At 40.2% G+C, this 130,543-nt stretch overlaps 3 protein-coding genes across 4 annotated transcripts; 2 read left to right on the forward strand and 1 right to left on the reverse strand.

The window, feature by feature from the left end:
* Positions 1–23,450: 23,450 nt before the first annotated feature.
* Positions 23,451–36,884, forward strand: LOC308403058 (protein-glutamine gamma-glutamyltransferase E-like). Its single transcript, XM_080892298.1, has 15 exons — positions 23,451–23,510; positions 25,729–25,899; positions 28,456–28,710; positions 28,853–28,971; positions 29,393–29,521; positions 29,772–29,949; positions 31,313–31,448; positions 32,242–32,351; positions 32,647–32,762; positions 32,905–33,031; positions 33,687–33,988; positions 34,323–34,497; positions 34,603–34,766; positions 35,675–35,808; positions 36,736–36,884. Exons 1-15 carry the CDS (start codon positions 23,486–23,488, stop codon positions 36,881–36,883), a joined length of 2,289 nt encoding a protein of 762 aa, XP_080748424.1. The 5' UTR covers positions 23,451–23,485; the 3' UTR covers position 36,884.
* A 2,397-nt stretch (positions 36,885–39,281) lies between these two features.
* Positions 39,282–63,192, forward strand: tomm34 (translocase of outer mitochondrial membrane 34). 2 transcript variants are annotated; one of them, XM_080890365.1, is made up of 8 exons: positions 39,282–39,509; positions 41,009–41,158; positions 44,026–44,125; positions 44,423–44,575; positions 45,176–45,348; positions 45,559–45,706; positions 46,875–47,001; positions 48,763–63,192. In XM_080890365.1, the coding sequence occupies exons 2-8, from the start codon at positions 41,029–41,031 to the stop codon at positions 48,862–48,864; spliced, it is 933 nt and encodes a 310-aa protein (XP_080746491.1). In that variant the 5' UTR covers positions 39,282–39,509; positions 41,009–41,028; the 3' UTR covers positions 48,865–63,192. The 2 variants fall into 2 exon arrangements, with proteins under 2 accessions (XP_080746491.1, XP_080746490.1); XM_080890364.1 differs by lacking the exon at positions 48,763–63,192 and having other exon boundaries at positions 46,875–47,145.
* Positions 62,623–87,984, reverse strand: ywhaba (tyrosine 3-monooxygenase/tryptophan 5-monooxygenase activation protein, beta polypeptide a). The gene is made up of 7 exons (XM_080890367.1): positions 87,845–87,984; positions 78,428–78,588; positions 76,129–76,269; positions 69,340–69,463; positions 69,081–69,244; positions 67,631–67,726; positions 62,623–63,333 (listed from the first exon to the last, which is right to left on the reverse strand). The coding sequence occupies exons 2-7, from the start codon at positions 78,578–78,580 to the stop codon at positions 63,277–63,279; spliced, it is 735 nt and encodes a 244-aa protein (XP_080746493.1). The 5' UTR covers positions 78,581–78,588; positions 87,845–87,984; the 3' UTR covers positions 62,623–63,276.
* Between the last annotated feature and the right edge of the window lie 42,559 nt (positions 87,985–130,543).

Raw genomic sequence — 130,543 nt, forward strand, 5'->3', positions numbered from 1 at the left:
ACTTAAACATAAACCATAAACATCAAAAATAAACTAAAACTCAAAACGCTGGGTCAAACGACCCAGATTCGTAACAAGAAGTCGATCACACCAACACAACTCATTCTTTCTTTGCTGTTTGTTTGTAATCATTCATGCTCAGTATCATTCAGTTTACAGTCTCCTTGTGCTAATAATGTTTCTTATTATTATAAAGGAGGACCGTGGCTCAGGGGGTTGGGAAGCGTATCTGTAAGTGGAAGGTCACCGGTTCAATCCCCGGGCTCTCTGTCCTGGTCGTTGTGTCCTTGGGCAAGACACTTTACCCTACTGGCGTTGGCCAGAGGGGCCGATGGCGCAATATAGCAGCCTCACTTCTGTCAGTCTGCCCCAGGACAGCTGTGGCTACAACCGTAGCTGCCTCCACCAATGTGAGAGTGAATGAATAATGGCATTGTAAAGTGCTTTGGGTGCCTTAAAAAGCGCTATATAAATCCAATCCATTATTATTATTTGTTGTTTGGGACACAAGAGAACAGGTGTGTCATAAAAAGAATTATGATACAGAATAACGTGTCTGTTTGCGTCACTCTACATTTACTTTTGTTCAGTCATAAGTAAAGAACATTTTATTTATTATCATTTGGTTATTGTTACCACCATTACTTTACTTAAATTGTTTGCATAGTTACACCATTGTTAGTCACATATCTGCACCACGAACTTGTACAGAAAGTACAGCACTGATGTTTTATATAAATGTCACATTTTGTATTATATGTCATCACTACTACCACATACACTGAAATAAAAGCTGACACCACTGCACATTGTAAGCTGTTACTGGGACATCAGATACAAATTCTGCACTGGTGTTGTCATCATCCCTCAGTGGCCTAAAGGAGACATTAGACCGCAGTGTTACTCAGACCATACAGTGTGTTTCAGAGTCAGATTTGTGAAGAAAAACAACTGACAATATATTTGTTCAGGAAATGCAAAGATTTGCTTTTAAAAGAATGTACAGCTGGAATATGAAAAGTCAAAATGGACAAAGTTTTAATACAAAAAAAGTTAAAAAACATACAGAAGGAATAACCTTACAATGCCACTATTTACTGGGAAAAATCCAAAGTATGTTCTTTATCTAATTATTTTAAGAAATTCTGACATTTCATAATGTCTAAAGTAGTGGTTGGCTAATTGTCTGACCTTCCACCAGATAACAATTAGCAGGGCTTTAATTAAAAAAAAAAAAAAAAAACAATTTAAAAGCCCATTATAAAATGGAGTGGGTGGAAACAAGTGTGAGGTGTGTTTTGTGACAGAAGGATATCATCAATAGGGAAAATGAAAGTTGCTATGATGTATGGTTTCAAGACAGTGGCCCAAACAAAAAGACAGGAGGCCGAGGTGGAGGTGGCAGAGCTGAAAATGTTAAGGTTTTCACTGGGAGTGACCAGAATGACGTTTCTGTGTCTGTGGGGTCATCTTGTCTAATTTCAAAGGATAAAATTGTGATTTAATTTGATAGTTTAAAACTAATAAATAAATAAAAAACATATGTGCAGAAACAATCATTTTTACTTGATGCAGTCAAAATTGATTGTGTCTCCATTTGTGAATTGATTTGAAATAAACCTTGTTTTTTTCCAGCATTATAACTTCAGTTCGCGGCGGTTTTCACCTTCTGTTCTCTCCGTGTCTCAGGCCTGCCTCTGTGCCGACACGTGAGATGCACCTCATTGTGGAGGATGTCATAAAAATGGGTGGAGCTCACAGTCAAAGGTTAGAGCTTTATTCACAATGTGCTTATAAAAACTACCAGAAAAAGCTGCTGGCGTCTCTGCTTGCCCATTTCCATCTTTGGTTATCGGAGACTGACATGCCTGTAAAACAGAGATAGCTGCAGCAAAAAAACAATTAGAGCTCTCGACTGTGTACTCAACTCCCCCTGGCTTCTGCTCCGCGGCTGCTGAGTGAGCCCTCATCTGGGACTCTCCTCAGCTCTTTCTGGGACAGTGGCGCGGCTGCCCCTATGTTGGTCTTCGTTGGTCTCTTGTGTTCTGGGGGCCTCTGGATGTCTGGAGTTTTGATCTCCTCCATACCTGCTTCATGCCCTGGAGGACGGGGCTGTGGCCCCCCCACACCCTCTAGCAGATCATTACATGAAGGAACCTTTTAAAAACAAGCGCGTCCATGCTCACAGGTGTACACACGGGTGATCACACCCACAAACTACACCCTTTTTTGCTCCTACCTCAAAGCACACTGTGTTCTGTTGATCTTATGTGCTGCACAATAATGTTTAATATTTAGTATTTACTGTCATATTCCCATATATCATTGTGATGTTGTTTATTCTATTACTCTTGTTCTCTTCTGCTTGTTTTCTTTTTTCTTTCTCAACAGGTGATCCAGGTGATTGATATATGCTTTTTTTTTTTTTTTTTGGCTGCCCATTCTGTTGGTTTTTGTTTTTTGCCCTTCTCCCCCGTCCCTCTTCTCAGCTGTTTCTCTTTCCCTCTTTCTTTCTCCCCTTCTTTCCCCCAGTCAAGTCTGTCCCGTATTCCATCCATCCATCCATTCGCTTCCGCTTATCCTTTTCTGGGTCGCGGGGGGCGCTGGAGCCTATCCCAGCTGTCATAGGGCGAAAGGCAGGGTACACCCTGGACAGGTCGCCAGTCTGTCGCAGGGCTAACATATAGGGACAGACAACCATTCACACTCACATTCACTCGCACATTCACACCTAGTGACAATTTGGATTAATCAATTAACCTATCCCCACAAGCTGCATGTCTTTGGATGGTGGGAGGAAGCCAGAGTACCCGGAGAGAACCCACGCAAACACGGGGAGAACATGCAAACTCCACACAGAAAGACCCCGGCCTGATGGTGGAATTGAACTCAGGACCTTCTTGCTGTGCGGCAACAGTGCTAACCACCGTGCCACCGTGCTGCCCAATAAACGAATAAACAATAAAAGGTGAATCAAATGGACCATTATGGCAAGGCTGGGATGGTCAATTTGGTAAAGTAAATCCGTTGGGCATATTTCTTTGCCTTTAGACAACAATTCTGATGGCAAAAGAGCCAAACGGGACAGGCCAAAAAAAAAAAAAAAAAAAAAAAAAAAAAAAGAGCTCTCGACTGTGGCCACAAGATGGCAGAAATGTAAAAAAATAAAAAATAAAAAAAGATACTCCCATTATTGGTGAAGTCTTTCCTGTCTTTTTTGAAGATTTTTTTTTTTTATTTCCTTTAAAGTAGATTGAAAGCACAAAATGAACAGAAATTAAGACAGAAATGAAGCTGAAATTAAACATGAAAACAAATAAAGGTATGTTTTACCCATAGATTTTGACATCATAATTAAGTGGCCAAAAAAATTTCGTCATTTAGCTAAAAACACAAAATAAAATTTGATTCAATTTTATTCATAAAATGACAAATCGCAGCAACAGTTTCCTCAAGGCACATGATATTCTAAGGTAAAGACCCTACAAAGATAGATATAAACCAGATAAAACCTCAACAGTCTCCCTTCTAATAAAAAGAAATCTCTGGCACAACCAGGCTCAGGGAGGGGCAGCCATCTGCCATGACGGTTTGGGAGTGAGGGAAGAAAGACAGGACAAGAACAGGATACACTGTCCAAGAGGGTCAGAGCTTAACAATAACTAATGACCAAGCTTTACAAGGTTTTAATACAAGTGTATTGATGTTCCGCAGATAATAAGGCAGCAGTAATGGTGTTTTTTTTAATCAGAGGTTTGAGTTTTGAAATTGAACAGGTATACACACACATACACTGTGAATTTTATATTGGCTTCACTTTTTACAAGCAGGCCTTTATTTCAAACAGACCAACAGAGATTATTGTCAATTTTGTTCTATTTCATTTTTTAGAAAAATTATATGAATACCAAAGTGCCAAAAAGTGCAATTGAAGCTGGCTGATAAAAGGGAGTCAGTCAGGGAGTCAAACTCCAACTTTACACAAAACACATGCCCTGTGAGAGAAGGATGGACAGGTAAATGGTGCGTGCAAGGGGGTGATGAAGACATTTAGATGATGAAGAAATTTACGTCAGCTGTCAAATCCAACAGTGACTTCAACACACCTCAGAACGTGTCCCAACTCGATGACTTGGCTGACATCAGTAAATCTGCCCTGGGTAGATGTAGACTAGGAGGTCAAGAAATAAAAAGAACTAAACAGCACTAACTTTGTAACAGTTAGAGACAGTATTTTTATGCTTCTTTATCTAATACAGATGTTTTAAAAGGTCTTTTATAATATATATGTTGTCTTTTATAAAATCTCCAGATGTTTGTGCATATTGGTACATTTAAGATGAGTGTCAACTTATTCAGGTTGTAACTCGATGTAACAGAACCACAGCAGACTTGACCACATGGCAATGCTTTTCACACACACTTTATTTTTACGGTTGCTGTTTTACAATTGGCTACACCTTTGCAGCTCGCAGCCAAACACATTACCAACAACAACAATTACAGCAGAACCAAGTTCAGACTTTAAGCAGGGCATGATTGCAGATGCCGCTCAGGTGTGTCCGTCTGCAGTGCCAACCACAGACCACGGCCCGCCACATACCCCCATCACCCGACTGTGGCCAGCCCCTGGCCTAGTGACAGGTGTCTGTTTAGGTGACCACCCACGTATACAGCGGCGCTAGTGATGAGGTGGGTCCAGGTTCCGCCCGCATGTGAAGCAGCGGTTCCGGAGCTGGTCTGTGGGCCACCAGTGTGGCAATTGGCAGGAGTGCAGCAATTATGGCCGTGAGCCGGGGCTCATAGGCAGCTCAACGGGTGGCAGGTGTACTGGGAATCCATCCCACCTGCCAAACCATCCTACCTGTTGCTTCTATGCATGCGCACAACACGAAATAAAGTGCAAAACCGTCCTACCTTTGTGAATGTGACCTACAAGCATATTTTAACAGCTAAAATTCAGTGGCAAATCATCCTACCTTTGTTAATAAGAGCTAGAAACACACTCTTACGGGTAAAATTAAGTGCCAAACCATGCTACCTACAGCACACGGCCAGTCCCTCCAGCACCCCGACCTCCAGCTCAGGCGGAAAACGTCCTACTTTGTCAAAACATCCTACCGTAGCGTAAATTTATAGTCATGTCTACCAATCCGTGCTGTCTTATCAGAATATACTACCTTACGTGGTTTATGCCTCCATTGTACATATCTATAGGTAGGTATTTATTTAGGCAGGAGGACTAACATTAATTGACAAGGTTTACACTGTACGCCAGTTTACAGAAGTTTAGAAGTACTAAATCAAGACTTCAAATATGACTTCAACTGAGACTCCAAATTGGAGTATTTTTGCACTGGTGAGAATAGATTTCTTAATATACATCAGAGTTAAAGAGAATATAGTTTGTGATTGCTTGCAACATTATAATATTGCGGTTAATGGGTGTAAGAATACAAAATAGAAAATGGGCCTGGAATGGGAACAAAGAACTGGGGTGCAGGGCAGGAGGACAATCAACCCCCACCCTCAGGGCAGGAAGCAAGAGTTACTGAGGGTGAGGGGCAGACAAAGGGCAAACGGACACTACCTTAAAAGGAGATGGGAGTCAGGGTGTCAGCACCCTTGGCCACTGTACTAGTGTATTTCCATTGCGGGGGTGTTTACTGTAGGGGGTTGGGGGGGACCAGAGGTTATACTGTAACTGTTGTGTGGAGTTCTTTAGAACAGCCTTTAGCATAGGACTGCATAGGAATGCAGTGTGCTGATCTCCAAATGCATCTGTAAGAATAATGGGTAATAAAAGGATTGTGTAAAATATGGAAACATCTCAGCGTGATCTCTACCAGGACCAAAAGAATCACAGAGACCGGCGTTGTCTCAACAGCACAAAAACCAAAATGCATACTAGCTTGAAAAGTTAACAAATTGACAACAGCTTAAGGAAAACTGTAATAAAGAAGTAAAACATATAATACTAACTGTTTTTCACATGCACGAGATTGGAGTAGAATCAAATAATAGGTGTGTGCTATTAACACCGAAAACATGGCCGTTTTGAGTTGTGCGCATGCGCAGTAACAACAAGTGGGACAGCTTGATAGGTAGGGTGTTTTGTCAGGTGGTTGCTCCACCGCCCTCCTCCAGGTAGCGAGCACCTGACAAAACACCCTACCTATCAAGCTGTCCCACCAACCATCAAACCATCCTACCCGTTGTTTCTGCGCATGCGCACAACACAAAATTAAGTGGCGAACCGTCCTGTATTTGTGAATATTAGCTAGAGAAATACTCTGATATGTAAAATTTATTGCCAAACCATGCTACCTTTGTGAATGTGACCTACAAGCATACTTTAACGGGGGGAAATGACCCGTGTGGCACTTAATTTTACTCGTCAGAGTATTTTTCTAGCTAATATTCACAATGGTAGGACGGTTCGCAACTTAGTCTCGTGTTGTGTCTGGACCTCCTCCACTCCCACGCCTTCGGGGTGGCGGAGGTGTCAGCCAGGACCAGATCAGCAGCTCAGGTGCGTCCGCCTCCTCTGCACCGGCACCGCAGACCATACCCCGCCACACTCAACTACCCATGAAAGTGTCATGCTGTTCCCAGGCCTGTGTTGTTGGACTGCTTGTGCAATTTATATGAAATTTGCTGGCATGTACACAAGGATGTAGCTTTTTCAGCAAGGCAGCTTAAATAAGGTAAAAGAGTTACAGAGTCAGTGATCTACATACAAAAAATAATGTATCATTTAGTTAAACACGACAGTTTGGTGCACCTCCCTAAGAGTTTTACCCTCAAGTTACATGCTTAAGGTTCAGACAGCACGACATCAGCCTGATTATAGCCCAAATTCAACAACGTATGGTGTCACTCTGGATTTTGATCTCCAAAAAAAAATCATACACAATAGTTCATTTTCACCTTATATGCTGTGTCATAATGAAAGGATTTTTGTCTTTTTGAGTCTTTCATGATGGTCATGCCCATTTGGTTCTCCCGGAGGTTTCTTCCTGTTAAAAGGGAGTTTTTCCTTCCCACTGTCGCCACAGTGCTTGCACATAGGGGGTCATATGATTGTTGGGTTTTTCTCTGTATTTATTATTGTAGGATCTACTGTACAATATAAAGCGCCTTGAGACGACTATATAAATAAATTGAATTGAATTTCATGAGATTAACTGTTATGATCACAGAGGATTCAGTTGGCAATTAGGTGAAACGCTTGAGGACTCACACGCAGGACTCAGAGGCACTGTTGGTATTTATTACAGTTCCACCAGGTGTATATACAAATAGTGCAGGGGTAGTGCTATATACAAAGCAGTGACAGGGAAAAGGCTCCGGGAAATTCCAGGTAGGGAAAAGACACTTGCTCCTCTTCTGACTCTCTCCTATCGTGACCAGTCTCTCTCCAAACACTCACAAAAAAACAGGAATCCACTCAGGGAATGCAGGGTCGGGTCCAGGGGATCTATGTACAGAAGGAAACACACGTTAGGGGTTTTGCGCAGGGAAACGAAAGAGAACTTGCTCAGAGCTGGGCTGCACTGACGCAAGTCACACACAACGATCCAGCGATGAGTAGAAGCCACTCCCTGGCTTAAAGGCTGGCTGCACTGATGAGGCCCAGGTGTTTCCTCTTCAGAGGGGCGTGGGCCGAGGGCGTGAACCCGCCATGAGTTCCACCCTGGCGAGAGAGCGAGAGAGAGAGCAAGAGAGAGAGAGAACACTACTAGTCAGCGGCCTGCTGATCCCCTGACCGTGACAGGAACTCTAAAACTTATGCCATTCACACTGCCTCTGTTGTTGTTGTCCATTTATTTCCTTTCCTGTAATTGCTAGCTTGCCCTTCCTCCTGATGTACTTTGTGAAACAAAGTTTGATAAAGAAGCTGCATATAGTCTGTCTTATCTCTCAGTCATGAAATGGCATGTTTTTATGACTTTACAATTGCCCAATCTGACAGAGTTACGCTCAAAACAAAACAAAAAAAATGTAATTTGAATGTGACTTTTGCATTTCTTTGCAGTAAGAAAGGAATGTTCTTAACTTAAGATTTCCAAAATATACTTATGAATAATAATAATAAAACTCCCCAAGTATAAAGCACAAGTCAGGTTTGATTTTTACTAAACAACAAATGAAATGTATTGAAATTACACTTTCAAAGGGACTTGTTATGCTAATTTCAAATTCATTTTTTGAATTCTTGTGCTCTGCTAGCATAGCTGAACAGTTTAAAATAATCCTTATTTATCATATTGTGGACCTTGGTGCAATTCCCTAGTTTGTCCTCGGTTTAAAACAGCCAATTTAGTTAATTTCTAATGCTTAATTAAACTTTCTTCTGACAGTGACAGTGAGTATGCTGGCATTATAAGTCTCCTTAAAAAATTAAAGTTGTAAAACTACATAAAAAGTTCATGGACATGAAAGTCAAAATAATCTGTACTTGGAAATTTTACGTTGACCATGTAAAACCAGTGAAAAATTGGAGGTTTACGAGTGCCAAACAGATTTCACTGGAATCATTTGTGAAGAAGAGGAACGAAGCTTCCCTTGGGTGTGTTGGAGAATGTTGAGAAACAGGTGGGTGGAGTATCTCAAAACCTGATCTTATCTTTCCACGTTGCATTAAACATGAACATGCCTTATTCATGTCAGTGTTGGGCAATGTGGTTTCTTTCTATGTGTGATATAAAAGAAAAATGTTCTCAGGCTGGAACTGGACAACAAACAGTTTCAGATTAATTTTGAAACACAATGTGTGCCCATAGAAAAATAATTAAGAATTATGAGTCCTTACATGGATTATTTTGTGTGAGAAAAACACAATGTAAGCTGCGTACAAAAACATGTCATAGATCTCATTTAATCAGTACAGATAAGAAGCACAGTATGACAGCCTGATTCAAATACATATACAGAGTCTGCCTCAGAAATGGTTGTGTTAGTATTTCAGATAAGTGCATTAAAATTTGACACAGATACAATGAGAAGGTCAACATCAAGAAAACCGAAGGAAACATACTTTCATTTCATGTCAAAAACAAAGAACAGTTCAGGTAGAACATTTAAAGACTATGTAAGCTGTCTCACTGTCTCCTGTGTAGTGGCCAGTGTTGGGCAAGTTACTTTGAAAAAGTAATTAATTATAGTTACTAGTTACTTCTTCAAAGAAGTAACTGAGTTAGTAATTGAGTTACAAGACTCTAAAAGTAATTAATTACTTGAAAAGTAACTATTGCGTTACTTAAAAAACTTTTTTTTTAACCCTCTGGGGTCCAGGGTATAATAGGCCATTTTTCACTACTTTTGATTTTCCCTCCACATTTCACTGTTAAAAACTATTTACTTTGCTTTGTTTGGTATCATCCTTTTCAGCACAATCTCACGTGTCTGAATTTATAGTTATGTTTTCATTTTGACATACTGTATTAACACAATTGATCTAAAATTAGACAAAAAGCATAAAATTTGAGTAGAAAAAGTTATATTTTATGCTGTAACAACCACAAACATGTTTAATGAATTATATTTCATAACTTTAAATGCAAATATAAATTGCCAATTTTAAAATCATATGCACAGGTTTTGCAAACAAAGTTATTTGCAGCCATTTACCTTTTACCCTTTTTAAAATAATCATTTCAAACTATTTACAGAACAATCAGCTGTTCTGCATTCAATAAGATGCCACAAAAATTATTTGTGCCACTCCAAAAAATAATTTCTGTCCACTATAAAGGAGAACATCACAGCCTGACACCTGCAGACAGCAGTCGCCTCATTGTTTTGACACACAACACAAAACTATCCACAACACTACACACTAACTACACAAGACAACACATTAACTACACACTCCAAACATGCTAAACCTCACAAATCTCTCACATCTCAAAACTCGCTCTCTCTCTCTTTCTGCTCTCTCTCACTCTCTCTCTTGCCGTCACTCCTAAAACTTCCCCCTCTTCCTAAACAACCAAATGTCATGTTGCCATATTATTTTTTGATTGGTCAACATGGTGCATTTTTCCACCAACACGAAAGGGCTGGGGAGGGGGGTTTGGTCATAAGCAGAGAGTGCTTGCTAGCGCTGTCCTTAGACAGTAAACGTGATGAAACTATTGAGGAAAACACGGGTATATATTGTTTATCATGTGTGGGGATGAACAGAAAAGTATTTGACCAGCATAATATAATCTGCAGTATGATCATTGCTTTAACAATGTAACAGATAGCTTTAAGATGGCCTTAAGATGTTTATGCATACAAGTTATTATATTAATTTTGTATTCCAGGTGCAGTTATAACTATTTTATACATATTGCATATCTGTGCTTATTTGAGTTGATGTTCAGGTTCTTTAAAGGTCGTAAGCCTCACTGACGTGACTGTTCAGGTGATACATGCTGAGGGAAAACTAGAACATAGAAGGAATTGCAATACATGCTTACAAAACACTTATATCAGGTCATTTTATATTAAGGTTTTAGTAGAGGTTCTTGGTTAAAACATTTATTTAGTAGAAGACATACATATAGTCTCAGTGAGCCTCTGTCCAGGTGAAAGGCCAGAAGTGCAACAGGTGAATTGAGAAAGAGCATGTGAGGTCAACACGTACACACACATTAGTTAAGATTTATTTAGAGGGGAGATCAGTTATGTCTAGACAAGAAAGAGGAACAATTCATTTTAAGATAAGAACGGAAAGTACCAAGCCATGAAAATAGAAGATGATTTTCTGGGTGAAAAGTCATGATGATGTTGATCTGATCTATGTATAAAATGTATCTGTGACGCATGAAGGGGCGTCAGTAAACAAACCCTGATGTTATAAAATAATTGTTTGTGCCTTAGTAAGTCGAAGATCAATTGCTGTTTTCAGTGATCTTCCCACGTGTGAATTAAAATCTTCGTTTGACTTCACCCGGCCGGACCAGTGTGGTTATTTTTCGATCACCTCTTGTACCCTTTCTCAACTTTTGAATCTTAACATTTGGGGGCTTCGTCCGGTGGTTGAGTAAGGGAGAAAAGTGGAGGTGTGAGCGGTGGTCCGAGGTGGTCAGACGGGCAGACATGAATTCCAGTGGTTGAAGTGAGTGGGCATAAGCCGGCTTATCCAAAAGGTAAGGCACTACCTGTTGAATTATTTCCAAAGTGTGCCAAATTGGACATGATAAAATTTAAGTCTACTCACTGAAGTTACTGGTGGATGTCTGTTTTGATTTTGATGAGAATCTCATGACAGTACTGAGGATTTAAAGCAGTTGGACTGCTGGAAAGGATTTAATGCGGTTGGACCGCGGGAAGCAGTTGGACTGCTGGAAATGATTTTAGTAGGTTAGGGAATTTGGTTATTTTTTGGTTATAAGGTTGGACCTGCTTCAGTCTTACACTTTGTTGGGTGTTTTACTGTTGTTTCAAAGTATTATAAATTATTTTAGAACGGAACCGTGGGGGTTCTAGGAAGCGCAGAGCCCGGAGGTTACGCTCCCTCCTTGTCGTGGACGCGCGACATTGACCTCTCGGCGAAGAGGGATAGTTCAGTGTGGCTAACTGTGGGGTACAGGGCATCCTGGAATTAAGCTAGGAGTTAGAGTCTCCTTACCGTTTGGAACGGTATCTGCGCTTTTTTGGGCAGCAAAGGTTGGACCTTGGGTGTTGGACACTTTTAAATTGAGTTAGGGAGTTTAGAGATGAGGCCAGAAACTGTTGGACAGATACTGGTGAATTGATCGCAAAAAACTCAGGGAGTTTATCCGCTGGGCGGTTATTTTAAATTTGTCTAAAATTGTGTAGGCGCTAAAGCTGACAGATCTGACAGTGGTTGTAAATATAAGACGTCGTTGTAATATAGAATAAGAAAATTTGGTGTGAGAGATCTCTGTGGGTCGAGTCAGCAATGCACTGACTGCCTGCTGCTATTCTTAGATGAAGAGTGTGTGTGCATGCAAATGAGGCAGCTGATGCAGAGCGCATGAGAGGACTATGCTTTCGGTTTTGTGTGTCATTCAGCTCTATAACTATTGTTTGCAAATGTGGATAAATGTCTGCAATTAAAATGCTGGCTTAGTAAATAATAACATTGTAAATATATGAATGGTGACAGCGTTTCAAAATAGAATATAAGAATTGTTTGTGTTTAAAACCAACGTTTAGGTAAGAAGATTTAAGGTGGATTTGAAGGCATAAACAAAAAATAAAAGGGTTACAGTCTGCAAGTGTTGTTAATTCATGAGCTGACTGGATGCAGAGTAAGTGGAGTGGTCATCCTGAGAGGATTGAATGATGCTCTAACTCTGTGGTCAAGTCAGACATAGGCTTTAAGCAACCATGAGCCACTAATAAGCGTGACAGATTAATGAGTATGTGTAAATTGAACTTGTTAAATAGCCTTAATAGAAGTAACTCAATGAACACGCAATAAAGTGGACTTTTTAGGGGTAGTTTACCACTGATACCATAAAAAGCAACTTAATTAGTAGTTCAATAACAAATTTTAAAGATAACCTTTGTTATTTGATAAGAGAGAGAAAAATTCAGGTTACATATAGTAAATAAATAAGGAAATGTTAATCTCTGCGTCATTCCACACTGAAATTTCAATTGTAGGGGATCATTTGGAGGTGAATTGTGTAGGACACGGGGAGACAGAAGAATCTCCCCATGAGTTTTCGGTGTGCATAGAAATTGAGGAGGCTGAACTGGAAGCCTGCCTGGGTCGTTGTTTTTGTTTATTTGAGGGTCTGCTGGAAATTTGTGAGAACGACCACCTTGATATGTGGGAGCCTTCTCGGGCAGCGATTTTTTGTTAAACCTGTGGCAGGCTGTGCAAAATGGAGAAAGCTTTGACATAATGACATAAAGGTGATTTCTTGGTTTTAGATTTATTAGTACGGGACAAGTTGAGGGACCCTTGAGGGTGTGTTGCTGTAAAGTATATAAGGGACGCGCAGCGCCGTTAATGGGTTTAAAATAAATGAAAAACACTAATCCGAGGAACTATTGGAGAGGTAAGTATACGGAGGTGAGCGCGTTGCGCATAAGGGTTGCTGGTGTCATATATTAACACTGTGAGGGCGAATAATTTTGATTGAGTGTCAACGCTTGAGAACGCGAGGACAGCGTCTAAAGTGCTGGGTTAAACTTTGTGTGTCACCGAGCAGGGTAAGAGGAGCCAGTGGTTGCGAGAACAGCGAGACGAAGACTGAAACCGAAAGTTAAGCGTGTCTGGGTGACCTAGACCTAGAAGGTGGAGTCGACCAACGCCGTTGGAAGAGGTAAGTCTGTGTTTCAGAGAATGGCTGACAGCTCGGGTGCGACACCTAGTGGGAAAAGGGAATGCAAACCTCTGAAGGATCAGCTTGAACAGCTTAAGAAAGCTATTCGTTTGGCTTCCCCTGGAGCATTGAAATCAGCAGAGAAAGAGTGCCAAGCAATGGAGGTTGAGGTAAGCAAACTTATTACATCCCAACAGAAAGGGCTGGGTGATAAAATAGCTCTGAGCCTGGTGTTAAAAACTGAAGGAGAGAGATGTGAACAGAAATTGAAACAATTAGAAGAGGAGTCTAAGGGACATTCAGTGAACAGGAAAGCCAGAGGAGAAATTAAGGACCTAAAAGAAACTCATGACAGGTGCTGTAAGTGGCTGTTCCTGTGGAGGGCAGCCTCTTCCTGGATGACAGAAGAGGATGATACAGGAAAATCAGGAGACATGGTGAGTATAATGGAGTCTTTGAAACATTTGAAGGAGGAAAATAAAAAGCTAGAGGACCAAGTGAAGGACTTGACTCCGAAGGTAGAAGAGGCGAACAGGTATTACACACCGAAACTATATCCTTGGGCCGAATTGGCACGTTGTGCACCACCACCACCATATGTCATGCCTGTAATGACCCTTGGAGGGGGACAAGTTCGTGGTCCTGATGGACAGACTGGAGTTGTCCTTGGCGGAATAGCAGATGTTGAATATACTACTACTCCCCTGAATATCCCCGAAGAAGGGATAAGGGCAGTGGAATGTCAGTCCCAAGATATGGGAGGGAGAATGATAGCCTCAGCTGCAGATGAAGGCTCGACCTCGCCTCCCAGTTTGGTGGATAGTGGAAACATCATACGGGCCGAAGTGTCTACAGTGGAACAGCCAAAGCAGGACGGGGAGGCCAAAAGGACCCCTAGAATGAAGGACAAAATACCACAAGGAGTGATAACCAAGGGAGAACATTGGGAAGGAGAAGTGTACGGACAAATGCATGAGCCCCCACGTGCGTTAATAGAGGCATTAACGGCATTGGAGGTTATAAAGCAGAGAGTAATGCAGGGAGGGCCAGAAGAGGAGAATGAAGACCGTGCGAGGTCATCAGAAGAGGAGGACGAAGATGGAGGAGCTGAGCCCCAACCAAGTACAAGCCTAATTTTGAGGAAAAGAAGTGTGAAGAGAGACCAAGCACAGAGACGGCCCATATTTAAGAGCTCAAAGGGAAAAGGAAAGTTGAGGAAGAGTAGAAAAGTGAGTTTTGAACAAGGAGCTCCTGACCCTGGTTTAAATCTGCCTCTAATAGCAGGTCCAAAGAACGAACCAGTTTATCGCGCCTATAAGGTGAGAGATTTGGAAGCATTGGTTAAACAACTTCCACCAATAACTGAGGGAGGAGCTAGCTGGTTGAGAAGGCTGGGCGCGCTGACCGAAGGAGAAGAATTAGCGCTGGGCGATTTTCGCGCTTTGGCCGGACGTTGTATGCTGGGTGGTGGGTTAGCAGATGTAGAGCAGATAGCTCAAACAACCAGATATGCAAATGACCTACAATACCATGAGGTGCAGAATGACTTAGCAGATGCAGTCCGGGAGAAGTACCCAACTCCTAACTCTGGAGCCATTCCAAAAATTATTTGGGATCCTAAAAACACACCCAGAGAGTTTTTAGCTAAAGCAAAGGAACAATGGTTGTTAGAAACAGGAATACATCCGGGGAAGGAGGGTGAAAGTAGAGCGTGGTTTCGTTCGGCAGTGCTGGCAGGGCTGCCCAACCAGGTTGCAGTTGACTTGGAAAAGAACCCAGATTTTGCCGTTGCAGACTCGGTGCAGTGGGAGAGACATGTGACCCACAGACTTCAGCAGGAACAGGATTTGGCAAACAAACAAAAGAAAGAGTTGGAGGAGGCACAGGCGCAACTGGTAAAAATACAGCTGACGGAGGCGAGAAACAAGGCAGGAGACAGAAAGAAAGAGGATAAAGAGAGCGCAAGGAAAATAATGGTGGCAAGGCCCCAGCCTGATCCTGTGCCTGACTGGCCAAATCAGGATCCAGGTCTCTACCCTGACGATCGTTGGCCCGCCAATGCACCAAGGCAGCGTCAACCAGTGGGGAATTGGGGGACCGGTGGACCGCAGAGAGGGCGTGGTGGATCCGTGAGGGGAGGACAAAGGGCTCGGAATCCGGGGAATCCTGGCAGTGTGTCTTGGACTGCGTGTCTGAGATGTGGAGCAGAAGGACACTGGGCCCGAGACTGCCCTGAACCGCCGCAGAACTATCAGGGGCGAGGCTATCGATCCCAGGCACGAGGAGGCCCAAGACAAAGAGCTGCTTACGGGGGAGCACATCAAGCTCCAAACCCGAATGCAGCACCAGCCGCTCAGTACCCAGTAGCTGACTGGGGCTGGGAGAGGGAGCAATACTGACGGAGCCCGGAGAAACCGAACAGCGTGGGGACGGCAGAACCCATGCTGTCAATGACCGTGGAAGGCACTGAATTGCCCTTCCTGGTGGATACTGGAGCAACATACTCAACACTGAAAGACACACCAGACAGTGCGACACTTTCCTGTCACACAGTTAATGTGGTAGGCTTTTCCGGGATTCCAATGACACTGCCATTGACGGATCCAGCATTGACACAGCTGGGAAAACAGACTTTGAAACACCAATATGTGGTGTCCTCACAGGTGCCTGCAAATCTCATGGGCAGGGACCTGCTTGTGAAACTGGGAGCCACAATCATGTGCTCACCAGATGGACTGATTGTTACTCTGCCCGGAGGAAAAGAATTCCCGTGTCTGGGATCACCTTCAAAGACTCAATATCTAGTCCAGAATTCTGAACAACCCACTGCCGAAATCTACTGGGGGAGGCTGGTGGAAGAAGGCATTCTGAGACATTATCAGCTATGGAAACCCTGGATAATGAGCCTGGCCGTCTATTCCCCTCCGCGAGATCCTTTCCACGTTACACTCTTTTATGATAGGGAAGATAACGATATCTATCGGGAACAGTTCCAGTCTGATCTTGAGGGACAGACGTGGAATGTGCGAACACATAACATTTATGTTGGACCAGAAGGTGTGGCCGCGGCTGTGAAATTTACTGATGAACAACTGCCTTGGTACAATGTGGGAGAGGATTCAGCCCCTCACATTACATTGGCGGTCCACGAGGGTCATGGGCCAAGAGATCTGGGACCAATGGTCAAGCGGGCGCTGGACAACGCATGCTGGCAAACCACCCAAATTCCAAATGTCTGGTATGCACCAAAATGTAAAATATATCGCATAACTTGTTTGTCCAACGATGCAGTGATCTTAGAACATAAAGAAATCTCCAGAATACATGGCAGGGAAAGAATGGATCATCCTGATGCAGCAGCTGAGCTCTCAAAATTGCCTGATACTTTGTGGTCCGCAGGGCCCACAGATGTAGGTTTAGCTAACTGTTCGCCTGTCCTGTTCCAGCTGAAGTCTGACATACCAATTAACAGACCACAATATAAGCACAAAACTGAAGCAGAAGAAGGTATAGCTGAAACCATTGAAGGGCTGTGGAAAGCAGGAGTGCTTGAGCCCTCATGGTCATTTTGGAACACACCTATTTTGCCAGTGGAAAAACATGGGACAGGGAAGTACCGTATGGCACATGATTTGAGAGCAATAAATGCCATACTGAGGACTGACACTGTGCCTGTACCAAATCCCTACACAGCTTTGACCGAAATTACTGGGGACCAAAAGTGGTTCACATGTATTGACCTAGCGAATGCATTCTTTTGTCTCCCACTGCACGAGTCACTCAGAGACATTTTCTCTTTCACATACAGAGGCCGGAGATTTAGGTACACACGCCTACCACAAGGCTTTGCACTCTCACCAGGAATTTTCAATCAGGTGTTGAAAGAGGCATTGTCCCCATGTCAACTGCCAGAGGGCTGTACATTAATACAGTATGTTGATGATCTTCTTATTGCAGCCCCGTCAGCAGCGGCCTGTACGGCAGCATCGCTCGTGGTGTTGAGCAGATTGGCGGAGTGTGGCTTCAAAGTGAGTAAAGAAAAACTGCAGTTGGTCCGGCCAGAGGTAACATTCCTGGGCCGGGTGATCGCACACAGATCAGTGGGGTTAATGAACACACACAGAGACCAAATTCTGACACATCCAAAACCAAGAACTGTGAAGGAGTTGCTTTCCTTTCTTGGCTTGACAGGTTACAGCAGGCAGTTCATTCCGAACTATGCGGGTAAAACTGCCCCTTTAAGGGACCTGATCAAGAAAGTTGGTGTCCGAAATCTGAAGGCTGAGTTGCCTTGGACGCCGGACACAGAGACAGCGTTCATTTCGCTAAAACAGGATTTGTCAAGAGCCACAGATCTGGCCACACCTAACTATGATGAGGCATTTTATCTTGATGTTTCAGAAACAAAGGGAGTTGTGAATGGTGTGTTGTTTCAGAAAAAAGGGGGAGGTAGGGATGTACTTATGTATGTTAGCATAAGATTAAATTCAACAGAAGCAAGGCATCCCACATGCACACAACACGCAGCAGGAGTAGCAAAGATAATTCAGAAAACAGCACACATAGTGAGGGAACACCCACTGAAAGTGCTTACCACACACAGTGTAGTGGCCTATGTGAACTCACAGGTATTCACAATGACTCCACTGACGCAACAAAGGTTGAGCAAAATTTTAGAGGCGCCAAATTTGATATTCACACATGAAGGAATAAATATGGCAGACCTAATGGGGTCAGGAGAACCACATGACTGTATTAAGAAAGCCCAGGTTGAAGGAAAAATCAGGGAAGATCTAAAGGCAGAGCCCATACTTGGAGCTGAGGATTGGTTCACAGATGGATGCTGCCACAGAGATGAAGAAGGATTGAAAGCGGGCTATGCAGTAGTCTGTAGAGTAGGAACTGAGTTTCAGGTGAAAGAAGCAGGAAAAATTGAGGGACAACAGTCGGCCCAGAGAGCTGAAGTGATAGCCCTAACTCGAGCCCTGAGGTTGGCTAAAAACATGAGAGTGAACATCTACACTGACTCAGCATATGCGTTTGGAGCAGCTCATGTGGAACTGGCTCAGTGGAAGAGAGCCGGGTTCAGAACGGCCACTAATACACCCATCTGTCACAAAAAGGAAATGGAGGAACTGGAAAAGGCCCTGGAGGACCCAGACGAGGTAAGTATTATAAAATGCAAAGGCCACTCACAAGCAGACAGTATGGTGGCAAAGGGAAATCAGAAAGCTGATGAAGCCGCAAAGGAAGCAGCGGGCTACAAAGGACAGAGACAAATGGTGCAGGTAACCCCAGAAGAGGAGGTTAGCACTAACAGCATGGAAGAAGTTAGACAGGCTCAGGAGGAGACATCCCCAGAGGAAAAGGGGGTGTGGGAAAACAAAGGAGCCTGGCAAGATGGCGGTTTGTGGAGGGGGCCAGATGGGCGTCCCGCTTTAACGGCCAAAATGGCGGAACAAAAGGTGAATGAGGCTCACGGGCTTGGTCACGTGGGAGTGAAACAGATGGAGAGAAATTTGTGCCGATGGTGGCATCCTGATTTGAGAAGGATGATACTGGAAAAGGCCAGAACGTGCCTAATTTGTGGGGCACACAACCCAAAGCCAGCAGTAAAACCTGAAGCTGGTAAGTTTCTCATGCCAGAAAGGCCAGGAGAAGAGGTCGTGATTGATTATACCGACATGATTGATACAGGCCCAGGTGGGGTGAGGTATTTGTTGGTGTGTGTGGATGTTCTGACTGGATGGCCCGAAGCATGGGCGACCAAACGTGAAGACGCGAAAAGTGTGATTAAGTGCTTAATCAATCATTACATTCCAAGGCATGGGTTTCCCAAGAGAATTAGATCAGACAATGGTACTCACTTCAAGAACAAAGATTTGCAAGAGGTAGAGAGGATGTTGGGAGTGCAACATAAGTTCGGGACGGTTTATCATCCTCAATCTCAAGGAAAGGTAGAGAGGATGAACCTAAATTTGAAAAACAAGTTGGCTAAAATCTGTGCGCAGACAGGGCTAAATTGGGTCGCAGCCCTGCCCATTGCTCTGATGACCATAAGATGTTCTGTTAACCAATCCACAGGTTTCACCCCTTATGAGCTGCTGACTGGGAGACAGTTTCCAGCACCCTGGACAGTGGTCCCGGTGGAGCAGCCCAGGACAAGCAACAGGTCTCATGCAGAATATTTTGATGAGTTGAAGGCTCTTGTGTCCAGCTTTACAAAACAGGTCACTTGTGAGAGACCCACGGGGAACGGAGAGGTCCCGGACGCAAAGGCAGTGTGGCTAAAGGCCATTAAGCAAAAGTGGAAGGAGCCCCGCTGGACTGGTCCGTATGAGGTGACCGCCCGGACGGCTACAGCAGTCCAGCTGAAAGGGAAAGGCGACACCTGGTACCACTGGTCGCAGTGTGCACCCGCACACGAGAGCTTGGTGGAGGAAAATTTGCCTTCAAAGAACGCAGGTGTCAAGAAACAGAGGCAGAATAAACCTCTTCACCTGTGTAACGGGCCGACCAGTAGTCCACCTGGAAGGCCGAAGAAAGAAGAGCAGCCTAGGAGGAGATCGCCGCCCCTACAGTTGGTAGAGAAAGTGATTGTAAAGGCAGTGGACCCTGGGGCGGTGGCCCCTATGTCCATGATGCCGATGATGGATCTGGAAGTAGTCGAGTGGACTGAGGAGTGGACAACAACCTGTGTATCGACCTCTGGTGTGCCAGAGGTCGAAAGGGGGATTGTGGGGATGAACAGAAAAGTATTTGACCAGCATAATATAATCTGCAGTATGATCATTGCTTTAACAATGTAACAGATAGCTTTAAGATGGCCTTAAGATGTTTATGCATACAAGTTATTATATTAATTTTGTATTCCAGGTGCAGTTATAACTATTTTATACATATTGCATATCTGTGCTTATTTGAGTTGATGTTCAGGTTCTTTAAAGGTTGTAAGCCTCACTGACGTGACTGTTCAGGTGATACATGCTGAGGGAAAACTAGAACATAGAAGGAATTGCAATACATGCTTACAAAACACTTATATCAGGTCATTTTATATTAAGGTTTTAGTAGAGGTTCTTGGTTAAAACATTTATTTAGTAGAAGACATACATATAGTCTCAGTGAGCCTCTGTCCAGGTGAAAGGCCAGAAGTGCAACAGGTGAATTGAGAAAGAGCATGTGAGGTCAACACGTACACACACATTAGTTAAGATTTATTTAGAGGGGAGATCAGTTATGTCTAGACAAGAAAGAGGAACAATTCATTTTAAGATAAGAACGGAAAGTACCAAGCCATGAAAATAGAAGATGATTTTCTGGGTGAAAAGTCATGATGATGTTGATCTGATCTATGTATAAAATGTATCTGTGACGCATGAAGGGGCGTCAGTAAACAAACCCTGATGTTATAAAATAATTGTTTGTGCCTTAGTAAGTCGAAGATCAATTGCTGTTTTCAGTGATCTTCCCACGTGTGAATTAAAATCTTCGTTTGACTTCACCCGGCCGGACCAGTGTGGTTATTTTTCGATCACCTCTTGTACCCTTTCTCAACTTTTGAATCTTAACACATGACTCTGGTTTTACGTGGCCTATCAACACAATTTAAAAACTGGTATATATCACCTTGTTGCTTTGTCATCTTGAAGTGATTGGCTTACCACGACTACTTTATTGTTCCTCAGCCAAACAGCAGCACTCAAGCGATTGTTTTGCCCCCTTAGCTCTGGGTGTTGTGCTAGAAAGTGATTGTCTGGCAGAAAGTGATTTCCATCCGCGGGAGCGCGCACAGCTTAAAGTTGTAGCGCCCAGATTACTTACGTAGTCAGTTACTTCCGTGCAACTGATATAAGGTGCGTAAACTGAACACAGCTTCAACCGTCTGTTTCTTGAAAAATAGTAACACGACCGCATTTTCTTGGTAACGGCATTGTAACGATACCGTTGTAACGATAGGAATAATAATTAGTTAGATTACTCGTTACTGAAAAAAAGTAACGCCGTTTCTTGTAACGCTGTAATTCCCATCACTGGTAGTGGCAGATCTAACCTGACATGTAAGATGTGGAAAAGCATAGATTGCAAAACCTGTATAATGAATAAAATGTTATTGGCATTTATTTCTTTTGTTTTTCTGTGTGAGTCCTAAATCATTGCCACAATAATGGGAACTAAAACTTGGAACAGGATGTGAATAAAAACATCAACATGGTCTAGAGCAGATACACCAATTCTTACTGGAATTGAAGCATATTTATGCTCCCTTAGTCACAAGACTTTGCCACAGTGGATAGCTTTGCATTTGATTGTATTTTACACTGGATGCTCTTCCAGAACTCGAGGGATAAAGCCAGAGATCTTTTCAGTTATTAGTGAATGTGAAAACTACGCTTCAGTGAAACATAAATGTACTTTTCCATCTCTTATTCCCAGGAAAATAAGTATGGTTCACAGTCCAGAATGGATTCTTACTGAATGCCAAATGAAAATCAGTACACTGAGCTCTTTCAGGGTTGGACTAACTCTCTAAGCAGTGGAAAGTGAACCCACCCCAACTTTCAATCCATACGCAGTTTCAGCACAGACACCTTTTTGATGATTCAAGAGACAAAACATAAACCAAAGAAATTACTAAATAGTCTGACATCATACAATATTAAGCAATTTTATTGCATAATCAGTGTTACATGTTTCAGTTACGTCTTTCTCATGCACAACTACATTCAACCACGAAAGTAAACTGCATGCCAAGACCTGACCTGAAAAGCATTCCCAGGGTGTTCAAGGTTTTCATTTATTTAGTTCGTCATCGGCTTAAGTTTCATGGAGGAGGTGTGCGCACAAAATAGTATAATTACTGTAGAACAGCCATTAGGCTCGGTCACTCAGGCACGGCTGGCTGCCGGCGGAGCTCACGGGCGCGTCACTGCAACGCCCCCTGGTTTCTGCTCCGCGGCTGCTGAGTGAGCCCTCATCTGGGACTCTCCTCAGCTCTTTCTGGGACAGTGGCGCGGCTGCCCCTCTGTTGGTCTTCCTTGGTCTCTTGTGTTCTGGGGGCCTCTGGATGTCTGGAGTTTTGATCTCCTCCATACCTGCTTCATGCCCTGGAGGACGGGGCTGTGGCCCCCCCACACCCTCTAGCAGATCATTACATGAAGGAACCTTTTAAAAAACAAAAAACAAACGCGTCCATGCTCACAGGTGTACACACGGGTGATCACACCCACAAACTACACCCTTTTTGGCTCCTACCTCAAAGCACACTGTGTTCTGTTGATCTTATGTGCTGCACAATAATGTTTAACATTTAGTATTTACTGTCATATTCCCATATATCATTGTGATGTTGTTTATTCTATTACTCTTGTTCTCTTCTGCTTGTTTTCTTTTTTCTTTCTCAGCAGGTGACCCAGGTGATTGATATATGCTTTTTTTTTTTTTTTTTTGCTGCCCATTCTGTTGGTTTTTGTTTTTTGCCCTTCTCCCCCGTCCCTCTTCTCAGCTGTTTCTCTTTCCCTCTTTCTTTCTCCCCTTCTTTCCCCCAGTCAAGTCTGTCCCATATTCAGTAAGTGAAAATAAAATAAATTTAAAAAAAATTAAAATAAAAAAAAGAACAGCCATTAGTCAAATTAATGCCACTGTCATGTCACCTGATTTTATGAAGTCCCAATTTTGAAGCCTTGTCCAGAAAAACACAGTTATCTTAGCTTTCTGAAACTAGGCTTAATAACCAATCTCTCAGTTGCATATCACTAAAATTCATACTCCTTTTAGACTCTAATTAGAATCATCATTTAGAAAATGAACAATCTGTTGTATTTAATTAGAGATGGAACTAGCGAAAAAAAACCTGGATCAGCATGTTGCCTTATCCAGACTTATTATTTACACAAATTAGATAGCACTATAAAATACACTTAGGATATTCAGAAACGCGCTAATAATTCAAAGGAAAGAATGTAATGCACTGCAGCATCATATTATCCTATGTGTGTGTTTGTGTGGGTGGCTTTTTGAACAGGGAGGAAATGGTTCATCTAGTTTGTGTAATGTAAACTGGGTGACCTGGGGCTGGGTGTGACAGCTGGTTTAAAATAAATCAGGGCTCAACCACCTGTCAGTGTGGTGCTGAGTCCCAGCCAGAGAGCTTCTCATTGTACCTGAACTGCTGTGGAAAGTCTAGAAAGATGACATCGGAGACCAAACAGTCAAGTAAGTACATTAACTTTTAGACATATATTAACTGAAGTTTATCATCATATCTTTAAGGGCTTAATGTATTCTGATTTAAATTAAATTGTTTAATTTAAATAATAACAGTTAAATAGTCTTGTCAAAAGCAGGATTGCATTTGACAAGAGTTTTAGAAAAGTTTGCACCTATTTCAAAGTTTTTATAGAGTTAAAATAAAATCGTGTTATACACTTAGTTTGCATGACCTCAGTTCTCCCAGTTTCTAGAAATCTTACTTGCAGGTGCTGGCAAATAGAAATGAATGCCTTACAACAACAGTCTTCAGAAAGTACATGCCAGAGAACGTTGTGTGAAAAGCTCACATTGACACATTAAACAGGATTTTTGCAGTTTATTCTCTTTACATACACGACAACATGCCTGTGGTCATCATGTGTCAACCTGGAAATTCAAATATATGTTTTGCAAGTTGAAGTTAATCCAAAGTTTCAGATTCAGGCCAGTTTGGCAGAAAATTTAGTTCAGGAAATCTGGAACACCTTCTAAATTTGATCGATGCCCCCATAATCAGTTTGAGTTTCGTACCCAAGTGCCCATTACATCGACGTAAGAACAGTTGTTTTTGAATCATGTATTAGATTGTTGTGGTTATGTTTGTTTTATTTTATTCGGAAGGCATCTATAAATAATCATAAATATCAAAATATTAGTGCGCGTGATGTTTTGCCTCCCATCCAGGACCACCTCCAATATGTGACACCCTCCATCAGATTGTTTTAGAACTATCAAAAGATAAACACATCGTCTTTGTGGGTTTCAATTGTGCAGTGCAGACAGATTTAAGGCAACTGAGATTCTAGAAGGAACAAAGTAACATTTAGCAGCTCTGGAAACTGAATTAAAGATCTAAAATTTTAAGATATCAATGAGACTGTGTTAGAAATATAAATATGAACTTATGCAAACTTGTAGGCACTGCAAAAAAAATGTATGTGAAAATATTTAGAAAGCGTTCACAGACTGACTTTAATGTCACAGACAGCCAAAACTTTCTATAGATATTAAGGAGAGGTCCCTTAAATGCATTCCCTCTCTCAGGTGTTTCAGTGTGTATTTCAGGCCAACCTTCATGTATGTTTAGTAAAAAAAAATGTGTATAAATTTATCTACCCAAGGGGAGAACTCTACATGCTATAGATTTATAAGTTTAATAAATCTAAAGAAAGTTTATAGTTTTGGGGGTTTTTTCTTACTGTACACCCTTGTTAAAAATGTGAGTAATAGTGACAAAATGTAGACAGTTAACTACAATATGAAAGCAGGTGTGTGCATTTTTCCCTCCCTCACACACACCCAAACCAAACTCACCCACCACGAAATCTAAAAAACTTCATCTCTCCTAACAAAAAGTTATAAATTCACTTTTCATTTCAAACACACTGAGAACCTGTTCAATCTTGTTTCCTAACATTAAAATTAAAAGTTTGACTGTGAAAAGTACTTCTCATATCAATATAGAAAAAGACAAAGTGTTAAGATAGTCTCTCCAAACCTCACTATTTTGTGCTTAAGTGTTTTTATGAATTGTGTCTCAGTTTTCCATGTTACTTGTCAGTGCAGTGCTTTTCTATGGATTCACCTGTTCTCCTGAACATACCCGTAGGCCTTAAATGTGAGGTTTGTGTTTTGTTTTGTTTTTATTACCATGCTGTTGGGGTTTGGTCGAGACACGAGCATTGTGTTCATCACTGATTCTGCCCTGTTGAGGCATGCCCAATCCATGCATATTTTTCCTGACATGTAACTTCAACTTTGTGACGTTTGGATGACTCTCATGACAGTGTTTAAATAGTTTTATCTCCACCCTGCCGTGCCCTGGGTTCCTGTCACCAAATTGCTAAATAGAATTGAGACTTTTGACAAGCTGAGGCAGTTTTTTGAGGTGAATCGAGGTCACTAAAATCTTCATCTATTTTAGCATGGAGAAGGTATCGGTGTAGCAAGCTTAAAGCCTTTTGCATCCTTCAGTTGCAAATCTTTCCAGGAAACCAAGTTAAAATGTATCAGGAGACGACAGATATTGGTCTTTTTCTTTTCTTTTTTGTTTGTTTGTTTTTTAAAGTGTCATGCCATTAAAAATAAGTTTATTAAAATAAAGACTTCACTTTGTGACCTGACTTTCAGATATTTTTGTTCACAGTTAACATTTCTATATTTTATTTTACATTTCTTGCAGTTTTTAAAGGAGTGAATCTCAACTGTGAGACAAACAACACAGAACATGGCACCAAAAAAATCTCAAAGGATCAGCTGATTGTGAGGCGAGGCCAGCGGTTCACCGTGAAAGTTGAACTGACACAGCCGTTCAACCCCAATCTTTACCCGCTCACCTTTACAGCAGTAACAGGTTGGTCCACCATTAAATAATGTTTTTTTGTTTGTTTTTTTGTAAAAAATGCAAACATATTGTATGTAAACCCTCCCAAGTTAAATCCTTATAATAAAAAATATGTCCAAAGTGTACAGAAGATGCTGTTTGATGGGCGCTGAACAAACATTTACTGACCCAAAGCTGTTGACTAGGGCTGTCACCGTTAATCACCGTTAATTAACGCCAACACCACGTTAACTCGGCATATCTCCGTTAACGGGTTAATGCGGATCACCCTTTGTGTTGGGCTGGACTGCGTCAACGGGTTAGTGCGGTAGCTTGATTAACGTATTAGCGCAGTGTTGGCGAGTAATGGAATACATGTACAAACGTTGCGTATTTAAAATACAAAATATGAGTAACTGTATTCTGTTACAGTTACAGTTTAAAAAGGTGGTGTTACTCTGTTGAAATAAATGGATTACACGGCGGTCTTTTCCTGTTTCATATGTTAGGCTATGCCCTCTCTGTCCTTGGTAATTCCACGCCAGTGGAAACCCAAACAAAACACGCATTAAAAGGCTCTAATGTCTGTGTCTCAATCTCGCGGCCCATGTCAACTCTACTTGCTATAATGATGTGATGAAATATTTTTTTGAATTATTGTTCAAAAATTATTTAATATGAAGGCAATAGGCACAGTGTTACAGGCATAGGCCTAAACAATGTAGCTTCATGGGCAGTATTAGCCAGTTGTAAGTAAGCTATTAAGACTCTATTCTACACTGTGTTCGTGTTTTCCTCCGAAACAGCAAGTTCCGTTGGAGCAGCCTTTCAACGCCTCTCTCTGTCTCTCGCTAGCAAAGTCGACCCAGACAACAAAGTAAAGCTAGTTTTCGGCTATGAACTCGACACGGAACCTGACGTATTAGCCAGAGGACCTGTTTTATATACACGAAAAACAGTTTTCTATACGAGATCGTTGCAAAAAGCGCAACCTTACCTAATGTCCACCCTACTGTTACTCATTTTATATTAAGATTTAAAAATCTAGTTGGTATTGGTATGGCGAGTAACCTTCAGTAATAGTAATAAATCACACAGCAATAGTACATTCATGTAGTTGTAAAAAGCATGATAATATATTAAGAAATCCAAAGTATTTAGAATACGATACTCTCATTGAGTAATGTAATGGAATACGTTACAAAATACATTTTGGGGCATGTATTCTGTAATCTGTAGTGGAATACATTTTAAAAGTAACCTTCCCAACACTGGCAGCCCTATACAAAGGGTGATCCGCGTTAACTCGTTAATGGGGATATGCTGTGTTAATGTGGATTTGGCGTTAACATCATTTTAACGCGATTAACGCTGACAGCCCTAGTTGGGACTCAAAGCAAAAACCTCCAAGCCCATTGAAGGCACCCTTTTTGAGCTCTGGAAAGGTTTTGATCCAGGAGAAAGTCAGTCTGAGGAATTGATAGCTGCAAACTGTGCATGTTTGGTTTATATAATTTGAATTTATATTTTTTAAATTTAAATATTTAGTTTGCAGTTGTGACACTTTATAGTAAATAAAAGAGATGTTTGAATATTGATTTCCATGTATCAACAGGAGTTTGTTCATGTTTGCTTACTTTTGTTTTCTCTGTTTTTTTTGTTGCTGTTATTTTTATTATTGACATTAACATTTTTGAAAGATCTGTATGGATACATATGAAGAATTTTGTGAAAATCAATACAAAATATAAATTTAAATAATAAATAACAGCTACATGTGGTTAAGTGTAGTTTAAAAAGAGGACCCAAACACAGGAACCAGAATCAGGTATTCCCAACAAAAAGCAGGTTTTACTAATGAGCTGATGGAATTAAAAAAAAAAAAAAAACTAATTGGGCAATCAGGAGAAATAATATCAGGTGAAACCCATGAGGGTGTGGCAAAAATTGAAAGGGTGAGGAAAAAGCCAGACATGACACATAAGTGAAAGGCTCTTTTTATAAATAAACTAAGCTTTACTTAAAGGTGTTTTGCCAGTTAGCACAGTTGGATATGACCACTGTTTGTCTCTTAAACTATCTTTCAGCCTTCTGTTGCAATCAATTTCAAAATGAGCATTGGGTACTGTGAAAAAGTCTTGAGCCACTCCTGGGAAATACAGCAATGAAATGAAAATTTTTACAATTCTGAGTTTGAAAATCAGTATTCGGTATGGCCACCTCTGTTCCTCGATGCAGCCTGAACTCTATTAGGCAAGCCTTCTTGTAGTTTTAAGTAGCTTTCAATGATTGTTTTTTAAACGTTGGCTGTCATTTATTCTATTCTCCATCAAAATGGGACAGTCTATTAATTTTGTTCTATTATGTGTTTTTCTATGAAGATATACTTTTTCTGCATTGACAGTGTGTTTGGGAACATTTTCATGCAGTAAAATTTTGTCATTTGCCCTGTGTTGACTACTGGAAATGATTCAGGTGTAACTCACACTGGTTAATGATGTCTGTCTTTCATGTCTGTAGTTACAGAGTATTGTATTGTTGGTACTGTATTGTCACATCTATGATCTCTGTGAATCCTCTCTACAGGAGAAAATCCATCTGAGGACCTGGGAACAAAGTCATGCTTTGGTATGCCAGACAGAATCCAGCGTTCGCCATCAGCAAAGGCAGTGTGGAAAGTGGAGCTAGAGAAGGGATCCAACCCACCAACAGGCTCCTTGAATTTGACCATTACCCCCCCAGCTGACACTCCAATCGGAAAGTACAACTTAACCGCCAGACATAGGGATGAGGAAACGTTGTTGGCAGAACTGGTTGTGCTCTTCAATCCCTGGTGTTCTGGTAAGTTATCTTTCTATCTGCCGACCTGTTTTCCAGGCTCTCCACCACTGTTCATCTGTTGCTGTTGTTTTGCTTAAAACCACTATTATCCATCCATTAATCCGTCTGTCTCATGTGGTTATCCCTATTCCCGCCTCTGTAGATGATTCAGTGTTTATGCAGGATGAGAAAGAGAGACAGGAGTTTGTGATGAATGAACGTGGTATAATCTACAAAGGAAGTGGGAACTACATCACATCTATTAACTGGGACTTTGGGCAGGTACAAACACACACACACACACTGTGTAGGCTTAGTAGATTTGTGATTCTAGGTTTGATAAATCGACACCGAAAAGTACCACATTAATCATGTTTTTACCAATCAGTCTTTTATTCTAAGAGTTCTATTGTTCAGTATGGTAGAGGCGCAAAAAAGATGGTCACTGTTAATGGCTTGTAGGTGTAACTCCTTAATCGGAGAGACATATATTTATATGGTGTGAGACTACTGTAGGTCATTATTAACATGCTATTATGAAGTATAGACTAGTGACATTTTTAGATATTAGCTGCTTCAAGTTAATATTTTACTTTAGAATTAATTAGTTAATGTAAATGCTTCGATTATTTTTGACTCTGCCATTAAGTACGAATAACCTACAGCACTGTAGTTTAAGATAAGCTGCTCTCTTCCTGTCTAGTTTGAAGAGGACATGATGAAGATTTGTCTTAAGATGTTGGATGTCAACCCCAAACACCTGGCAAATGCAGCTAATGACGTTTCTGCTCGCTGTAACCCCATCTACGTCAGCCGTGTGGTCAGCGCCATGGTAGGATATTTATGTATATACATGTGTTTTGGACAGATGTACTGTATTTGAACTGCAAGTTTCACCAAGAAGGTAATTTAAAGCATTTTACATAACGTTTAAAAGGCATCATAAACAAAATAACACATTAATTATAAAGCATTACTATAAAGCATTAATTAACAAAACCTTTTGTTAATTAATGCTTTATAGTAATTTTGAGGGGAGCCAAAGCTCACTCACTCACCTTTGTTTTCCTGTTTTGCTCCAGATCAACAGTATGGATGACTGTGGTGTCCTGGAGGGACGGTGGTCAGCTCCATTCTGGGGTGGAACTATACCCTCTCACTGGTCTGGCAGCTATCCTATCCTCAAGCGTTGGTATAACATCGGCTGCCACCCAGTCAAATATGGACAGTGCTGGGTATTTGCAGGAGTGATGTGTTCAGGTACTGGCTAACTCTGCAAGTCCTCACTTACATACAGTATCTATTTAGGTGGGTAATATGAATACATACCTAAATATCTGTTATATATACAGTATGTGTTTAGGCAAGTGAAATGAGAAATAAGAAATAAGCTGCCTTATATTGCAGGTGCTTTAGTTTACATACATTATCAACTTTGCTGGGTATACCTTTTTATTCATCCAAATATTTAATCAGCCAATCACAGGGCAACAACTCAAAAACTTAATGGCCTATAGACATGGCGAAGGTGCTCTGCGATAGACTGGCAACCTTCACAGGGTGTACCCTGCCTCTCACTCTATGGCAGGTGGGGTAGGCTCCAGCCCCCCTGCGACCCTGAATCAGATAAGCAAAGGAGAAAGGATGGCTGGATGGACATGGTAAGGAAGACCTGCTAAAGCTCAAACTGCATCAGAATTGGGGAGAAAGGTTGTATCACCTGGATGACTGAGAACCTTCACATTTAAGTGACTTTAAATGTTACGTGGTTGATCCTACCAGTCGGCTGGTCTGAGTATTTCAAAAACTGCTGATCTACTGGAATGTTTTTTCACAAACATTTCTAAGGTTTAAAGTCCTTAAAAGAGAAACTCAATAAGCAGCAGTTCTCTGGGTGAAAATGCCTTGTTGTTGATAGCCGTCAGAGGATAATGGCTTCAAGCTAATAACAGGGAAAAAATAACTCAAATAACCACTCACTACAATACAACTATGCAGAGACCTAAAGTGTAGAAACTATAAGTATAACATAAGCAGAAAACCATAAAGAGAACTAGACCCATGAGCAACAATAAATCAAGGAATATTAATTAAACCTGAAACACATGCGATATGACATCTGTCCTCGTTTGTATCAACGGTTCTGCCTGGTACTTGTGGAGCGATGGTGTCTGGGATATTTTCTTTGCAGACTTTGTCCAATTTACCAACTGAGCATCATTTAAATGCCACAGCCTACCTGAGGGTAGCCACTGACCATGTCCCTTGCTATATGACCACAGTGGATTAGAACAGTTCTGAATTTCTGAGGAATGTCTCTGTCATTTTGTTGAATATATGTATGAAGAATAAAGGCAATTGTGGAGGCAAAAGGGTCCTAGCAAGGTATATGTACCAAAGTCTCAAGTTTGTTTACAATTGCCAATTTTCTAGTGTTAATATAGGATTACACTAAAAGTCTGGTGAGCCATAGCTTTAGTGGTTTACTGATTTGTCTTTTCCTTATAACTTTCCATCACTAGGCCAGTGCAACAACATTTAACAATAAGATGCTAAACTAATGTACAATTTGACAAATATCACATTTTTAAAAAATCTGTTTTTTTAATGTTTGTATTTCCAGTAATGCGTCTGCTGGGCATCCCATGCCGTGTGGTCACCAACTACCAGTCAGCTCACGACAGCAACAAGAATCTGATCATTGATGTGTACCATGCTGACTATGGAGTGAGAGAGAAAGAGACCAAGGACAGTGTCTGGTAAGATGACACAAGCTCATATGGCTTATATTGAGAAAGCAAACAGAGAGAGATACAGATCAGAACTAAATTCTGTGGTAAAGAGTTGAACAGTTCCTTTGTACACACACACACACACACACACACACACACACACACACACACACACACACACACACACACACACACACACAGAGGGAGAGAGAGAGTTTCCCTGAGCATTGTACAGTCTTAATTTCTCACAGAACTAAATAAGGTTAATTTAAAAAACAGAGAGGCACTATATACAACAAACTATAATTTATCCAATTTTCAGTGGTTTTGGAAAAACAAACACCAGAAACGCTATAGAGCTACATGGTTGACTTTCAAAAGGTTTTGCTGTTTTTTTCTGTTTTATTAGTACTCAACCACCATCTTGTTCTTGATATGTCAGACTGCATAAAAGAGGACAAATGAAATTGTGTCCAAAAGTCTAAAAGGCTTTTAATCTTCACTGTGGTTTTACAAAGTATGTCTTGTGTGCTTTGGGAGTGGTGACTTTGTCTGAAAGCTTTTAATCTGTCAATAGAAAGAATGTCCTTAGTGTGATTTATGGTGCCATTTCTCAAGCTTAGGGTAGGGTTGGGTGTTTACCTTACAATATAAAGTTCCTTGATTCAACTGTTGTTGTGATTTGGTGCTATATAAATAAAATTCAATTGAATTGAAGTGAATCACCCAGCCTTCTTTGCCATGTTCTCGAGTTTTTAAAGCCACTGTTGTGTTTCCACTGACTCCAACATCAGAATTTTGTGTCATGTTTATGTTTCAGGAACTATCATGTCTGGTTAGAGTGCTGGATGAGGCGAACTGACCTGGGAAAAGATGGTAAATATGACGGCTGGCAAGTTCTGGATCCAACGCCACAGGAGAAGAGCGATGGTATGAACTCTTGTCTCCTCAGATTTTCTTCCTTTGTCTAATGACTTTTCTTTTCCTACTTTAACTATTCATTTTTTGCCAGTAAATATACCAACAATTTTTAAGTATTGTTTTTGAATGTGATATTCGATTGTGTGATTTCTTTTCATCTAGTGCTGTTAGTGATGGCAGCTCCATGGTTAGAAAGTTCCATATTTAGTGCCATGAAGTTAGAATAAAAACTACTCTGTATTAGTAAAGCATGTTTCTTTATTTAATGTTCATCTGATGGCTTTTCTTGCTTGTCCTTTTGCAGGTGCATACTGCTGCGGTCCAGCCTCAGTCAAAGCCATCCTGAATGGAGAAATCGATCTAAAATATGATGCCCCATTTGTTTATGCTATGGTCAATGCTGACTGCATTGACTGGCTGGTTAGTGAACAGAGCTGTACTATATAAATCCACAAATAACATAGTTAGCAGCACCAAAAGAGGAGCAGCCTTTAGTATAATAGCAATATTTATTATTTCAAATTTTGGTTTCTATCGTGTTTCTTTCTTTGTGTCCTGGCAGTGTAAAGCTGATGGCACAATGGTGAATATTTTCTCTGACACCAAGAGAATCGGACAGAATATCTCCACCAAGGCTGTTGGCTCCAACACAAGGCTGGACATCACAGACAGCTACAAGTACAAGGAAGGTGGGTTCACCTAAAAGACGTGTTTCTTGAAGACTTAAATGGAGAATTTTGTTCTTTACCATCCTGATATTATGAAAGTAGATCTCACAAGGGACATGACACTGGTAATGATTTGTCAGTCAGAAGTTACCACTGTTATACCACCCCTATTTATAAAATGAGCATTTTGATGTGTCACATAAATCCTGAAATGAGCATGTGAGACCAAAATGTTAATTAAGGTCACAGATCAACAGAGTGGTAGTGTAAAAAAAAAAAAAATGTCCTTTATTTATCCAGGTAAAAAATCTCATTGAGATTAAAAATCTAATTTCCAAGAGAGACCTGGCATCATGGCAACAAAAATTAAAATTCATGAACAGAACAGGATGTTGCATCCGCCTTTTTATATACAGTCCATTGTGCTAAGTTAGGCTGTCTTTGGTTCTTTGAATGACAGATAGTATTCGGTTAAAAAAAATACTATATAAACCTTGTTTTAACGGTTCACTAGCGATCTGCAAAGAGATTACAAATAAAAATGGGTTTGGTGACTGTGTTCTCTGTTTTCTGATACTAATAAGAAGGTTAAATAAAACCTTTTGGTCAAGACATAGTAGAAATTCTTTAACAAAATTAATTTTCACTCTCACTCTAAAACTTTCCACTCTTACAGGGTCTAATGAGGAGAGAACTGTATTTAGATATGCCCTCACCAGAGATTACTCCAGAGATGAAGAGGAAAAGAACAATAGAGGGACAAATAATCCAATCCAGAATGGAGGAACAACAAGTGGAACTGGGATTGGAGGAACAACAAATGGAACTGGGAATGGAGGAACAACAAATGGAACTGGGAATGGAGGAACAACAAATGGAACTGGGAATGGAGGGAGGGGAGGGAACAACACAGAGACTACAAATAATACAAATGACAGCATCCTTCCACTTCCACAAATATCCATGCGAATTGAAGAGGTACATCTCAGTTCCTTATATATGTTTTTATTTTTAGAGCTATTCAAGTAGATCTTAAATATATTTTAGTATTTACCTTTATCTTTGTTGTGTGAATTTCTGTCTACTTTTTACGAATGTAGCAGTGACCTTTTTTCCACTGTTAACATTTTTTCTATTAACAAAAAAATAAGAACTCCCAGAAATACATACGAACAGGGTCAGTGTCAAAAATCTGAGTTTCTCCTCACTGTGCCGCCTGCGTAAATCCCAACAGTACTTTAGGCATTGAGGCAACTGTTGTTGTGATTTGGCGCTGTATAAATAAAATTGAATTGAATTTGTGGTGCTGCAGGTATCCAAGCCAATGGACGGTCAGGACGTGAGTCTGAAGCTGGTGCTGAACAGTGTGAGCCGCACTGCCAGGCCTGTGTCCATCAATATCAGCGTCCAGGCCATGAGATACAATGGCTCACCGTTTGAAAACATCCAGACTGAGACAAATGAAGAGACACTGCAGCCTGGGAAAGGTGGGTAAATTGCTGAGGAGTTTCTCACAAGTGTTTTTATTTATTTGTCCTGGTGGGGGGACTGCAACAACTATAATTGTCTCTCACTCCCTCTGTCTGCTCCAGATCTGTCCATTCCTATCTTGGTCCCCTTCTTGGTGTACCACAAACACATGGTAGGCTCTGACAGCATGAAGATTTCAGCTGTAGTCACAGATAAGCTGGAGCCAGGAAATGTATACCTAGCAGTGAATGATGTCATTCTGTTGAATCCTCCTATGTCCATCACAGTGAGTAAAAAACTACCATCTCTGTGTCTCCTTAATCATTATGTTGCTTTGTTCGAAGTAACTGTCACATTAGCTGACTGCTGTTGATTGTTGATAAAATAATATATTATACTTAATATATACATACTCCTCTAAATACTCTTATAATATAATTATATTTAACTATGTTATATGCCTTTAAATAAATATAGAATATAATTTCTAATATATATATATATATACGGTATATATATATATATATATATATATATATATATATATATATATATATATATATATATATATATATATATATATATATGTGTGTATATATATGTATGTATATGTGTCTATATGTATGCATGTGTATATATATATATATATATATATATATATATATATATATAAAACTAAAGTCTGCAACTATGCCAGCATCTATTCAGGCTGTTCTTGGCCAAAGGAGGACTTTGAGCAAATAATGCTTCAGCTGACATGTTTCTTTTTGTTTTTTTGTTGTTGTTTTTGTTCACAAGTGCGTTAGATGCATAAAAGCTTGCTAAAGTAGCACAAAACAAATAAATAAAATAACTAGCTATAAGTTGGTATAGCTCAAACTGAGCCTGACCTATATAGATGATGAGTCAGTTCCTATTTATACAGTTCATCTTCAGCAGCTTTGGTCTCTATACCAAATTTTGTGTTTGTCCATTAAGGATTGAAATGTGACTCCTGTATCTGTAATTTTATATGATGTGGGCTATCATGTTTATTTTTCATGCATTGCTAATGGTAAAAAAAGAGGCTGGATAAACTGAAGGTATAATTTGTAGTTTATATTTTCAAGCAGGTTGGAATCAAAACTGGACATGCAAAGATTTTTACATTGTTTTACTGACTAATAAGTAAACAGTGAGATTTTTGTTTTTCAGGTTAATGGTCCAGTGAGACTGAACCAAAGGACAGTTGCTGAAGTAGTTTTCATGAACCCAATCAACAAGATGCTGACGGACTGCACTCTGACTATCTCTGGAAGTGGTCTAGTGGATGGGGAGGAAACATGCATGTATGTGTGAAAGATCTGCTACCTTAATTATTTATTTTGAGCCAAGAGGGAAAGGCAGTAAAAATACTGACTGTGTGAGTGAATGGGTCAATGCTCTATCATTAAGACAGGAAAATCTAGAATTTAATTTTTATTCTTTCTCCTGCAGCCTCTGGAAGTGTTTAAGGGTCTGAGAGTAACATGAAGATTAAATATAAAAACAGAATGGTAAATGGACTGGTTCTTATATAGCGCTTTTCCACTCTTCTGAGGACTCAAAGCGCTTTACACAACTTGTGCATTCACCCATTCGCACAAGCACAACTGACATTCACACACATTCATACTCCGATGAATGCATCGGAGAGCAATTTCGGGTTAGTATCTTGCCCAAGGATATTTGGCATGCAGACTAGGGGAAGCCGGGAATCGAACCACCAACCTTCCGATCAGTAGATGACCTGCTCTACCACCTGAGCTACAGCCACCCAAATTTGAATTCACAAGTACAAATGGGTTGCTTGTCTCTCTAATATTGATAAAAACCTGCTCTGGAGCGGTTTAGGTCTGCAGCATAAGTTACATAACTATAAACAACAGTGAGAAGCAAACCACCTTTATAACGCTGAAAAACAAGTGTTAGCTCTGACGTTACCTGAATAAGCCCAAATCCTGCTTCATAGTACAGGCCTCAGGACTTTCTAAAGAACGTAGCCCCAGCAAAATCCCTTGAAGGAATAATGATAAGAGGGTCATCTCTTTGTAAAAGTCTTTTCCGCAGTCTGAAGTTTTCAGATTTTACCATATCTCAACATTATTTGGATGTCTGGCAAAGTTGTCTTTTCAACAGGCTTCTAGCGAGTTGTTACTGTGTATAAAATGTTATGTCAAATCCACAAACTAAACATCAACCTTAACAGTTCTGTATTACTCTTATGTTTCCCACAGACTTCCAAATCTGAGGCCAAGCAACAGGATACGTATCCAGTTGCCCTTTTTTCCCAAGAAGACCGGAAAGAAAACTCTCATGGCTGACTTTGACTGCTCCTCCTTCAGAGACCTCAAGTGCACCTGCACTTTTGATGTTCTACCATAAAACCTACCAGTTTATTTCAGGCTTTTCATTCATTCATTCATTTTTACACAACTCTGTGTGTATATATATATATATATATATATATATATATATATATATATATATATATATATATATATATAACTTTTGAGGTTGCTTTAAAAAGCAACCTTTGTGGGATAAGAGATAATAGTTTTCTATGTATTTTTCCTTTCTTTCATTCGCTGATTTTCAGAAGAAAAAACAAGTTTGTGCTTCTGGACAGAAAGTGCTGCACTGATGTTTCATATAACTGCCGCATTCACTGTCACCATGTATTCTGACACAAAAGCTGACACTACTACATATTTTAAGCTGTTACGGCCACTTTAGGTACAAACGCTCAGCTGATGCTCATGTGAAAATGAATGTTTACATATTATTAAGAATGTAGCTAAACCTGTTGTACAAACAGCAAACTGAAAAACAGACACCTGTATTCTCACTGTGTGTTTTATCTCAGACTCTGAGCTTTATTAACTACTCTTAAAATATGTATTGGTTAGTGTTCCTGCAAGCTTATTCCTGCTCCTGAAGGAAGCTACAAGCAAGCACATGGCAATCACAGCAGAACAGTAATATTTTCAAACGCTTGCCTGTCAGATTTGCATCTGCTAAATGAACTGGAGCTCTTCATAGTGTTTACGAATGGTACGACACAGTAAGATTTCCTTGTGTTTGCATAAATTCCTCTGGCCTGTTGATGAGAAGGTGTTAAAGTGCCTCCCTGTGGTTGAGAAGTAAACTGGCCTATACTCATGTGTTTTATTTGCACTGTAGATTTTGTACATTTTTTATGACTATACAAATAAAATGTTTATTGGAAGATGGTTAACATTTTTGTTTTTATTAATAATGCTTCTGGCCTTTCTGTCATACTAATAATTTGTATTTTTCAAGAGAGACCTGAGTGTTCTTACACACTACAACTGTCACTCACAGGGGATATAGGCCTTTGGAGGGCCTGGGAGTTCCCAGAGAGGTGGAGTGTAAGACCCGACCTGACATATATAGACACGGACAAACAGGCACAGACACAAACATGCATTCCCACCCTCATGCACACATATACAAATACTCAGCACTAACCCAACGTAAGGATAGACATACATGGACACTGTACACACAATCACACTCCCCAAACAAACTCTATACCCAAGGCCCAGCCAGAGCCCTAGCACGGAGGCGAAGCACCCCCGAACCCCAAGCCTGCCACACTGGTGATGGCAAGCTATGTTGTAGCCACAGCCACCCTGGGGCGCACTGACAGAGGACACTGGCGCCACCGGGCCCTCTGACCACCACCAGTAGGCAACGGGTGAAGTGTCTTGCCCAAGGACACAACGACTGAGACTGTCCGAGCTGGGGCTCGAACCGGCAACCTTCCGATTACAAGGCGAACTTGTACAACAACTCAACAACTCTTGAGCCACGATCGCTCTTAGAACACCCTCTAAGAGCAACCAGAGCCACTAACCAGGTTATGACTACAACCCCTGGGTTAAGCCCTCCAGGGATAACGTCCCTAGGGATTCTCCAGACGCCCTAAGCCCGTCCCAACCTCCACATCAACCACAATGGCGAAAGCGGGACCAAACCACGACCCCCCACCCCCGCTAGGTGATGGAGCCGATCAAAGGAGCCCAGAGGGATTGATCTAATGTGGTGGCAGAGGCTGTCTTGAGACTGATGTAATCTATTAGATGGTTTCTATATTGGCTAGAATTAGGATCAAGATCCTGAGCACAAAGAAAACATGCACACAGAGACCCCAACCGGCCCAAACATCAAAGGCACACTGTAAACATTCAAAACTGAGCAATTTTTTTAAAATTCTTTTTTACATTTTGCCTGAGTCTCAGACTATAAGTACTTCTTTTGCATATATTTTCTCAACTCCGTTTACAAGGTTTCTAACTCTAATAGGAACTCATGTTTGTACATTTAAATTGTACTCGTCAAACTAGATTCCAAAAATAAAAATAAATAAATACATTTAGATTTAAATAGGACACGATGTACCATCGCGAGATTTATGTCGAAACACAATTTGCTCTCTAAATAGAAACCTAACAACTGCTTCTCCCTATCTCATGAGGCGTTCAAGATACAGAAAGGATAGTGCAAAGGACTTTTCACCACGAAAGTAAAACGAGCTGCGCTTTATTATAGCTTCGCGATCAAAAGCTGAAGCATATATAAAAAAATCTGCATGTATTATCTTATAAAGTTAAAATTATTGTGGCGATTACTGCTGAAAACTCAACCAGTGAGTCATTTGTGGTTTCTGGTCTCTGAACACACTTTGATCAGATGGTCACCAGAGGGCGCGCCATGCAGGTGAAAGTCCTACACTGACCACAGTACTTGAACACAACGTTAAAACGAAGCGAAACCGATATCGCAAACTGAGAAGTTACTAGAGACTGCCGGCAAGTTCCATATACCTCCCCCTGTACTAAACTCTACCCAGGCAGAGTGTGGGTCTCAGCCACCGGGACAACATACATGCACTGAGTAATGCCATTATTAGCAACGTTCATAAGGGCAACAGATAGTTTGTGAAGAGGGGAACTTCCTCGTTGTGATCTCTCAGACTGAGCAGCCGGTAAGACATGCTAATAGTAGCAAAGCTATGCTACGCTATGTTAGCTGCCATAAAACACCATTCAAAACCCACACGAGTTAGCATTACTTAGCTAGCGAGTTAACGCATAGAAAGAGTGGGAGTAAGACGCGTTTTTAAGCAAAATCTCGAGGAAACAAGATTCAGTTGTGGCTCTTTTTGAAAGTAGGATTTAAGTAATGGTTTGGAGAAAATGTCATGAACAGAATATGACTGTGTAACTGTTAGCGGCTAGGTACCAGATTAGCTTACAGTTAGATGAGCAGGTTTGTTAATTTGGTGTGGGGTTTTTAACCTGAGGCTTAACTGATTTAAGTTAAGCCTGTGGTATATGTGAGTGCAAACTATTAGCTGCCATCAAATCTCAGTATTATTATTATTATTATTATTATTGTTGTTGTAGTAAGGCTACAGAAGCTGAAAGTGGAAAGTATTTTTATTGGTTTGTGGTTATATGTCATATGACATATGTTATATGTCAGAGCTGGGTGCAGGATTTCACTCTATACATTTTTGTGGACACCATGTTAATTAATTAATTGGTTAAAAAGTAAAGGCATGTGGAAGAGAACATAAAGCACCACTGCAAGAAAAAAATGACTTCAACTTAATTGTTTAATTGTTGTACAGTGTAACTAATTGAAAATTTTTTTTAAGATTAGACAAGATATTTTATATTAATTCCAGATTTGGAAAATTCTCTAATTTACAGCCCTGCCAGTGGCCTCAAACAAAAATAAGCCTCTGTGCACTAAGCAAAGCTATTTGATATATATTCTTGTTAGTCAATCTAAAATTGCCTGCATCTGAATGTGACTATATAGTGTTGGTAATTAAAATTACTCTTGTGATTTAGTGTTAATCAGGCAGTCTCATGGTGTGCTTATGGTACAATTTTTTATATTGAAGTGATGATAAAATATATACTTTATAAGTAGTGATTACTTTCAGTATATGGCTTGTTGTGACATTTTGTTTCAGTTTCTCTACAGCACAAAACAAAAGCCGAAGACAATTGTCTAGTTTTGAATGGAGAAAATCCTCTTTGAGAAACTAAAATCTCTAAAAAAGTATTTTTTTCCCTCTAGTTTTACTTAAAAAATGATGAACTAATTGTCAAAATAATTTCACACATTTTTCAGGTTAATTGTCCGTTTCAGACCAACACTGGTGAATACAGTAACAAAATAAAAATAAAAAAACAATGAAGAAGCATCTTTGACAAAAAATATAGATACAAGCTTCTCTTGACTGACACATAAACAAAGCTGTGTGTAACAACTAATATATCAATTTCTTTCTTTACAAAATTGTTGTAGAAACACGTGCCTCATTCAGCCACCACACAGAGGTGGCGAGGTCCACATTATTCCTTTGTATGAATAGAAATCCAGTATTTTATTGATGAGTCATTTCAGTTACATTTGAATTGTCTGATGTTTTAATCCACATATAAACCAACCATTACTGTATCATTCTAGGTAGGAGCCAGCAAGAAGACATGCCACCAAAACAGAAGTCCAAGTCCTGGGCTGAGCTGAAACAAGCTGGCAATGAATGTTTCAAGACAGGCCAATATGGCGAGGCCACAAATCTCTACAGCCAGGCAATCAAAGCGCTGGAGAAGAACAGTAAGTATTATAACCTGAGCGTGCATACACTTCACCGAGAAATGAGTGTGAAGTACGTTTTATGTTCCTGTGACCTTATTTGATATAAATCTGCATTTTCCTAGGGATGGAAATTGATCAATTTAGTGGTTCCAATTCCATTAGAGGTTCATGTTGTCTTCTCATTCGGTTCTCACTGGCTCCTTTGAGACTCACCACCATCATTAAGCAGCATATCCAAAAACATTAAATTCATGCAGATTAATTGCATGTGGTGGTCAAATGTGTGTGCATGCTGGAGGTATTTCCCCTCTTTGTTGATCAGTATTGAGGTTGTTACTCAAAAGATATATTACACAGAACACTTTTCTTAAAAGAAATGCAGTACTTTGTAATGTAGTACTTCACTACTCCCAAGAGGAAGTAGTGAAGTATTCTTTGCTCATAACCTTCATTACTTTAACATTTCACTACTGTAAAATGACCTGATAGTTACCAGTTAACAGTATAAACCTACTGGCACATTCCTGTTCCTCAACAAAAACCCCAATCCTAATGCTGACACACATACAGTCTTTCTCTTAGTATTCAGTTATGAACACAAAGCAAAGATGAAAACTAGCACAAGAAGACTTCACAGTAGGGCTGCCACAAACGATTATTTTGATAGTCGACTAGTCACCGATTATTTTTGCAATTAGTCGACTAATCAGATCATCATCCATTGGACGTAAAACTACAGCTTATTGCACCAGCAGCATCTGCTCTTATATAACTATCATTAGCTTACAGCTTTAAGTGTTTAAGGTCTGTGCTAACTAAAAATAAAGACAAGATGATAGTTTATTAAATTTTAATGAAATTTGCAGATTGTTTCGGTGAAGTTTAATAAACTCCTTGCTATCTAAAATATAACAGGACACTGGAGTATATTCTGGAGCATCTCACACTTCTGATAATCAGTTGTCTGCTTGACGTTTATTCAGCTGTGTAAAAACTATAACTTTAATCTCAGACAAACTGATTTACTCAGGAACAAATAAAATACTAAAAAAAAAAAAAGCCAAACAATAACATTTTAAGTTATCTAAGTGACTCATATATATTTAACCTGAGTAGCGAAAGACGGCGGTGGGTTTGAAAACGATTTGCGGGGAGTCCGGTGTTCTCACGGCGCTAGTGAGCCTAGCCCCCGGCTCGCTAACGAGCTAGTGGGTAACAGATGTCTCCGAAAACGTCGGAGCGCTTTTGAAAATATGTGGTGTCCTGATAAACTGAGCAGATATTTGAGGTTTACACAGCTACATTCTCGCCTGAAAATATGTTAAACGTTTATTTTGTGACCCAGAAAGAATAATAAGAGTAACATTAAAACTAACTAGCTGCCGCCATTGTTGGAAACTGCGCTGGGCCGCGCTATGAATTCTGGGACACAGCTGCTTCTTCTTCTTCGGGGTTTAACGGTAGCTGACATCCTTGTACATGCAATGCTGCCATCTTCTGTTTCAGTCCGTTATTACACTCTTAAATCCTGCCACTTATTCCTGCGTCTTTTGTGATCTTACAAAGCTTCAAACGACGCATCGACTATTAAATCAGTCGACGACGATTTTGATAGTCGATGTAATCGTGACTAGTCGACAAATCGTGGCAGCCCTACTTCACAGTGATTATGATTCTACTGTAGAAACATTACATTACTTTTGTGTTTCTCCATAAAAATAGAAGTAGAAACGGAGGCTGCAGCCTGACTGCTCATCCGTTTTTTACCTGTTGAAGTTCAGGGTTTGAGTTCAGGGGTTGGTATTTACTCAGCTTTAACATCACTCTGGGTCCTTGGCTAGCTTAGTGTTAGTATGCTTGCAAAGGGCCAAAGTTGTATTAGCAACATAATGCAGTTGTTTCTGTGTTGGATGTAGTTTGCACTCTCATCCTTTTGTGCAATAAAAATAAGTACATGCTGTAGACTGAACCGCTATTTTCCTCCTCCAGCACACAGATAAGCAGGATCAATAGGCAAGCAGACCAACAATTCCAAGGAATTGAATTATTGGGAACCTATTACTGGTTCTTAATTCCCATCCCTACATTTTTCTTCTTCTTCTTTTTTAAACTGACATACAAAAAATTGTCCTAGTGGCTCCATAGTGCAATACTGCAGAGTTTGCGCTATTGCGCTGGCAAGAGACAGTTTGCTTGTGGGTTTATATTAGGAAGGGCTTTTGGCATAAAACTCTGCCAAAACAAATATGCAAAGCTACCTGCTCTGGTGACCCCTTGTGAATAAGGGAGCAGCAGAAGATATTTAGTAAAAAAGGTCTTAAACAATAAAATGAAACCCATATGAATGTAAAACCAGTGCTCTTTTATTTTCTTCTTCCTTTCCATTGGCTCTGACTAAAACCTCTTTGGGGAAAATCAGTGTGTGTACACTGACATCCCAAGTGAATATACTCAGTCTAGGTAGTCTCTCTATCTGCTTCCTCCACTTATGTGTGCAGAGCTGCACACATAAGTGCAATTAGTACTGCAATTAGTATTTAGTATTACAGTACAGGCAAAATGCTATAAGAATTGAGTGCAACATTAAATTGTATCAAATCCCTCATCTTCCTCGCTAGTCGCAGTTTCTAACATGGCTATTGTAGCATCAGGGAACAGCAAAGCAGTTTTTGAGAATTGATGCCATGTTGCAACAAGTAGAGACTTAAGACTTAAAAATATTTTACAATGTGCTTGACAACACTACAATGCTGTGTTGTGTGATTTGTGTTTTCTGGTCATTTAATGAATTTTTTCTTTCTAACAGTTGCACATGTCTTCAGATTAATAGGGTTATTTGTTGTTTGACGATCTGCTCTTAAACACATCGTTTTCTTCCTGTTAAGGTAAAAGGAATCCAGAGGATTTGTCCATTTTGTATTCAAACCGTGCAGCCAGCTACCTGAAGGATGGCAACTGTGGGGAATGTGTGAAAGACTGCAATATGTGAGTGTGATGTTGCAATTTGGATTTCATGCATCTTTCTTTCCTCAGATCTTACACCCTGATTTTCTTATTTGGGGTGTTTGATTGTGTGAGAACATCCAACCTTTGGTAATGTAACATAAGGGAGACGCTCAAGTACATGAAATAAAAGCAATGTTTTGTTCTGTTCTGTATATTGACTTCTGTAGTTTTGTCCATTAAACTTATTGTTAAATTTTTAATGACGATACGTCCATTTTCAGCCTGTTCATTATCAAAATATTATCTAAATTATGATTTTAACATGTTTTCTTTCAGGTCTCTGGAGTTATCCCAGTTCAATGTGAAGTCTCTGCTTCGTCGTGCTGCTGCCTCCGAAGCTCTGGAGCGTTATAGGCAAGCTTACGTAGACTACAAAACTGCTCTACAGATTGACTGCAACATAGCAGCAGCTCACGATGGCACCAACAGGTATGTTGTCTGTTAGCTAGCTGAGTGATGGTTATATTTTAGCTTACAATATAATATTCACCATCTCTGAGTTTCTATAGCTGCAGTACCTTAATACGAGCCTTTCCAATCGCACTGTGAACAATATCAACATATTGTGTTTGTATGGCATGTTACTGCCAAGTAGACCAATCACAGTTGTTTCCGAGTTTGATTTTCCAGATCGAAATAAACAAATCTAACCAGTTTACACTTTACAATTTACAGTTTTGCAGAAATATCAGTACAGAAATATCTGTTTTAGGAGGTTTAAAAAAACAGATGGTTTATGCATCTTCTTGGTCTGTTGTAGGTTTTAAACACTGTTCTGTAATCCCCCGTCCCCAAGAAAGAGATTATGAAACCATAATGAAAATACACAGACCTGACATTAGACCTACACATGAGTATTTGTAAATACATTAACAGAAGTGTCTTCACAGTATCTCTAAAAGTAAAAGTGTTGACTCCTTGGTTCCATAGTTCAAGAACAGAACCTGAACTTGTGGGCAGAAGCACAAAAAGTTTGTTTTTCAGCTTCTTCTCTGTTCACATTCTTGTCACTGTTGTACTGTTTCTCAGGATGACAAAGGCACTCACAGAGACAGACGGTCCGTCATGGAGAGAAAAGCTTCCTCCCATTCCCACAGTTCCTCTGTCTGTGAAGGAAAAACTTGCCCAAAAGTCTGCAGGCAATGTCACCCAACAAAGTCCAACACCTCAGCAGAATGGCACAACGCAAACAAAAAAACCTGGTACATAGATTTATGAAAAATTATGTTATTTAAAATTATGTTATTGATTTGAATTGACTGAGTTCCTTGTTAGTGTCAAAGAGTTGACCAGCTTCATGAAAACATAACTATTCATTGGATTTTTTTAAAAGTTACTTAGAGACGGAGCAGCATTATCATATTCAAACTCTCTTTTTTATGCCCCCCACCTTTTCCTTACCTTCTCCTCAGCTCCCAGTGATAAAGAGATAAAGAAAGCTCAGGCCTTAAAAGAAGAAGGCAATGCCCTGGTGAAGAAAGGAGAGCACAAGAAGGCCATAGAGAAGTACAGCCAGAGCCTCAAACACAACCCTACAGAAGTCACCACCTACACCAACCGGTGAGCCTTGATCATCAACACCTGTGTCTCTGCAGTGTTGTATTTAATATTGCTCCAACGAATATATCAACCATCATATATTATTTGGTCCTGTTTTTGTTTGTTTATAAAATAAAGACTCCTACAGATTTAGCTAAATATAGCTTTGGCAGTTATAAAAAAACCTGACTATATAAGAATAGTAATATGTTCACAAAGGTGGATGATTTCAATATCGTTGAAACTGTGTTAAAGGGATTTGCATACCTATGAAAACTTTAAAGATGACATGGTATTCATAATATACATTTTAAGATTTTTGTTTTGATAACTTTTCTCTGCTTTAATATTGTTGCTTTATTTAATCAGGAGGCATTTGTACTATGTTGGGCAGTTTCTGTGTAATGCCCATTGCCTATTAAGCCTGTTTTTTAGTGGCTGATGGAAATTTGCAAGCTGTAGCTTATATGGACTAACTGCTGTTGCACAGTAGATGAGTCATGTTTTTCTGCGTGACTGGACAAAAATGCTAAAATCATTAGCTCAGTACACAGATATTACTTTACACTTAAGTCTTTCCTGACTTTTTGACATGAGTAAACATAACACAGTAGCACTAGAAAACAATAACAAACACAAAAAAAAATATTAAAGAAATGCCGGGACTCTATTTCTCTGCCGCACTGTGACATGAATTCGGCCCCTTAGCTTGTTATATTTTCTTTGGAGGATCCTTAATGTGGATTTCTGACAATGAATGGTAAAGAATCAGTCTGAATCACATGATGGCCCTGGACTAAGATAAATATAAATTAAAAAGTAAACAAAAAACACTTTAGCTGGATATTATTTAAAGAGTTCGTTGAAATGGAGTTCACATTTAAAAATATTTCAGTAACAAATGAACAAATGAAGAGGCTAGAAAGCATTTAAAGGTAAAGTTTTAGGTGTGTCAGTCAAATAAAAGCTTAGACAAAAAAATGAATAATCTTGAAGAACCTGAAAATAAATACAAATTCAGATTCATCCATTTTGGAGTGCTCTGATCACAGAGTGTTATACATGTAGTGAAGCATTTTAGATTGATAATTAATACATCATGGCAACATTATTGTTTGACTGGACCTTCAAATAAATAAAGATGCGCCCAGATGTTTTAAATGTGGTTTACTGTGTGTTGTGTGATTAGGGCGCTGTGCTACCTGTCAGTGAAGCAGTACAGAGACGCCATCAGAGACTGTGACGAGGCACTGGTGATTGACAGCAACAATGTCAAGGCTCTCTACAGGAGGGCTCAGGCTCACAAGGAACTCAAGGTAAGAGCACGAGTCTTCATCACCGCGCTCCAGCTTCTGATTCCCACACAGCGCAATCAGACGTTAGTTTCAAAAGTGTCTGCAGGTTTTCAAGCTAAGCGACAAAATAAAAAGCATTTCCTGCCTTGATAATTACCAGCGTTTCCCCTGACAGTCTCTCCTCATTAGTAGTCAAAACACACAGAGGAGACAGTAAGCTCGGCACTCACAGCTACATGCAGTGAAAAGCTCAAGTCAGTGTTTGGAGGTTTGAGTTGTCAAAAAGACACGAAGAGAGTCGATTCTTCATTTCCACCTCATATTGTTCAACGTGATTTTTATCTAGACATCCAATTATCAGTGTCTCCTCTTCCATTGCCTTGAGTAACAGATAACCTGCCAGCGCAAGAAAACAAAAAGAGGGGGCGGGGGTGCAAAATAAACAAAGATTTATCATGTATTTTCTTTATTCATGTTCTTCTTTTCCTGTGATTGTGAATCTCAATACTACATCATTGATCATAGCTAGCACTATCTCAGCTGGGTTCAAGATCAGGTCACCTAAAGACGTGAATAAAAATAGTAGTTATTTCAGATAGAGAAGAAACAAGAAGGCATTGTCTACCGGTTACCCAGACTAGGGCACTAGTCACTCGTTCACTCTTTTTTTTTTTTTTTTTTAAAGCTCAGTCAATGCTAACCACCTAGTACCAGCTGTTCCTGTCTTAGTTGTGGGCTTTAAATCATTCAGCTGGTTGTGCAGAGAGGAACTCGTTTTTTCATCGTTTTGGAGGGCATTTTTTTTCCTTGTCACAAAGTACTAAAGGAAATGACTAGTTTTTTTGCTGGGTGACGTTTTGTATCTTGATCTACTTTGAGATGGAATTTAGAAAAAAATCAGTTTGAACATTTATTTTGTCATGTGGGATTACAGTCACACTTACAGTCATAAGTGTGACTGTAATCCCGTTTTAATATTAAATGGTAGCTAAACAGAGGTGTATTTAAACACAAGAGAGCCTTCATTATGTGATTAGTGTCACTTGTTTACCCATGTTTAGTGTTTCCCATAGAAATAGATTGAATTTGTGAATATATAAATAAATAATAAAGCACATATGCTTTGTGACAAAAAGTAATGGGATAGTTATCAACTTCTTCCTCATCCTCTACTGTCTTTGACTGAACCCAAAGGCAGTCGTCCTTGTTCTGCTCTGAATCTGGTCTGTGAGCCTCAAGACTTCCAAATAGATGTCCAGAACAGAACAAGGACTACTGTTGCCTGATGCAGTCCAACGTGGTGGAATCAGACCCTGACCCGTCACAGGATGACAGTCGAGACTGCCACAACAACAGCAATCTGATCAGACTGTTCACAGGGAAACATGAAACAGAAAGTTCAGTTGATGCTCAGGTCCTATCAAAATAATGGCAAGGGGATCTTCTCAAAGTAAACTGATTGAGTTGTTTTCTCAGATGAATGAAAATTTAAAACTAAATAGCAAAATATATGCAAACTATAAGGCAGCGGGCAAGAGACATTATTATTTACTTGTTAGTTCCAAGCTGGTTTGTTTTTAAAAATGTTCAAGTTCACCTTGTGAGAAAGCACATACGTCAACTGTGGATTAAATTGCATTGTTCTGAACTGTGTTGATTGTTTTTATGCAGATATTGGTCACTGACTCTGTTCTACTGAGGTGTTTTTACTTTCAGTTTCTCTGACCTTGTCAGCATTGTTTCATTTTTAATCTCTGAAACTTTTTGCCTTCTCCCCTGCAGGACGTCAGAGCCTGCGTGGACGATCTGAACACTCTGCTGAAAGTGGAACCAAAGAACTCGGCCGCCTTGAAGCTCCTGCAGGAAGTGCAGAAGAAGAAATGAGGACAGGTCAGGGACTAGAGGCAGCAGTAAGGATGTGTCACTGCTCTGAGTGCAAGAAGCCAAAGTCATCTTTTTTTATAAGAATCAGTTGGTGGAAAATAGCAGAACAGTGACATGATTCTACTGTCTGTGAGTCCAAGACCAGGCCCGTGTTTCCCAAAACTCCTTCACTGAATTCCTGTTTGATGTGTTTACTCTCACTTGAACAGACATGAAGTTGGTCTCAAGGTGCTTGTAGAAAACCACATCAGCTCTGGATACTTAGAAATGATGTTGGAATAGGAATGAAGCAGCCTTGGAAATATTTCTTTTACCACTTTTAGCTTGTCAGTTTCCAATCATCCAGTATTTATGGTTATTTATTTTACTCACACACCTCAACCTGGTTCTGAGAATAAACGTTTACCATCGTCATTTGTAAAACTTGAGCAGGCAGTCAGCTAACGTGACGCTCCTGCTGGGTGCCAGAACTTAAATTTGATGTTAATGTATGTTTTGACAAATAAATTTACCTCAAGGGTATGCACCTAAGGACTTTTCCAAGACAAAAAACTATGATCATATTCAAACCCTGTGAAACAGGTCAGTCAACAAGTTTACTTTGCTGATGCAAAATCTGAGATGCAGCTGAATTCTCCAAAAAATAAGCCAAGTTGAATCAGACATGACATAGAAATCTGAGAGACTACAGGAATAGCAAAGAGGGTGGCTCTGTGGGTAGGGTTGGCGCTTACTATCGGAGCTTGAGTGTCATGGTACCACTACATGGCCATAAATGGCATGAGGAAGGCAAAAAAATGCCTTCATATTAGCAGGCTGAGGTCTTTTAGGTAACCATGGATAAAATATTATCTTAAAGTTTGATGAATCCCAAAAGTTTTGACAGAAACTGAAAGAGTTTTTCCTTAGAAATCAGTTGCTGTTGAGAAGCCCACTTTAGAGTTAAATCACAAAGCTTCTGTAAACACTGGTGATCATAGACGTTAAGTTTCAAGGTAACAGCCAATTCAGATGTTTTTACTCTCAGGTAGTGTACTTATTTATCCCATGTTTGGAGTACATGTTTCTGTTTCTAGGTCCTTTGATATTTATAATGTCCATGCCATATAGGATAGCTTGCATAGATTTCCTCAGTAGAGTCTGATCTAGTTAACTTGTGAGGCAGTCATATGCCTGCAGAGCTGTTTGTGTGAGAGTTCAAGTAGCAAGCCTTTTGCAGCATATCACTACAGTATGTATGCTTTGGATTTAATTTCCTGGAATAAAGGAAAACGTTTCTTTGGCATTTCTTCTTAATTACTCCGATGTAGGAAGGTGTAGTGATGCTGCAGATTTTGATGTCAACAAAAGAATTGCCTTTTTGTTTTTGTAGGCCAGCCCAGAAGTTCGTACTGCCCCGGTTCCTTCAGCCAAAACGTGATTCAGACTTTCCCAGGAAGTAGGCTCAGTGGGGAGTAAAATTTTGTAATACCTGTACGTTTTGTACAGAATGATGATCTTTAAAAATTCATGATATGTTTGTGCTTTAAGAATAAGCAGTTGCGAGCTGTAAAATGTTAATGTTAGGACACAAACCAAGGGTGTTCAACTCATTGTAGTTAAAGGGCCACATATGGCGCAATTTGACCTGCAGTGGTCGAGAGCCACTGATAAATTACATTAGCTGACCTGCTAAAGATGTGAAGTCTGTAAATGTTCCACTGTTTTAATGAGCCATCAGTTTTAACGATAGTATTTTAGTTCACTGCTTTTGATCCATGCTGGTATCTCAGCAGTACGTTTTATTGATAAAAATGTAGTTGTTATTGATCGAACTGTCACCTGACATGTAATGGGTGTGTTGGACCCATGTTTGACTCGCTTGCTATAAACAAACCTCACCAAGGTTGCTTCTAACTTTAACGTCACACCACTAGGCTGTTATGGGGCATGTGAGAGCGTAGAAATTCTCAGGTGGCCGTCACCTCCTTGCACATTTTTTACAAGCCAATGAAAGACTTGTTGAACGGGCTGTTTGATGGACGAGTCTTACTGGATTTTTGAAACCATGAAGGCTTCGATGGTGACGACTCAAGAAAAGCTTAACTGAACAAAGTATGAAAATCTGTTAACCGCAGACCTTTTTTGAACATCTAAAAAAGAATAAATAAGATAATACATTTAAAAAAACAAACAAAAAATGCACTGACTTTAAGGCAAGTGAAGTGGAAATAAAACATACCAACTCATTTCCAGGTTGTAAGACTTGTGCAGTCTGTTTATGGTTCAAATTATAACTAAGAGCGGAGTCCTTCTCTGGTTATCTGCATATATTATCTCTGTCACCTATTGGACACCACATTCTTACTACTTTGCTTCATTTCATTTCTCTCTGTCCCAAGTGAGAGAGGTTGGCTTGGTACTTTAGCTTCGGAACGTCGACTTGTTCCCCTTCTCTTGACATATGCAGTATGTGAACCAAGTAGTAGTGTCCTCACACGGGTCCTTATGTACAAAGTATTGCCTCATTCTGTGAACTTTCTATTTCATTGTAGATAGAGTAAAATTTCTTATTAACTTGCTGTAGCTTAGCATCTCCATCCTGACTAAAGTGCCTGTGTCCATCTTTCATCTGCTGAAGCTAAAATCATGTTTTTTGTTTCAGTGACAGCACCTCCACATGTATATCAAGTTATTCATTCAGGGAAACTTTGAAGCACATCTATGCTTGATCCTTTGTTTTATCTCACTGTTGTTTTTGCAGTTTGTTATTTTAGTTTTGTCACTTGCTTCTGTTTTAACTGCAAATAAATTTGAGGGGAAAAAAAGATTGAGCATGCTCTACCTTCTTTTAGTCTTTAAAATAAAATATGACAGCACTTGATCACTTGGCAGAGCATCAGATGAAAGTAAGACAAACTAACTACACCCCTACTAGCTTGGTAGTTATTAGCTTACCCCTTTAAGTGCTAAGATACCTTATTTTGTATATGTGTTGGTGTTGCTGCTTCTAAAAAAGACAAATGACACAAGTGACACAGGTTTACAGTTTCCCCCAATTTGCTAAGCTGACCAGGTGCTGCATACAGCGTCATACTTACTGTAGGATTTGATCGTCTCATTGATTTATACACAACTACACATGGATTTGCTTGTGTCTATGTAACATAAACAGCAAGAAGAAATAATTTTTTTAAAATCTGGATGGCTTTGTGCAATCTTTTTTCAATATGACACAAATTATTAAACTTAAAATCTTTCTTGCCTACAAAATCTTGAATAATAAGGCCCCATCCCATCTTAAAGACCTCATAGTACCATATTATCCTGACCAAACACTTCGCTCTCAGACTGGTGGCTTACATGTGGTTCCTAGAGCTTTCAGACGCAAAATGGGAGACAGCGCATAAAGCTTTAAGGCACCTCTTTTGTGGAACCAGCTCCCAGTTTGAATTCAGAAGACAGACACTCGCTCTGCTTTTAAGATTAGTCTTAAAACTTCCCTTTATTTAAAAAACTGATTCCAATAGTTACAGGCTGGATCAGCTTATCCTGAACCATCCCTTAGTTATGCTATAATAGGCCTAGACTGCTGAGAGGCTTCCCATGATGCACTGGATACTTTCTCTTCTTTATGTGGGAAACTCTGGGAAGATCAGAACCTTCTGAAGTATTCACACCAGGCTGTCTGGCACCAACAACCATACCACTTTCAGAGTCATTAAATTCAGCGGTCCCCAACCCCCGGGCCGGTCCCTGAGTCGTTTGATACCGGGCCGCGAGAGTTGAGGCTCGAGTGTGAAATGTATAGTTTTCAGGGTGTTTACCAGTTTTTATCGTTATTTTTTTTAATCGTTTTTATCGTTAACGCTGTTTCCCTGGGTCTTTTCCCGTGTGTTATGCATAAATTATTTATCTGCAACAACTTAAAGGCCGGTCCGTGAAAATATTGTCAGAAATCATCAGCATAGCTTTTTTTATTTATTTATTTTTTTTACATAAAGATTAGCATATTTTATAGTCAAATGAAAACATCGAATTCCATTTGTTATGTTTGGAGGTTTTCCTCCTCATCTGTACACACAAGTCAGCTTCAAATCGAAAGTGCAACCAAGAAATTGAGATAAGTGCTGTTTTTGTTGGCAGCACACTCAGACATGACTCCTTCCCCAGATCCGGTCCAGTTCAGTCAGGCAGGAGAGAAGCCAACAACTTCACTTAACTGTAAAGCACTTACAAAGAACTACAGCAGCTTGTCTTTCCTCTCAACTAGTTTTCTAAAAGAAAAAGAAAGTATCTGTCAAATCTAATAGTGTTTCCTGTGAACTACAGATAAAAAAAACAAAAAGAAAAACAGGTTGGCATTTTGCAATGCAGTCAATAAAAAAAATAAGGTTCACAGACAAAACCGTTCTTCATCAGGCCTGACGTAACCTTTAACACCTCTTTACCTCCTAATGTGTCTCATTATGCTCAGCTTGACTAACTAACTTCAGTAATTCAGTTTCAGTTTTACCAAATTACATAGTTCTGGGCACAAAACTAATGGTCTAATATCTCCTGTACACAAAGAAAGATCCAGAAATCCTGCATAGCCCTTAATTAATAGATGTACAATGCTCAAGTAGCAGTTAACTATCATCTACATTCACACCACTCAATCTCTCACCCCGCTGAGTGTGCGCACAATAAAATATTCAGAAAGACAGCACATCAAAGTGGATTCAACACTCGGAGAGCAAAAACGAGCTCAAACAGATAAAAATACGAAAGACTCGAGCAGCCAGAGCCCGATATATTCAGGGGGTGTTTAGAGGTAGTGCAGACTCTGAGCTGCACACCCGCTGATCCATCCTCTACTTAATATTGACATTTTTAGCTAAATCTGCATTTCAAAAGATCACTGCTGCCATAGTCAGTCCTGAAAAAACATATATAAAAACATGTTAAAATTAAATACAAGTGTATCTGAACCTGCGTCATGTTCATATAGTCAGATATTTCAGAGTCACAAGTTCACATATCACTTTATCTTCTTCACATCTGTGATGAATCCGTTTAGGATCATCAGTGAACCTAGCCTAGCATAGATGTCCTTGGGCTGCAGGATGAAATCGGAGTACCTGGAGGAAAACCACACATGCAACTCCACAGAGAAAGGCCCCAGCAGGGGTTCAAACCAGTTCTAACCACTCCATCGCCATCCTGTCCGTCTTTCACAGGATATTTTAGGTAACTCTCATATTTGGTGCATTGTTTTGTACTTTGATGCTGTGTGAGCACTGGAGGAGTAGATTATTTCCCCTCAGACGGCTTGGAAACGGTTGCAGATTTCATCAGCTCTTAGAGCAGTGGCTCTGGGCGTTACTGGGGCTGAAGCAAATGCCTCAAACTGACGTGACTTGGGACCAGCGTGGTCCTCCATCACAGTAATATTCACTTCAGGGGATACTGGAGGGTAAAATTCCTCCGGCTTTAAATAGTTGTTTGTAGCAGAGGTGCCTTTAGATTCTGTTGGCTCTCCATTTTTCTTGGAAACCAGCTGCCTGAAGCAAACCCTCTCCCCCCTTCCCATTGGTTCAAACATTTAAACTTTTTCCACTGATGTAATTTCACACTCAAGTCAAACCTTTTTAAAAGTGATGGTTGTTTATTCCTTTACTATAACTGCAAACCCACTTATATGGCAACTATAACAATAGTAAAGTTTTCCAGATAGATGGCTGTTTCAGTGTATAAAGTGGAGGTGCTACGTTTGCAGTCTTTTCCAATTCAAAAAGTTTTAGAATACATTTCAAACAGTGAGACCGATGTGAAATTTATAAACATTTCAAAGTGATGTCATGTGCTTTATGTAGTCTATACTGGTCTATTTGATATCCCCGTGTTGGTGTTGAGGCTCCATCATCCTCATAATGTTGGTCCAGGATCAACGGTCATATCTTGGAATGTGGAGGGGAAAAACCCCTTTGTTTATATAAAACTCTTCTGGTAAGCATTTCAGATGTTTTCTTTATTAATTTATACAAAAAAAAAATAAAAAAAAAAATTGTATCATCGTTTTCTTGTTAGCCAAATTTAGGCTAGTCATGTTAGTTTCCTAGTGAAAGTTCTTAATAGCTTCTTGGGTAATGCTACCTGAACGCTTAGACGTGACTGGCCAGGTGAAATGTTGATCCTGTACCAACATTGTACATCTATTCAATTCAGTAGTTTTATTTACATAGCGCCAAATCATGACAGCAGCTCCTTCAAGGCACCTTCAATCAACCACTGTTGAGCAAGCACTTGGCAACAGTGGGAAGGAAAAACTAAATTTTAACCAGAAGAAACCTGCAGATCCAGGTTCAGGGAGAGGCAGGTTTGTTTGATCAAGGTCTTTTAACACCCATTGCTCATTCGATCTGAATCAGCTGATGGATCTGCAAACTTGTAGCTTTTTTTTTTTTTTTTCTTAAACGAAACTCCAAGGGTGGCCTCATCCAAACCACGTGAGAACATTCATCTTATATAACAATGTAAACACATGACAAAGGGTGGTAACAAGAACATTTTCCTTTAAGATTTATATTTATTTGGAGACCATTTCCAGCAAACTAAATGCACCAGGATAGTTGCTATAGTTTGTTTACTCTGCTGCAGAATGCAAAGCATACCAGCCTACAGGAAGATTGCAGTGTACACCTGGTAGTCAGGTCAGATTGAGCTTGAATCATGTTCTCACCATAGAATAAACTCTCTGGAGATGTAGCTCTGTAGTCCGAGCGGTTGACCCAGATATTGTGATGGCATTTGCACAAATTAACTAATCCCACAGCAAAAACCAAGCAGAGATCAATTATAAGCACCTAAATAGCAGTGGCGTGTCTAGAAAATTTTTGTTGGGGGGGCCAGGTAGGGGCACAGATTTGGAGAAGGGTGGCAGATGTAATTGGCAGATAAAGTTTAAAAAATTCTACCAACCGTTAATCAAAGGAGCTTGCAAGCTCCTTTGACTACGATGACCTGGATGACTGAGAACCTTCACAGACCTACTGTTACGTTTCGGTGTTGTCAGTGTGTTCTTTTTGGCGTGACTGTTATGTGTTTCCTGTTTTACTTTGAAAGTCTGTGTTATCTTAGTCTTTTCAGTTTACGTTTCCCTGTCTCGTCAGTTCTGAGTTGCCCCAGCTGTGTTTCCCTCCTGTGGTCCATTCCCTAATTGCTCCTTCTATGTATTTAAGCCCTGTGTTTCTGTATGTCATGGTCGCGATCTCCCCCCCGTTGTAAATAGTTTGGCGCCTTGTGTTTGGTGATGTAAATAAATGTCGTATCTTGCTTTAAATGTCGTTTTGGGATTATTTTTGTGGAAGCCCGTATTAGTTTTTTCTCGTGTGTTTTTGCCTTATTTTTATTTTCCTGCGTTGCACCCCGGTTGCCTAGGCCGGGGTGTAACACCTACCAACCGTTAACCATAATTCAATAACCCTATAAACCTAATAACCGAATGCGCTTTTAACTCTTATTCGAATGAGATTTTAACCACTATGGTGCAAAGTTTTTAGATACTGTGTTGATAAAGTACAAGAGATACAATCAGTGCTTTGTCAGTGTTTACTCAGTATTCAAGGACAGCAATATTTGCATAGTATTTTTACTGACATATAGTGCACATATGTTTTGGGAAAAACATTTTTGAATATTAAAATACGAACATTTGTAACAAACAATTGACAAATTAGCCAATGCCAATGTAAAACTTTATCTGCCTGTTAAAAAAAAGAAGATAATCTTCTCACAAACTGGTGATTTTGAAACAGGAAAAAAGTGGGGAAACAACTGAAAAGACTAACATTTGAATGAAACCTGAAAGCAAGTAAATACTTTCTATGCTGCCTTATGGTAAACTTTGGTAATATTGATCAAGAACAACACTGGCTGATGATGAAATACAGTCAGCTGGCATGGTGACACTGCCAGTATTAACCTGCAGGGCTGGACTGGGACAGAAAATCGGGCATTTTGACTACAGACCGGCCCACCAGGTATTAAAGCCATAAAGCCTTTGAATGAAAACAAATGCTGTTGTGACAGTCCCATATGGAAAAGAAATAGTAAAAACTTACATGATTTACTCATGAAAGTGGCCACTTTCTTATTACTTTCATATGTTGTTTTAGTATCCAAAACATACAAGATTCATTATATAATCTTTCAAGGGATCTTATATCTGTTTTTACTCTTGTATGCTTTTCATACAAGTTTCACACAAGACAGATACAAACTTTATAAAATTTATATATATCTTTTCCATATGTACACCGTCTTGTTGGTATATGTATGATTTCTATACATTTTACATCAGATAAAAACTTTGATTGTAAGATTTAGATAATTATTTAATAAAAGCTAGACATTTTAAATGAGAATAAGAAAGAAAGGTATTTCTTTGTGCCCCCCTTTTGCCTGTTAATGCCCTACCTGGCCCCCCTGGCAAAACTTTCCTAGACCCGCCCCTGCACAGTTACCAGCTGTCAGCTACATAAAAAAAGGATCCTGGTGTTATTTGTCTCTCAGAAACAGTTCATAACTTCCCTTCAACTCATCCATGTCACCTAAAAGGTAAACCTGTTTCTCCATCATCTGTTCAGCTCTGATGATCCAGTAAGGACATCTCCTGGTTTCATCTTCATGTTTCCCTCTCACCACATAACCAAACCGACATCATGACCAGCAGGTTTACAGCTGTGGCTCCAGCAAACATCAGCTGATACTAGAAATTAATATTAAATAAATTCTAACAACAGCTGATCAAGCTTAAACGTGCTGCTGTTGTTTAGCGCGACATCTGCTGGTTTCCTTTCTGGCGCAAAGTGGGCGATAAATAAACAAGAGAAAAAAGCCGATCAGCTGATCATTGATCAGTTTCATGATTGAAGTAGCAACAGGAGAGGGAGGGGGGAGAATGAGAGAAGTTCACTATCAGTAACATCATAGCACCCACCCAGCTGTATAAAAACTCCGTCAAGCTGGCTAGAACGCAGTACGAGTTATTGTAACTGACAGTAAAAAGTCAGCACAACAAAAATAAACTCCACCTAAACTTGGTTTATATCTGACCCAGATAGACTGCAGGTCATAACTTCTTACCTGAAGTTCAGTTCACCTGACACTCGGACTGGTGGCCGCCTCGGGGCTCTCCTCCTGCCTCCCCTTCCCTCATCCACCTGCTGGCCTCTGTGGAAGCCCCGCCATAGACACCACCAAACAACTGAGTTATTTTTACACATCGACCTGCATCTGGCCAATCCACCACCTCTCATTGTTCATGCCATTACCAAAAAAAAAATAAAAAATAAGTCACCGGTATGCCCGATGGCCAGTCCAGCTATGTTAACCTGCAACCAAATCTGCAGCTCCATACAGCAATGTTACGACTTAGATTATATCTTATAACTCATAACTCTTATGTTAGCTGCCCTCAGTAGCATACTGTCTGAAATATTCGACGGCTGCAATAATTCTTTAAGTGTAATTTTTTCCTTGGGATTCTAATTTCACCGAAGTTTACTAAACTCAACAAACTTAATATTACTTACCGGGACATTTATTCTGTCCTCATTTTCTTTCACCGAAAAATTGTTTCGTGCAGTGCCGTCTTTCATGCTTGGCTCTCCTACCTTTGCTAACTTGATGCACATAGCGCAGAAGCCAATGCTGCATTCACTTACACTCGGATATCTGAGCTTCACCGTGAAAACATAATCGTACATTTGATATTTGATTGAATTTTATTGTTTTGCCTTTGGGGTGGCACCTGGGGTGGCCAGTCTGGTTGGGGGGGGTGGCCTGTGCCCCCCCAGGCCACCCCGCTGGACACGCCACTGCTAAATAGTACATATGTGAAAACATCCTTAGATTACTCCCTGGAAGTCTTTTCTGGACAGACATCTTCACTTCTCTCCTGCCCCACCCAGCTCCCTCCGAGCTCCTCCACTTCACAAAGTGAAAGTTAAGTTGAAGGATCATGGTTCTGATGTAAAAGAGGCTATACAGTGTGTCGTGCAGACATGCAAGATGTCATAATAGGCCTGAGTGAATGATACATAGAAGAACAACATCTTAATCACGAGATTTGGCAATTTAATCTGGTAAGGTTTTTCCCCCCCATTCTCATTGATTAAATCCCTACAACTCAGTGTTCAGAGGTTACCATAAATATTCAGTGAAGAGCAGATTTAAAAAAAAACAACAACATCCATCCGCTTATCTCAAACACACACACACACACACACACACACACACACACACACACACACACACGTCACACACATGGGGGGAAAAAAAAAAAGATGTTTGCCAGCTGGTACAAAGTGATTCTGGTTTCCATGGAAAGTACAGCCCCAGTCATCAATGTTTTCAATAACTCATGCACCTGGATATTGGGGTTAGGGGTGGGGCTACTTTTCCTTACAAGTGTCCTGACACAGACAGCTGTAAGTCATCAGTATCTGAGAGGCCTCCCCTTCATCATTTTCATAGAACCAAATGTAACCTATTCGTGTGAGCTGTCGGAGACCTCTGGAGCATTTTTAATTGGTTATCTGACTAAAATTATGACTCACCTTGTGCTTCAGTCTCCGAGTGAAATTCTAGTGTTTTACGAGTCTGTTTTTTAGCCAAAAAAAGCTGACTTGTGTCTTCACATTCTACCTTCACAGGGTAACGATGCACCTTGCTAAATAGCCTTGAAATAAACTAAACATGGCGACTTCTGGTTCCAAAATCCCAACACTGAGGCTTCAAAATGCCCAGTTCAACACAGTGGCTACATCAGGCTGTGGTAATCATTCAGATGACTGTAAGGGATGCACAGAAGTGGAGTTTTGTTACGTCATATTATGTTCTGCATGTATACAAAGCAAAATTATAAAGGAAGTGAACCACTACACGAGAAATAATATAAATTGAATATAAAAAGTCTGATGCTGATGAAAATTCCCTTCAAGCCATGCATGGATTGAGTCTCTGGATCTGGATACTCGATAAGAGTTTGTAAAGGTGTGATGCTTAATGTCCACAATTTAATCAAAGCCACGTTGAGCTGACGTTTCTTTCTGATAAAATGCAAATCCGTTGATATCTAAACACACCAAAGAAAAACCTTTATGGCTGAAGGTAGAGGGAAGAGAAAAAACATCAGAGGCAGAAGTTCCAACTATTGTTACTCGGACCTCATAAAGACAGCAAACATCTGATGCTTCCTTATTTTACAAACGACCGTTCTAAAAGCAGAAGAATACAGCGAGCTCCTGCTGTACTGCTGAATATTTGCATTTTTGCCTCAACTGTGCTTTAAAACTCGTTTCTGACTTTGGCTGTCACTAACTCCCAGATGTGACATCTTGGACGGCGTTCATCTTTAATCAGAAAACTCCACAAACAAAAAAACCCCCAAAACAAACAAAACCATGTGGCCATTGGTGATAATAAACAGAAGAGGGCCGATTCGAACTGATAAAACCTTTATTTCACTTTAAATCGTCTTTTACATTTTGTCCTGTTTATAACATGTAAGGTGAAACTAGAGTTGGAATTTTTTTTTTTTAAAAGACATACACAAATCTATTATTACGTCAATAACCAGGGAGGGGTGTGGGGTGGGGGGGTATCGAAGGGTGTTTTTTTTTTTTTCTTCTTTTTTTGTCATTTTCTCATTTTTATAGGTGTCCTGAAGCTAACTCTAAATTTTCACAACCACGTGCGCTGCTAAGCAATAAAACCGTCACAGAAGCAAACTTTTTTTGTTGTTGTTATTTTTTGGGTTATTTTTTTTTTTTCCTTTTTTTTTTTATTTTAAGCAGAATACTGGTCAGTAAAAACAAAATGATTTCAGATACCAGATATACAGACAGGCTCGGTGCCACATTCACTACTGCATGGGATCATTTTTTTCCTTAAAAAGCGTAGAATAACTGCCTTTTTGTTCAGCTAACGAGAAAAAGAGCGGCAGGAGGGAGGAACTGGGTTGTTTTTTTTTCCTGCTTTTCCAACCTTTTAAACATCAGTGCATGAAAACATGTGTCCCCAGCAAAGTAAAGTAAAACAAAAACATTGAGACGTATGACTTCTCTACACCTACAGAGTGGAATGTCGAGATGGTTGATGACAAGGTTATTGTGACACTGAGCGCGGGGGGCGGGGGGGCAGCGCTACCAACAAAACAAAAACAGGATTTCTGGTTAGCTGACGTCCGCCTATATTTCATCACATCTCAGTCTAAAAACGGGGGTCAATTGTGGGGGTTTGCCTTGCTTCAGAGCGCGAACAGTATATTGATATTGGACTGCAAAAACTGGGAGGAAACGTTTGCCAGAAAAGAAAACCAGGAGTGAGATTGGAAAATGAGCTAGAAAATGTACCGTAAGTTGCTGATTGAGCGTTGCCTCCTTTTGATGCAGTGGACAGATCTTTAGATTGCCTCGGCATATATACGCATGCTTAGCAAAACTGGTCCGAACTACGTGTTCTCCCTCCCACACGTGCACCTGTTGTGGACTCTAACTGCACCACAGGTGACATTTAAAAACAATGCTTCCTTTGTTTACATCTCTAACAAGTCTCATTTTAGTTTCGAGCTTAAAAAGGCCAAATATTTTTGCATGTTGTTAGCAGAATTTCACAATCAAGTCCGATTTGTATTTTTAGGTCCATCTTACTGATATTTTTTTCCTCTGCAGCTCACCTGGAACGATCAGGTAAGAAATGAGGAAGCAGTGAGTTTAAGTGTCGGTCCACAGAGTGCACAATTTCTGCGGCAGCAGATTTGTACTGCGATAAATGAAAGCGTGCATTCTTGCTGGTTGATCACACTATTCAGCAGCAAGTGGAAACTTAGAACTTGTCTGAACTTGCCCGTGCAAGCAGTGAGGAGGGCGCAGAGGGAAGCGAGGGGTCTGGGACGGGGATGGTGTGAGGGGATAAGTACCAAAAAAACTAAACAAAAAAGTGACTGGGTGAAAGCAGAGGAAAAAAAAAAGCCCAAGCGTGAAAGAGCAGCTGACTGCAACGGCTTCAAAAGTTCTCTGCAAGCATGTGTTCAACGAACAAGATCCACAAAACCGTTCTGTTTTCCAAAAGACAGATTTACAGTTAAGCTCTAAAAATGTTTTACAATTTTACAGTCTCCAAAAACCACAAAGATTAGTTTGATTTGTTATACAAACACACAAAAGTAATTAAAAAGACAAAGAAAAAAAACAAGCATTTGCAAAGATAAATGAACATGTTTATAACCGAGGGGGGGGGACAGTAGTACTCGATGTTCAACAGCACCCGACAGGAGGTGGATTTCAGGAGCAGGTGGAGGGTGGGTTGGGGTCGTCCCATTTTGCGGTGGAAAATATCCTAAATTGAGTCAAACGTGAAGGTGGAATGTATGTGCTTTTGCTTTTAATCATTATCCAAATCATTTTTCTTTGAAGCCCAGTGCAGGGATTGTTAAATAGAGAAACAAAAGCAGGTGAGTGTTTGATTATGCGGCAGGTGAGGCGCTTTTGATTTGGGGTTTTTTCCCCCTCTTTAGACTCGTCAGTGTCACAATACAGCCTTGTAAGGAGGACCCTTCTGTATAAACCTCAGCAGAATTGCACTGCTGCCCGAAACACACACACAACCCACTCCCACTCCCTCCCCCCAACCCGCCACTCCCGCCCCCCCCCATCCCAGCTCAATATCGATTTTGCCATCAAACAAGGGCTCTTGGTGGCAAGGTGGAGGAAAAACTAAGCAATCACAGTGTTTGTTGAAAATAAATGGACAGTTTAATAACCTTTGTTTGTTTGTTTTTGTTTAAAGTGGAATAAAACCAGCCATTTTTTGCCAGTACACTAAGAAAAGCCAAAACAGAAGGAATGGACAACTATATAAATGCATTAACTCGCTAGAGAGAGGAGTGGGGGTCAGGAGGGAAGGGACTGAGATGTTAGGAAGGAGGAAGTGAGGGGAAGAGTGGAATGAAGAAAGAAAGATAAGAGGCGAATGTCGACTCTAGGAGACGTTAATTTATTTGGTGGTTCTGGATAAAAACCCTCCCCGCGTGCTATAAGACTAGACTGGCCAGTGGTTTTTAGTTGCTGGCCTGCAATGGAGTGCCGTGATCGAGGGAGGGTGACAGGGATGGATTAAATGGTGGGGGTGAAAGAGTAGTTTTCTGGGGGGGGGTCCTCCTCTCATATCTGTTTTTAATATTTGTCTGAAGGGCAGGTACTATTCATGCTGTTGGTTATACAGAAGGGAAGTCGGGAGGCTGGGACTGAAAAAGTGGGACGAGGGAATGAACGGGTCGTTTATGTGTACGAAGAGGAGGAAGTAGAGAAGAAAGAGGAAGAGAGATAAAAGGAGGAGGAGGAAGAGGAAGAAGAGTGTGGGGATGGGTTAACAGTGAAGTGCGCTCTAGTTCTCTCCATCGCCGGCCTCACCCTCATCTCCCTGGTTTTCCGATGTCCACAGCTGCAGAGAGAGAGAGAAAGAGAGAGAGAGACATCTTTCAGTGTCGTCTTCCAGACTGCGAGGTACAAAGGAAGGTTTGAGCATCTTCAAACACTCAGCGTGAGCATCTCTAACAAGTGTTTCGTGATGCTGTCGAGATATTTTTGGTAGTCCATCTTCATCTGCTTTTATTTTCACCATTTCTCCTCCAGTCCAGTTCACTCCAACTCCACTTCCCAGAAAGCTTTTCAACAACCAGGAGTGAATATACTGCAGCAGAATAGCTGCTACATATAAATACACAGATCTGCAAGGGGGAAACGTACAAGTCCTGATTCGGTGCAGCTCAGGAGCAGGAATCTATTCAGTGCAATCTTTTTGTCATTATTACGGTTTTAGAAATCCCTGTGTCAAGCTCCCCTCATGATAATAACAGTTCAAGGGCAAAAACAGAGTCATAAAGAACAGCATTCTTTACTGAAGGCAAAAACATTTACTTCTGAGTTTTGTGGCTGCCAAGAATTGTTCTATTATTACACTTAATTGTAGCTTCTTGAAAGAACCACAGTATTAGGGCTCATTCAAGTACACTTGAGGTGCTTAAAAATGCACTAACACCAGCTGCAACGAGTTGATGACCAATTGATAATGAAAGAGCCACTCCCAAACTTAAAGGGTGACCTTTGAGGTGGTTTTCCCTTTGTGATAAATATAAATGGTGAATCTTCTAATTAAACATGGCCAGCGTTTCAAATAACGAGGTTTGGTATGTAAGAGTAATCCCTATAAAGAAAAAGCTCAGGCGCCAGGCTGCTATAAACACTCAGAGTGGTTCTCTTGGAGATCTGTACTGATGTCGAAGAGAGTGGATACCCGTTATCGGATCATCTGAGGCAGTGTTTCCCAACCACTTGAAAATGATGAGGTGTGCTGTGGAAGATTATTTGGTTCCACCTGATTAGTACTCTAAGCGATCAGCGTGAGTAACGGGCAGAACAATTACATTCTTCCTCTAGAGGGCAGTACAACGATCTGCTAAGGATACGTTCACACTGCAGGTCTTGATGCTCAATTCCGATTTTTTGATCAAATCCGATTTTTTTTGTCTGCTCGTTCACACTACAAATAAAATGCGACAGCAAACGTCCTCCAGTGTGAACGCTCAAAGCAGCCCGCATGCGCGAAAGAAGATGTAACACACAACGCGCTCTGTTTAGACCCAGAGCAAACAGTATTGTTTGACTGATGGCCCTTAATATAAAGACTTCGGACTTCACGTTTCCCAATTTTTGCTTAAGTTATTTTGTTATTTACATAATAATGTAAATAACCTAATAATGATCCTTATTGCTGTTTAAGAGAGGAGCGGTGCTTCAAAGGATAGTTGCAGATTTCTGTCAGAATCTGCAGATTATACAGTACAAATAAAATGTTCACGTTGTCTTCCCAACAGTTTCACTGACATCTACACTGGATGGCCAGGAAGCGTTCGTGATGTCTTCTCCAGCGCTGATAATTAGCGTCTGTCTTGTGTCAGTGATGTAAAAGACGGATTTAATGCAACTTGACCATTCAAACAGCAGTCTCTTTCTAAAACATCGGATATGTATCGGATTCAGTACCACATACGAAAGTGACCCAAATCGGATTTGAAAATATCGGATTTGTGCCGTTCACACTGTCATAGCATGATCGGATATGGGTCGCATAGGGTCAAAAAAAAAAAAAAAAAAAAAATCTGATTTGATGCGCTTTCGCCTCCAGTGTGAACGTAGCCTAAGTGGGTTGCCAACTGCCAGCAAAACAAGACGACGGAGAACAAATGACATAATAGTCATGCTGTGAACGCAGCGCTTAACAGCAACAGATAAATATTTGAAAAGAGAAAGTACCCGGGTCCTGGAAGAAATTTAGCCCAGATGAAGGCCATAGCCTGAGTAGTGGTCCACAAAACAAAACCAAAAAAAAAAAAAAAAAAAAAAAAAAAAAAAGGATACTGGGGACATGTCAAGCCAAGTCCACTATACCTGGTACACGGGGAAAATTATGAATATGCTTTCTGTGGCATCTTTGTTTGGTGGTGTACCGTGTGATTTTTGTAATGTCAAATATGTGCCGTGGCTTCAAAAGGTTGGGAAACACTGCTCTGAGGCACACATCTACATTTCACTGTGTGTTATACTTGTATAACTATGCATGTGACAAATAAAGAACCTTGAACCATCTCTGGCTAGTAACACAGAAGCTCACCTTCTGTTTGCATGGGGCAGACAATTGGAAAAACTTTAACTTAAAGAGAGGAGCTAAAGCAGCTTGTTTTAGACAGAAAATGAACTGAAGGTCTGAACCAGGGGTGTCGACCTCCAGGCCTTGAGGGCTGGTGTCCTGCAGGTTTTAGATCTCACCCTGGGTCAACACACCTGAATCAAATGATTAGTTCATTACCAGGCTTCTGGAGAACCTCAAGACATACTGAGGAGGTAATTTAGCTTTTTGAATCAGCCGTGTTGGATCAAGGACACATCTAAAACCTGCAGGACACCAACCCTCGAGGCCTGGAGTTCGACAGCTGTGGTCTGAACCAAGGCCCAGTATTTAAGAAAAAATAAAATAAAATAAATAAATAACAGCTCAGATCAACATACATGACACCATTTGATTTTGTTTTCATATATATTTTGATCTCATCCTTATCGTTTATTTCTTTTATTTTTAACCCATTTCCTTCAATTGCAGATTTACAATTATTTTTGGATATTTCTGCAACTATTGAATCCTAAAAATAATCCTTTGAAATAAAAATTTGGTTGTACACTAACCAGCCACAATATTAAAGCCACAAAGTCTCATTTCCCACTAATCCTTGTTCTGGGAAAACCTTGGGTCCTGGCATTCATCTCAGAATGACGCTGATAGGCACTTACCCACCTAAATATTACTGCAGACCAAGCACACCTCTCATGGAAAGGGTACTCTGACAAGAGGAGGAGAAGGAGAAGAAGCAGCAAAAACTGCCCGAGGAACACGACAAAGAGAGAGTCCAGTTCCACTAAGCATCTTCAGGATGAACTAGAACAAACCCGGATCTACGGAGACCCCACCGCCCGACCCACAGGACCCAGAGGATAAGCTGCCAACCTCTCAGATACCGCAGGACAACCTCATGTCCATGTTCCAATGGTTCAGAGTTGTTTTAGTGGCACGAAGCAGCCCTAAACAATAGGTAGCAGGTAGTTTTAATGTTGTGGCTGATTGGTATATCACTTAAAACACAGAGTGGGCAGAAATGCCGGATTAGCGATGCACTGATCAGATACAAACACAAAAACTGGACCGGATATCTGTGATAGAGAGCCAATTCATCCAACCAGCTCTATGCTCCTCTATTTATCCTGTGGCTTGGTCTCATTTATTCATTTGCTCAATTTAAATAAAAAAAAAAAAAAAAAAAAAAAAAAAACTTAGTAAATTTACTTGTTCAAGGGGAGCCTGGTTCCGTGTTAAAAATAAGAAGAGGTACAATCAATACCAGTGTTAATTATCCGTTTTCCTAACTGTGAGGAAGAGGCTGTAGCAGGCGATCCAGCCAGCGTATCAGATCGGAACTACAAACACTTGATTGGTGCATCCCTGGTAAGCGTGACTCTTATAAGTTTAAAAGAGAACAAGCAATGCTGTAGTATGTGTATTGTGCACACAAATATACTTCAGCATTTTTATTTGTGGATTCTAGACGGCCAAGCTTAAAGACTTAAATTTGCTGGCTGATGTGCAACAGTCAGCAATGTGTAAACGTTGCTGCATATGAATGAAAAACAATTCCACTCAACATATTCTTCTAATCATCAGTATCCTGCTGGCAGGTAGCATTAAATTAATGCAGCCTGTGAGTCTGTGATCATGGTAATATGATTAATCAGTCATCGACACTGTTGTTCTTCGCCATCGGATCCTGGCAGAAGAAAAGAGAGTAGAGCAAAACCTTGGCAAGTGGCTGCAAGCTGCATATCGGTGCTGTGTGCTCGGTTGTTGGCCAACACATAAAAAAAAAAAAATGTGAAACAGGATTTAATGGCAGCTGGAGTTGAAACACTGATGTGAACTGATTTGCATTCTTGAGCTTTAGCAGAGTTTTGTCCCAACCATACCCAACAGGAAACCCGATATAACAGTGTCTGTGAATCACATCGCATTTATGTTTTACACTCAACAATTGCAAGTTGTGCCACTCTCCTCTAAGAGACCTTTAATTATTTCTAATTCTAATCCTGAAACTCATCGAGTTTCAGTAACGACACCTGTTCACAGGTATACTCACAGTGAGGTTGTCCCTTAGTAGCTGCATGATCAGCGTGCTGTCTTTGTACGAGTCCTCGTTCAAGGTGTCGAGCTCGGCGATTGCCTCATCGAAAGCCTGCAGGGAGAAGTTCACTGGTTAATTTCCTTCTGAAAACTTGTTTTCACTGAGACAAGCTTAAAAAACAAAACAAAACCCCCCCCCAAAAAAAAAACATGTATGAGTTACAGCTATATGAAAGATATAGCATATCCAAATTGAGGACAGCTCTTTAATATTAGCTCCAATAAATCGCACTGGACCAAATTGAACTTGACTCAACGGTGTTTCATGGACAGGTGTGAGCCATTTCTCTGATGCTTCTTTGATCCATTAAGCAAGTAAAACATCTGCAGTTGCCAATTGTGATATTTGGAAGCTGTTGCTATGAACCAACAACGTGCTGAAAGCAGCTGTCAAAATAAACAAATCCACTGAAAGATAGCTGGGACACAAATGTAAAGAAACTGATCACAACCATGGTGGATGATCACAGGATCGTTTCAATCATTTCAATAGCAAAAAACACCTTTCATACCAAAAAGCCAACTATAGAAAACTCTCCAGAAGGTAGACATTTCATTATCCCAGTCAAAAAAATAAGGAAAAGACCACAAAGGAGAAAATACAGAGGTTTGTAGACCATTGCCCTGTAGAGTACAGGAAGCACACACCCAGCCGCAGATATCGTGGACGAGTGGTTGTTTTTGTTATTTAAAGTTCACTTGAAGTCTGCTGTGGGCGTCTGCATGGAGCCTCATGCTCAGCGTTTGATTAAATTGTGTCAGTCCGACCCAAGCAAACCTAAAAAAGCCAGGCAAGTTCTGGAAGAGTGCAGACGAGTGAAGCAGAGATAACCTGTACCACAGGCGGAAAGAGAAGAATCCACATTCTGAACGATCGCACACTTGGACGCTAGACCTTCTGCTCAGATTCAGCCCAATGCAGCAAAGTTTGACTGTTGTGTGCTAAGCAATACACAATGGGTGGACAATGACCCAAAGCATACTTCAAAAGCAACTCAGGAGAAAGAAGGGGAATACTGTGTAAATGGCTGACTGAGAGTAAAGGCCCGAAAAGGATCATAAAAGAGGAAACCCAGTGCTGATGGAGTCATTGGTTCCATATTTTAGCCCCCAATTCTTCAACTGTGAATTAAATCAGCTGATAATCTGCATTTCAACTGCATCCTGATTATTAGTTTTCAAAATAACAGTGGTATATAGAGCAAAATTTGGTTTTAGCAGTAAATGGCTGTATTTGTCTGGGAGGAAGAGCTCAGGAGCTGGTGAGACTCCATGTGTCTTATGACTGTTAAATGACAGACTGTTCAGTGGAGGAAGGACCACCTGTCTAATCTGCATTTCAATAAAAACGGCAAAAATGCAAATTCAGCCATCGTACATGAGTAAATAAAGTGTTAAAGACCAACCTGCTTAGCCAAAGAGCAGGCCTGCTCGGGCGAGTTGAGGATTTCGTAGTAGAAGACGGAGAAGTTGAGGGCTAGGCCCAGCCGGATGGGGTGTGTTGGCTGCATTTCCTTCTTGCTGATGTCGAAGGCATCCTGGTAGGCCATCTGAGAGTTCTCCACCGTATCTTCACAACACAAATGACCAGTTATCACGTGCTGTGTGAAAAGGTAAACAATCTTTCCCATTTAAATATATCAGAGGTTCGTTCAGACTACTTACTCTTCTTTGAGTCCCCAGAGGCCACCTCTGACAGGTATCTAAAGTAGTCTCCTTTCATTTTGAGGTAGAACACCTTGCTCTCCGCTTGAGATGCGTTGGGAATGAGGAATTTGTCGAGCAGGCTCTGAAACAGACAGATGACAAGTTTTTTTTCCATTTTGCACTTAGACATTACAGGTTGAGTATTACATAAAGACACACGAGTGGAAAGTAAACAAACACCTTGAACACAGAGGGTTTTGCTAATATTTCTCAGTCTATTTGCATTACGGCCTTTGCTAAAGCCAAACATGTGATGAATACAAACACCATTACCAACAGCTAAAGAGTAAACACCCGAACCTCAATTACGCTCATTTAATTGACTCTCCCATCCTACACATTTAAATAATGGATGGAGGCAGTCCTTTGGCAATCACTAACAGCATCAAGCTGCCAGACGCTTCTTTACACGTGCTTGTCGAATAGCTGAATAGCTTTAGAAATTCACTACCCCCATCCACACCTTTCAAATGCAGGATTACTGGTAACTGTATCTGACCATTTCCTGATGGCTACCTGTGCTTCTGCTGATCCCACCATTCCAGGTGTGTGTGTAGATAGATTTTCTGTTGAAGACAGCTTCTCTTTTTAGTTAAAAATTACTGCTAATGTTTGAAAACTGTATGATGTTTTTCCCCACTAGCTGTCATATACTGAACTGCTACAAATGCGAATGTTCAAAGTGCTCAAAGTTTCCATGATGAGGTCAGTGTTTGGACAAGTAATCATGTGAGCCAAATGCTCAACTTCACTTCGGTTTTTTCCTCATACGATCGCCACCACTCTGGTAGTGAGTACAGAAGCCCCGCCCACCTGATGTTCAAACCTATTTATGAGGAGAAGCCAATCAGAATCAGGAGGAGGAGAGCTAGACCAGCTGGAGTCAAAAAGAAGAGGATGAAATGAGGGTAACACGGATGGGGATTATTTTGAGCTGGAAAGCCTGCGAAGCCATTCTACTAAAGCATGAGAAAAAAAAAGTGGAGCTAGATATGGGCATGGTGGGTGTAATTAATTGTGTTTTCTGTATTATCACATATATAAGACTCCTCTGTGCGAAAGAAATAAAGCCGTGTCCCAGTGCCTTGGGCCACCTGCTTATTAATGTGTTCTTTGTCTGAAAAGAAGAGAAAGCCAGGTTTGCTGCCGGGGTGACACCAACTTCAAGCATGTGTGTCACGGTTCATACCGCTGTTGCTGTCCTCATCTGATCGTTTAAAGAAGGGTTTTACTCTGACCATGTGATCAGCTCTCACTTTACCCCAGAGCCTCTTCCTCACTGAGGTCAGCTTTGTTTCAGTGATTACAATGATTCTGTTTTAATCTGCTGACTCCAGTAACCTGTCCTGGGAATGTCATGTAGACATGATATAGGGGCGGTAGCCATTTTAACTTTAGTCACTTGCACTCGGCGCTTTGACTTCTGAGCGAATACAGCGAGGAAATGCCTACATGTGATCCTGAGCTGATAACTTCGAGATGACAGAGCAACTAAAGAATGATTTGCCTCTTTTAAGTAGTTCCTGTAAAAGGAAAAAAAAAAGGTCACAAAACTGAATTTAAAAAAAATAAATAAATAAGCTGATTTTCCAGTAAGTGTTTTTCTTCTGGCGCTCCAACTAAAACTGAGCAGTGACTGTGGATAAGTTCAGCATCAAAAACAAAATGAAGAACAACATGTAATTTTTGGCAAGCCTTTGGCTATTGATGACTTTGCACAAGGTTAGCGAGTGCTCCGTCTATTCCGCATTTCAAGTTTGCAGCACGCCCGTCCACTCCCCACAGCAGTTGCTAAATCAGGTTACCTACGTTTTATTTTAGCAACAAATATACCTAATTTTAAAATGCAGAATTCATATTTCAGCTTACAACAAAACACTACTCTTGGAGAGCCAATATGATGCGATATGATGATCCACTGGTACGCTGTTCTAGGTCAGGGTTACTGACATATTTTTCCATCCCGTGGATGCATCAAAGCTCTCCCCTTCCAAGCTTCCTGCTGCTTTAAGGACAGCATGTCTCTACCCATCCTTTTCTCCCATCATTCCTACAGCACCACATCACTGCGGAGGCTTGAAGATGGTTTGACCTTGAAGATATTATTAGAAGTCTGCTCATGCGCTAAAAAATTTGAGCTGCTTTGACCTTGAGCAATTTATGTTCTAGCCTTGTCAGGACCTGACAGTGAGGCCTAAGTCATATTTATTGCTACAAGTGTTTAAAAACAAAAAACAACTGTAATTTCTCACAACACTTTAACAGCTCCTTTAAAGTGACACTTGAACAGCTGAGTAAGGCCTTTATTTATACAGGAAGCTTCACCGAAAGTACTTTCCAGTTGAGGCAAAAGTATTAACGTTCCAAGTGTTTGAAAATGAAAACAAATGAGGATACTTGAAGCCTATGAGGTCACTTCAGGTTCAGACACAATTACTGTATTTTCCTTCAGCCATCCTTTATCTGAAGTCTGCACTAACAATAAATTATGAGGTTGGAGTGTGATGGAAACATAACTCACTCTGGGCTGCTGAAACAACATCAGCAGTTGGCTTATACCCAGTATATTGGGTTGATTCTGTTTGGTACAATTTCACAGGTCACTTTTGTTATTATATGCACTTTGGTTGTTATAAATTATATTTAAGAAGTGGGACAAGCCGTAATTTGAAAAAAATAGATAAATTAATAAATGTTATTCCAGTTCGTTTGCCTAAAAAGTAAAAGATGCTGGGAGGAAACAAATCCCTCTGGTGTTACATCAGGAAGGGCATCCAGTGTAAAAACTGCCAAATCAAACATGTGGAGCTACCTGCTGGGAGCAGCCAAAAGTATCTTCTGTGTTTGCTCTTTTACACCACCACATGGACTGTCGTTCAACTGATTCACATCGTTCAGCTTGATGGTTTTGAACCAAAATGACCCAGAATTCGGTAATTGTATTCATTGACATTATCACGAGGAAGATTTCCTGCATATATACTAGGGGTGCAACGATACATGTATCGATATCGAACCGTTCAATACAGTGCTTTCGGTTCAGTACGCATATGTATCGAACAATACTAAAAAATTTTATTTATTTTATCAACTTTTCTTCTGACGATGCTGTCTGTGTTGAGAGCTCAGTGGATCTGCGTTCGACTTATCCGCCTAGGCTGCACTGTCGAGCGCAGATCCACTGAGCGCAGCACAAACTAGCAAGACAGAAGCTAAGCTCGTTGCAACATGGCAAATTGAACCTCCCCCACCCTCATTCAGATCTGGCGTTTGGAACTATTTTGGTCTTCGTGTGAAGTATGACCCTGAAGGTAAGCGCGCCATGGACAAAAGTAAAAGAGTATGTCGGATGTGCCACGCAATGCTCAATTACATTGGTGGGAACTACTGCGTTAGTGCAGTTTGCTGGTTAAGGTGTTGACGCCATCCAGCCCTACGCACGGGGCGATCCGCGGTAGCTCGTTAACGGAGATTTGCCGTGTTGTGGCGTTAACGTCATTTCAGATTAACGCTGACAGCACTAGTGGGAACACAACGAATATGACTGCACATTTACACCGACATCATCCTAGTGCAAAGACAAGCGGAAGCAGACAAAAACAACAAGCACGCACGCTACAAACTTTACCCGAGTCATTTAGACAGCCGTTAGCACATGATTCTCCTTATGGGGACCTGATATGTTTAATATGCTGCTGAGAATATAGCCCAGAAGAAGCGTATAGTATAGCTTTTATTTTGGAAAGAGCCATTTCTCTGTAATAAACTCTCTTTTCCAAAGATGAGTGATTTCTCAATCAGATATTTATATTTGTTTCAGCAACATTACATTTAAAAACTGTACTTTTGAATTAAAATATATATTTATAATTTTAATAAATGACTAAAAAAGGCATGAACATTTTTTGTATCGAAAAAAAATCAAACCGTGACACCAAAGTATCGAACCGAACCGTGAATTTTCTGTATCGTTGCACCCCTAACATATACAGGTAACTGCTGTATAAAAGCACACTTGCTCATTGGAAGAGTGACTCTACTGAAACGGGCAGTATTCAAGTGCACTAGTAGTGACACAGCATTACATCCAATGATACAGCATAAGTCAAATGTAAGCACAAAAGTAAGCAGTTAGTGTTTTCCCTGGAAATTTGAAGTATCACATAACTGTTTGAATATTTAGCTTGACGGAATTTTGCCTCAAGTGGCGAAACATTTCCTCCATACTTGGTAAAGTGTGGTGGTTTGCTGGAAGTGGTAAAAAGTACATGTAGTACCTTAAAAAAAAGCATCATCAGAAACTGATACACAACTCTTGCTTTTAGACATGCTTGGGCTTGTCTCGTCGTTGAACTCGAGGGACTGTAAACTCAAGGCATTGTTATAGCAATGATAGTGCTATATAGCCTTTTTATGTCACGTAAAAATTTGTACCGGTATTATCATGTACGATATGATGTGGCACAACCCTACAGCATTAAATTAGCACACTAATGACCTTCATTCTTGTCGTGAACGTTCATAAGGCATTTTACCACGATTACTTGCAAGTACTTTATCTGAGAAACACTTTGCATAGCTCCCTGGGATTGTGCAGGACCATGATGTCTTTGCGCAGTGGTCAAGAGTTTCAGAAGAAAGAAACACGCAGTAACTGATATGAAGCTGCCTGGCTAAACATTTATGCATAACTTTTTCACACAAGATCATAAAAATAATCTTGTGCAAGAACAAAGTCCATGTGAGATTCAAGAAGGGTGTCTAGTCAATGGGGTTACCGCTCAATATTAATTTGCTGGGAGTACGCACGGTTACTGTCACTTGGCACTGCAGTATTAACAGCACTGCTAAATGGGCAAGCTGTGTCATCTTAAGAACAATGGGGGGTAATACACAGTAGAGCAGGGCGATATGGCCAAAAATATTTATCACGATATATATTTGAAAATTTGCGATAACGATATAACTGACGATATAATTGATGCAAGACAAAATACAACTCCACAACATTACTAGTGCAAAAAGACAACCTTCCTTTTATTTTCACTTAAACAAGAAGCTGGTTTTTATGTACATTAAAGCTATATAAAAATTTAACAGTGCGAATACAAATTCCTTGCTGAAAGTTTAACCAAAAGGCATTTCCAGTAGAAATGGGCTGACATATCCTGAGCATAACCATGTATAATATCCACTGAAGTTAAAAAGAGGTGCTTTGCAACATTAAACTGCAGTGTGCAGTACGTATTTTTCGGACCATAAGGTGCACGGGATTATAAGGCACATTAAGCGAAACAAGGCAGTCAGATAAATCAAACTTTATTAAACTCATTCTTCTTGCTTCCTCCACTTCTGTACCATTGATTCATTAATGTGGAATTCTCTGGCAGCTGCTCTATTCCCATGTTGTTGCAGTATATTAATGACTAACCTCGTATTGTGGATGGATTATCTCAGTTGTTATGGATTATCTCAGTTGTTCTCCTGACTGAAGTTTGGTCCGTTTACAGCATCCTGCCATGTGATTGCATTTGTCTCTAACTATCAGGCACGTTAACTTTTATAAGTGGAAAAGTGTTAGTGTTCGTCCTCCAGCTTCACTGTTTATGTCATGCTAACATAGCTGTGTCGCTAGCGATCACGTAGCACATCATTATATACCAGCTAGCCCAACTTCAGTAACCCTACAAACGTCACTGCTGTTTAGTTTCCTGTCTTCATTTATGTTGGAAGTGATAGCAGAGCTGTACGTTTGAATTTATTCAGAAATCTCTCAGTCAGAACATGCAATATCATGCTTGGGTAACTAGCGAAACTAGCGAGCTAACTTCCGCTAGCTTCCTGCTAACTTCTAACTCCGTTAAATGTAATAAATTTTGTTTTCATGGATGCCTGGAAGTTAAACTTCATAGTTACACCTGGTAAAGCAGCAATGCTGATCGTTTTATTAAAGATGAAAGAATTTAGACAGTTTTTAAACTCTCAGTGATGCTGCAGTGTTTGTTTGACCTGAAGGTTTACGGAGTTTAGGACCCAGATTACTCCCAGATTTAAGAGCATCTTAGTCCGACAAATACGACAATAACGACGGCCGCTTGCATGTTCTGCAAAAAAATGTGCTTTGTCGTGTATCTGACGGACAAACGCCAAACCAGTTCCACATCACTGAAGTTGCACCATTTTTACAAACCAATTCTGGTTCATTTGTTTCACTCAACAATCGGCCATGTGCGTATGAAAACAAAGGCACTGCGCATGCGCGTTTTACTCCCATTCTATCGCGATATTTCATTTTCCTATCGTTGCCTAACATTATACCGGTATTACCGTGAACGGTATAATATGGCCCAGCCCTAATACACAGCTTAATCTGCCCACACCATCCCCCCTTTGGAGCACACGTGCGCGTGCACAGCTTCTTCTATAGAAAAGTGAACACAAATAAAATTAATCAAACGTGCCAAGTGGGGCAGCAAAGCAAAAAACCGAGAAGAAAATTAAAGCTTTGTTTGGCAGCTCTCTCAACAGCTGCCAGCTACGTTATTACCGGTACCATCTCCACAAGTAGCACCATGTGACAGCCAGAAGGGATCAACTACAGTGTGCCTTCCTTCACCATCTTCTGCCTTCTCTTAAGTATTGCCGTTCCTTCTATCATCACAACCATCCATTTTCTCCTTTCTTTCACTGTTCCTTCACAACTCCTCGTCCCCCCCCTCCTCCTCTCTGCCCCACTCTTGTTCATACCAGCACGTCATTGCAGATTTCTTGAAGTTCACCCTCAATCTTCACGCGGTAATCACGGGCCATCTGCTGTTTCTTCTCGTTCCCCTCCGTCTTCTGCTCGATGCTGGAGATGACGCGCCAGGATGAACGGCGTGCCCCCACCTATTAGCAAAGACAATGCAAACCAGAAGGAGTCACATTAAAAAACAGCATCTTACTGCATCTGATCTACAACTAAATGAGAATGAATTTAAGTATATCTAAGGTTTATTCGGGGCCACAATGCACCTTTGATTAAAGCATTACCATACATAACAGATGCCTGTGCATTTTCTTGATATGTTGGGTTTCAATCTGCACATTGTGGCGTGTATTTGCTCTTCTGAAGAAGTGACTATCAGGCTGCAGCACAGGCTGATATCTGCACAGAGTATGCTGAATCTGAAGCAGATGCTGATTGCCCATCAACTGATGCGGGCATCTGAGTAACCATGATTAAAAATGCAAATATTCAGGGTTGATTTTGGATAGTTTTGGTACATAGTTGGACATCAACAGCTGCAACAAATCATCAGGGCACAAAGTCATTAATGTCATTCTAAAATGTTAGAAATCACAAGTCTTTTTAATCACAGCATCAAAACTGATGAGCTGAAATGAGATTACTGAAAATAAATTAGATGAATAATGCTAATAATACTGCTTTTTCTTTTTTGCTTTTCATTTCCATTTATCCCACCTTCATTGTCTTGTATCGTTTTATTAATTAATATCTTTTTTCCAAGTCTGTCACTGAATAACAGTTCACAAAATTAACTGCAAAACCAGACGAAACCCGTCTGAACTGCAGTGTTTTATTTCCTACGTCCGAACTAAACACATATATACTATCCACTTTGCTGCAGTTGCTGTTGAAGCAGGCAAAATCAACTGAACTGTGTACTACTTGGTGCAGGCAAGCTTTAAGAAAAACCCCAATGATAAACAGAGCGGCAGTGCAGGAAAGCCTCGGGCTGTTCTTACATAATTTGTGCTTCAAACTTCAAAATCTTTACAGAAAAAAAATAAAAACCACTAAATGTAAAATGCACAGCTAAGAACAGTCTTAGAGCTGAACGAGTTGGCATTTTAGTTACTGATTCGTGCCAAGATGGACTACACTATGGCTATGCTGAACTTCAAAAATATTCGGCCACCCAAAACTTTTACAGTAAAGGTTTCCAAATAAATCTCTGAGAATGATTTAAAAACAGAGGACTGAAGGGAGGGACTCGTTTATAGCTGACATAGGTGCTATAAATGTATTGTTATCACTGAGCTGTGAAAGCGCTCTTTCTGCTTTTAAGATCATATGGGGTCAAAGAACACTTTCCTTGTATAATGTGCTGTGGTGACAAACTAAACATGAGAACAAAGAGACTCCTCTATAAAGTCATAACACAGAATTTTATGGTTCCTTTTGCAAAAGATGACAGATTTTTACTTCAAAAGAATTCATTAACACTACGAGTGTAATGTCTCCAGAAAATGATACAATCTGTCAAATTAATCCATTATTATCGGCATTTTAGTTTTGAATATCGCAGTTACAATCACAATTAATTTGGTCAGTACAGTATTTTGGTGATTACTCAACACCATATATCATATAACTTGGAAAGACCAAGGCTATTATTTGAACTGTGAGTCGTAGGAGAATAAATAACAAAAAATAAATAAAAATTGAAATTTGAAGTGAACAAGCCTGGTCAGGAGTACATCTGGGCTTTTAGCTACAAACCTTTACTATCAAAAGATCAAATTTTGAAGAATTTTGACAAAATATTAATTTTCATTTTCACTGCAGAGCAGGAGCAGATCAAATATACTTGTAATCCAACAGTGTTGCCAGTGAAAACAAATCTCAGCATATACACTGTTAAATTCTCAATTTCCTATGCTTATCCAGCAGAGATAAGTGATAAGGATAAAAAGGAAAACCATTAATCATTCCTATAGTCATCTAGCTTTTCATTGAAATCACAGGTCACCACTGATGATGGGCAGTGGCAGGTTTGCAACCTCTGTAATAATAAGGGGGATCCAAAAAAATAAAGCAATTTTTAAAGTGACATTTTCCTATCAATAATAAGAGCAAAATCGTATCAACCTTTCAGTTAGCTGAATTTATAATAGTATACTCATTGTAAATGACCTCTCACGGCCCACCCGTAATACTTTCACAGCTCACCAGGGGGCCGTGGCCGACACTTTGGGAGTCACGGATCTACAGGTTTGCGGGGAGAAGAAGAATATCAAAACGATAAGACTGATAGCATACCACGTTCTTGTAGGCGACAGAGAGCAGGTTGCGCTCCTCGTTGCTGAGCTCTGCGCCCTGCTCTGTCACAGCCTTCATGGCAGCCGCCATGTCGTCATAGCGCTCGGCCTGCTCTGCCAGCTTGGCTTTCTGCACCAGGTCGCTCTTATCCATCTTTTAGACTGCAAGAAGAAGGAGACCAGAGTTAGGACTTCACCGCTGCAGCTCTTCATCTATGACCAGAAATGGGCAGCGAAACTATACAGAGATAGAGAGCTTGTGAGAAACAGGTGTGGAAATCAGCGCTTTTAATAAGAGCAGAACATATCGAAGAAGCTGAAAGAAATAGCAGATGTGATAGCTAGAATACTGCACTTGCAGGTGCCACTTTGCAAGAAAACAGGAACGTGTAAAAAGCTGGTCAACCCACTAGCAAAGAGAATCCACATCATCACACTTAGCGCATCCTAACGTCACATACGAGAGTGTTGGATATACTGGCAAAGACTTAATAAAATGTCTCATAAAATGTCAAAACCTCAATTGCAGCGAAATGGCTGCTCCCCGTTATTTCATCCCCGAGGGCTGCTCTACTCTCCAGATGAATCTGTAGGTCTAAGTAGGCCACATCATCGCCTTTTATATCTACACCATCACACTTTGGATTTGCCACAATGAGCTTTAAGCACTTAACCATTACACATTTAAACTGCTAATGAAAACACGACTACACCATCACGGCAACAGTAAAATGTACAAACACATTTATACACAAAGCAGCCTTAGCTGCTACAGTTTTAGCTCCGTCAGCAGTTATCTACCAGAGGGAAATTCAAAACTACCTCTCTTTTCAGTTTTAGCATCCTTGGAGCTTACCTGACCTCTCACCTCGCTGTGAAAGAGGGTTTCCCTATGGAGGGCAAAGAAAATATGAGCTATGATAAATGCCACAAGCAGAGGACTTTTATTTACTGTACTTCTCTCACATTTCCCACCATAAATAAAACCAAATCTGAGATTTACAAGTTATTTTTTGACAGATCTGATGTCATTAACACATCATTAAAATGGTTTCAAATTCATTCTGAACCAAGTTCTAGTCTAATAAGAGAATTACTGTCATTAATTCAATATCAAAGATGAAAGCAGGCCACAAAAACAGACATCTGAATTTATTCGGTTATTCTGAGCTGTTTTCTGCTTAACACTGGCTTTTATGTCAACTGCTCAGATTTTAAATTAAAGAGCAGGTTGTAAAGTATCTTTAGATCTGGTGCCTATAAAACATTTTTAGCACTCACTTGGACTTTTTCATGTGTTTTTCCAACAATGACTCACTGAAGATACAATTAGGCCTTGCTGTCAACAATTCGGCCTGTCGAGTCGACTTCTAGTCGACAGTTTTGGCACCGATTTCAGTCTGGAACTGTCGATCAACATTTCAAATCAGCACAGATCCTATTTCTCCCCAACATTCTCAAACTGTGGCATGTTTCTGTGGTTAGTAATTTTCTGGTAACTGCCACAGTTTATTCATCAGATAGAGATTACCATTCTAGGAGATTTGTTTTAAGCGTGCGTGGACATATTTTTGAATTCTTTCTTCTGGTCAAAAGCAATTCTCCCAAGACAGTTCCATTTCACGAGTAACACCCGTTTTTGTGCGGTAAAAAAGACATTCCTGTGTAAAGTAGCGCCAATGCTGGGTTGTTAGTGGGTTTCCATACACTAACTGTATGCTTCAAATACTTAACACAACAGCTCTGACTTTTTTTTTTGGAGGGGGAGGGCATAGGATACCTTGTGCTTTGGGGGTGGTCCTGCTGGAAGACCCACTTCCTGTTTGTGGACAGATTTCCTCAGATTCCTCTGTTCCAATTGAAAACTCATTGTTCCATTAGGATTTAATTTAGCGGCCGCATCCTTCGGAGGCCGCATTTGTAGGCCAATTACATTACAGCGACGCGGCGAAGCCTGTCCAAATTCGAAGACTCCCCCAAATGCGTCCCCAGATTTGAAGGATGGGTCGGGTTTATCCTTCGTGGCCCAACCTATCCCAGAATTCATAGCACGGCTCAGCCAATTCCAGTTTTCAACAATGGCGGCAGCTGCTTAGTTTTAATATTACCGTATTTCCCGGACTACAAAGCGCACCTGAATATTAGCCGCACAAGCTAAAATCAGGGGAAAATCCTGTTTTGTACATACATTAGCCGCACCTGACTAAAAGCCGCAGGTGTTTCAATGTTGACTTATCATATGTAAGAGAATAGGGAATTGTCAGGAAAGAGATGGCTGTTTGGAGACACACCCCTTTTATTAATATTTTGAAAAACAAGTTCTGGGTACATATTTGCACAACTTTTTAGGTATATGTAAAAGTAGCGGTAATTACAAGTACGAAACATGTACTGTGCTTCATAAATGAGTAACAAATGTAGTACATAACAATAACCTACAGCACACCAGAAAAATAGATTCGGACTACCTTTTAGGCTCAAGAAAAGTCAGTCATTCACCACCATCTTCCTGCGCACTAAAACCACCAAAGTCCTCTTCTCCAGTGTCGGATACAAACAGGCTCAGGATGGCTTCGTCATCCACTCTCAGCTTCTTTCCTTCGTTGTCACTTTCAAAACCAAACAAATCCTCGTTGACAGTGTCAGAGTCGAACACCCTCAGAAGGGCCGTGGCAGTGTCCTCCTCTCCATCATGCAGCAGTCCAGCCCTTCGAAATCCGTTGGTGATCGTGGATGTTTTCACACTTTTCCACGCTGTCAGATTCCACCGGTGGAGTTGAGCATGACTTGCTTTTCGCAATTTCATTGCCGCTCGTCATCCACGCCTCCGGCTGAACATGTAGCGCTACTTTGAAGTTCGTTTTTCGCGCTACTTGTACGGCACTATGTTGCCTGGCGGATGGACATGTGACCAACATACCACTCTTGAACCCCGATACTGTGTGTCTGATCACATGCCCTTCCGCCAGGCAACGTAGTGCCGTACAACAGCGGAACAAACAAAACAAATCGTCTTACGATATCACAAAAATCATGGATAATCCATAGAAAAGCCGCACCTGACTAAAAGCCGCAGGGTTCAAAGTTTGTGCAAAAAGTAGCGGCTTATAGCCCGACAATTACGGTACTCTTATTACTCTTTCTGGGTCACAAAATAAACTGTTAACATATTTTCAGGCGAGAATGTAGCTGTGCAAACTTCTGCTTGGTTTATCAAGACATCACATATTTGCAAAGGTGCTCCGACTTTTTCGGAGACGTCTGTTATCCACCAGCTCGATAGCTAGAGGCTCACTAGAGCCGGCGAGAACAGCGAACTCCCGGCACATCATTTTCAAACCCCCGAGGTCTTTCACTTCAGGTTAAACGTGATATATAAGTTGCTCAGATAATTTAAAAATGTTATTGTTTGGCTTTTTCAGAGTTTTATTTGTTCCTCAGTAAATTGGTTTGGCTGAGACTAACGTTACACAAGTTTTTACACAGCTGAATAAATGTCAAACAGAGAACTGATTAAACAGAAGTGTGAAATGATAGAGAATTTAGTCCAGTGTCCTGTCATTTTACATAGAAAGAACAGACGGCCGAGTTTATTAAACTTCGAGACAATCTGCAAATTTCATTAAAAGTTTAATAAACTATCATCTTGTCTTTATTTTTAGTTAGCACATACCTTAAACAGTTCAAGCTGTAAGCTAATGATAGTTATATAAGAGCAGATGCTGCTGGTGCAATAAGCTGTACGTTTTACATCCAATAGACGCATGATCTGATTAGTCGACTAATCGCAAAAATAATAGGTGACTAGTCGACTATCAAAATAATCGTTTGTGGCAGCCCTACTTTTACAGGTTACGTTTTTATGTTCCTTCTTCTCTGTCTCTCAATAGTCAAAAAAAGAAAAAAAAACCTAAACAAAAAAAAGAAATAAAAAAAACAAGTCTTTGTGGTTCATCCACGGGGGCTTTAGCAAACTCTTAGACGGCAACAGAGCAGTTTTTGGGCAGAAGTAGCTTCCTCAATGCATCCCAATGAGGAAAAGTGCAAAGCATTGTTGTTCAGCTTTCTTCTGGTGAAGTCTTCTGGTGAACAAAACAAGACGACGACTTTGGTAGACTAGAAGCTAGTCTTTGTTCGTTTCTGACGTCTATTAAACTCAGTGTCTCATGCTCCTAACAATCAGAGTACTTCTAACGATGCTCGATTTCTTTTTATAATAATCTTATGGAATATATAAATATAAATCCTGGGTTTGAAAAAAAGCACCCAAAGATAAAGTTCCTTTAACCTGAATTCCTTCTAATGACCAGCAGGAGGCGACTGGTCCAGCTGCAAAAAGAAGTCCAGTTGTGTACACGCTCATGGGTAACTGACCTTTCAGCTCGCCAGATCAGTGACTTCAATAAAAACTTTCCCGATGAGTTTAGATTCTCAATCACTAGCTACAAGACCATTCTAAAACAGGATAATATCAATTTTGCAAATTACCATCCCCACTGGTGTCAAAAAGGAAGACAAGGCAGGGCACCTTAGAGCTCGCCTACCTTGTGATTCATGAAAAGGTCACGCAACCAATTTCACATCTACCCCTCGATCCCAAGATTTGCTTTCAAAAACGCTTAGCTCAAGGCTTCACTGACTGCTGGGTGACATCGAGGCTACATGCATCTTGTACGGGGAATTATATATCCTTCCAATAATATGTTGTGAAGATCAGACTTTGAAAGACGCTCATTACTGACGCAAAACTGGGCCCCCACACCTGGTTCAAACCTCATTGACTGAAAACATTTAACTCAGATTTAACCTTTAAATTAACCGCTATTCTCCAACAGGTTCACATAGTCACATACAAAAATATGTTGTTTAATTTTGAATCTTTCCTCCTTTGATAAATGCCTAGGTATAGTATTTCTCATTTATTTTAACTGGCTTTTTCTAGTTAGTTTTGAAATGTGTAACCAAAAGAAAAAAAAAATAAATTCTTGAGAATTCTTTGGCCATATATATGCAAATGTGTCCAAAAATGTCTATTAGCTTTAGAATTAAGCCATAAAATACAGACATTTTTGGTACAGTGATTTTAGCAGTTCTTCCAGTGGTACAAGGTACAAGGTATTATGTCATTTTGGTTTTTTCCCCAGCAGTGACTCTCACTTCTTCAGGCCAACCCTACTGCTGAACTGCGACTGGTAAAGCACATGACAATAGAGGACACTGTGTACACAGAAGCTATCTCAGCAATCTAAACAAGTAGCGCCTTCAAAGTTCCAGGTAGCCTGCCTTACTAGTTCTCTTTTCACATGAGGAATGACATTGTTTTAAGAACAGTGTGTTGTCACAGCAAAAGGACACTTGAGGTTGTCTTCTACTAATAAGTATTTTCTTTATATAAAAAAAAAAAAAAAAAAAAAAAAAAAAAAATAGCAAGAAAGAAAGAAAATAACCCAGTTGGGGCAACATTCTGTGTACTTTTTTCAAATCTTAATCTATGATATTAAAAACATGTAACAGTTTACCTCACTGCCACCAGAGGGTGCTGAGGCATTTGTGGAAACAAATAGCCCTCTTTTACTTCTACATTTAAGTGGTTTAGTTGCTTTAACGCTTTCCCTAATTTAATTCACTCCGATCAATATGCAGATTTCTTTGCACACTCAGTCATTTTAATTGTTTATGTTTAAGAATAAGCACAAACAATTATGCATAAGGAAGCATTTTTGGTTTTTGTTAGCATTTTTTTTTTTTGTTGAATGGAGCTCAGATTCCAGGAAAAAAAAATAAAGGTATTTTATGTTTATTAGTCAACCAAACAGTAAGTCAATTTGTTTCCTATTAAACTTACAAACTGTAATAAATAATAATATTTTAAAAAATGACTAGCGTGAGGCGCTAACACTTGTATTTTAGTTGTAAGCAATCATAACTGCCAGTCTGAAAATTGGTATTTGTTAATAAATGAAAGGCATCTGCCAAAAAACACACTTAAAGCCTAAATACAGTATCTAGGAAATGTATAATATAATCTATAGGGATGATTTAAAAGAAAATTCAATACCAGATTCTTATCTTTACAACAACTACTGTGAAAATATGAAAAGAATGAGTACCTCTAAACGTCACAGCAGGAGAGCGGACAAATCTAACAAACCTTCAGCTATTCATTCACAACTAAACGGCCACTCCTATTCTTCTGCTGAGTAATTAAAGGCCTCTTGACAGGGAGCGCACCAACAGCACGTATCGAGTGCCAATTCAAAGGCTAACAAGCAGAAATCAATTATCTGCTGATGCTGAGCACAGTTCCATTAGTTTTCCAAAAAAAAAAAAAAAAAAAAAGTGAGACCATTATGATCATTATAAATTCAGAAACCCATTCAGTCCATTATCAGGACACTTGTTGAAGGAAAAATGTGATCCCTCTAGATTCACCAGCGTTTTGTCGAGGCTGACACATGGGTAATATAATTGTATAATTGTTTTACATTGGCAAATCCCACTTTAACCAACATCAGAATATATGACGACTGGTGTTTTAAGTGTGAAATCCATACAAAAAACTTTGAATGTTTTTAATAAAAATATGTATTCAAATGGCATTCAAAAGTTAAGCCAAAGGAGCTGCAACATTTTGCAGAGTGGGTCCTGACAGGGTTGCCGTATTAAGGCAAAACATAATAATCATGAATATTTGAGTTAACTATACTCTTACTATAATCTTAATTGTCTAATAGTTATTTATAACAGAAATCATTCATTTATAACAGGATTTGTGCAACTTTAAATATAATTATAATTTTTATAAAAAGGTTAACAATGTCAGGGACACAGGATCATCTCGTGGGAAGCTGAACACCAGTCACCTCCAGGCTGTAGTGTCTACACGCCTGAGATTGTACACAGGAAGAGGTAGCCAAGGCTGCAGTGGATTCTGAGGACTTTCATGGTTTGTGGAGCGACGGCGAGTTGAAGTCGATGACAAACCGACAATTCGATAGCATGCTGGCAAAAGCTTACAAGTTTAGAGAGTCAAACCCTGCATACAACAAAAGGTTCACCTGCACAAACGTTTTAGAACTTTCATATCATCTCGATGGTCACCCAAAGTCTTCTTGGCTGAATTTGATCTAAACAGTGATTTTAGGGTTTTAGGGTGGGGCAAAAAGCAAACAAGGTCAAACTTGTTTTTGATTTATAATAAAAGACAAAACAAGAGCCTCATAGCAGAATTTTTTTTTTATCCTAATTATCACAAAACCAAAATCATAATTGATATATAAAACTGATGAATTAATGTTCATCACTGATGGTGGTCACAGAAACACATGATTTAGGTGGTGACAGTGTTTGGCAGGGTGAAGTCCCCCACCACCACCACCTATCATTACCAAATCTCCTATTCAGGTGCCAGATGCTGATGTACTTGTATTAACACGCACCACAGGAAAGCAACTTTATTTTTTTGATGAGACACCAGGACACAGACTGCAGTATTGGTTCCTGGCTATTATTTTGTTTAATGTGTTTCGAACATAATGCATATTAACAAAAGTAATGTTAACTTCATAATTCATCAAAATTTGATTCAAGACACCAGTTTTGCTCAGTGGTTTGAGCAGGCAACCATATCCCAGGACCCAGGTTCGTGTCCAATCCAAGACCCTTTGCTGATGTCTTCCTCCACTCCTGTTTAATCTTCACTGTACTCTCCAATAACACTGATAAAACTAAAATACTAATAGTAGAATTTAAGATATAACATTGAAATGATTTGATTCTGTTAAGAATGTAGGGTTCTGAAAACAACTTGGGTTTTGTAGCGATTGTCATGGGAACTGGATACAATGTCTGATATTATAGACATTTTATTAAAACCAATTAATTAAAAATAATATAAAAAATAGGACAATTTTTGTTCTTGTTTAGGAAGATGTGAGGATCATTTCTGTACCAGGTGTGTCAAACATGGTTCATTACTGTTTGATTGTGTGTAGAAACGATACTCCTACCTAACAAGGCGTGTCATTATTATTATTTTTTATATATACAAAGGATAGAAATTATGTAATGGCTTGCATTACCTACAAACACTAAAACGGGGCTCCGCCTCAATTTAATTGCCAGGTCTATCGTGCATCGTAATTCACACAGCTGTGTTATGACATATTAGCACGAGTTAGCACTTAGCATTAGGTAAAATGCCGCTGGTCGCGATTACAAGCGCATTAATGACGCATTGCTTTACCGCCATAGCGAGCTACACATCGGCTTGACATTGATCCAACTCAGTCCAAGCTACAATCGTCTGGCACACGACCAACGTGCTTTGCATTTGCCGTGCTGTTATTGAACCACCTAGCTAAACAATTATCGTTAAAAAAATAAAAAATAAAAAAAATCGAGGGACACCATCTTCAGCTTTGGACCGACACACGCCCAACCGAGTAAAATCCATAATCTCGACAAAAAGAGTCTGACACGGACGTTTTTAAAAACGGCCTCGGGGCACGAATACTGAGGTAACAGCGCTGAGTCGGCCTGCTAGCAGTTACGCCCTCCTTGTCGCATTCCCCTGCGGAATTTTAAGATGGAGAGCTAGATTACCGCCAGCTAGCATGGAAGCTAAACAGTACGGCTGCTTACTGGCTTTAATGGTTAGCCTAGCCCGCTAAGGGGATCTGACCCAGTTCAGTCTGAACGCCGACGAGGTTACACCAAAACCGGTAGCCAAATAATCTACGTAGTTTAATGTTTAATTAGTTCTATGTCTTCACTATCCTAATCGAGCTACATAAAATCGAAAGATCTTGAAATTAAGTCGAATTTGAGGGGAGACTCCCAAGGAATATGGAGGGTGGGTTAGCTTCCATATCGTTTCACTACGGCATGACGGAGTTCGTTTAAAGACAATCCATAATCGCGATGTCTTTTCCAGTCCATGCTGCGAATAATGAGGCCAGATATTACGATCGTCATATGGCAGATAGCGTCTGCGGTTTAGTTTGTCGCTAGCCGCGGCGCCATGTAGCTAGCACTGACTGCTAAAATGTCTGAGCTCTCGCGACGGCTGGGGTTGCTAAGCTGTCAAAATGGCCAAACTTGGTGCCGCTTCCCCCCCTTTCACGGGACCGCGGATCGCGCATGCATCGATCTCATTCTGGGCCTTCAAAATTAAAGATCAGTGGTATAATAACTGCATAGAGAGCAGAGGCAACCGCTCATATGTGTTTTATGGATTATTTCTCGTTATCCGGCCACATTCTCGGCCTAAACCCTCGCCCCCAGCCCCAGACCACAATAGGCACCTTCCGCCGCAGAGGCAGGCAATGGGGCTACCACTCGGACTGCTCCTCTCCACGAAAGACTGTGTTTACACTGTCTATAAGACGATAATCGAGTAATATGCTGGTGAACTCACATTTAAGATGTACTAGGAATCCCGATTTTATTCTCTCAACGATGTGAGTTTGTCAAGCCGTCCTCCGCTCGCAGCTCAGGGTATTCAGGGCAGTACCACTTCCGCCTGCTCTGACACTTCCGCTTCCTCTTAACCCCACCCCTCCCCCCGCCAGTATCCACGGCAACCGCGCCAGGGGGTTTCCTAAGCATCTTGCGAGGGGCTTTGACGTCAGGAGGGCCATGGCAACCGCTACAGGATGACGTGCATCGGTCTCCGTGGCAACTGTCTCCCTGAGGCTGCTGCTGTCGTATCTGAGTTCGCCGTCGTGTCAGCTGACACAGCTCTGTGTGGGTTACACTTATTTATTTATTTATTTTTATTATTTTCAAGCATTTATACTTTGTAACAAGGAGTCCTGTTTCTTTCAGTACACCACCCACACAGCAGTAGATCATCAGGTATACTGTTCATCTACTTTTACTATATATTTTATCCGCAATATATATAAAAAATGTCAAGATGAAGGCTATATGTCTTCAATATCTTCTTCATTCATTCATTGATGGCTTAACCTCTATCACCAGTCAATAAACTGTCTCAAAGGATCAACATATGGCCCATCAAACCCAAGGAAGGTGAAACTGAAAAATGAAACCAATGCACAAGTTCCACAAAATACAGTTCTGTTAATAGCCACACGCATTCAAATCAGGTTATTTTTCTCATAGTTAGCAGATAATACAGCATTGTTTTTAATCATTTCTGATCAGATACCCAAATCTTTATAAGCCATATCAGTTTTTTTTTTCAGACATATTGGGTCGACATTTAAATTTGAAAAATAAGTGAGATTCCATGATTAAAAGCAAACCTTAATTCCACTATCGGTAAAAATAAAATTGATAGAGCAAACAGTAACAGTTATTCTATTTTACAAAATAATCCCAAAAAATTGAATAGCTGATTTCAAAGGAATAATTCAGTTTTTGGAAGAATTCTGTTAACAACCATGGAAAGGATCTCAAGATTAACTGGACCAATATACACTTTAACTGTATCAAACAAAACTATTAAAAAAAACAAAAAAAACAAATTCACTATAATTTACTTGGAATAATAAACAACATTGCATTTGAAAAAGCAACAAAATTGGTAGAAATGAGAGGTGATTAATTTTTTGAAGTAATGGTAATAAAGTAAAGTAACATCAGCGACGGTTTAGTATTCCAGTTTATCTTTTTCAAAAAGCTTATTTTAACCCCTTAAAGTTGCCATTCAAGTTATCTGATAAATGCTTTATAAGCACAGTTTGGCTCCACATAATACTTCAATCTGCATATATAAACAATATATTATATAGAAAATATAGTGATTATTGCAGATTGAAGTATGTCAAGATGTCAAGATCACTATATATTCTATATAATATATTGTTTATATAGAATATATAGCAATTATTGCAGATTGAAGTATTATATGGAGCGTATTGTTTTTATATTCTGTTATTATCGTTTACTGCTTGTATTATTTGATGAACATGTTTGTTAACAATTATAACAACAATTGTAACTTTGCTCTTCTCCGTGAACTGCTAACAGACCAACATCAGCACATGTAAGACTATCCCAGTGAGCATACATATTGAGCACTATGCCCCCATCTGACAACTGATGCTTTATGCAGGTTGACAGGCAATTTTTAGCTTCCCACGAATGACCAACAGACTACCAAGCTGAACTACAGTTTCTCTATTAATACCCACACAGTCCCATGTTAAGATGCCCAAAGCAGCCATTAAAGAAGACATAAATATGTTTACCAGCTGGTACAAGCATCTGCTTACAGAAAAAACAAATAGAATATGAATCAAAAAATGATTCACATTATATACTACATACATTTTACCTTAGTCCTTAATTTTGGATAGTAATCATTTCACTTTTGTAAAAAGTGTTTAAGAACTGCATTTCCAGTATAAATGGTGAAACGATCTTTGATCAGCTTAACAAAATACATGTTTTTTTGTTTTTTGTTTTTAATGGAAAAAATATTTATTGACAGCAGACTGGTTCCCTAGTGCTTGAGACCAATAAACTATTAGTCAGCAGTAAACTGATGTTTCATAGAGTGTGAATCATCAATATGTGACATCATCACTGACAACTACAGCTTGGATGTGCATAACTGTAATATCTGCATGTAACAGATCTGGTGCTTTGCAGTTATTTTCCTGATCAGGCTCATGGTATACAGTTCATGCTGGGGAGAGCAGAATTCAAATGCTAAAATAAAGAAATTGGAAACTAATGTAGAACGACATTCATCAATGTCTGCATCATGTTTCATGCAATTTTAGCTGACATTTTATTGATATTTACTCAGATCCCAAATTTGGGAGCTGTTATTGCTGAGACATTAAAAATGTTAGAAAAGTAGCAAAATTACTGCGATACTAGGTGTCTGGGAACTACAGCCAATTTTGTGTCTGTCAAAAACATTTTAACCTGCCTGAGGAGCCAGATAAGAAGTCAGGTCATTACTTTAGTCAGGATGAATTTTTCTCTGGGAATCTTTAATATGCCTGCAAACTTTTACTGCAGCTGTCATTTATGAGTTTGAGCCAAGGATGCTGTCATCTTCCTAACAGCTTTGCTAAAAGTTCTACTATACATATTGCTTAGACATTTTAATTTAGAATATGGTTATAGGCTAAATGATTTAATATTAATTTAATAATATTATAATGACAATACAATATAGTAACATAAAATATAGTGAAAATATAGTAAATTAAAATGTTTTTGTATTATCATACATAGTGTAATGCATTATGATATCTATGGTAAATGAAACTAGCAAGTTGCTGGAAACAGCACTCGGACTCCCAGTAACTTACTTCAAATATACAATGGATTTATTTATTTTTTTACAGTGCCCTTTGTCCAAATGAGGAGGCAAAATAATAATAATAATAATAAAATAATTGTAAAGAGAACCAGCAGCTCTTGTAATCTAGTTGATAAAGTGTTAAGAATTTCAACTGACTTATATTATTTTGTAAAAAGATATTCATACAGAGAGTTTTTAGACATCTTAATTTTCTTCTAATTACTAAGCTTCTGGAGTTTGGCATACAGAAAGTTTATGAGTTAATGAGTTTGCCAATCATTTAAGCCATCAAGTTACAAGTATGTCATGGTCCAGGATGAGGGTCTTGGTTGAAGGAGCGTTTTCTCTGGGTCCAGGTTGAGTTGGGCTCCTCCCTTTGGGCGGAGTCAGGTTCTTGCCTCTTACCAAACTCAAATGTTTTTTTATCCTCCGTCAATCAAGGAGCAGCATTGAAGGATCAGCTTGAGCCTGCAGAGGTAAATTGGATCCCCATGGTTGCACTGCAGCATCTAGTTGTCCCTTGCACTTGTTGTGCTGTCTCTCTGTCTCGAGTTCTTCTCGGCCTTGGTCCACAATTTGCAACTCACCTGTTTACTCACTTGGCTTTCCAACACTGGTCTGCTCGGTCTTGCAATCCCAACTCAAAGACAAACCTCTGGAACCACACCTGCCTGCCCTCCTGCATCTCACGTTCCCATGGCCTCAGGAAAGGATCAGAACGGACAAAGGAACTAGAGCCCTCTTTTCATCTTGAACCCTCAGCTCCCACTGTTCTATTAAAAGAGGTATTAAAAGACCCAGTAAAATGGTGTAAACACATAAGACATTTATTTTTGTATGTTTCTGTAGTTTGAGTTGATCAAACATCAACTGCAGGGACAGATGCTATGCTTAAAAAATGTATTGATATAGCACATTTATAAAAACAAAAACAGTTAAAACAGAAAAAGATGCAGATCAGATGTGGATAATAAATACCAATAAAGAATCAGTTCACATTAAAAGAAATATAAGATTATAAGCAGAAAACAGAAGAATATTACAGAGAACATCATATGTAAGAACATTAAAAAATATATTCAAAGACAATTTTGCAAGCCTTATTTCCTAAAGTGTTGTTTCAAAGTTTTGTCCATGGTGTTTCAAGGTTTCTGCAGTAAAACGTAAGTATAAAACAAATACTTTTTCAATAAAAGCAGGTAGAAAGATCAGCGCTTTATACATAATTATTGCAGAATTTCAAAAGATTGGGAAACAAGGCTTTGATTGTTTGAAGTTCTGAATTACATTAAACTTTCACGGAGGTTTTCGGTCATGCCTTTTAATTTGTTAAATGAATCAAGAATTTTGGCCTTGAGTCAAACATCTGGAAACAGATTTAAGATATAAATATATAAATAAAGTTCACATATCAGCAGTGGAGCCCTTTCTAATATACTTTTTTGGCTGCATGACAATGATTTACTCCTTAATATTACCATAATGAGTGTCTGGCCAAAAGCACAGCAGTAGTGGAGCACCACACCCTTCAGTCGATCAATATTCAGATCAATAGCCCACCCAGCTAACTGTATGTCAATTCAAACATGCTGCTTCATAGTTGCATTGGGGATTTCTGTGTGCAGTCACTCTGCCTCTATTTCTGCGTTTGTCTTGCTGCCAGGAATTTGTATTTGTGTTTTTTCAGAGTATTTGCAGTGTGGACGTGTTGATTTTGTGCCTTTGGTATTGTCTGGATGCACTAAATAATTATTCAGGAGTAGGCAGGTGGAACTGAACACCATCATTCTGGAGGAGCAACTGGATATCTTGGAAATGTAGAGTGACATTTTTTAAATCAACTTTACAGAAATTGCCTTACCAACTTGGTAACATTATTCCTAAGACTCTACTCAAGAATTGCCAGATGTGGGGTCCTTAATATGACCATGAAATGCTTTCAGGAGAAAGGTTTTACACTCTGAGGAAACAAAGGTTGAGCTATCTGCCCAAAATGAGAGCAGGTGTGTTTGTAAGGGTGAGGCTGTCAAACCTAAGAACACTGTACCAAGAGCGATGCTACCACTACCAACAGCAGCGTTCTTTAGGGTTGTTTTGATACCAGCGGTACTGGTACAGAGTGGATGGAATAATGAACAAGGCAGACTAACCCCAAATTCTTCTGGATTTCTGGACTTCTGGAGAAGTTTCATTGTCACGCAAGGCAAAGATTGAGTTATTTGGCCATAATGACAAGAGAACTAGATAAAGGTGAGGGTTTCAACTGTCAGGCGGTGGTAGCATGGCGGTGGTAGCGTCATGCTCTGGGACTGTGACTGTTTTGCTGCCAGCGGTAATGGTATGTTCCACAAAGTGTATGGAATACTGAAGAAGGCCTTTTATGTCCAAATTATTCAACTTCACCTTAAATCAACAGCTAGATGGTTGAAATTTGGATGCCAGTGGGTGTTCCTACAGGACAATGAGGCCAAACACAGATTAAAACTGTTTTCCAAAATCGATAAAGTGGGCTAACATTAGAATGGCGCTACCAAAGCCTATTGAAAATTTGTACACATTCTCAGTGCCAAGAAGAATGGTCAAATATCCAACCAGAATTATGCCACAAGATTGTTTATGACTACAAAAACGTCTTAGCAAGGCACAACTTGCTAAGAAACATTTAACCAAATATTATTAGACGTGTATGCAAATATTTGAGCCTGTATGTGTCATTTTGATTGTGTGTAGATTAGAGAAAATCCAAAATAAATCCAAACTTGTGTGCTGATTTTATTAAAGTTATTAAAGATGTATGCTGTATGATCATCCCACCCTGGAAAGAGAACAGTTTAAAGAAATCATTCATGATGTTCATGTGCATGACGAGTGTATGTAAACTTTATATGCGGAAGAGTTCTTTTATTCCAATTCCTAATCAGTGTGTGTTGGGCTACCTTTCTTAGTTCCCCAACAGAAAAAACAATCTGATAAAACCACACCCATCTTTGAACACATTATATGTTCACACACTAGTTAAATATACTTGTTATTGGTAGTCATGGGGATAGGCTTTGTTTGAACTTTGGGAGGGATACAAAAAGTAAGAGGTCAGACCATTTCTGCCTATCTGGCATTTCATTTTCTGCTTTTTAATGTTTTTTTAATGTCTCAGTTTTCCCCTTTCTCCACCTATTTGTTGTGGGATACACAAAAGAAAACACAAAACACTAAACTAGGGGAAAATTCTAAATCCACTTCTTTTTTCTCAGCCATCTTTTTGAATATGCATATGCCACCTCTTCCTGTTAATAAAAAAAGATGAATTATAAATATTATAAATCATCAGTTCTTGGATTTGCATACATCAGATGTACTTACTGCACTTTCTAAGTATGCTATAAATATCTGTAATGATTTAAAGGAACTATGTACAATTATGTCATAGAGTATGACTGAAGGCAAAGTTGGGCAACACTTCCCTAAGACTTGTTATAAAACAATGTATAACAGAAGGAGAAAAAAAAGTTTCTCAAAGCTTAGTTAAAAAAAAAGTCCTACTATCAGATATTCTTCTGTTCTGCTAATGGCTGATGTAACAGCGCTTTGCGTGCACCTTTATGTTATTTCTAAGTCAGTGTCTGCATCAGCACTTTTTAATGAAACTTATCAGGTGGAAACAATACCAGCCAAGCAGCAGCTTTTAATTAAATGGGATAAAATGAAACAACAAATCTCAAGAGGTTTGTTTGCTTACATTTCAAGACTGAGGGCGAATTAATTCTTACTGCCTTCATGTGTTGTAGCTCATGGTAGCAGCCACTAGATGGCAGTAAAGACTCTTGGTAGTTTTATTTTGATTCAGCCTGATCAGTGGAGTTTCTTCTTCATGGTCTGTTCTCTTACAAAGAAAATGCTGGTTATCATACCATCATTTCTTCTTCAGACATTTACAAAATTGAAAATTAAAAAAGTGCCAGAGAGAAAAATAAGACCAGGCAATTAAAATTGAGTCAAATGCAGTGGAATCTACAGGTATGTAAAAAAAATAGCAGCTTTCATAAAAATTTATGTAAGACATCGAATAATTTTCAAGGCGTTTTCTTGCGTCATTTGAGAAAAAAAAGTCCAACTTTATGCTGTACTGTATTATGCTTTTTTCTTTGCTCGTATTCTACTGATGTAATCTATACCACATTAGGGTAACGGCTGCTATGTATTCACCCAAAATATCTGTGAATGCAAATACATTTAAAATTCATCGCTAAGGAGTTTGTTTCTATCCATCTATTATATATTTTCCACAGAAGTGGTTGTTCAGGAAATGAACTTTCAAATAAGCTTTTGTCAAACACCTACAGATACTAAATATGTGTTCTGGTTGTCATTTCCCTGACAGCTTAAGCAGTTTGCTGTGACCTAAAAGCGTATTAAATTTAGATCATCATCATCCTCCGCAGGAAGTCTTTTAACATGTTCTATATTCATTTTGGAAAGGCAGGTCTGAATGAAATCCACTCATCCACCGTCTGTTTCGAAATGAGGCAGTTCCTGTTTTAAGATGCTGCGTTTTAGGAGAACTAATAACTTCAACCAAGAGGGTAACTTTCATTTTTGAAAACTTAGACAAAAGACCTTAATTTACATTATAAATGTGTTCAAAATATAAATGTGTACCATAAGAAATCCCTTGAAATTGGATGTAGCATACTTTGGTAAACTTGTCAGAATTAATCTTATGTATTTAAGACCACTAGTGGATATATTTTACATTTGTTTGTTTTTTAACTTAAATAACCTTCTCTAGGTAGTTAGGTAGTTGGTCTAGTTTGCTTGTCCAATGTTTTCTTTGCTGTTTCTTATTAGTATTGCTCAAAAGGTTTTGGATATATTTACAATGATGTAAAAGTCTACATAGGTATAGCTCAGCCCAAATTAGAAGTCATTAACTTATTAAGTCAGTCTGGGAGACATTATTTTGATGTTCGTAAGAAAATTATTCAGGATCCTGAAGGATATCTGGATCCTGATTAGCTCCACAACATGCATGACTTGTTTCATGAATGCTGTGGAGGGAATTGTTGGATTTGGCGTAGGTATGCAGTCTCAGGCTGCTCTTGGTACTCATGTTATTCCAGCATTACTTGCCAATATAAAGCCTTGAGGTGTGTTTGGGCTCATTATCCGGCAGAGGATAATAAGCCATTCTCCAAAATACTGCCATATCATTCTCCCTCCTGTTTGTCCCCTTAAAAGCAGCCTTCTTTTAGAATCAGAATCAGAATACTTTATTGATCCCTGGGGATCAAGCACAAATCACTGTGACTTATAATTATGTCTTATAAGGCATAGCACGTTCATCCATGGAGACAAGGGCTTGTGTCATGTGTGGAAGTATTGCTTTCTCATCTTCTCTCATTTTATTTTAGAGTATGTTTATGTAAGTTCAATTCGATCGATTTCAATTTTATTTATAGATGCCGAATCACAATAGTTGCTTCAAGGCACTTTATATTGTAAGGTAAAGACTCTACAATAATACAGAGAAAATAGAGGAAACCCCAACAATCAGATGCCCCCCTATAAGCAAGCATTTGATAACAGTGGGAAAGAAAAACTCCCTTTTAACAGAAAGTAACCTTCGGCAGAACCAGGGTCAGAGGGGGGCAACTATCTGCTGTGACCAGCTGGGGGTGAGAGGAGGAAGCTTAGGCTTCAAAAGTGCTTAGAGTTGAAGGAAAGATTGTGATTTGGGTTAAAGTTATGCCTGAGAAAGTGAAGGTTATGCCCTAGTGTGGACTCTGTGCTTCAGGATTGGTGCCATAACAGTAGAATTACAGACCATCACTGCTCACCGAACTTAGAAGCCATGTTCATTCAGTGCAGGTCAACGCAACACGTTCTCACTCCCAAAGTGCAACATTTTAGACTAGGTGACAAACCGTAGGTATATTACGCTTTCAGCCACCCAACACGTCCCTATGTTACGACTTCGGAAAAATGAGAACCATTTGGAATTAATCTACACATGTAAATTTATTTTACTGAAATTGCTTTGGAAAACACTATTTAACACGATTAAGGTGGTGGTTAAGGTTAGGGATAAGGTTAGGGTTAGGGCTGGAAAACACGGCTGGAACGTGTGTTACTGCGGGAGCGTCATTCTATTTGATTTCATCCACAATCTGGCACGTAGCATAGGAACGCAGAAGGTCACCTTCCGCGTTCTCATGGAACGCTTCGGGACGTGATAAATTGTTGGTATATTACGCATTGGGAATGACTGATTCAGGCCCTTTGATCTACCCCGCGAGCTAACGGCAGCCATAGTTACCATTGTTTGCATCCTCCCCAATGCTAACGTTAGCTCAGCTCAGCTCTGAACCACATCCAGCTTATTATCAGTAACCAGCAGAGAGAACCCTGGAGGGTGTCCATATTGTTGCTGGGGACTTTAATAAGACACGTTTGAAATCTGTACTCCCCAAGTTCCACCAACATGCTAAGTGTCCTTACAGGGGGGACAGGACACTGGACCATGTATACAGCAACATCAAGCATGCCTATAGAGTGATACCCCTCAAACTGACCACCTCTCTCTGCTCCTCATCCTTGCCTACATCCTCCTCAGGAAACAAACTCCTCCATGCACCCAAGTCATTAAAACATGGCCAGATGATGAGACAGGGTACAAGAGAAAGGTAGATAACTTGTCTCACTGGTCCTCAGAAAATAATATGAAACTCAATGTTCTTCAAACAAAAGAACTTATAATAGAATTCAGGAGGCACAGACAGATTCTATTCTATTCTACCGTATTCTATTCTATCTTTTCCATTTAATGTTTTGGTGGACTTATTAACAGCTGAAATCATATACTGAAACTAAAATCAAACGCTTACTTTTTAATTTATTCTAACAACATTCCCATTAAGATTTTGCATACAATATGTCTCTTTGAAGATTTGTTAGCCCATGGAGACAAAAAGTTAAAATAAAATTATCAGCTGTAATTTACTTAAATGGTAGATGTTCACTGTTTCACACTCTACTCTGTATTTTCTTTGCAGTGCAGTTTGTGTATTTGTGTTTGTGTGTTAGGGATCTTCAGTTAACCTTGGAGACACGAAAAAAGACTGCTTGGCTTTCTTTTCAGGTCACTTAATTATTTAAGTCATAACCAACAAAACCACTTAAACGGAGCATATAAAACCATTTCCAGCTATAATCTTTTTATACTAGCTTTACATGCTTTTCATACAGTACCTCAGGTCACACTGAAGATATGATCAAATTGTGGAGTTGTCCATTAAATTAAACTTAATAACCCAATGTCTGTGAAGGTTCTCAGTAACCCAATAACCCAATAATTACCAAGATTGTTAACTGATATCTAAAGTAAAATCTAAATCTAAAACAATGCTGTGTGCATAATGGGTGTTTAATATGCATTTGTAATTGGATCTTAAAGTCTTATCAGGTTAAGAAGGTGAATAGCACAAAAAATATCTCGAGGTTTACTCCAGCTGGAGGCAGCCTCTGCTGTGGCTATAATCCAGAAAAGTGACTGAGAGCTGCCTTCCATTGATGGAGTCCAGTCTCGCTGGTCTTCAATCAATCTGACAGAGTTTTATAAATATGTTATGAAGTCCTATAAAGCTAGCTCAGGGCTCCAAGCTGTAGAAAGATCTACTGAAAATCAATGGAGTCACCACTTGGCTTCAAAGCCATTTGGTCTTAAGGTGACAGCTTTTTGAAAATAACAGGAAAGACATGATTGAGGAGTGGAAGGTGAAAAGAACAGAGACAAGACAGGAAATATATAGACAGGCAGATCAGACATATTTATTTATCTGACCTTTATGTATTCAGAGTGGACTGTATGGCTACTTAACCCTCGAGGTTCATTAGTAGAACTCTGACTATACTTTTAGGTATGGATGTAGGTTTTGTGTGGGCACTGGTGTAAACACATTTAATTGGTGGTTTGGGGGTCATGCAGCAAAAAATTCTGGACATCAGAAATTTCATTTGCTGCTTTCTATGCAACAATGTATACTTTTTCTACAGCATAGGAGAAATTGCCTTTCTACCAACAGGCCGACATGTATTTATATAAAATTCTGTAAGGCGCTTATGTATTCTGAATTGATTTCCAAATAATGATGCTCAACTTTTTTTTTCATTTCATATCATCCCTGCTGAGTCAAAATACATACACACATGAGTTTCTGTCCTCTTTCTTGTTTTCCTGGTTCCAAAGATAAGAGCCAAAGTCCCAAGTGTTCAGGAAAAGTCAAGTAATGCAATGTTGCTGGAGCTTCAACTTATTTAGACTATTGTTCTTCTCCATGCACCTTGGGAGTAAGTGAAGTCGTGCCAGAAATTTCCTTTTTGTTTCCAAGGCCAACAGTCCACTTTAAGAAGCAGCAGTGGGTTGGCATATATCATCTCACTGCTAACACTAGAAACCCAGATTTGAGTCATGCTTGTCACAGCTTTTCACATATCATTTGTATGACTTTTTAAATATGTTATTAATTAGAAATATGTCGTTAAAAACAACGTCAGATTTAGGCGTTAGAGATGACTTTGTGAGGTTCAGAAAAAGATCATGGCTTGGTTTTAAACACAAGGTTGCTAGTAGTGTTGGGGTTGTATTACACATTAACCATTACTTTTCTTTGAAGTAATTACATACATAACATTGCTTAATTACTCCTCAAAGAAAGTATGACATTGCACTACTTGTTACATTACTGTCTCGTTACTTGCTACATTTGCAAGACTGACTGCTCATCAGTTTGATACCTGCTGAAATTCAGGCTCTGGCTGCTGGGCTGGGTTCGGCATTCACTCAGCTTTAACGTCGCTCTGGGTTTTTGGCTAGCTTTGTGTTAGCATGCTATCTGTGCAGATGCTTCTGTTAGCAGTTCTGTTGGCAGCTGTTTCTGTTCTGGGTGCAGTTTCCACTTAACCATCACACTTTTGACCTTTTGTGGAATGATAATAAAAGTAGCATCCACATCTCTGTTTCTTTTTTTTTTTTTTTTTGCCTGTCCCGTTTGGCTCTTTTGCCATCAGAATTGTTGTCTAAAGGCAAACAAAGATGCCCAACGGATTTACTTTACCAAATTGACCATCCCAGCCTTGCCGTAATGGTCCATTTGATTCACCTTTTATTGTTTATTTTATTTTCACTTACTGAATACGGGACAGACTTGACTGGGGGAAAGAAGGGGAGAAAGAAAGAGGGAAAGAGAAACAGCTGAGAAGAGGGACGGGGGAGAAGGGCAAAAGACAAAAACCAACAGAACGGGCAGAGAAAAAAAATGCATATATCAATCACCTGGATCACCTGCTGAGGAAGAAAAAAGAAAACAAGCAGAAGAGAACAAGAGTAATAGAATAAACAACATCACAATGATATATGGGAATATGACAGTAAATACTAAATATTAAACATTATTGTGTAGCACATAAGATCAACAGAACACAGTGTGCTTTGAGGTAGGAGCCAAAAAGGGTGTAGTTTGTGGGTGTGATCACCCGTGTGTACACCTGTGAGCATGGACGCGCTTGTTTTTTTTGTTTTTTTTTAACAGGTTCCTTCATGTAATGATCTGCTAGAGGGTGTGTGTGTGTGTGTGGGGGGGGGGGGGGGGGGGGGGCTTCATGCCCCGTCCTCCAGGGCATGAAGCAGGTATGGAGGAGATCAAAACTCCAGACATCCAGAGGCCCCCAGAACACAAGAGACCAAGGAAGACCAACAGAGGGGCAGCCGCGCCACTGTCCCAGAAAGAGCTGAGGAGAGTCCCAGATGAGGGCTCACTCAGCAGCCGCGGAGCAGAAGCCAGGGGGAGTTGCAGTGACGCGCCCGTGAGCTCCGCCGGCAGCCAGCCGTGCCTGAGTGACCGAGCCCCAGGCCGAGAGGCCGGGGGCACCCCACCTCCGAAGTGGCCCGAGCGAGCCCCAGGCTCCAGGCCCCGATAAGCGGCCGCCAAGGAGTGAGCCGGACGCCCATCCCCGGACACAAAGAACCACCAACGCACCGATGTCTGAGGGAGTCCGCCACTGGCAGGGGAAGTGGTGGTAGGGGGAGATAGGCCTCCAAACTTTGGAGGGCCTGAGATGTCCCCAGAGAGGTGGCGCCTGACACCCAACCTGACATATAGACACAGACATACAGGCACACACAGATACAAACATCCATTCCCACCCTCATGCTCTCATATGCACTTACTCCACACTCAACCAACGTGGAGACAGACATAAAGAGACGCTGTACACACGATCACACTCCCCAAGCGTACTCTACAAACCGGGTCTAGGTGCCCCCGCCCCTGGAGGGGGGAACTGCACCCAGACCCAGGTGGTGTTACCCTTTTCCCTGCGGTGTGGGGAGGCAGACCGCCCCGAATCCGCAGCAGCAGGAAGGCCCCACACTCCAGACCGCAGTCAGACGGCCAACTCCTCCTCCTAGCCCCCCCGCTCCAGCAGGGGGGCTCCACATCTCTGTTTCTGAAAAGTTGCAGACAAATCCACCTTTTATGTCCTCGGAGCACATGAACTAAAATCAGCTGATGATTGCATTTGTATTCAGGAAGAAAAAAACATGTTGATTTGATTTCTTTCTTTCTTTCTGTCCACCTCTGGTGTAGATAAGAGAAAAAACTTTGTAACTAAAGTAGTGTAATAACAATAATGCTTTACACCCAACGCTGGTTGCCACTTCTTTCAAAGCTCTGTTTTCTTGGTCACATCTATTTCCACACAACATGCATGCTGAAAACACAAAATATACATCCTAATGGAATAAAATACTTACAAATTTGTTCTGTCACGAAAAAGCATGGCAATATGTGTACATTAATATGAATAAATAGAGTGCTTTTTTTGGCCTGTCTCACAGTTTGCACACAGCAAAATCTCCAGTGTTAAATTAACACTGGAGAGTGTCTATATATGGGTCCACACCTCTGAGTGTTAAATACAACACTGTTGAGTGTTAAATTAACACTTTTGACAGTGTTATATGTTTAAAAGTAACCTAGTCAGTTTTGAAGATTAACAATGGCTAACACTGAGCAGTGCTGATTTTCTAACACTGGAATATTTCTAACATTTTGAGTTATTTTCCAGTGTTAGAAAATCACTCAACAGTGTTGTATTTAACACTCAGAGGTGTGGACCCATATAGACACTCTCCAGTGTTAATTTAACACTGGAGATTTTGCTGTGCACCAAAACATATCCAACATTTAGTTTGCAGGTATCTGCTTGGGCATGAAACATATTTCCAATTGAAATGCAGATTCTAGATTTGCCATCTTTAACAAAAAGACTGGACTGTTTTTGTCCTCTATGGAAACAAAATTGGTTGTATTTTTATTTCATGTTTTTCCAGGTTCTTAGTATAGTTTCCCATACAGTCTGAAAGCAGAGACAATAAGTTTGGGTCTGTCTTAGGTTTAGAAATATTTACAAGCGCTACAATTTTCAAACTAGCAAGTTTAAAATGTGCTATATCTTGTTTCCTTTATTTATAAACAAATTGAATTTTCAATTTAAGCTGTAGTTTTAAGAGGTGTGTGCTGGAATTAGTCCTCAGCATCAGACAGCTGTGTTCACAGCTTCCCAGAGTCTTGCTGTTAGAGTAAGGTTTGGCATCATCCTGTGGAAGGAAAGCTGTGATAAATCAAAAAACATAAACATGATTAGAGAAAGACTGCTAATGAAATAGATATGCAGTTTTGGTAGCATGCAGATTTTCTATTTGTGTATTTAAAAAAGAAATTGTGTTTGCGTTGGTACGTACTGTACATGTTTTGAATATGTCGTTGGAAGCTCACTTTTTCTGTCTGCAGCTGCAGAACAGAACCTGAATCACATGTTGGGGTAAAGTCCTAGGAGAGAGCCTGTTAAACTGGACAATCCAGCCTTCAGTCTGGATATCACTCACTTTGACAGAAAACGATGGATGGCGGTTTCATCAGGAATGAGTTGTGCATATTGGTATAGATTTTGTTCATAGTTTAAAAAAACCAAACACTGTCTCTGCATTTGAGTTATTCGCAGTCTGTCAAAGTTTTTGTGATAGACGTTAGGCATTAAATGTTTGATAGATGTTCGCCAATTAAGCTCGATTTAGAGAATTTTTTTAAACTATTCAGATCCAAACCAAATTTATTTTACATTACCTGCATCTATTTGTGTTGGAACATATTTAGAGGTATCTGTCAGATACCGAGGTGTTTGCAGAGATTCACTGATGGTGTGGTGTTTATTTTGCAAGGTGGGAGGTACTATTTCTGCAAAACATTCCTCAACATAATTCAGACACAGTTTTTCTAACTGGTTTGCTTCTAATTATGATCTGTTTAAAACACACAAAAATAGTTTTCTGTTTTGGATGATCTGGCTTCACAGACTCCGCCCTCAGCACGGCTCCAATCGAAGCTGAAGTGAAGCCGTTTCAGAACATTTTGCTCTACATATTTGAGTTGTTTGCCATGCTTGGTAAGTCATTCTTTCAAAGATTGTTTCAATTATTTCTATTAGCTTTTACTTCTGTGGCTCTTTGGAGTTGAGACAAAGCTGTGTGAAAGGCATTAGCCATGTTGCTCGCTGATAGCATAATATTCTGTTTTAGCTAGCTGAAAGGTATTGTTTGCGGGCAAATACCACAGCCTTGAAAAAAAGCTTGCATGTGAATTTTCAGTCAAACTTTTGGTTAAATACACCTAAAACAATGTGCAGAATGTGAAATGTTGGTATAATGGTGCTACTTGAAGCCTGAAAACGATCGCCCATAAAAAAAACGAGCAAACAGCAGTAGCAGACGTCCTGACTGGATTCTACGTTAGCATAGATCCCTCCAGAGTTTTGTGCACACGGTTTAGGTAAAAATGAAAAAGGTTGAGGTTTTACATTTAGTTCAGTATTACCTGTTGCCTGTGTCCTTGTCTTTTGGGAAAATACTTTACACAAGTAATGGCTCAAAGAGGATTCCTTTTTTTTTTTTACTGTGCTGCAATTGTTTACTGGATTATTTGTGCCATTAATTAGTGTCAACTAATTCGATCTCCGCACAGGATATGCTTGTGAAGATGGAATATGGGGGAGAGCAGAAGTGCGTTGAAGTTCCACAAAGGGATGAATGAAGGACATGCATATTGTATTGAAGAAATAAGTGATGAGATGCTGTTATTTGCATTTACCATGTCAGACCTTTTGATAAACAAAATTCTAATGAAAGTGAGAACATGTATACTGTTACATCTTTCAGAAAATGTTTTGAAATTGTGGTGCACAGTTCAGAATAAATGTTTTTCAAAAACCATTGCATCTTTTTAGTAAATGTTTATTTCCAAAAGAAATTTCTAGAAGTTCAGAACAGTAAAATTCCCGCTTTTTAGAATGAATTAGAAGATAACTCTTACGTAGTTAAACTAAAATACTCTTTGAGAGTTAATATATAAACTCTTAACACCAAGTGTTAAATTATCAACTCCAGACAGATTTGGTGTTTAACACTAAATCAGAGTTAACGTACCAACTCTCCAAAAAGAGTTAAATTAACACTCTCTGGTGTGGACCCATATAGACACTTTAATAGTGTTGAAATCAAATCTGACAGTGTTAATTTGGACATGCTGGATTTGCTGTGCAGCTTTAGCAGAAATAACTTAAAATAACCACTTTCTATAATACTTATCAGTCGCTCACATCCGGAGATGACTTCTGGTCCACTCTACTTTACAATGTTGCTTCAGTTCATTTAGATTTTCAGTTTCTGTTTATGCACACCTCTTTTATGGTGCTGTCACAGCATTTGAATGAGATTGAGGTGCGGACTTTGACCAGGTCATTGCAACATCCTGATTCTTTTTCTGTTATAGATTTGCCGCTGTGCTTTCAATCAATCCTGTTAAACATCCCAAAGTTGGGCAACTCTAGCTTCCTGAAATATGGCCTCAGATTTGACTCTTCTGTATACTTTGGTATATGGAGGAATTTATGGTTGACTTGATGACAAGAGGCCCTCGTCTTGTGCGTTCAAAGGACACTGATCCAGAAATGTAAATGCAACATTGCAAAACAGAACCCAAAAAGGTTATAGTTATTCCATCTCATTCCAAGTGTTCTGTTAAAAACTTTAACATACTAAGATCATTGCTGCTTTCTTTCTTGGCATTGTGTTAACATACACTGGAATTCTGCAGACCAGCAAACTGCCAAAACTTCAGCTTATAGGGAGGTGATTACATTGTTATTCATATGAGGCAGTATGTACCTCATGTACCTAAGGAGAGGAAATTAGCCACATTTAAACTGGATACGGTTCTTTGAATTTTAATGAATAAAAATAATGAATGTGTTAATGAATACATATGTAGGTACTACTACTCTTAGGTATACTTTACCAGCTAAAGGAAAAATAAAAACTATGTACAGCTTTTAGCTGATAAGAACCATGTTTTGCATAAGTGCTGTATCAAGCTATCTTCACTCATGGGCAGCTTTTAATGACAGTAATACTGAGAAATGAAAAAATAAGAACTTTGGGCTTAAGACTTGATCTTGACTCAATGATTCATCTTGCTTGAGGAAATAATACGTAACTTGAGTTAGGGAAACCGGTCTGGTCTGAAGCATGAATTGGGTATTCGAATGTTAGCATTTAAAACTGAGATAATGGCCTATTCCTCTTTGCTCAAAGCACACAATGTTCTCATGTGCAAACACATCCAAAAACCTGAACATGGGTAGCAATGATAGTGTGCTTATGTAAAAATTTAAAGAATGCAGGAATTGAGCAGTCGTTCCAGTGATGCAGGCGCCATCCTTTGAGGAGCCTGCCTCTTTTCATGGCTCCTGCTTGCTTCCTCAGATTAAAAAGAACAGAACAGTTATTTATAGAGCACGGAGAACAGGGGATTAGTGCAATTCCTGTTGTGTTTTGGATGCTTATTACTTCTTTGATGACTCAAGGTGCTGAAGTGTGTACTTGTGCATACACTGTATGTTTATGTGCATAATAAACTCTCTTTGCATCTAACACTAGCCCCACACGACCCTGCTGTCATTGAGAAAGCATTTCTTGTGCTCATCTTTCTGCAGTATTTTTATGTGGAAATAGTTTGTGCTTGCTTACATGAGCATTCATGTGATGCCATTGTACATTTCTTGGTGCATGTGTTTATATGGATTACATGCATTCATTCTACATGTATGTAAACAAACAAAAGACAAAAGAAAACACGCAACTTGTGCTTGAATTGCAGCTCAGCTTTCTGGCACCACAAAACTTGTTATTTCCCAGTAGATGAGTCAAACAAGCAGCAGGTCCCTGTTTATTTTGGGACTGGCTGTACACAAAAAACAGGGCAGGATATTAAAGCACCCACAGGAGGGTGATTGTGGTGGTGATATTTATGTGTTTGTGGATAACATGGTTAAAATGACAGATATCAGTGGGCAAAATGAACAAGATCCATGTGCAGGAAAACTTCTCTGTTTCTGACAAGGGTATGAAAATACAAAGATAGATAGAATTAATTATTTCCAAAGGGGCACAGCAGTGTTCGAACAGCTGCTTCACATAAATCACAAAACCACGGGGTAGGTAAAAAATTTTTTATTAAAAGCTTAATTATATACACTAAGTAAATAGGCCAGAATCACCATCAATGCAGGAATAATTCTAATCATTTTATATAATATAAATATGTATATTATCATGACAGGAACATAAGAGATCTGATAGGTTTTTTAATAAATAAAAGTCCAGGCGAAAATTCTTATTACCAGGGAAAGAATAAATGCGATTTGAAATTAGTTCAAAAATTAAGCACTTTCCTTTGTTTTCTGAGGAGAAATGTTCTTTTTTTCTTCTTACAGAAGTGCCCTTCAGACCAGAGCAGCAGGGTTATTAAAACACTCTTTATAAAGTTTGCTGCTGTCAACATGTAGATAATCCCACATAGTAGGTGGACATAATAAGGCTGTTTTTCCCTAGCAACCAGTGGTTGATAGGTGTCTAAGCCTGTGTGACTACAAGCTATAATATTTTTTTCTATTAACTTCCAACTTCACCAGTTAGTTAACCAGTTTCAGTCTTGAATGAATGTCGATCAGCCTTGAAACAGTCACATCATACCTTGTTTTCCATTTTATTCTGCATCCATAGTTCACAGCACTCTTAGCTACTCTTTAAAATAAAAAAATAATCACCACAACGTGCAGTAAAGATGGCTGAATTCAATGACATTGTGTTACTTATACAATGTCTACATGAAGTTTCACTTTCTTCACAGCATTCACCTCAGCAACTCATTGTGCAAAATATATCCAACATATATTGTGTAAAAATATATTTTTAATATGCTTTTTTTAATATGCAACCATAACATGATTCTGTTATAGTTACCAGTGTAAAATGAACAAGAGGCTAGTATCGAGCCAAGGGTCCTCCACGAACAAGAACAGTAAAGTAATTAAGAGATGATACTGAGTCTTACTCTAGTTGTTTGGGCATGTTTACAGCTGGGTATGGTACTGAGAGGTCCTAGCAGGTTAGTTTTCCACTGGTGAAAAGCAGGCAGGAAGTAAACAGATCTAGTGTGTCCAAAGGTCATGTTTCCTTTTGGACATATGGAGCTGAGTTAAAGCAATTAATTATCAATTAATAATAACTGAATTTAGTACAGCGAGCAATTGTGGCTCAAGAGTTGGGCGTTCGCCTTGTAATCGGAAGGTTGCTGGTTCAAGCCCCGGCTTGGACAGTCTCGCTCGTTGTGTCCTTGGGCAAGACACTTCATCCGTTGCCTACTGGTGGTGATCAGAGGGCCCGGTGGCGCCAGTGTCCGGCAGCCTCGTCTCTGTCAGTGCGCCCCAGGGTGGCTGTGGCTACAATGTAGCTTGCCATCACCAATGGATGGATGACTGGATGTGTAAAGCGCTTTGGGGTCCTTGGGGACTAGTAAAGCACTATACAAATACAGGCCATTTACCATTTACAGGAACGTGTTACATTACTGCATTGCTGAAAATATGCGATATCTTTACAGCAAAATGTTATGTTGGAATTACTTACTGGAAATACATGCAACACTGGCTTTGAGCAAGCTAAGCTGAAGCTGGTTCTATCATTTAAACACTGGCTGTAAACAGACTTGTCCCAGGGCCGGGGACATTTGATGTGCTATACTTATTTCAGGGGCAATCCATTTGTGTCACTATCAGTTTATAGTATAATATGAGGAATACTACACAAAAAAAGGCCAGTGGTGTCAAAGTCCTGGACCTAGTTTATGCTCTTTGTAGCCATATTATTTGTCTTATGTAAACTGAATAATTTATGAAATAGAAAGAAAACATTGGTGCTGAACACAATCCAACTACACCAAAAAGCATACTTGGCACAATAACTTTGTTTATATAAACTGAAGGTACTGTTGCAATCTAATGGTCTACATCAGCTGCAGAAGAAAAAGCTTTGATGATTACTTCAGACAATAAAAAGTCTTCAGCACATCTGAGACTCTGGAACTCTTGTGTGACAAAAGAGAGATAAAAAAACTTCTCGCATCTCTTATACCTTAGGTAAAATTAAAACAGGTCCACAGCTTATGGTTTCTGCAAAATTCATATACTTTGTGAAAGCCACGTAGGCTATTTCAACTAATTCAGTTACAGCAGGGAAAAAGGTCTTACTTAGCTACTGCTTGGCACAGTTTTTAGACCTTATAAGGTAAACATGAAAATCTCAGTCTTGTAGGCCTTAATTTGCATTCCTGTGTTTATAGAATTCACAGCGTCTCTAAGTGATGACTAAATAAAGCAATATTCAGGTTCTGCGACCGCTTCCCTACAAAATATGTCATGGCGAGATTCTTAATATCAAAACAGTGTCAGTGGCCTTCTGGGAAATCAGAATATAGAGCCGATATCCTGTTGATTCAGCAGAAAACACAATGGACCCCTGAGATGAGGAGCATACGGAGCAGTGGGACAGTCATCTAAAGATTGTGTGGGAGTTATGATTTGACTACTTCCCAGGGCAAAAAAAAATTTACTCTGCTTTTCCAAGCAACCTACAGGTAGTTTAAGGGTACATGCTCCCCCAAGCACCAGCTATGTGTCAGTGACACCTATAGTAGTGACAGGGTCGAGGTAGTAAAAGTAGCCTATACTTTGTGTTAGTGAAGTCATTCTTCTTTTTCTTCTTATTGTTCACAGTTATCGTTATTGTGATTATGATAACATATTAAACATATATATATATGCATATATAAGATGGAGGATAGCACTGACCTCAAAGCAAAGCAGGAGCCACTCTCAGTGTAGCTTTTATCTCCTGTCTGTTTGGAAGGAAACTGATGAAGCTTAAAGGCATGCTTTTTCTTAATTGGCAGTTGGTATGGATGTGAGAGTGTGTGGCCGTGTGTCTTGCTGTGTTGGATTGATTGTAGCTTGACTTTTATACTGTGACAGCTGGGATAAACTCCAACTGTACCTGACAAAATATTGATGACTCATTGATTTGTGCATGAAGCCATGCATATGGGTCATTATTGAGGGCAACTACATTTATTTCACCTCCATTTATTTTGTTTACTTTGCCATAATTTTCAGAAGTCTACTATCACCATCAGCCTCAGCTGTACTTTTTGTTTTGTGTAAATCAGCAAGTTGAGCACTGCTAGCAACAGCATATTTGCTTTATAAGTGTGAACATGTTAGCATTTAGCTCAAAGCACTTGTGCCCACTCTTATGTTCATTTTAAACTCGACCCAGTTCTTCATGTGTGAAAAAGCTTCAGCCAGTATCATATTTTAATAGCAGATAGAAACTATTTTTTCCTTATCTTCCTTGCAGGGACGTTTGTTCCAAGGTCAGGGCTAAAAACTAAAGGTGACCCTCCTTCAGTTATGCCCCATGGCCTCTGAAAACCCCCCAGTAATACCAAATGAGGACAAGCAAATGAAGCCTCACTTTTTTAGTGGCTTTAAAAAAAAATATCTTATAACAGTTTTTCTTTTTGAGGCATTTAGAGCATTACTATGTGAAAATTACAAAATCTATTCAATAAATGTTACAGTGTTAGAAATGATCTTGTATATAAATGGCAATTGGTAAAATTCATTATGTGGTAATAAAAAAAAGTAAATGGAAAGTTTATTTATTTTACATACATTATATTGTATTATATTGTAAAAAAATGCAGATTATGTAAGTTAACAGACTTGTCAATACTCTATCATTAACACAAAGGAGAATCCGATGGATTATACATCCATGAAATACACATTTAAAGGACAGTTTTAGTTCTTATTTTTTTCAGTTTCAGCCTTCTGGGCTCTAAACGCAAAGAGGGTCAATGCAGGATAAAAACTATATGTACATCTCCACAAAAAGCTGGACTACATGTACAGAGTTCCTCAAATTCAAGAACAAAAGTTTGAAGAGTTTGTTGACTTTGCCTGAAAATAAGGATGAAAAGCAAGTTAGTTAGCTACAAGTTACAAATTGGATCTGATCAGCTGAGAGCCCAAGCAAAAAAAAAAAAAAAAAAAAAAACAAAAACAAGGAGCACCAGAGTCCAAAAAACGCAGGAAAGCTCACCAAGAGTCTACAAAAAGTCCAGGGGGCCGACCGTGCACACGGCAACGGTGGCGACGTGCGAACAGTTCTGGAGGCCGACCGTGCGGACGGCAACGGCGGCGAGGAAGCAGTTCTGGGGGCCGACCGTGCGGACGGCAACGGCGGCGAGGAAGCAGTTCTGGGGGACGACCGTGCGGACGGCAACGGCGGCGAGGAAGCAGTTCTGGGGGACGACCGTGCGGACGGCAACGGCGGCGAGGAAGCAGTTCTGGGGGCCGACCGTGCGGACGGCAACGGCGGCGAGGAAGCAGTTCTGGGGGCCGACCGTGCGGACGGCAACGGCGGCGAGGAAGCAGTTCTGGGGGCCGACCGTGTGGATGGCAACAGCGGCGGGAATGCAAGCCTGGGGGCCGGCCACGCGGAAGGCAGTGGCGGCAACAGAAGTCCGGAGGGCGGCCACGGTGGTGATGATGCCCAACAAGCGGCCTGGCAGATGACCGACAATGTGGAGGTGGTAGGAGGGGACCCGAAGGCTGCGTGGCCCCTGCAGCCCCAGGCGAAGCGGAGGTTGGATCAGATGAGGCAGAGGCTGAAGCCGAAGCTGGGCCAGGCGACGCTGAAGCGAATGCGGAGGCTGAACCAGGTGAGGCTGATGCAGAGGCGGGGCCAAACGAAGCTGGTGATGCGGGAGCTGGACCAGACGAGGATGAGGACGCGGGAGCTGGACCAGACGACGCTGAAGCGGATGCGGAGGCTGGACCCGGCGAAGCTGAAGGTGAAGCTGAAGGCGGAGCCGGACCAGGCGAAGCTGAAGGCGGAGCCGGACCAGGCGACGGCGTGGGTGGAGACGCGGAGGCTGCAGCTGGCGTGGATGGAGACGCGGAGGCTGCAGCTGGCGTGGATGGAGACGCGGAGGCTGCAGCTGGCGTGGATGGAGACGCGGAGGCTGCAGCTGGCGTGGATGGAGACGCGGAGGCTGGACCAGACGAGGATGAAGACGCGGAGGCTGGACCAGACGAGGATGAAGACGCGGAGGCTGGACCAGACGAGGATGAAGACGCGGAGGCTGGACCAGACGAGGATGAAGACGCGGAGGCTGGACCAGGCGAAGCAGGTGATGAGGATGCTGACACGGAGGCTGGACCAGACGAAGATGAAGACGCGGAGGCTGGACCAGACGAGGATGAAGCGGAGGCTGGACCAGGCGAAGCAGGTGATGAGGATGCTGACATGGAGGCTGGACCAGACGAAGATGATGATGCTGATGATGAGACCGCAACGGGCGAGGATGATGAGACCGCAGCGGGCGAGGATGATGAGACCGCAGCGGGCGAGGATGATGAGACCGCAGCGGGCGAGGATGATGAGACCGCAGCTGAAGGCTGGACGGGCTCCTCGGGCCCCCCAGCTGACGAGGGAGGAGGCTGGACGGGCTCCTCGGGCCCTCCAGCGAGAACAGTCTCAGGACCAGTGGGCACAGGGGCCCCTGGAACACACAGGACAAAACCAGCAGGCGCACGGGCCTCTGGCAGGGACAGAACAGGACCAGCGGGCGCACGGGCCTCTGGCAGGGACAGAACAGGACCAGCGGGCGCACGGGCCTCTGGCAGGGACAGAACAGGACCAGCGGGCGCACGGGCCTCTGGCAAACACATAGCAGACTTCAGCCGCCCAGAGCATTGACTCTGCTCAGGCAGTGACAGCCGGGTGCAGTCCTCAGCTGGGTTCCTAGCCTCCAGGGGTCCAGAGTAGGCTGAGGCCCAAACTCAGCCTCTGGGGAGGCCCTGGAGCGCGTCACAGTCTCTGAACTGGCCAGCTTTTTAGGAATGATTACATTATCATGAGGTTTGTTGCTCTGCTTAGAACAAACTGATGAAACACAGTTCCTTTTAGATTGATTTGACTGAGCTTGTTGTACCGGGGTAGCAAGTGACACAGGGTGCAGGGCTAGTGGCTGCTGAACAGGAGGCTGAACTGAGGGTGACTGAAACAATGGCCGGGCGGCTAACTGAGCTTGAGGCGAAAGTGGTGGTGGTGGAGTTGGTGTCTGGGCTACAGGCGGCTTCTGAGCAGGGGACACTGGAGACTGAGCTACAGGTGGCTGCCGAGCAGGGGACACTGGAGACTGAGCTACAGGTGGCTGCCGAGCAGGGGACACTGGAGACTGAGCTACAGGTGGCTGCCGAGCAGGGGACACTGGAGACTGAGCTACAGGTGGCTGCCGAGCAGGGGACACTGGAGACTGAGCTACAGGTGGCTGCCGAGCAGGGGACACTGGAGACTGAGCTACAGGTGGCTGCCGAGCAGGGGACACTGGAGACTGAGCTACAGGTGGCTGCCGAGCAGGGGACACTGGAGACTGAGCTACAGGTGGCTGCCGAGCAGGGGACACTGGAGACTGAGCTACAGGTGGCTGCCGAGCAGGGGACACTGGAGACTGAGCTACAGGTGGCTGCCGAGCAGGGGACACTGGAGACTGAGCTACAGGTGGCTGCCGAGCAGGGGACACTGGAGACTGAGCTACAGGTGGCTGCCGAGCAGGGGACACTGGAGACTGAGCTACAGGTGGCTGCCGAGCAGGGGACACTGGAGACTGAGCTACAGGTGGCTGCCGAGCAGGGGACACTGGAGACTGAGCTACAGGTGGCTGCCGAGCAGGGGACACTGGAGACTGAGCTACAGGTGGCTGCCGAGCAGGGGACACTGGAGACTGAGCTACAGGTGGCTGCCGAGCAGGGGACACTGGAGACTGAGCTACAGGTGGCTGCCGAGCAGGGGACACTGGAGACTGAGCTACAGACGGCTGCCGAGCAGGGGACACTGGAGACTGAGCTACAGACGGCTGCTGAGCAGGGGACACTGGAGACTGAGCTACAGACGGCTGCTGAGCAGGGGACACTGGAGACTGAGCTACAGACGGCTGCTGAGCAGGGGACTGAGCTGAAAGTGGACGGGCAGCTGACTGAATAAACATAGCTCCAGAATAAACAGATCCAGACGGAACAGTCTTAACTCCTGGATCTAAAAAAAAAACATCAGGCGCACAGTCTTCTGAACCAATGGGAAAATAGTCATTCTTAAAATGAAAACTCTTATTTTCCCGAACCGGAGAAACACGAGCTGTAGTGTTCATGTAGCTGGCGTTCGCAGCTTTGGGGGAAACAGTCTGTCTATCCCTTGACAAAAAAGGCGAATGAAGGGAGACTCTGTCACTCACCCTAGGCGGTTGTTTAAGCTGAATCCCAGGCTCCTGCTGGAGCTGTGAGTGCTGGCTGCGTGTTCGCTGCCTCCCTGTTGAAGAGGGAGCGGCGCTGGCGGAATGTGACGAGGGAGGACTCTGCTGTGGCTGCTCCTGCTGTGATGTGGAAATGCTGGGTGAGTCAGGTGGCACGATAATAATCCCTAACATCTTGTAAAAGGCTTGTGCAGGCGTGAGCTGATTGCTTGCAGGCTCGTAGTAATCCTCCCGGGACCGGCTGGAGCGTTTTCTGCGAGACCTGGGCGTCCGCGGGGAGGAAGCAGACGAGTGGGCCGAAGGGTAGGCTGCCAGCGAGGAACGGCAGCACGGAGGCCCTCCAAGCGCTAGCCGAGTCCCGTCAAAACAGGAGCTGCGCTTCCACGGTGAGTCCGCTGGATCCATTACTGGTCGCGTCGTTCTGTCAGGGCTCTGTGTGCGGGCAGGCAGAGATGAGGATCCAAATGCAGGACTCGAACACAGAATTGAAACTCAAAAAAACCTCAGCTTTATTGCTGGCAGAAAAACAAACATGGAGTGAGGATGGAACACTGAGACCAAGGACACACAGGCATAATTCTGAGGGTACGACGCGACACTGAGCATGGGAAAACACAGGGCTTATATACACAGGGTAGTAACGGGGGAATCGGCAACAGGAGGGAGACACAGCTGGGAGAGATCAGGGCTAACGAGACGGGGGAGCTAAGCTGCACACACTAACATAAGACAAAGACTTTCACAATAAAACAGGAAACATGAATTACTAAACAAGCATGCAGACTTTACACTGAGAGACAGACAGAATGACACATGGAATCTGAACTAAACTAAACGTGAGATATACAGTGGGGCAAAAAAGTATTTAGTCAGCCACCAATTGTGCAAGTTCCCCCACTTAAAATGATGACAGAGGTCAGTAATTTGCACCAGAGGTACACTTCAACTGTGAGAGACAGAATGTGAAAAAAAAATCCATGAATCCACATGGTAGGATTTGTAAAGAATTCATTCATAAATCAGGGTGGAAAATAAGTATTTGGTCAATAACAAAAATACAACTCAATACTTTGTAACATAACCTTTGTTGGCAATAACAGAGGTCAAACGTTTACTATAGGTCTTTACCAGGTTTGCACACACAGTAGCTGGTATTTTGGCCCATTCCTCCATGCAGATCTTCTCGAGAGCACTGATGTTTTGGGGCTGTCGCCGAGCAACACGGACTTTCAACTCCCGCCACAGATTTTCTATGGGGTTGAGGTCTGGATACTGGCTAGGCCACTCCAGGACTTTCAAATGCTTCTTACGGAGCCACTCCTTTGTTGCCCGGGCGGTGTGTTTTGGATCATTGTCATGTTGGAAGACCCAGCCTCGTTTCATCTTCAAAGTTCTCACTGATGGAAGGAGGTTTTGGCTCAAAATCTCACGATACATGGCCCCATTCATTCTGTCCTTAACACGGATCAGTCGTCCTGTCCCCTTGGCAGAAAAACAGCCCCATAGCATGATGTTTCCACCCCCATGCTTCACAGTAGGTATGGTGTTCTTGGGATGCAACTCAGTATTCTTCTTCCTCCAAACACGACGAGTTGAGTTTATACCAAAAAGTTCTACTTTGGTTTCATCTGACCACATGACATTCTCCCAATCCTCTGCTGTATCATCCATGTGCTCGCTGGCAAACTTCAGACGGGCCTGGACATGCACTGGCTTCAGCAGCGGAACACGTCTGGCACTGCGGGATTTGATTCCCTGCCGTTGTAGTGTGTTACTGATGGTGACCTTTGTTACTGTGGTCCCAGCTCTCTGCAGGTCATTCACCAGGTCCCCCCGTGTGGTTCTGGGATCTTTGCTCACCGTTCTCATGATCATTTTGACCCCACGGGATGAGATCTTGCGTGGAGCCCCAGATCGAGGGAGATTATCAGTGGTCTTGTATGTCTTCCATTTTCTGATGATTGCTCCCACAGTTGATTTTTCACACCAAGCTGCTTGCCTATTGTAGATTCACTCTTCCCAGTCTGGTGCAGGTCTACAATACTTTTCCTGGTGTCCTTCGAAAGCTCTTTGGTCTTGGCCATGGCGGAGTTTGGAGTCTGACTGTTTGAGGCTGTGGACAGGCGTCTTTTATACAGATGATGAGTTCAAACAGGTGCCATTCATACAGGTAACGAGTGGGGACAGAAAAGCTTCTTACAGAAGACGTTACAGGTCTGTGAGAGCCAGAGATTTTCCTTGTTTGAGGTGACCAAATACTTATTTTCCACCCTAATTTACGAATAAATTCTTTACAAATCCTACCATGTGGATTCATGGATTTTTTTTTCACATTCTGTCTCTCACTGTTGAAGTGTACCTCTGGTGCAAATTACTGACCTCTGTCATCATTTTAAGTGGGGGAACTTGCACAATCGGTGGCTGACTAAATACTTTTTTGCCCCACTGTAACTGAGAACAAATCCTTAAGCACGGATAAACAGAAACAAGAAATAATAATCATCATCATCACTACGAGAAGAAAACAATCCATGAAGCAGAAATAAACCAAAACATAATAAACTCAAAATACTGGGTCCAACGGACCCAGAACCGTGACATAAACCGATCCAAGAAAAAGCTCAAAGCTTTACAACAACAAGGAGGGGGATATGTGCAGGCTCACACAGTTAAGATCTAGATAATCAGATTGATAACCTCTTTGAGGGCAGGCCTCATTCAGGATTATTTGCGTGCCATGTCTCCTCCTTATATGTCTGCCTAAGAATATTAAACAAAGCTAAACTGACCAATCTAAAAGAATGTCCCAGCGCATGAAGAGTTAATGAGTCCTTTCAAGCGCTCACAATGGACACTCAATGCAAGAAAGTGAACTGAACTTCCCGTGAAACAGTCTTGGAGAAATGTTGATACTTGACCAAGGCACTCATCCATCCATCCATCCATCCATCCATCCACCCATCCATCCATCCATCCATCCATCCATCCATCCATCCATCCATCCATCCATCCATCCATTCTCTCCCGCTTATCTTTTTTTGCTTATCCTTATAGCTCAAGTGACTACTAAAGCCTTTTTGTTTGTGGTGGTTTTTTTGAGAGAAGATAAAAAACTCAAATTATACGTTTTCAAAATGTATTAAACGGATGACGGTTCAAGTTAACACGGCGTCATGGATCTTCCTCTGTCCATCAAACCAGACAAAGGGTGCCACAAAGGGTGAGTTTTTATATGATGGTACGAACATGATAGGACTGGTTAAAAAGTTTGGGAGGAGCCGCAGCTTAGGCTTGGCTCTCCCGTATTTACTTCACTTGGTCTGGCTCCTAGCTCATCTTCCATCTTCACTCTAGTCTTCCTGTGAAGAGAAAAAGATAAAAAAAACTCCCTACTTACACACACCAGTACACCCTATGGTACACTGTACAGGCTCCACTACAGGCTTGTGTTGTGGGTTTATATACTGCCTATTTAACAAAATGTTTCTTACTTTTGCACGAAGAGAGCAAGCTGAACCAGAGTTAAATTTCTTGTTTGTCTGATTCAGATCTCCATAAATCGTGTTCACATCTTCCAAATAATCTATCCTTGCACTTTTAGCTCGATTCATAAACATAAATCACTTTCTCAAGCACATTAGACAAAATGATGGCCAAATATGTGGACAGAGGGAGGAGATTCTGAAGAACGGAAAAAGATGAAGGGACACAGTCAGAGATAGAGAGGGGAAGAAGCAGCAGTAATTGTGAGTCTCAGTTCTAGTTTCTATATAAATGCTGTCTGAGGCCGCGCCCCACTTTTTCTCCAAACTAGGCTAAAACGTCCTAAAAGGAATTGACTGCTGCACTTCATGAGGTCATCCTGGCACACACATACTCATGTTTACTTCAAGACTTCTAAGAATCTTTACTGACAACCCAACTTAAAGTTCAGTGTAACCTGACTTAGATTTGTTTGAGGAATAACTGCTTTTCTTTCCAAACTAATATATGATGAACGTAACCTGGCTACATAATTGAAATGCTTGATAGTGTAATTATATCTCAAATAGCTAATATTTGTATACACAGAAATAAAACCAAAGGGGACACTACCTAATGAGCACTTTTGATACTTTAATGTGTTGTTTTTTAAAAGTTTTTATTATCATTACTAGTGTTTCTGCAGTGTGGTTCATTTTATGGTTACACTCATCACTGACAAGCACATAGAAACAAACAAGCGACAAGTCAGAATATTAATATTTGTTCTCTATCATTCTTTATTCTTGTATCCTTTCATGTACATTATTTACAATGGTGAATGTTTATTTCAATTTCACACAGCCAAAATTGCAAAACATAGTGTTTAACCCTTGAGCAAGGCTTCAGGCAATGGTTTTTGCTCCTAGACCTGTACGTTGAGAGAGGAGAGGATATCTCTGTTATATTTGTGTTTATATGGTGCAGCCGGAGAGAGATTTTAAAGGAAGACGAGCTAAAACATTTTGTTTCAGACACAGGCTAAACTGACGGTCTGCATCAAGGCTCAGTACAAGATACAATAAAGATGTTTTAAAAACTCTGAATCATGCAAACCTACTTTAGTAGAGTCCATGAAAAACATATGAATCTGGAAATTTACATAATATAATTTTGTCCCTATTTGAATCAAGAATCTAAGGACATAGGATATTGTAAAGATTTAAAACCCTCTCGAGGTAAATGTATGATATTCAGCCATATAAAAAAAAAAGATTTTTCCCAGTGATAAACCATTTACTGTGTCCTTAGGAGTCTTCAGCTGTCACACCTGCATCAGTGCTAGTTTTTCTAGTATGACTGTTAAAAGCATATGGAGTTTATTCCATAAGATATAACTTTGCATTAAAGTCCATTCTGACACCTCAAACAAAATAACAGCATATTCAGGAGCACAACTCGGTTAAAACTTTTGAATATCTGCGTGAAGGCATGTAAACTGCAGCGTACCTCACAGAGTAATCCATCTCAGAGAGAAGCCGCCTGCAGGCACAAAAGATTTTAATGGGCTAGAGCTGCTTGTCCAAAATTAGAAATACCTCATGATCAAAATCCTGAGGCAGCAGTTCCACAGACTGCAACCTTTTGTTTAGACTGAAAAATATCCAGTTTGCACAGTACTGAGGTACTTGTACTTTAGGTATTTCCTTAGCTGCAAATTTATACTTATGTATGATACTATTTTACTTGAAAATTATTTCAAGGTGTTAAAATAAACTAGACGACTGAGTTTCCATAATTCCTTAATGCTGAATCATTTAAAGAATTCAGACAAAGTATAGGATTTGTTTAATACTGTACTTGTTGTGTCCTTGTCCAGGACATATATTGTGACAATGCTTCACTCCAGGACACATTAGGTAACAGGTCAAATGATGCATAGTCTGGCTGTCTTCTATCAGCATTACATAACTTGTACATGTGGACTACAGCAAAGATCAAAGATTTAAACAAATAATGACAACAGCATTATGAAAACCATTTTCAATCGAAGCGAGGACAACCGGAGACATAATTCAAGTCTTATCGCCACTGCCACATCTCACAAATCACACTGGAATGAAAAGCATTACCACAAGAACACAGGAGAGCAGAGAGAAGAGCTATGAGACGAATGCATCCTACAACATCTGCAACATCTAACCTTTACGATGAAAATGTCACGCCAACAAACGACAACGACCTGCGAGTTATTTGTGGTGTGGTGCCGAAGCCACCTGCACTGTTTCACCCACTGGGGGATGATTCTCCTCTGCAAAGATCATGTTTTATATTCACAAAGAAGCACTGACATAAAGGAGCGGTGGATACTAGAGAGCGACTTCAGAGAAGTGTTAAAACCTGAGCTCGATGCTTTGCAAAAATGTAAAAGATTTTACGATTAAAGGGATTATCTGAGGATAAGAAACTGGAAGTTGCCCGGTGGGAGACAAGGCCCTTGAGTAACTTGTGCAAGCTCTTGCTATGAACTATGATTAAACTTAAAACTTAATGTTTGTGTTAATAAGTGCATGTCAAATGTTCAGTGGTGTCATCACCTTTAGATCAGGTGGACCTCGTCCCCGCCAACCTGACAGCCCGGGAATTGAAGCTTTGTAAAATATTTTTTAAAGCTGTAAGATGATGTATGTTAACCCAAGCCGTGGCCTTTTGTCAACCCTTGCTAATTAGTGTCAGCAACTACACCAAACCACCAGTTAGTAATAACAAAGCCCTCAACTACCTCCTATCTTTCCCCTTTTGCTCTTTTGAAGCTTTTGTTTCAGGAAAGGGTTTATTCTGCCTTGTTTGTCAATTAAAATATTTAAACAGACAGTAAGAATGAGTGAGTATTTTTGGTTTTTATTCAGCAAATGTAGTTTTACAAAACTCAGTGACACAAAGGTGGTGAGAGAGATTTCTGTTTATGATTCTTTGCTGAATCTTTTGGCTCTCAGCCTGTCCGCGGTGAAAGCAAATTCTTTGACTAAGCCAGAGTAGGAGGAATATTGTATCCTGAAAGGATGATGGTGATGAATTATTTAGGTGTAAGCTTTCTATACTTAAGTGAAGTGGAGAGAAAAACTTCTAAAATTAATAAATCTATCTGAACTTATTCTTTAAGCTTCTGTGGGACGAAATTTTAACATCAGCTTCGTGGGTACAAGATTTACCAAGTTTATGATCTTTGTTTTTTTAAATTTTTCACATTTTGATGATTCAAATGGTAAATGGCCTGTATTTATATAGCGCTTTTAATAGTCCCTAAGGATCCCAAAGCGCTTTACATATGCAGTCATCCACCCATTCACACACACATTCTCACACTGGTGATGGCAAGCTACATTGCAGCCACAGCCACCCTGGGGAGCACTGACAGAGGCGAGGCTGCCGGACACTGGCGCCACCGGGCCCTCTAACCACCACCAGTAGGCAACGGGTGAAGTGTCTTGCCCAAGGACACAACGACCGAGACTGTCCGAGCCGGGGCTCAAACCGGCAACCTTCCGATTACAAGGCAAACTCCTAACTCTTGAGCCACAATCGCCCCGAATGCTTTGGTTTAACACTAAAGTGAAAATCTGATAGGTGTTTAGTCATTTTGAAACACAATCACAAATGAGAACCTAACAAAAGTCAAAAAGGATGATAAAGCAGGCTATGCTTTAGGTCAGGCCAACTTTGTGCTTGACAAGTTAGCTTTGGGTACCTGTACCTTCCATTTCCAAAAGATGTCGGTGTAAACGATCCCTGAGATGTAAAACCTAAACAAATAATGTAATAATTTTCTTAATCCCCTTGAATTAAGCTGAAAGTCTGCACTTCAATCATAGCTTAATTGCTTGATTTGAAATCCACTGTGGGGGTATCTGGAAGCAAAACTACAAAAAATAATAATGCATAATTTACTGGAAACATATGGAACTAATTATATACAGCCTATGGTCTGTACTGATAGATCTTACAGTAGCTATACTGCTACCATGACTAAAATTAGACAGACAGTAAGCAGTCAAACATCGTTAAAGGCTGGAATGCCATGATGGTTCATCATACACTCTGGCAGGGAACTAAGTGACTGACAGGAATGAGGGACAGGTGTGCTGTCTGGCTAAAATGCAGTGAATGGGGAATGATGGAATAACTGGGCCTGAAATTACAGAAAATATTAGAAACAGGCATGCATGGGAGATGGACCAAAACATGTAGAAACGTTACGATGGAGCCGTCACCATGACAATGTCTCATTGTGATGTTAAAGGCGTCTGCGCTCTTCTTGCTCCCTCACATTCGGTACCTGAATCACACAGCTACACAGCACAGTGTGGCTCTGAGCCTCTGTAAGCTCCCAGAGATCATCAGTCATCTGCTGTCCAACCTGCTCATTCTGTGCTTCACACAGATTCATCCCGCAGCCCTGTGTGCAAGCGCCTGTGTGTTTGGCGGGAAATACATTAAGCCGAAACCAACTTTACAGATTTATGTTGTGTTAGGGACACTAGATCACAGTAATGCTTCTAACACACACACACAAATCATGCTGCTCTGGGTCTTTCTCTGCTTTGTTTTCTCCTTTTATTGTATCTTTTGTCTACTCCACATGTCCTAACTCCACCCTGTGCCACTTCAATTCACAAAGTGTCATTGGTGCAAATGAACTTTTACAAGACACAGGTAAGTTAATCATGAAAATCAATTGATGATGTAATGTTACTGCTACGCTACTTATTGACAAAAAATAAAGGATGGTCTTTGTCATACTCCTTTCTCATGTGCTTCCTTTAGGTTTGTGCAGATGTGAACTCTTCCACTGGAAACAAATGCTTTTTCCATAATATTTTGGGTCAGTTTGACGCCGAAGTTTTCTCTCAGCACAAATCTGAGGTCTGTAAGTATGTGCAAGTGGAATTGTATTGTATGTGCAAAGGAGTGATCCAAATGAAGAAGGAAGTTGTTCACAAGGTGTGATGCTAAGTGAGACTGTGACCAATTTATAATCTGGTATGGCCAAAACTAATTATAATAACTACTTCTGGTACTTCTGTACTTCACTTTTTTAAAGTTTGCTAATTGGTTAATAACTGATAACCATCTATCAATTATTAACCATCTAACTCATAATCATCTATGAACATTAGGTGGGCGATATTATTAATAAATAATATGCAGTGTACCTATAAACATTATTTGGATGGTTATTTTTTATCAAAACTATTTGGTTAGGTTCAGGCAACGTTGCTGTTAATGGATGTTAACAACATTAATCCTGCACATTAACCATGTGAAGGCAAATGATCCTGTGACATTAGTCTTACTACTGTTACAACTGAAGAGTCAAAACACCAACACCAAAGGACATTTGGTAAAAAGAATGGGCTTACTGATCAGTAACAAAACCTTTATTAGAAAACTACCTTTAGTAGTTTAACACTTTAGTAAAAAAAAAAACCTTTAGTAGCTATTAGGGCTCGAGGTGCAGTAGGCATCTGCAAGGCATGGTGGTCTTGGAAAATCAAAATCAGTATGGTTTTAATTCAGCATGACAGTCTTTTCCATAAGTACTCCTGACATTCTTTGGTATCATGCTCTCATCTGGTGGTGAGATAGGAGTGATCTCTTCAGGGCGCAGGCCTGGGTGGTGTAGCATAGAGGCTTTGTGCTGACCAGACAACAGGAATCCCTCTTGGGCCAACCAACAAGATCATTAAAAGAATACAAATATTACACTTGGGGTCGACTTAGCAGCAGAAATCGCTGCCAAGTTGACCCCGAGGGTAAAGAAAGATCTTTACAAATTGCGTTCCCTGGATGACTAGCTCCATCTCCCCATTAGGGTTGTTCAGATTAAAGTATATGAATGGTTGTGTGTGCCAGTGTCATTGTAAATGCAGTTGTTTCTTATCGAACATAATATAATATGTAAAACAATGCATATTTCATTTACTAATTTCGAGTGCACCTTGCGTATGTAGGGCTGCTGGACCTGGAGATCTATCATCCAGCTTGTAATCAAGCCTTAAACTGGAGGAACCTGAGCATTTTCCACTACTGCTGATTCAGCACCACTGATGTATGTCTCGCTTTCCCGGGTGAGATGTTTCGACCTCTTGATATCTGGTTGTATAAATTGTAATCACATCTTCACTTGAGTAGAAAAAAAAAATGCTTGCCCCCCCTGCCTTATAAGTTAGTAAGACATTGTGATTTTCTGTATTTTTCATTTGATGAATATAATGGCCTTCCTTCAGTTACTAAAAAAACCTGTCTGAGGTAAGTGGCACATTTCAGTCGCTTCATTTCAGTCACAGTTCTTGGCAATTCAAGACTGGCGTGTTAGTCATTAGTAGTAAAATTCCCAGTATTGGTCACATGCTGTTCTGAGTATGGATTTTGCATCAAAAGATCACTGGACAGGTCATCTGCTCCATGACATGGTAAAAGTTGAAAAAAAGGACAAGAAAAAAAGGCTTTAACAGTTTGTTTGTGTGCGTGTGTGTGCGTGTGTGTGCGTGTGTGTGCGTGCTCGTGTTCCAACATAAGTGGAACAGCTGGGTAGCATCTGTGTCCTTGACAAGAAGGTATGTTCCTCTGCCCCTATAGGACCTGCTGTCCCTTTGTACCTGCAGTACAGTAGACAGACTCATTAACTGAACAAAAGGACACACACACACATATATACACAGAGAAACACACACATTGTACTCCACCTGGAACATCTGTTAATTAATGACAGTTGCACTGACATGTGAGTGGATCAGGTTGAAAACGTGCGTTGGTGCGTGCATGCCTAGACACTCTTACACACTGAGTTATCGTGTGATGTGTATTCAGATAATTTTGTACAAAATATCACTTCTCAGTGTTTGAACATTGTGCAAGTTGTCCATTTTTTTGTAAGTTTCTCTCTTTTTATTTTTGCACAAAGGTGACTAAGTGACTTTGTGTGTGGATCCAGTCGGTATTTGCTGGGTTCAGGAGAGAAAATCTGTTTGTATCCTTTGCCAGCTACAGAATTAGACCAACAGACAATGCACAAGTCTGCCAAGCACCAGAGAGGCTGACACACTTTTCTGCTTCTTATCTTCACATCCCAATACTCTTTATAAACAGCATTTCTATTTCATTATGAAACAGTTTATAACAAATACATTATGCAAATAACTTGCCTACTTAATCTCTTGTATCCAAAGCAAAGTTAATTAATCAGTCTGACCAGCTCTCTTGTGCACATAAAAATGTTTCAACATGAACAGTTTTGGCTGCTATTAAAGTTGCCACCACATGAGTGGGCAGTGTCCCTTGACTTCCTAGTCAGGGCCACTCTACCCGAACACTAACACTAACTAACAGTCAAAATGTTCAGTTCCAAAATACTAAATGGGATTTCACTAACCAATGAGTGACATAAAAGACTGTAATTGTACCAGGAGCATGCTTGTTGTGTTTTGACATTCACAGAGTTACGCACCATGAAGTTTGTGAATTTTCGTGGTTTATGAGGGAGAACATTTACTCACACGCTGCTCATCAAAGTTCTTTGGCTACACAAAAAGCATCAAATCTGCCCCATCTGCCAGAATAGGCTCCCTGTGACTTGGCCCTCTTCTCCAAAATAAAATTAAAGTGTCAAAGTATTGATAGAGAGAAGCAGCTGTCCCATGTCAAATCTACAAATGCAAGGAGTCATAATGAGACTTGGAGTGGTCCAAACTTAGCAGGAGGGCTAAGCAGTAAACAGTAAACTGTTTAGCAGTAAACACATAACACTTCACAAAATGTTACTGACATGATAAACTGCTTAACATGTTCCCATTACAGGTAACCAAACCTGTGAAGGGAGCGCTGATGCCACTCGCTCCACAACCTTAAAAGGACTGTTTACCAAAAGAAGACTTATCTTTAGACTTCCTTGCTGTTGCACATTTTACTCACCAGGCTGAATTTTTAGCTCTGATAAAGTCTGTTGGTATTTAATGTTTGCCAAATATACAAAAGAAAAAAGCACATCCTGTCACGTACCAACAAAGCAAACAAACGGTGCTCTCTTTCTCTACTCCATCTGTGCCTGCGTCTCCTCTGTCTCCTATTGACTGAAAAGAGGCAACACACAATCTTGCTATTTTTTTTAATGTCTCTCTCACACATTTTTTACAACAGCCATGTTTGCGCATCATAGCCTTTGATGGCGTCTCAGTGATGTCAGACATTCGATGTGTGGGCCGTTACAAGCTGCCACATTGGAGGTGTCATGTTTGCTTGCTGTTATGTTTTCACCCTCTTTAGAGGATCAGATGAGCTCAGAGTGAAAATAATAATGACCTAACAGGAAATTGGCAGATTTCTTTTTGTTTCTGATCATTTAATGTGGTATGATTTATTAATTCTAATGTATTGTATCTGATCATAAATGTGAGTTAAAATATAAGAATAATTCTGCTTATTTTATGCTAAGACATTTTATTTTCATTTTTGAATAATGAGTAGCAAATTTGAATGAAAACAACAGAATTTGAATGAAAACAATGGAAGTTTAAAACAAACAACAGAATTAGAATGAAAACAACGGAATTAACATGAAAACGACGGAATTTTAATGAAAACAACAGAATTTTAACAAAAAGAGTAGAATTAGAATGAAATGAATAGAATGTACAGAACAGAGTTTGAATGAAAACAACAGAATTAGAATGAACAGAACAGAATTTGAATCAAAACAATGGAATTTGAATGAAAAAACAGAATTAGAATGAACAGAACAGAGTTTGAATGAAAACAACAGAATTAGAATGTACAGAACAGAATTTGAATCAAAACAATGGAATTTGAATGAAAACAACAGAATTAGAATGAACAGAAAAGAGTTTGAATGAAAACAACAGAATTAGAATGTACAGAACAGAGTTTGAATGAAAACAATGGAATTTGAATGAAAACAACAGAATTTGAATGTACAGAACAGAGTTTGAATGAAAATAACGGAATTAGAATGTACAGAACAGAATTTGAACCAAAACAATGGAATTTGAATGAAAACAACAGAATTTGAATGAAAACAATGGAATTTGAATGAAAACAACAGAATTTGAATGTACAGAACAGAGTTTGAATGAAAACAACGGAATTAGAATGTACAGAACAGAATTTGAATGAAAACAATGGAATTTGAATGAAAACAACAGAATTTGAATGAAAACAATGGAATTTGAATGAAAACAACAGAATTAGAATGTACAGAAAAGAGTTTGAATGAAAACAACAGAAATAGAATGTACAGAACAGAATTTGAATCAAAACAATGGAATTTGAATGAAAACAACAGAATTAGAATGAACAGAACAGAATTTAAATTAAAACAACAGAATTAGAATGTACAGAACAGAGTTTGAATGAAAACAATGGAATTTGAATGAAAACAACAGAATTTGAATGAAAACAATGGAAGTTTAAAACAAACAACAGAATTAGAATGAAAACAACGGAATTAGAATGTACAGAACAGAATTTGAATGAAAACAACAGAATTAGAATGAACAGAACAGAATTTGAATGAAAACAATGGAATTTGAATGAAAACAACAGAATTTGAATGAAAACAATGGAAGTTTAAAACAAACAACAGAATTAGAATGAAAACAACGGAATTAGAATGTACAGAACAGAATTTGAATGAAAACAATGGAATTTGAATGAAAACAACAGAATTTGAATGAAAACAATGGAAGTTTAAAACAAACAACAGAATTAGAATGAAAACAACGGAATTAGAATGTACAGAACAGAATTTGAATGAAAACAATGGAATTTGAATGAACACAACAGAATTAGAATGAACAGAACAGAATTTAAATTAAAACAACAGAATTAGAATGTACAGAACAGAGTTTGAATGAAAACAATGGAATTTGAATGAAAACAACAGAATTAGAATGAACAGAACAGAATTTAAATTAAAACAACAGAATTAGAATGTACAGAACAGAGTTTGAATGAAAACAATGGAATTAGAATGAACAGAACAGAATTTGAATCAAAACAATGGAATTTGAATGAAAACAACAGAATTAGAATGAACAGAACAGAGTTTAAATTAAAACAACAGAATTAGAATGTACAGAACAGAGTTGGAATGAAAACAACGGAATTAGAATGAACAGAACAGAATTTGAACCAAAACAACAGAATTTGAATGAAAACAACGGAATTAGAATGTACAGTGTAGTAGCAAAAGCACAAAACGGCCAAAACAGTTTTGTTACAATTAATATATTAATTGTATATATTAATATATTAACATGGTTTACATTTATTTGATTTCCCACCAAGAAAAAGTTTGTGTTCAATTGTTTCATGTTACCCTTTATAAGTTTTGCATGGTGAGGCTGTACAGTACATTATAGTATATTATAGCAGTGTTCTGCTATAATGTCCTAAGTGTCATTGGTGGAAGTGATAGAAGTTGTGGCCGGTGCCAGCATGCTAGCTCACTGCATTGAAAATCCAGATGTTTCTTGTCACATTAACACAATCTTTGCACTCGCTACATTAAACTCCCTGCAACTTTGTTCTTTTTCCAAAAATGAAAAACAAGTTGAGGTCGTCTTTTTGACACACTGGAGGACATCCAGCGTTCTCCTTCAGAGCTACAGTGCAAGGGCATATGAGAGGCCTTTCAGTGAGCAATGTAAAAATAGTAATGGTGCTGAAAATTGTTCAGGAATATAGAGAAAATTACCTTGGTGCTGAGAATGGCCACATTTAAATCAGGTGTAGCTTTTCATTTTCATGGGACTGGTCACAGAACAAGAGACACAGGCAGAGGTTAACAACTATGCTAACAAGATGCTGGAAATACAAAGCCAGGTGTGTGGATCGCACATTGTTGATAAAAGATAGACATCAGTTTCAGATGGATGTGTAGTAGTGCAAAGTCCATTTGTGTAAATGTGTTACTGAGCATGTGTATTTATTGCATTACTTAGCGAGTATAATTCTGTGCCATAGTACTCATGTCTGTGGCACAGTGTGATGAACATTTGCGCAACCAATAGAAATGCAGAATGTCAAATACACGAAGATCGTGAGGAACTGCAAAAAATTACATATTATTGGCAATGTTCTAGGTTTTTTTTTACTTGTTGAAGAAGAAGGAGGCATGGTACAGAAAAAACTACTATTGTGTTTGGAAAGTGGCCATTGTTTGCAATGGCTAATATTAAATGCTTATGCTAATAAAATGTTACTGTAACAGTAGTAGGCTACTCGCTAACTTAACATTTCAGTCTATGTCTCATCAGCAAAATCTCTGATTTTTGTTGTTAATTAAAGTCAACACTTTAATGAAGTTTATACTTAAGTATGTGGGCTGATTACTTTGTTTTGGTTTCAAACTGGATAAACTAAACTAAATTTCATCTGCTGATGACAGGAATGAATTACATCGTCTGTTTGTGCTGTTGTCTTACATTAAGTTTTTAGGCAGTATTGCACCTTTTTCTACAGTCAGTGCAGCTTATGTGTTTGTGTAAGAGCCTAGCTGAGCAGCACCCGTGGTGAGTGGTGATGGCATTAGTTATTCACAGAGGGAACCGGCTGCTCTCGCCAAATGTAGTTCTTTGACATTTTGTGAAATAATTACATACACAGAGGCAGAGATTCAGCATGTATGTACAAACCCTGAACATGATGTACTTTTTATTCAGTGTACAAATTCAACTGACCATTTCACATATTATTGATGAAAAACTTTGCGTGTGTCTGCAAATAGTTGACTAGATGATTAAATCAGTAGTCAGTGTTGGAAATACTGGTCATTTAAATGAATTATTCATTTGTTTAAATTGAACCATAACAGCAGTCAGCAGTTCTGCATCACTAGAACATTGGCGGCATGTCTCCCTGTGATTGTTAGTTGTGAAAGGTGAAAAGTAAGATAGGTGACAGCTGTGCTAACCAGCGCTAACCAGCACAGTTCTGCAGTATTTTGATGTAGAAAATCGGTGCTTCTGTGTTGGTTGTGTCAGAGAAAACTGGCATGTAATCACTGTGCTGCACAAATATCCAAATGTTAACCTGCAGGTAAAAAGGACTGCTGCTGTAGCACTGCTAACCTTAACTTGGTAAACTAATCTAAAACTGTATGTGTTTGCAATGCTGCACTCATACTCTAAAGATTTCAGTTTGAGTCACACAGCGTCACTAAATTATTTTACAAGATTTTCAGTTTGGGTCGATCTATAGAAGAAACCATAAAGGCAATTTTTGGATGGCTTGAAAAACAACTCTTAATGGAAATGTGAGAACCCATTACTCTTTAGAAGCAACTCTTCTTTTTGCTATCTCACGTTCCTACTCAAGTCTTTCTTTACCGTTCTGTTTTTCACTTGCACTGTTTTCTTCCATTTACTCTTTATCCTGCTATTCTTCTTTTTCCCTTGCCTTTGGATGCATACATACACTTGCAGAGACACAATATCGTTATTAACATACCTCGGAAAACACACACACACAGGTACACACAGTGAGTGATGGAGTAGATAAAAGGCTGGAAGGAGGAATTGAACCTGCAGTCTCTTGAGAATGTCTGATTGGTATTCTGTGCGCAGAAAGGAAGACCAGAACTATTTACTAACATTTCCAAATACACATGTACACCCACTGACATGGGCAGTCAAATACCCACGTAAACCATCTCATATATTCTCTATTAAGGCACAAACATGGCTACACAACAAAGATGTGTTTGAGTTTAACAAATAAACACATTAGAGGTGCTGAAGGGTCACTACTCTGGTTACTGGCGACAGCAAACAATGGTGAGGGTGCTGCTGGCTGACATGTCCAGGACCTTTGATAGGATGGACTGTGCCCAGCTGCTGCAACATCTGGCCAGCATGGAACTGTGCCATACACATTTGGCCTGCAAACACAGCTACATAACCAAAAAAACAGAGGATGATGGCAAATGGCACTTGACATCCTTGGTCAGAGATGACATCTAGAGTCCTCCAGGGGCCAGTGATCTCACTTTCCTTTGTCACTGGGCATACAGATGATGAAGGGCTTTTTTTTTTGTTTTGTTTAGATTATCCCTTTAATAAATATATGGTGTGAGACTTCAATAGTGAGGAAAGCTCAAAAGGGACAGGATTTCTGGTAATTCAGTCTCTCAAGAAAATGTGCTTTCCAAGTACATTCACCCAAATGAACTCCACACAAAACTCAAGAGAAACAGTTGATAAATAAGGTTTCACCAGTTGATTTTGGTCAGAGTGCTACATGGCCGAAACATTAGCATTGCCAAATTATATTACATATTGGTGAGACTGAACTTTGTCAGCTGTTTTCCTGATGTTTTATGCTGGTGCTACCTTTTTACTTTTGGGGACTTGATAGTGGATTTTGAGTATCAGACAGTTTCTTTGGGTTTCTGATTGTAGTCTATTTGTAGTTCAAGCAGGTTTTGTAAATTGTGATCATGGTGACTTTGGTTCCCTACAAACAGTCC

This window comes from Rhamphochromis sp. 'chilingali', assembly GCF_963969265.1.
Source record: "Rhamphochromis sp. 'chilingali' genome assembly, chromosome: 9".
NCBI lineage: Eukaryota > Metazoa > Chordata > Actinopteri > Cichliformes > Cichlidae > Rhamphochromis > Rhamphochromis sp. 'chilingali'.

Coding starts and splice junctions, on each gene's coding strand:
- LOC308403058 (XM_080892298.1), top strand. CDS start 23,486: ATGACATCGGAGACCAAACAGTCAA. Junction 23,511..25,728: donor ATCGGAGACCAAACAGTCAA/GTAAGTACATTA, acceptor CATTTCTTGCAG/TTTTTAAAGGAGTGAATCTC. Junction 32,352..32,646: donor GCCACAGGAGAAGAGCGATG/GTATGAACTCTT, acceptor GTCCTTTTGCAG/GTGCATACTGCTGCGGTCCA.
- tomm34 (XM_080890364.1), top strand. CDS start 41,029: ATGCCACCAAAACAGAAGTCCAAGTCCTGGGCTGAGCTGAAACAAGCT. Junction 44,126..44,422: donor TGTGTGAAAGACTGCAATAT/GTGAGTGTGATG, acceptor GTTTTCTTTCAG/GTCTCTGGAGTTATCCCAGT. Junction 45,349..45,558: donor AACGCAAACAAAAAAACCTG/GTACATAGATTT, acceptor CCTTCTCCTCAG/CTCCCAGTGATAAAGAGATA.
- ywhaba (XM_080890367.1), bottom strand. CDS start 78,580: ATGGATAAGAGCGACCTGGTGCAGAAAGCCAAGCTGGCAGAGCAGGCC. Junction 69,245..69,339: donor CTCTGGGGACTCAAAGAAGA/GTAAGTAGTCTG, acceptor TGTGTTGTGAAG/ATACGGTGGAGAACTCTCAG. Junction 67,727..69,080: donor CCTGCTCTTTGGCTAAGCAG/GTTGGTCTTTAA, acceptor TTCTCCCTGCAG/GCTTTCGATGAGGCAATCGC.